Raw genomic sequence first — 144,179 nt, forward strand, 5'->3', positions numbered from 1 at the left:
GTTACAGATGTGTTTCTCTCGTCTCATGCCCAATGTGAACAACGAACACTTCACATACCAGGTTAATAAAGAGTGAGTGGGTGAGAGGCATCCTGCTGGAGACAGTCCTCTGAGTAGTTTTAAACACACATACCCCCCCACCTCCAGCCCCGCCTCCCGTGATCCATGGCCTAGGCAAACACAATTCCACTGAGAAAGTGAAGCCATGTGGGGCAGAAGTAGTCACATGGTACATCCCATGGAGTTCTCTCTCTCTCTTTCTCTCTCTCTCTCTCTCTCTCTCTCTCTCCCTTTTTCTCTCTCTTTCCCTCCCTTTCTCTCTCTCCCTCCTTCCCTCCCTTTCTCTCTCTCTTTCCCTACCTCCCTTTCTCTCTCTCTCTTTTCCTCCCTCCCTTTCTCTCTCTCTCTTTCCCTCCCTCCCTCCCTCCCTCCCTCCCTCCCTCCCTCCCTCCCTCCCTTTCTCTCTCTCTCTCTCTCTCTCTCTCTCTCTCTCTCTCTCTCTCTCCACACACACACACACACACACACACACACACACACACACACACACCTGCTCACCACTCTTGTGCACTTTGCCCCTGCTCAGTTATATTCAGTTGAAGCATCACTAGAAGGATAAAACTAATCAGGTGTAATTTGGCGCCACAGACTGCACTCCTTTAGATCCCAGTGCCTGCTTGTGACCACTGCCTTGGTGCCAGACGTTGACTGAATACCGCCTCTTCTGGTTCCCTAACTTGACCACACCCCCCATTTCAGAAGGCAGCTCTATTAGGAGTATTATGGTCTCTGCATCCTCTTTAGCCCGGGAGCCGAGGATTCCCGCAGGTAGTAGCTGGAAAGAGCAGCAGACCTTCGTGAAGCTCACTCCACTCCTCACCCGCCTCTCCAACAAATTAGTAAGTGAGGGCTGAGTTTCTGCTGGAAACTTTCTTTCCACTTTTCCTAGCCCCCCTTCAACATTTTATGAATTAAAGGGTAAATTGTGAAACTTTCAGGATACAGCTGTTTCTCTTCTCTTTTTTTTTTTTTTGTATCTTTGCCTATTCATGTATCCCATTGCTTAACAATATTTTTCAAAACTATTTTCTGCTCTCATTAGATAAGCTTAAAAATCAAGACTCTTGTCACCTCCCTCCCAACCCCCAAAGCACACATTGTAGATCCTAGCAAATGACATTTTACAATTCTGAATACCTCTTGCGAATCCTTTCAGAGAAATAAAACTGTAGTTTCCCTTAGAAATTTTCTTCCTTCTTCTTTTTTTTAATCCTTAGTGAAGTCTACTATCTGCTCTGCCCCACCTCTTACCAGCAACTTAATGAATTGCTTTCGTAGAGGGGAAATTGCTACCGGCCAAGACCTTCTGAAAAGCCAGCCTATTGGGTCGTTTCTTCTATGTTGCGACTAAGGTCCTGCAAGAGCCCACCGATTCTTTGTAAGGCTCTGTGGGTCGTTGGTTGTGGGGGTGTCTCCAGGTCAGAGGGGCTTTCTCCCCAAAAGCTGTACTGCTACCCTGGGGAGGCTGGAGTTGGGGGCAGCAATTCCCCTTTGCAAGGGGTAGGGGCTTGTTACTGCAAGGATTCAAAGTTGACTTTTCTGTGAGTGAACTGTGCAAAGATGCTGGATGGCGAGATCATGACATTCCGATGTAAGGTTCTCTTCTGTTTTGTTTTGTTTTCCATCCCAAAGCCGTTTTCCTTCCTACTTTGTATCGCTGTATGGAACTGGGTGGGAAACAACAGGAAATCCAGATCCTGAAACATACCTCTGGACACTTCGTTTGATTTGTAAAATTGCCGACACTTTAACTCTTTCATCAGCTGGGGTCTGGATTGTTTCACCGCCTTTTTTTATCTAGCAAAAAACCTTTTGGTTTGGCAGGCTTGGTCGTTGTGGGGCAGCTGGGTGGCCTCTATGGTTCTCATTTACCTGCTGTCCCGGAACCCAGGCCAGAGAACTGTAAGGGGTTAATTCGTGAGAAGTGCTTTGAAGATGAAAAGGTCTTTTCATGTGTTCGGGCATTGTAGTTATTAATATTAATATTTGAAGCACGCTGCTTTTAATTGTAAATCGACAACTTCTATACTTAGCAGTCAGTAGCGGAATAACAAACATCAGGCATCAGCCGGCAAGCCTCTTCCGTCCTGGATCCACTGCTGGGGACTTGAGGCACACAGTCTTATTACTGAGGGGCTGTTTGCCTCATAGGCACCTTACACCCAGGTGCTAGTTACCAGAGGTGCTGGGTGGTGCTACAGCGGAGTCTGGAGAAATGGGAGTAATCCTGGCACCTGGCAGTCTGTGACCTTGGATTCTCTACAGAGCCAATGCCTCTAATTGCCTATTCAAATTCCCAGGGATGGTGAAGTTCAAAAGCTAAGAGGGCTAGAGCTGAATTTTGGACAGAAGAATGTAGATGAACTTTGGATTCCCTGGGAGGTTGTCTTTGTAACTGAGGAGAGATTATTGAATGAACACTGTGCACTTTATTTCCTTTAAAATCCAGGTGATTCTCTGTGCCCCACCTAGTTTACAAAGAGGAACGTCTATAATTAAGTAGTATAGCGCTTTGTAAAAGAAAAGAGCCAACAGGGCCAGAGTAGTCTGAAGTAATAGTATAAGAAATTGGATATGTGGGTACAGGTTCCTACAGAAGAGCTGGGCTAAGGCGGACAGTGTAGTGAGGACAGAAACTGGGCATAGAGATTTCTGCCTATGGTCCCACACAGCCTCAGTGTGTTGGCAAACTTCTCACCCCTAACTTCAATTCTGCTGAACCTGACGATGTTTTTAATGGACAGTTTCATACATTTCTATGATGAAATGTACTCATTCTTACATCTTCTTTTTCCCCCCTTCTCTTGTTGAAGAGAATACACTTTCTCAAGACCATCACCCCTGTACTTCCATGTCTTCTTTTTATGTGTGGCCTTTGTGACTTTATTTATTGGTGGACAGAGACACAGCCCCCATGACAATGACCCTTTTCTCATTGTGTATTCTAATTCCTCAGCGACATCGCAGAGCAGAAGAGAGGAGTATATGCCAGAAGTTGGGGCTCCCTCCCTCCCTCCCTCTCTCCCTCCCTCCCTCCCTATCTTTCCTCCCTGGTTCTTCTTCACGGGAAACTTAAAGCATTTAGTATCTGAGTGACATTAATATGCGAGGCAGCAATTTAATGACATTTACAACAACTCTTGTTCCTTTAATCCTGGGAAAACTTAGACATGGAGAGCCTCCTTGGTCCCCTTAACTCTACAGAGGGTATAGCCTTACAGCCCCTTTTAACCCGGTTAACTCTTAGAAACTTGTCACCCCCCTAAGAGAGGAGAGCAACTTAACTTTCTGAGTAGTCACTCAGCATGTTCTGAGAGGTGTTCTGCAAGGGGCACTTTATTTAAATCAATAGGGTGAGCTCTTGGTGAGACCTAACCCAAACCAAGAGAGTGTGAGTACTGGGCTCCTGACTTAATACTAGGAAGCCCAAACTCTAAGATACACAGAAGCAGCCTGGATTTTGCTAGGTTTCTGGGAGGATAATGTGGAGAGGGCCTACTTTCTAAAGATGAATTTTTAAGTAATTCATTGCTAAGAAGATACTGACTCTGGAGAAAAACTGCATGTCTGGATCGTCTAAGTGAGTAAACCATCCTGATGTGGTTATGAAGTCCAGATTCTAACTTTGTCCCCAGCCTTGTTTAGTGAGGAGCAAACCAACATATGCATACACATTTTAAATTTTGCATAATTTATTTTAGAAAACAATATGCTGCAGGGAAGAAGGCTGGAAATAAAATGCAAAACAATTTTAATACAGTCTATGAATATTTTCTGAGTTCAAGTGACACAAAACAAAACTGTATCTTGAGCAGAGAGGGGGAGAGGAAAGGATGCTTGAGGTAATATTTTTTCTTCTTAGAGCAGAAGATGGTGAATTTGATGTATCCATAATGTAGATGTGGGTCCAGAAACTCCAGGGAAAACTGGGTCAGCACTTCTTGATCTGAGTAAAGCAGGGGATTTCAAGTACTAATGTCAGGAGTCTACCATTCATGGAAGAAATAAGGTTTGCTTTTTCTTTTTTGCTTCTTATTTAAAAATAATTTTAGGAGCACAAACATTTGCAGAAATATCTCGAAGGCTTTTGAGTATTTTAAAAATCGGGACAAGTCAATCTTTAAAGTCATCTTTTGGTGCTTCTGGGTGAGCCTTAGATGACTCCTATGGGTGTAGCAAGACCCACTATCAGTCTCTTCCTCCCTTGTCCGAAGGTCTCCCTACACTCCTTGCCCTGGAATTCCTGGCCTTGAAGGATCCTGAGAGCCTCAGTTCCTTAAATTTATAAAAGGACAAAGGACTAGCCATATTTCTTGGGGAAAACAGAAGTCTTGGCCATGCTTTGGCATGGGAGACTCAGAGCCTCTCTTGAGCTGTACATGTGTTTTTGGCCAGGTGTGCCAGGGACTTAAGATACACAGAGTTCTGTTCAGCCTTAGGCAGAAGTATTTGCTTCTATTTCCCAGGTGACTCTGCTTCTTAAGTTCCCATCTTAGTAAAAGTTTTCCTAAGTGTAATCTGGTGAGTCCAGTATATTCCTGGGTGAGGTCTTTAGACTTTTAGCCTTGTCCTGACATAGTTGTCTTAGTGGCCTGGTGTTGCTTTGTAACTAGAACTGGGGGATTCAGATTCATGTGCACTTCATTGGGTGGCACTGTCTCAAATCAAAGGCAACAACAGCTATAAAAATTGAAGTCCCAGACAAATATGAACTCTTGCAATGCTTTCCAGAGCAGCCTACTGACTTGACTGTATTATAGCCAGTTGCTATGTGTTAGTCTACAAAAGGCGAATATACATGTACATATATATATATACACATACACCTAATCTGACATATATATATATATATATATATATATATATGCACACATACATGTAAACATACACATACATGTATACATACACATTCTGGCACATATACATATATACATATTCTGATTATATATATACATATATAAACATATACATACATGTATATGTATATATACACACAAATATATATTCTGGCATATATACATATATATGTGCCTGGCATGTATACATACAAATACATGCACATGTGCATATATGCCAGTGTGTGTGTATATGTATATATATATATACACACATGTATATATACACATGTATATACACAGTATATACATATGTATGAATATGTATTCAATTCAGAAATGTACAGTAGTTCCTGGCTTATGTGACTGCAGCTGCAGTCTTTGCAGGAGCTCTGTGGGACCTGTAAGAATATGCTGCTTCTTGGGTGAATGCATATCAATGGTACAGGATGCATAGTATTCACTGAAAACCATGCTGCTGTCTTGTGAAAATTCTATAAGGACATTCAGCTTATGATTATGAAAGGGATTTTTTTTTTTGATGATTTTAATGTCAGTTTTAAGAAAAAGAGGTGAAGATTTAGACCACGGGGTAGATCTCAATGCAGCTCACTTCTCTCCTTTGTCTCTGTCCCTGCCTCTACCTCTGCCCCCCCCCCCCTTTCTCCCTCTTTAGACAAGATCTCACTATGTATTGCTGGGTTGCCTGGAACTCACAGAGATCTATCTGTCTGCCTCTGCATCCTGAGATTAAAGACAAGCACCACCACATCTCATTCTTAAATAGGTAACCTCGGCTACCTGGAGCTGTAAAAATAATACTAATGTAATAGTAACACTAACATCCATCTTTACTACTAACAGTACATGCCAGGTACTGTTGATAAAATAGCCAAATACTTATAATTTGTCCATGCCTCCCCAGCAATCCTCAAAAGGTTAGTATCCTTGTCTTCATTTTATGGCTGAAGAAAACTAAGACTGTGAAGCTAAGAAATTCTAGACAATGAATTGCACACTCAGGAAGGTGAGCCACGCCCACGTACAATCAGCAACTCCGAAGCTCTTCTTGGTACCTCAGCTCTTGGGCCTTGGCTTATTGAAATAAAAAATGAGCTGATTTGATTAATTTTTTTTTTTCCTGAGTCAAAAATTCATTGACTCTGCAAAACCCCTTTTAGTTGCAGAATGCCAGCAAGCTGTTTAGCATTACACTGGGAAACTGGAACCTTAGAATTTGGGCAATAAAACAAATGAAACCCCACCATGAAAATCACAATTAGACATAGTCCCAGAAGTTGCTTGCCAGATTTGAGAGATCCATGTCGGCTGGTGTCTTTTAATTCTGTTTTAGAGGCATACGTTTAAAACGACCCAGTTCCCGTACTTTCTAGGACCTTTCTGTTTTGTTGAGATCTTCTGAGACACAAGGACTCAATATAAATTCTAGATTATAAATGTAGGCCACACCATGGATCGAAAAGAAATTATTTAAGATTCCAGGCTCTTGGAGAATTCCTTTTAGCAGCAAGCATTGTGTGAAAGTTGACATTTTTGTCTTATAATTCTTCTTTGGGTTTGGCTAGGCCAAGGATATGTTTAACCCTGACCTTGAATACATCCGTGGCAGAGAAGAAAGGAATACTTAACATCGTTCTTCCAGATTCTTCTTTTTCATTTCCAGGTCTGAAATATAAAATAATCTTATTCGATTGCCATCGCCTACCTTGGCCACAGGGCTGGATCGCATCCAATGGTCAAGTGTGCTCATCTGTTGCTTTTCATGGTTACACACGGGATTGAAGAACAATACTGTCAGTGCAATGTTCTTATTATCAAGGGCCACCGTTCTTATGACATGCTCCTACATACAAGCTGAGTGACTACGGAGAGTGGATTGCTAGTTTCTGATGTGTTTCAGAGACTACAGTTGTCACTGGCCTAATGGAATGTGGAGGCTATCTGAGCTCAGCAGAACCTTTTTTGTCTGCCGTCGATAATTCATTACGACAGCGGGGCTTCTATCCAGGATGGGATCCAAAAATCATCTATGAAGCTCTCCTTATTTCCTAGCTCCATAGTGGACTAGAGTAAAACCACCATTACAAAATTATTTTTAAATTATATGCTGACTATGTGGCTGGGCGGTAGGGCAGGTGCCTGCAGAGTCCAATGAAGGATCAGATACCTCAGGGATGAGTTATAGGACATTGGGAGGTACCTAGTATGGGTGCTAAGAACTGACCTTAGCCACTCTGTGAGCGGTGTATTAACTCTTAACTACAGAGCCATCTTTCTAGCCCCCTTAACCACTTTTTAAGTCCTCTATAGAAGACATTAGTGAGCAATGTCTCTCTGAAGGGCAAAAGTATATACATTTATAAAGTCATAATGGCATGAGTCCATTTTAGTATTATAAGAAAGATTAGTTATATGCATTCATATAGGTCTCGACAATGCCCAGCTTAGTTAGAAAATTCAGAGGCAGAAGAATAGATGAGTGTGAGTCATTTTGTTTTAGAGAGGGTTAGTGATTGTTTCCAGTACCATGGGGGGGGGAGAGAGAGAGAGAGAGAGAGAGAGAGAGAGAGAGAGAGAGAGAGAGAAAGAGCCCGCTGTCTCTGAGCTTTGTGAAAGAGTAGTTGACTCTTGAAAATGGAGAAGGAGAGGGCGGCACACATAATTCAGAACATTGTCTTTATTGGTCAAAGCCACCATTTAAAGTAGGAAAGGGTAGTCACTATAGTGACTCTGCAATTCTTAATGAAGAAAACGAGGGTCACTCAATCTTGGGTTTGAGGCAAAAAGACTTCCCTCAGCTCTAACCACACACTTTCAGTCTGTCTCTCAATGGTGCTCAACCCTCCCAACCCTGCCACCCTTGAATACAGCTCCTCATGTTATGGTGGCTTCCAACCATAAATTATTTGAGTTGCTACTTTGTAACTGTAATTTTGCTCCTGTTATGATCTGTGTTTTTCAATGGTCTTAGGTCATCCCTGTCATGACATGTAGGTTGAGAACCTCTGCCTCCCCCTACCCCCAGGATGTTCTATTATTTAATATGAGTTCTCTTAAATTTGAGGTTTTAGAAAACTGGCCATGGTAGCTTTCATTGCGCTAACAGTTCAAGAAGATATCTACAAAAAAAAAAAAAAAAAAAAAAAAAAAAAAAAAAAAAAGTAGAGAAATGCCATGGACCCTGTGTGGGAATTAAGATATAATAGAGGAAGACAGATGAAATAGTGTGGTACATTAATTAGACTAGAGATAAGTACAATGTTATCTGTAGTCATATATGTATATCCCAACCTCTTCTCTGTTGTATTTAAGGACCTCACTGTTGCAAGTGGACACCCTCTCCATTAGGTGATGAGATAGTTTTATCCTAAAGAGATCTCCGTCCTTTTGAATATGCTCTGACATGTTCCTTTACCCAGTCAACAAATGCAGGTTGCATGATTGGAATGCACCATTTAAAAAGACATAGTCTCTCTCAGGCAACTTGTGACTCTAGGGGAGATGACAGCAGAGTATCATACTTTGTTGGACTTTAGTGTCGTTCACAAAATGAAAATCAGGTGGCCACGCAGCTCAGGACATATGTGGATGGTATAGTCACACAACCTGTTTCCATCCAAACAGCCAAACATTGAGAATATTCAGGATATCAACTTTGAACATGTACAGACTTATTTTCTTTGTCAATATTAGCTAGTCTGGGGTACATAGGGAAGTCCGGGCCAGCCTGGGCTGTATACAAAAAGACTCCATCTTTAAAAAAAAAAATGGCAATAGCAATATAATGTTGGCTGGGTTTATGTCATGAAACACAGAATATTTGTATGAATTTACAGTCTTAAGAGAGAATAATACTCAGGGACATAGAAAAAATACTTATTGCCTTATGTCAAATATCAATGAAAAAAGCAGAGTATAAAATAGCATATTAAGACTATATCGTGAAGACAAGATTATCTGTGAATAGTAGGATTGCAGGAAATTTTTTTATAACCATTTGAAGCTTTTCTGAATTATTTTCTCCCACATCTAGATATTTATTAGTTGATGAAGAAAATACCAGGACTAAAAAAAGTTGAAACGAACCATCTCATTAAGCAAACACAACGGCGGCAACAGTTGGTTTCTAAATATAAACTAAATATAAACAATGGACAACAAAAGACAAAGTTTAAAGCCCCATTTTCAAAAATCAAACTGTTTGCTGGCATTCAGAAAACTACTTTTAAGTGAAAAGAAGTCACCAATTTCAAGAGTTTGTTTTTTTTTTTTAAAGAGAAAAATAATTTCAGAGTATGAGGGTTTTAAAAACATTTGTAACAAATGCATGCTACTATGTTAAGCATCTGGAGAGAGTGTTCATTTATTTACTTTGAAATAGGAGTTCACTCTGTAGCCCAGGCTGGCCGTGAACTCACTATGTTTCTGCCTCAGTCTTTTTTTGGTGCTAGGATTGTAAGTGCTAGAGGAACTGGGGGAAAAATCAAGAGTGGTTTGCTGGGGTATTTGGCTAAGGGCATAGATTTCATCTAAGAGCTAATCATTTCAAATTTAAAGCCCTTGAAGGATGTCTCATTACCTACAGATGAGATCAAGCAGGACAGAGCTGTGTGGACTGGATTCTGCTCAGATCAAGGCTTATCTCACCAGGGTCCCTATTCTTCTGTTGCTTTGACCTCACACATCCCTGTTGGCTTGCTAATCTTTGCTTTGCTGAGAAGGGTGTGGGGCTGGCAGGTCCTGGCAGAGTTACAAGGCCCTGGACCAGGTGGAACTTGAAGTCGTCATATACTTTACAAAGACAAACACTTTCTAGAAGTGAATAGAAAACTAGTTTTCAAGAGTTATATTGGATATGGGACATATCCATAGGCCAGACTGTTGACTTTTTTTTTTTAAACTGATATCAATATCTTACTTGGTCCTCAAGGTCCAGGATGAAAAAGGTAGAGAGACTCGGGGAAAGAAAGGATGAAGCTGTAGTGTCGGATCTTCCTGGGCCCAGCTGACAGTGCATCGTAGACTTTCTCCTCCTCAACCAAAGGGCCTAACAGGAGCCAAAGACAGTGTGCAGGTTTTCTAACTTAGAAGCTAATCCTCAGCAGGTATTTGCATATCAGTCACGTGGTAAGACTCAGCCGGAACCCAGGGAGGTGAGGTGGAGGGATGCATTAAATCCTGCATGGGGAGCTTGATTTCTAGAGAGGTAGGGCTCGAAAGGGAAAAAAAATGACCCAAGTGCCTGGCGTGCCTGCTTGTATGGTGCAGTGGGAAAAGGTTTGATAGATAAGGCGACTTGAAACTTGAAACTGCCGCGAACTTGGCGAAACAATTTCTGCTTAGATAATGGACTTGGAGCACGCTCATTTCAAGTGATCGTTATCCAGACCTGCAATCTATGCAGAGCCTCCGATTTTGTAAAACAAACGCACTCCCAACTGATCCATCTCTTCCATACATAGTCTTAGGAGGATTGTTTATCCATTCACCCACCCACAGATTTAAAAACATCGAGTTTCTGTCATGCGAAGTGAGAAAGGCAGAGCACCTACCTTCCAGTTAGTTGAGGATGGAGTGGGAGAGATAAATAGGAACAGATGTTGGTAGGACGGTGTGATAACGTGCAAACAATAGGCAGATAAGACGTTGGAGATTTTTGGAGAGGGGTAGCTAGCCCCTGCTGGGGTGAAGAGAGTCAGAGGCGGGGGTGGAGTGGGGGGCGGGAACTGGGGTCTGACATCAGCCTAAAGCCTTCAGGAGACACAGGGCTCCCAGTTCTTGGGGTAAACTAAGGACAGAGGGCATTTCCAAGATCATTTTAACCAAAGTAGGGCAGGGGAGGGAGAAGCTGAGCGGAAGGTTGTGGATCCAGCAGGTCTCTGTGGCCTGTGGACACGCAGGGAGTATAGAAGGTGGGGGATCTGAGGTTAGCAGCCTCGTTTTGGAAGCACCCATTCTGCTTATTGGGCAGTGCTGGTTCCACTCAGGAGAAGGGAACTTAGCTAGGAGTGATTTAGTGTTCCCACATGTTCCCCTCCTTTCTACACGGAGACAGGTCTCAGGGCTGCTTCTCAACTAGAGAGGAAGGCTTAAAATCAGACAGTTGTTTTCTATTTAGGTAATACACATGTGCAAAGCCAAGACAAGATGTTCAGGTCCAGCTGATGTTCAAGTAGTCACGTGGGAGGGAGTTCTTGTTGGCCAAAGCGTCAAGGGGAGAAAGAACACACACACACACACACACACACACACACACACACACACACACCCTTTTGCATCTTCAGAAAGGGTTAGATCTCCAGCAGCTGTTCTATGTCACAATCTGCAAGTTGGAAAAGGGGCAGGTTCTTTTTTTCTTTCTCCAAAAAAATATATATTATAATAATAATAATAAAGCAGCAATCCGTTTCTGTCCCAGAGTTATTTCCTGTGATGAGAGCCCTTGAGATCCCTGGCAACTCCCTCTTTTCAGTTTCCTCCCTGGGCAAAGGGCTTTTCCCCTAGGGAAGTGTCATTCATACTGTGGATCGTTTGGTCCAGCACAGAATGCACCAGATGTTCGGCCAGAGGTTTCCTCCCTCCCTCCATCAACTGGAAGAGAAAACATGTTTCCACTGGACCTTTTTCCAAGTGTGTTGCTATGAAGGGGAGTGTTGTCTGGCTGGCAGACAGAAACTCTTGTTGTCTTTGAGCTGGGCTCCAGCACGACGCTGCCAATTCACAAAGTTCTCTCTCTTGCAGATGTATATGTGAACTGCACATGCAGAAGGGTGAAGGTCCTTTGCTGCTGGGGGAGTCCAAATGATTCATAGGACCATGTGGTTAAACCTCCCTCTTCAAACTTCCACGATTTCCTATTCCCTGTGCCCCACAGACCCAACTGCTGCTTAAGTTTTCTATATTTTTTGGCAAACTACTGATCACAATATGATACAGTTACATGTGAATGAATCTCTCTTCTCCACCGCTGAAGCCATAGACTGTCTTTCTCAGCTTTCTTTTTCTGAGTCTGTTCGAAGCCAAAGGCCAGAAGGTCAGGAATCTGTGTTTTGTTTACTAGTGTGTCTCAAGGGTCCAGCACATTGCTTCATACATAGAAGGAGCAGATTAATTGTTGAAGTAATAAATAGATTTTGAATAAAGCCTGCTGTGTGGTTGTAAGATAGAAGACAGGCCAGTAGGGACCATGGGATCTCTGCTGGGTTTTGGGGGGAAACCAGAAGGTCGAATGGGTCCCAGAAAGTAGCATTCCCATCTGCCTGGACATTTCCAGTATAAAGGTACAAACCATCCTGCAGGACCCTGGGGGCTGGCCAGCTTTTCCTCAGGTACTCTCGTCATGGGAAGCCATTTTCAGGGTAGAGTATTGAATGCAGCTTGGAAGTCTCATCCTTGTGTATATCAGTACATTTTGGGAGTGATTTGTTAAGACCTTTAAACTTAGTTTCCAGATGAAATCAAAACCAAAAATCGGTAACGGAGAGTGCTTCAGAGATGGAGGGGCCCTTGAGCAACTGGATACCATATCTACAACACCTGGTTGGGACGGGCCCCCATGTTGGTCCATGTTGTTTAGATCTAATTTCAAGTCTGTGCTCAGTGTCCAGCTCAAAGTCTGAGTGATGGAGCAGCACAGTAATTTTAGCAAAGTCATTGGACAGGCAATCGGTGGTGCCAATGTTCTTGGATGGCCATTCTTGACCTTTCTTAGGCATTCAACATTACCACTGTGGAGCTCTCACATTTGGTTTCTACACTCTTAGCTTCACTGATAGCAGCAGGAACAAGATGAAGTCTTAACTAGCATAGCCTAGCTACCTAGAAATCTTAGTTAACTGATTTTTAACCATTTTGTTGTTGTTGTTTGTAGTTAATGTTATTTAGACTACATTGTACTTTGAGGAGGAAAGACATGTTAATAAGGTAAAGTACTTCAAAACAAAACCCCACACAGCTGTAGGATACGTTCTGCTTTCAAAGCTCAGATTTCTCACCCAGATGATGCTGCAACTCAGCCGATGAGGCCCTTAGTGAATAGGACTGTGTATTGCCCAGCCTGTTTAACCTATCCTGTGAATACAGCCCTGTGAACCTGGCGATGGATGGCATTGACTGTCAGGCATTACCAACATAGGGAACTGGGACTGCAAATTGAACATAAAACCAATCTCTGTACTTGTTATGTTCTCTTGAAATAGGATGATTGATGCGAATTATACATGGGAATGAAGAGGGAAGGACGGGTGGCAACTGAAGAAGCAAGGGAGGGGGAGCGGGCAGGGGGTGGTGAAAAGTCACTTCCTAACAATAGAGGAATTTGGCCTCTGAACGATAGGCCTAGGAATGTAATCTTCTCAATCACTCAAGAGAGGCATATTTTTATGTGTAGTATTGAATTTATGAAAGTGTGTGAACTTTTGCACTCTGGAGAGCACTCAACGCAACAGAAATGTTTGCTATATCAACGATTTTCTCGGTGACCAGTAGCTTGCTGGAAAATCCCTCTAAGTCAGAACGTTCCAGGAACATTCTTCCCATTCAGACTTCCAACGGAGATAATAGCTTTCAACAAGGACCGTTTTTGAGCCTTTCTCTTGATGTGAGATGAATTTGTCAGTCTGTTTTAGAGACAGTCTGTCTATCTCTGGGCCTGGGGCTGGGGGTTCTTCATGGAAGACTTTTTCCTTTCTTCTTTCTCTAATACAGTCTTTATATATTATTTTACCAATAATTCATTTACTCCATATGGAATTCTTACTGGTGACAGGTCTGGGTGGGGTTGGGGAAATGTAAAGCATGGATAGAAATCTTATTTAAAATGACACACAAGATAGACAGGGTCTTTGCCCTGTAAAAGGTTTAGACCCTGTCACTGTCTGCAGTGTCTGCAGCACACAGACACGATCTGTGGCTAGGGTCTATCCCACCATGTCCCTGGTTTAGGCTATCCACCTTTTTGAATTCTGTTTACTTCTCTGCCTCATAAAGAAGTGAACAGGATGGTTGGTTGCTGGGAAGTCTCCTAGGTCTAAGATTGGATATGTTTGGGGGTTTATGTCCCCATATCCGTGTGCAGTCAGGGTCTCAGCCAATGTTTTCTCCTGTGCAGGTGTGGAGAACAGAATGAGCTACTGTGTGGATCCCACCGTGGGCAGCCCCTCCACATTCTCTGCACCTCATCCTGCAGTGGCGGTGAGTGATGATCTCTTCCCTGCTTCCTTTTCTTACCCACCCAGCCTCTATGCATTTCTTCTTGCCCCTGGAGACATGCAGAAGCCAGGGATTCAGCTTTGGACCTCGTGGAGGAGTTCTATTATGAGTTATCTATGTTTTATGTGAATATAAAATCCAAGAATCATAGACTTGTTGAAGGTTTTTAGTTTTAGAGAGAGTGACTCCTCTTAAGGAGATATCACATGACGTCTAGAGACATAATTGGCTGTCAAATTTTGGGAAGTGCTACAGTCACTTAGTTGGAAGAGGCCAGGTATATAGCTAAGTTTCTACACTGTCCCAACAGCTCCAGAGCAAGAATATACAGCTCTTAAAGTTGGCTATCCTTCAGTCAAGAATGCTGGTCCAGAACAGCCTCACATTTGATGGCAGATCATGCTACATGCCCAGACTGGTCTGAGCTGGCTTGACTTACTTGTAAAACATCACTTTAAAAAGTGAGACGGTGTTTCCATCCCCAAGGGTTCCATTTAGCATATTATCTTAATAGACATCTTTCAAAATCAAGTATTTTCTGGTCCTGAAAGATCACCAGGTAGCTGAGTTTCCACCTTTTGACCTAAAGGTCCTATCAGCACTCTGTGGTCATTTCTACTAGAGGCATCCATGAAACATCATCAGCCACAGTTATAGCTCTGCAGTTCTCAGGTAATGGCTCATTGATGAAGAACTCACGTTCTCTGCCCCAGGGCCAATCTATCATAAGCAGGGCACAGAGTATTCTGGCTTGTAAGGTCAGCTCCTCTAGAGACTGTAATGAAGGATGTGATGTCATAGCCAGGAGGTAAAGAAACAACACTTTTGGAAGCTGTCTGGCTTTTGTGTGGGAGGGGTTTAGCTTCCGGGTACTTACATGGGTGGTGTGTGGGACCCTTTCATATGACCAAGGAAGTGTTCTTTCCTGTTATGCTATTCTGGCTAGGCCGTGTGGGCTTTGGAAGTCCCTCCAGCACTGGCTTATTGGCCCTCTCCTGAGTAATCCTTCTTTGCTCACCACCCTGCTGGCCTACCTGGAGGAGGGCAGGCATGGGAGGGCTAGTCTACTTATAGTTTTAACTAAATATAACCTAGGCTTGGCTATGTTTAGGGTCAGGGTTATGTCAAGGTTCCTCCCGACAAGGAGGAAGTATGGAGGATGCCCAAAAGAATTACCTTATTTGGGGTCCATGTGGACAGGATACTAGGAAGCACCTTATACTGTGAAGAAGGTAGGGGTAATAATTGCCCACTAACCTGTTCTGAGAGCTGCAGGCTTTGGGACACATAGGAATATGCTCGGGGTCAAGGGTGGGTTTCCCAGAGTGCTATTCTACATGGACTGTACTGATACTCAAGAGGTTAAATGAAATCCACGTTCAAAACGTCTTTTATTTAGGGGACATCCCTGTCTGAGGGTAGGGTGATCACATTGAAGAGTCCTCATTCTTTCACCATAGTTCAAACATACCTCTTTTATAAATATGGTGATTGTATTTTCCAAATGAAAAATTCAGAAACTGTCCTACAAAGCTTTAGAAACAAACAAACAAACCAGTGAATGTATCTTATAAAAGAATTCTAGGCTGGCGACATTGTATCCATCTGTTTTTCTCCCAGCCCCAAGTTCCCCAGAATAACAATTCAGACTCAAAATATATTTACAAATACCCAGGCCATATAGCTAGTCTTGTTTTCTGACTTGCTAATAACTTAAAACAACCCATTTATATGAATCTACATTCTGCCACGTGGATGGTTACCTGTGCTCAGATGTCTATCTGATCGCATCATTGCATCTTCCCTGGTGAATCTCTCATGCTGTCACCATCCCAGAATCCTTTCTGCCACTCAGATGTCCCACCTTCTATCCTACCCTTTCCTATAGGCCATAGGTTTTTTTAACTGACAGTTGATGCATCCATTCAGTACACAAGATATTCTCTCTACAGGAGATGGCTCCGTGGGTAGAAACACTTGCTTCAAAAGCCTGATGACCGGAGTTAGGCTTTCAGATCCCATGTAAAGGTGGAAGAAAATCTGACTCCATAAAGTTGTTCTCTGACTTCCTTCAGGCTGCCACACATATCACACATACTTTAAAATATTTCTGAGATTTAAAAACAGTCTTGCCTTTGTCTGAAGGTTACTGTGTTACACAGAGTAAAGCAATATAAAATCAGGGCTACTTCATACAGGTGATCACTGAAGGGTCTGGGAGAAGGAAATGTGTCTGGGTACATACTGCATGTTAGCTTAAGAGGGACCCGAGAGAGGCTGTCAGCCAGTGGCTGGCTCAAGCATCAGTCACATAGTCCTAGACTGTGCTAATGGGACTTGTGTGCCTGCCCCATTGGCTGAATGTTAAATCGGTGGCGCCAAAGAGGAGTAGCATCCCAGCCATCAAGTTCAGCTACTTTGCAAAATAAGTCCCACATGGCAATCCTCACACATGCGCTTTCTCTCTCTCTCTCTCTCTCTCTCTCTCTCTCTCTCTCTCTCTCTCTCTGAGTTTTGTTTCTTTGTTTCAAAGATGGTGGGTGTGTGTGTCTGTGTCTGTGTGTGCGCACTCACACGCACGCACGCGCGTGCATTGGTGTGTGTTTGCATGTAGCTTTATTGAATCCTCTAGAGGTGAAGTCATAGGAAGATGTGAGTCATTTGACTGGGGGTGATGGGAACTGAAACCACGTCTTCTGCAGGAGCCGTGTGTGCTCTTAACTGCTAAACCATCCATCTCTCCAGTCTCTGTCTCAGAGGTATTGAGATGAATTTTGAATTCTGTCAGTCTCTCCAAGATCTAGCAAATCTTCTTTTGTATCTCCCCTCCTCTCCCCTTCCTTTTTCATTCTCTTATAGAGTGCTGATAATTGAGCCTCAAGCATGCTAGCCAGGCAAGAGTTCTACTTCTGAGCAATAAACCTCCAGCCATCTCTATACTTTCTAAAAAAACCCGAGACAGGGTCCCCTTAATCTCTCCATACTAGTTTTGACCTTGTGATCCTCAGCCTCACTCTATTAAATACCTAGAATTACATGTCTCTGCCACCCAGCCTGGCCTTTTTTGTCTATTATATTTTTCCCTTCTGTTATGATTGATTGACTAACAGACCATGTATATGTGTATATGTGTGTGTATGTGTATATGTATATGATGTGTATGTATTTGTATATATGTATATATAAAATTTGTTTCTGTCTTCATATACTCTAGGTAGCAGAAGGAGAAACTACCTTCCTCCAGTCCATTAAGCTGAGGCTTGTGCTCCCAGGCCAGATAGCTTTGGGATGCACCTGGATTATATTCTGGTTTTTTTTTTTTTTCTTTTGCTGCTAAAACAAAACTTTTGAGATTGTGTAATTTATAAACAAATAAGCAAATAAACAAAACAAAACAACAACAACAACACAACATTTTTTAAGGCTCCATTCTAGAGTCGGGTAAGCCTAAAACTCCAGGGCTATATCTAGTGAAGGCCTTCTTGCTGTGTTCTGAAGAGTGTGGAGTCATCTTATGTTAGTGGCAATTTATCAATGTTTGTTGTAGTTTTTCTTTTAGCCCAGCTAGCTCCCAAATAATTGAGACTGGACTATTATATTTATGTAACAAGCTTTAAGGGACAACAACTGAGTAGTATTTTAGTCTTCCAAGATTTCCAGGCTACTTATCAGTCAAAATTCCAGTGTTACTTGCATTTTAGCCCTGATCTGATTCTCTGGGGGTCCAAGTGCTTTCTTGTCTTGTCTTCCAGACTCCTTACCAGTGGCTAGTCCCCACTTCCCCTCTCTCTTTTCTCCCTCCCGTGGCTGGGAGGAAGTCCAGTCCTGTTCTTTACCCTGCTTAGTCATTGGCTGATCAGCCTCTTTATTGACCAGTCAGGAAATAATTGGGAAAGCAATGCACACAACAGTGAAACATCAGATCCTCAGAATAAGGATTGCAACTAGATACTGGGGCCCAGAAACCGGCATTTGAATAATTCACAGCTGATCTTTACATGGTGCACGATAACATTCCATCTACAAGCTTAGGATGTGTGGTTTGAGAAGGAGCTTAGTTCTTCTCATCAGGAACTTAACTTTTACAATCATCAGGAGAGCAGCAGAGTCTTTGTTCGCAGTCAACACCAATGGTTCCACTCTGTGGCTTATCATAACAGTGATTAAATTCTTACTTGGGTTTTAGGGAGTAATTCAAATGATAACCACAAGTTGTGGAACACCACTGTGAAAAGCACATAAGTGTTAGAGGCAGAAAAACCTGCTCTGTTATTCCTTAAGCGGCAAAACTTAGCAAACCATCAGTGCTCTGAACCATGGCATTTCTGCCTACAAAACAGGACAATATAACCTACCGTGAAGATCGTAGTGCTGTTTCTATGGGACACTCTTGTCCAATGCCTTCATGAAGATGAACCTGGTTAATTCCATTGTCCTGCCACTCACTACGTCTTTCCTCTCTATTTTGGGTTCTTAAATTGTGTTAAGAAGATACTTGTTATGGGGGTTGGAGAAGAGGAGATTTTCCACTTGCCTCTACAGGGGTGCTATTAAACAAGATGGGGTTCAGGTGATGACATTCTTGTTAGGAAATCTCCTTGCTTCATGCTCCCTTGAATGAGAAAGGGCCCTCTTGCTACCAGATCAAATTTCTCTTGTCACGGGCTGGTGGTTTGCAGCTCTATTGTGTAACCAGACCTGGTTCTCTTATCTAGAGTAGTTTGGTTTAATTGGGCCTCCTTGGACAGCAACTCTCTTCTAAGCCTTGGCTAATGATAGCCTCTTCATGTCTACCATTCATGCTTCAGGATTCCAGCTCCTGGGTGTGTTCATGGAGCCCATCATGTGCTATTCCTGTGCTGTGTGTTGGGCCACCATGCTTGCTACTGTGAAGTCATAATAGATACTACCCAGGCTCTGTGGGAATCATGTGGAGTTGTAGTTAATGCTTTGTTTAGAAAAGTGGGACCACTCAAAAGAAATTCAGAATCTCAGTAGAGATCAGAAATGATATTCTTTTTGTCTTGTTGCTTTGGTGTGATGGTCGCTCTATACTTACGAAATTATGGAAGTGTAATAGAGTAATTACATGTGTATATGTATGTTTATCTATGTATCTGTCTATCATCTATCTGCCTATGTGTCTGTCCACCTGTCCATCTGCCCATATGTCTGTCTTTCTAACATCTATCTTTCTACCATCTTAGGTAGCTTGATATTTCTGAGCTATTAGGGTCAGCTAGTACAAACTAGATAATTTCAGAGTCGGGCTACAAGTTGAATGTTACAACATCAGAGCACAAAGGCCCCAACTTCATAATACCAGCAAAGCATAGAATGTGACCCTAATCTCTTTTTAAATCTGTTTTTGTTGCTATCGCTAAGTTTATGAGAGTAGGAAACTTATAAATATAAAGTTATTGCCATAGTTCTGAAAGCTAAGACGATTCAAGATCAAGACCTTGATAGGTTCTGGGTCTCGTGAGGTCTCAGTCTTTCCATCCAGGATGGTGCCACATGGTCTTCTAGAATACTCTGATCTAACAGGGGTAAAGGGTGGGAAGGACTGAGCCTACTTTCTCAAGCTATCTTATAAGGGGTCTTAGATAATCTGTGAGGTGCCGCCCTCTGACTTTCTCACCTTCTACCTCTTATGTTATCATATTCGTGAATAAATTTCAAAAACAGGCTTGGGGAAATGGCGGCATATGCCTTTAATCCCAGCACTCAGGAGGCAGAGGAAGGTGAATCTCTGTGAATTCAAGGCCAGCCTGGTCTATAGAGAGAGTTCCAGGACCGCCATGGCTAGACTGTGAAACCCTGTCTTGGAAACAACAACACCACTGTTATCATCAACAACAACGACAAAAGATTGAGGGAACATATTCAATCATAGCAAGCTCTTACTACAGTATTCATTTTGTTTATAGATAGTTGTTTATTATTTTGAAGTAGGGTCTAATATTCACTTTGTAGACTAGACTGGCTTCAAACTCATAAAGATTGGCCTGCCTCTGCCTGCTGAGTGCTAAGATTTAAGATGTGTGCCCTATTCATTTTTTCAAAAAGCTGTTTGGTAGCATATGGAAACTTAAAACCAACTTTTATTCATGCATCTTATTTATGAAAACTTTGCTTCCCCTGACTTAGGAATGAGCCAGAGCTCTGTTGTGTAGACCATTGAGCAGATTGCAAAACTGACTGCCATTTGTCCTGGCTGGCAAGTCCTCCTGACTGGATTCTACACCAAGGCTCTAAGTCAGCATTACCATGTGCCTCACACCATAGGGTCCCTGAAACTGCCATCCCATGGGAGTACCCACACACGTTTATGGGCTTCTGGCTGAGTGAGTGGTAACACAGAGACCCTAGGAATTCAAAACTGACAAATGACATCCATCTCACCTAGGACTTCTCAACAAGACAGTAATGTCTTCAGACTTTCAGGGACTTTTTAATACTCCACCATGCCTACGCTGTTGGTCTGGGTCTCAGATATGAGTGGAGGCCCTATGTTCTTCCCAGTGGTCTGCAAGGAAACCAAAAGCAGCTCCCCATGAAGAACACCATCTCTCTCCCTCAGCCCTCTGTCTTGTTTCTTTTTGTTTCTCAGAAGCCCTTAGAGGGTCAAGCTTGCCCTTTCACCAAGGCCCAAGCCTATCACTTCTCATTGTTTTAAAAAGAATTTCCTGGCCTTGAGTCTAAAATTAAATTGCCCCCTGGGACTTTGCTATTTTGTATGTTCCTGCCTCTCCTGGTGGATATTACCACCCCCTTTCCCCCCTCCTTCCCAGGCACCCCAGGCACCCCCAGGAGAGCTCAGAGGACATTGGCTGTGCCTCCCTTCCCACCCTTCAACAGAACAGGACAAGTGTGCCCACGAATCAGCTCTATGCCCCTGTACCCTTCTGGGGCCAAACAGAGCCTGATAAGAATTCTTTTTTGCTCTACTCAAAGGATGCTATCTGATGTGTTTGGCAGTCAGTGAAAGGAAGAAGGAAGATGCCTTACACAGCATCTTGTAAGACCCAGAGACTTCCTGATCTATTAGAAGTCTGTGGCATGTCTTATGCATTGCAGTATTTTATAATCTTCACCACAGGAGAGCCCAGTTATTGCTCAACCTCAGGAACTGCCTAAGCCCCACTTTGTTCTTCTGAATAGTGGGTTATATGGAAGGAAAACGCCGTTTGAGTGTGGCTTTGGAAAGCACAAGGACACAGTGTGAAGGCTTAATACGTGACGGGGACACTGCCATGAACACACATTATGACTCTGACAACTTTTGGCCCAATAGACTTGCTTTTCTGTCCCAAGAGGCAGTTGATCTAAAGATTGCCAGTTACAAGGTCAGGAGAAGGAATGTGTTCAGGTCAGCAAAATGGAGAGTTTGAGTTGGCAAGGAACTTGCAGATCATCAAGCTATCCTCCTCCGGAAGCAAAAGCTTAGGGAGGTCAAGTGACAGGCCAGAGGTTATACAGCTCTATGGTGGTGGAACGGGACTTACACAGAAGCTTCCTGCTTCATAGGCCTCTGTGTTCCTGGTAGAGTCTATGAGTGTCTGACATTCCCAGAACATAATGCAGTTATCCTAGATGACAAATCACAATGTTCATCCTGCCCAGTGCTGACTCTACTGTAATTCTGGATTGAAAAACATCTTGAAGTATTTACTGCGCCTTCTATGTTTAGGGCTTGAGGCTAAACACTGGGCTTCAGTAGTCAACTGAGGGAAATGCAGTGTGTCTCTACGGACCCAGGGATAAGAGAGGGACGAGGGAGCTAATGGACTAACACCTGCAACCTGAAGGCTGTTTGGCTAGAGGTGGAGAGGTACTGGAAGAACAGCTCACACACTTTCACAGATACACTGGCCCCACATGTTTGTGATTTGGTATTATAAAAATATTGCCCTATTCTTTCTTTTCAATTTTGGAGGACCTCGGGACCTATGAACAAATAGAATGGCTGTGGGTTGTAGCAAGACTAGGAGGGGAGGGGAAATGGTGGCTCTGGAGACACAGCTGCCTGCAGGCGAGATGGAACAGTAGCTGAACCTAGCTCTGATGCATGGAGCAGAGACGGGCACAGACAGGGGGCCTTTCACTGTAAGAAGAGTGGATTGGTCCCCAGAGAAGATGGCCAGTACATTTAGTTCACCCTTCCCACCCTTAGAGCAGAGCAGTGATAAAGTTGTGTCTTTGGTCTACTGAATTCCAGAGTTGTGTAGGTAGAACTTTTAGGTAGCAGGCTCCCGGATGCTCTCCCATAATGCCTCTCTGCAGAGATGCTCACTGAGTTTTTCTTCACAGTAAGGATGATAGAATATGGCAGAGTCTTCAAGGGCTATTATTCTTTGGCTACATGGTCACCATTCTTTCTCAGTGGACACTTAGGAACCACTACTCGTTGTTTAAGCTCTTCTGTTGACCACCACAACCGTATAGGATTACTGCTTTTTTCTTCTATAACATTACCTATTACATCTTTGTTTTATACCCTTATTTCTCCTGTCATCACAGACCTGTGAATCTGAACTGTCTCCCACAGGCTTATATTTTAGAGGCTTGGTTCCCCAGCTTATGTTATGGTTTTGAAAGTCACAGAGCCTTCAGGAGGTGGGGCTTGGATGACACAAGAAGTGACAAAGAATAGCACTAGGACATCCCTATTCCAGCCTATGTTCTTGGTCAGCTTCGATAGTCACCGTGGTGTACTACTGTGCCTCGGACTAAGCTGCTTGACTTAGCCTTCCCTGTCATGGTGGACTTTGGCCTTGTAAAACTTCAAGGCCAAATAAAATTTTCTACCTTTGAGATGTTTCTGTTGGGCATTTTCTTATAGTGGCAAGAAAAACAAAAGATGAAAGAGCCCTATTTTATGGTTTTCCCCTTTGCCTTACCTGCCAGTTTCCTGGAATCTGTGCTCAAACTTGAGTCTTTATGCAAGCAGTTCTTTCTTCACACTTTCCTGTCTTAGAGTCTGTTCTACTGAGTTGCTCTGCCATTCCTCTATCTAAACACAGCCCAAAGCAACACTGTTTTTCCCCTTCCTTACTTATTCCCGAGCTCAGCATTTTCACTGCATAGGAGCCAGCGCTCTGGGTATCTGGGATTTCTTTTTCTCTTTCCTTCCTTCATTCAGGAAATCATATTGATTCTTCCTTTAGAACGCCACACCTCTGTTTCCACCCTCACCCCTGGAATGACTCAAATCTAAGTCTTTCTTCATAGCTGGATTAGGCAAGATTATTGAGGCTTCGTGTGAGGTAGGTACCTGAAGTCCACAATTAATGTGATGACTATCTTAATACAATTTAAAAAATAATAATCAGGTAAACATAATTATGGAAATAAATGTTTAATTTAAATAATTAAAAAATAAAAATGATATCTGGGTCAGTAGTATAGAATTATGGTCTTGCCTTGGCTCCATGTAGCTTGATAGAGTTCTTACTGACTGTCCCACCTCTTTACCTTCTTCTATGTCCAGTCTACCCTACTTAGCACCATCAAGTGGTTCTGTCTAGAATGTATTGGGTTAATAAGTCATATATACAACCTCCATGTTCTGGTGTTTATGTCTTACATCTTGCTTGTACCTCTATTCTGATGATTTGTTTTTATCACATTCATTACAGGGTACCCAAGATAGTGCTTTTCTCTACAGTTTGTCCCCACCAGAGAGAGTCTCCAGCTTTCTCTGACTTGTCTGAACCTCGTTTCATTCCTCCTTCCATAGTTACGTCTGTCTTCGTAACTTTGGGCTCATCTTCTTCTTTACTTTTTGATTTCTTGGCCATTCACCAATGCTCAGTATCAATCAGTCATTAACTCTCCTCTTCGTCTGCCTTTTCTAGAACATCTTCCATGCTACTTTCCGTAGCTGGCCTTTGCTGCTCTGTGAGTTTTTCTTTTTCTCAGCCTTTATCTATCTGATTTCAACCTCTATTACTAGATAGAAGAGAAGATAGAGGAGAGAGAGATTCCTGAATCTAATTTTTGTTTTCTTTGAACATGACTATTAACAAGCCCCAACCAACCCTGCTGAATGACCAACAACCACTGATCCCACCTCTCAGGGTCCTTGCATTTATAGACCCTCTGAAAAGTTCCCAGAATTTCAAACATCACACAATTGCAGAAACTATCAGTAGCTTGAAAAACCACGAGTTTGCTAGATTATGGGGCAAATCATGGTCAGCTGCTGATGTCTGAAGCAGCCCTGAATCCCTATACCTGGGATTTAAATGACTCAAAAACACTGCAACTTTCCTCTTCCCTGGTACTCAATACTGTCACACCCTCCCAATGTAACTTCCGTTTACTTTTCCCCTGGGGAAACAAAGCACACATCTAATCACCCTAGATAGTCATCCCATGATAGACAAAAATACGGATATCACCAAAGTCTAACTTGGTTCAAACAATGAACCTTATTGAATTTACTAACAGAAATATGATATGGGTGAGGGGCTACTTACAGGACCAGAAATGACCCAAAGACATCTGTATCACCAAAGCCTACCTCAGCATGGGTGACAGTTCACAAAAGCTGGGAACCTGGAGCATACTACAAAACCTGTAGGCAGCTCAAAAGGTTGGAGAGTATTCCTTCCAGGTGACACAGTTGGCCCAGTTCCTCTAAACCTCTTCCAGACTGTTTGCCTGGTTTCTGCTTCTTCTAGGCAGTTGTTCTGATCTCAGAGTCTTTGCTGCTCAGTTATGGTCCTATGAGAGGACTCTCAGTTCATATTGCTTACTCTGGCAAGGAGGGGCTTAGTGAATCTGGTCAGTTTCAGGGACTTCCTGAAGCTGTTTTGAGTAGTTTACCTTTCTGCTTTAGGAGGTTCCTGGCAGGATAGAATGTTTCAATCTAGGAAGAAACTGTTATGCAGCTCCTAAGGGCTCATATCTTCCTCCTTCTACATTCTTAGGATCCCACATAATACTTGGCCTAAGTGTACTGTCCATTTGTTCTGTGACTTCACATTGGCATCTTTGTCAAACACATATATGTTATAGACTTAGTTTTTACTGAGTCTTACTCTGAAATACAGGCCAGACTCAAACTAGTCATTCTGCCTCAGCCTCACAAGTGTTAGGAGTACAAATAAGTGCTATCACGCCTCACTTCTAACAGTTTTAAGCAAGCTGGTTTTGAGTCGTGTAGACTCTTGTTGTACAAGTAGAAGAAGCAGTAGCTGGAAATCAAACGGAACTGGGTTAGATTTCTGTCTCCTTTATTCTATGAGCAGAGTGGCCTGTGGCAATTTGCTTTCCTTCTACAAACGTCAGTTTGTTCTTCTGTAAAATGGAGATTAGGGTGCTAGCTTGCTTTAGAGGATGGTGGTGGGGATTCAAAGTGGGCATACTTACAAGGTACCTAGCCTAGCATCCCAGGTGGGACTGGCAGATGTGTGGTGCGTGTCAGTTTCTTTCAGCAATCACTTGGGGATAAGCAAGTGAGAAACCGCCAGATGCTCTTCTTCAGACTGTGACAGGGACAGGAGTACTGCTCAAACTGATGCATCTCTGTTGCAGCCAAGAAAGGAAGGTGCAGGTGATGAGCCTTACTGTGGGGCAGCTTGTTTTAGGTGGTTCCCTTTAAACAATGAGGTGGAAGCTGCACCACCTAGATTTTTGACCTGCTACTACCCTGCTTTTTTTTTTCTCCTCAACTGGGACAGTTTCATAATGAGTGGAAGCTGTTGATGTGGTTCTGTTGAGTAATAAGGTCATTCTTCTGCTCTATGAAATGGCTATTGAGTAGGTTCGTGAAATGTCTAATAAACAGGCAGGTGTTTAGATGACAGAACTGTGAAGGGCTTCTCAGAAGCATCTGCCAGAGAAGATGTTTGTGGTTGATGGTAGACCTACCATATCTCACTCTTAAAAACAGCCCTCTAGCTTGATTGAGGGCAGCCACAGAGAGAGCATATATGAAAAAACAGTTTCCTTTTTTCTTTTTTGGTTGTATGTGTGTGTATGTAGGGGATGTGTGCATGCACGTATGTTGTCTCTTGTGTTGATACATGCATGCGCGTGGAAGCCAGAGACTGGTGCTGGGCAGCTTCCTCCATAACTCTCCACTCTCTGAACCAGAACTTGCCAATCTGCCTGGTTTGGCTGGCCTACTTGAAGGAGGATCTCCTGTCTCTGTCTCCAGGGCTCTGGGACCACAAATGGCCTGTCCAGCTTTTTATGTGGGTTCTAGGGGATCCAAACTCCTGCTGTCTCATGTGTCAGCAAGTGGTTTATCACAGAACCATCTTCTAAGCCCCAAAGTTGCCTCCTCCTCCTCCTCCTCCTCCTCCATCTCCTCCTTCCCTTTACTTTCTTCTAACATTTATTTATTTATTTATTTTATGTGTGTGGTGTAGTGGGTGCCCACATACTCATGCCGAAGCAGGTATGTGGAAGTCAGAGGCCAGTATTCTGCTACTCCCTAGGTCCTCAGGCTTGGTGGCAAGTGCCTTCATTCAGTGAACTATTTCTCTCTCTCTCTCTCTCTCTCTCTCTCTCTCTCTCTCTCTCTCTCATTACTTTCTAAGTTTTTTGAGATTATAATATCATTACAACATTTCTCCCTTCAATTTTCTCCCTCCAAACCCTCTCATATGCCCACATAATCTTTGTTGCTGTCCTTCAGATTCATGGCCCTTTTGCTCATTAATTATATATTCATATTGCATGCATATATATACAATATATCATATATATCATGTATATACGATATATATATATATATTTTTTTTTCTATAACCTATTCAGCACATATGATGTTAGTTGCATACATGTTTTCAGACACTGGGTAACTAATTTGTGTGCTCTTCCCTGGGGAATACCACCTCTCTCACTCCCAGCTTTCCTTAGCTGCTTATAGTTCTTTGTATAGAGCTGTAGTCTTGTGGACTTTCCCACATACAGTTTGGCATGTCTGTTGGTGCCATCCTTATGAAGCTCACCGTTTCTTCTTAAGAAGAGAAACAGATTACCCCCTTTGACAGAAAACCTCTATTTGACTTAAAATTTTTATTTTGGGACAGGATCTCTTTAAGTTACTTGAACTTGCTATAAGCCAGGCAGCCTTAGAGTTTGCCATGCTTTTGCCTCAGCCTACTGGAGCTCAGACAGATCTTGAACTTGCTCTTCTCCTCCTCCAGCTTCCTGAATAGCTGGTGCTACAGGCTTGTGCACCATGCCCAGCTGTCTCTTGCATTAAAATAGTATCTACTTTGTACTAATTATAAAGTTTTGCATAGAGTACTTGTTACATACATTTTATAAATACATAACTTTGTTCAACATGTTTTACGTTTAATTTTGCTTTATATGTAATTTTCTTATACATCTTTAAATTTTCACTTTTATTTCATGTGTATGGGTGTTTAGTTGAATGCATGTCTGTGCACCATGTGCATGCCTAGTACCCAAGGAGGTCAGAAGGAAGGGGCATTGGATTCCCTGACACTGGAACTACAGATGGTTATGTGGGGCTACAAGGGCATTGGGAATTGAACTCAGGTCCTTTGGAAGAGCAAGAAGTGCTCTTAACCATGGAGCTATCTCTCTAGCCCCTCAGTTCTTCTACTTTAGGAGTTTCGTTTATTTTTCCCATTTCCTGTAAGAATAAACAAATGTTTAGATTTGGGAGAAGACCTGAACTCCCGTATGAAAAATTGGCAGAGCCCGGGTTTCAATTTGAATCCATCTGTCTTCAAGGAATAAGGCTTTTTAAAGCTGTGAAATGTGGTTTTCTACATAGCAGTTTTTGGTTTTCTCACACCGTCTATTTTGTGAATCTAATAAAGCTAATAAGGAGGTGGCACAAATCTTCAAATAGCACAGGAAACAGTTCTTCCTCAGCAACTTATGTCATGAAGATCCCACCCCTACCAATTAACGACAAATGAAGTGGATTTTACGCTGTAGATGCCCTTTTCCCCTTCACCTGTGGCATTTATCACCTATTCTACGACACTGGGCTGTCCTATAAGAATATTCTTTTATGATGTTTTCATAGAGGGAGATAATACTGTCAAAAAAAAAAAAAACCAAAAAAAAAAAAAAAAAAAACCAAAAAAAAAAAAAAAAAAAAAAACCCAGATTCTGTTAAGTCTGAGATGGTCAATATTCTGCCCTGCTGTTCACTGTAAATGTTTTTGAAGGTTATAAAAGCTGTCCCCAGATATGTAAAGGTGTAGATAGAGACAAATGATGTCATAGTCTAAATAAATTCCTCTCCTTCCCTGCGAGGTTGGAGGGCAAAGTATGCGGAAATGAACAGTGGGTTCTGACTGGCAGTCTGTCCCTGTATAGCTGGGATTAGATGATGTGAAGTCATATTTATAATAGGGTTGAAACATAAAGGGTTTTCTTCTAATATATGCCCCTTTCTCTTCACTGGTCACAGAGGCAGGGACCTATCAACACTTTTGAAGATCCTCGAATGACCTGCGGTTTCCAGTCCAATTATCAGCAAAGACCTCTTTACCCACTCTGGGATGAGACAGCCACTCAGGAAGTCCCTACTGGGCTTGAACACTGCGGCTCAGGTAGGAATACAAACAAAAGCTGCGGATGAGGAGAGAGTTGAAGGCCAAGAGAAATCTGCTGAGGGCTATGTTCTCTGAAATAGCACCCCCATAGGGTAACATGGATACATATGCTATTGTTCTCTCGAGGAAAGCCCCGTGTCTGCGTCTTAGTAACTTTGCTCTATTTTACCATCCAACAGGAAGGTGATGCTCTACCAATGAGCCCAAGAAGGGTTGCTTTCCGTCTTGATTTTGTAAACAGTTTGTACTTTCTGTGCACTTTTCACCCTTTCAGATGGTTGTTGAGAACCATATTTTACCATCATAGCTGATGAACTGGGAAAACAGGCGTGTAGATTAGCCATCTCCCAGGATGGAACTTCTTTCCTTTATCAAGGGTCTCCTTTTGTTCTCCACTGGCATCTATGTTCTTTCCTACACCCCTTCCCCATCCCCATCTACCTGTGCCAGCAGCATCTGGTCCCACTCCTCCTCCTTCCTGACTTGCTGGCTATAAGACCACCCTCTCCTGACCTAGGGTGAGACGCCCCAGAGGTCCTGTTTGTAGCAAGTCTGCCCACTTGCCCCAGGACCAACCAGAACCCCAAGTTACCTGAGTTCTGTTGTTCTGTTTTCAGGCTCGTTTCTGTGCTTCTGTTTCATTTGAATTCCATTAGGCTTTGTTTCCTTAGTAGTGTCTGGAGAAAATACTAAGTGTAAGACTTGAATTGGGGACTGTGAAATTCAATTGTCCTTGAGACCATATTATAATAACATATATAAAATATATGTGATGTGTCTATAAATATATGATATACACACACACAGAGACACACACAGGAATTATTCAGGTGAACGGAAGAGACTGGGAGTGATTTCTGGGAACTAAGTGGAATGCTTTGTTGTGGTTGTTCAGTGTCCTTCTGACTTATGGTAAGTGGCTTGTAAAATAGTGGGGAAATAAAGTAAATATCTGCTTTGTAGTCCATACCTTATCCCGCAGCAGAAGTGAACAGAGACATGGAGCACACTGCTTCTTCCAGGCAGGAGTGTGCTGTGGTGGGTCAGACAGTGTAGGAAGCTCTTCTCGGGTCCTGGGACAAGTTGGCCTCAATATTCTGCTGACAAAGGAATATCTATGCTATTGTTTATAATGGTACCTTCATCCCTTCAAGGGTTAAAGAGAGTCAAAAGTGTAAACACATTTTTCAGCTGTGTATCCATTACACAAAGAGGTTGGGAAGATGATGTGCTTATACAGTGATTAGACTTCAAGACTGGAGATGTAAGGAGATGAAAAAAATTAATCCATTAAATTGTGAACAAATTAGATTTCATCTATATAAGCAGAAGACCCAAATAGCCGTGCCTAGGTTTGTATCATTCTTGAATACTCTTAATGTCACAGCCTTAGGGTTTTTATTCCCTAAATGCAACACTGATGACACTTCCACGTGTTAGAAGTTGAATCTCATTTGTATTGGAGTGTCTCTGCACACTTGCCCATAAACCCAAGGTGAGGATGCCTTTTCTTCCTAATAGACATAGCCTTTCTCTTTGTTTTTTTTTTCTTAAATTTATTTTAAGTTTTTACATTAATTTATTTATTCATATCACTTTATATCCTGATCAAAGCCCTCCCTCCTCCCAGTTCCCCCTCATACATTCCCTCCCTCCATTCCCACCTCCCCTTCACCTCTGAGGTCAGGGGTGTGGGGAGCAGGCCTCTGGGATGTACCACAGACCTGGGATGGGGTAGGCTCCAGGGAGTCTATGAGGGTGACTCTAGCTGAGGCTCCTAGCCAGCTGTGGGGCATATGGAGCCTGAAGTGTCCACCTCCTGTAGCCAGGCAGGACTCCTAATGGAGGGATAAGGACACTAACTCACCCACAAACCTTCAACCCAAAATTTGTCCTGCTTACAAGAAGTGTAGGGACAAAGATGGAGCAGAGACTGAGGGAATGGCCAACCATGGAGTGGCCCAACTTGAGATCTGTCCCGTGGGTAAGAGCCTTTCTCTGTCTTAACTGAGGAGTACATCATACAAGTAGGGGTGATGGTCTTATTTGTTCTTCTTGCCCAGATTCTCAGAAGTTAAAATGTTTCGACTTCAGAGCCAGGAAGACAAGTTTCTGTGAAATCTATGGATAACACACAACTCTCGATGTTCTTAGCCTTAAAATGTAAAGAAATGTTAACAATACAGTAGAGTATTTTTTCCCATAGCTTATGGTTCCAAGACAGAAGCTCGGGTTGCCTAGACTTGTGGCTTTGGGGTAGGAATAATAACCATCCTTAGAATGGCCTGACGTGCCAGCCATTGCATTTTGGAATGACAGGCTGCTTCCATGGGGTCTGGCTTTCTACCAGTTGGTGGTAATCTGTTTGCAAATAGAGGTAATAGCTCCCACTTCCTCAGGCTCCCTCTGATGGAAAGATCTGGCGAGAACCTTGAGCCTTTCCCTGTCGGTCCTTTGCCTTGTGAGCTCTCCAGATGAAGGAGCTGCAGGAACTCTTTCTGGGCTGTGGTCCAGTTCTCCTCAGTGACGGGTTGTCTTTTGGAAAGCTATTGTGGGATTTTTTAAAGAAGGAAGATGAAGATGTGCATGAACAAATGATTTCTCCAGCTGTGGCACTTTTTTTTTTTTTTTTTTTGAAGATATGCTGAATAAAAAGAAAGGGAGGAAAAAAAATACTCCAGTTTTTTTTTTTTCCTCCCATCTTCTTTCATCCTATTTATAACTTCAGTTTCCTTCCCCTCCTCCGGCTCATGGCTGCTTCCCACCCCTGCTCTGCCTCACGTCTGTGCTCTCAGAAGGGATGAATGGACTTCTTTTCCAAGGATTACACATCTGTCAGTGACTGGAATACTGACAGGAGGGGCCAACCATGAACACCCAGGCTCCCTCATAGTAGCCTTCATCAAAGTATTGTTCCCATTCATTCACAGAGGGGCAGAGGCTGAGGAAGAGGAGAGGAATGGGAAGAAGGGAGTCCAAGAGAATAAAGTTAAGGCTGAAATAGAAAAAGCCTCGCCAGGAAGAGAAGGGAGATTCTGGAACCAGGAAAGCAAAGAAGAGGTAAAAGGGAACAGAGGGGAAAACTGAGATGTGTAGAACTGACAAACAGAGATGAGTGTCGGGAGAGATGGTATTGGGAAAAGACGATGGAAGATGAATTGGGAAGGGACAAAGAATCAGCGAGCCCCCCCCCCCAAAAAATGACAAGGAACGGAAGAGAGGAGAAATGGTGTGAAAAAGAAAAACACACGATTCTGAGGACATTCACTACAGCTAAAAAGGGAAGTCACATTTGCATGCAATTGCCTGTGCAGCTGTACGTTGCCTCACAACAATCTTGCAGTCATCATTTTCTTTCTTTTTTTTTTTTTACCTCCTCCTCCCTCGCCACAGCCCCCTCCTTGCTATCAGCCTGGGGCCATTATGGAGAGCCAATGGGGGCTGAGGACTGGTGTTCTGCATGAATGAATGGGCCCTTTCTGTTTCAGCTTCTCGTCATCCTTCTGTCAGGGAATCTTGTGAATCAATGGAGCTCCTTACACAAGCCAGGACTGTACTGTCTGTTACTGTTTATAGTCTGCCTGGAGTGTAGCCCACTGACCCTGCCTCTTTTCTGTCCCCTTCCTCTATTCTGTCCCTCAGCCTCAGCACCTCTCCATCACCATAACAAGAATGATCCTGTGTGTCAGGCTCCTGCTCCCTGTCTCTAAGACCTCACTAAAATGTTGCTGTCCTGAGGCGTCAGAGCTAGTTCCTGCCCACAGCCCTGTTGAAAAGCGACAGGGCAGGGTCGATACAAGCCATTCTCAGATGGAAACAGTAAGCCTGGAAATGGAACCCAGTCCTGCCTAGAGTCGGGTATAGCTTGTCTGCTATTGGGAATTAGAAATCAGAAGCCAGAGACCCCACTCCACATGGAAACAACATGACTATAGTTGAGCCGTGGCTGCCAGCTGTCCACACGTGACTTCAGCCTCGCACTTAAGGTCACCATGACTGATCATAGCACCGATCAGAGAACACAATACTCTAGTCTCCATTTCAGGTAGTAATTTTTCAAAGGCAGGGATGGATTTGGTCTTGAATCATCCCAATTTTTAACAGTGGCATTTTGTTCAATATACACTCATGTCAAATACTTGCTAAAGCTGGGAGGCAGGGCTTCCTGAGCATAGAAGAGAAAGAATTTCTTCACAGAGCATAGAAGAGAAAGAATTTCACTCTCATTACTGTGGTCCTTGAAATGAACTACCAGACATTGCTTTTTTTTTTTTTTTCCCCTTGTATGATGAAGTTTGGTATATTTTTGTTGCTGAATGCAGTAGAACCTTTATTTACTCCATACACAGAATCCTACCACTTCTCAGTGTCTCGAAAGAGAATTCAGAGATGGTCCAAGAGTAAGGAACCCCAGGCTCTTAAAGGAGATTGCAGAGGTTTATAGTAGATCGTCCTCATTGTGTGACCTTGAGCGACTTGATCATTGCTCTTCAGTTTCTTCATATGCCAGGGAGATTTTCAAAGCTTGGTCTATAGGCAGTAGCAGTAGTGATGGTAGCAGCAATAGCTCAGGAGGAGGGAGGGTGGGTGGAGGAGGAGGGGGAGGAGGGGGAAGAAGAGGAGGAAGAGGAAGAGAAGATCTTAGAGATGTAATATTTAACTCTTGTTCTGGACTCATTAAACTAGAAACTCTAGAATCTGTTAAAGCACATGCTTTAAGGCTCTACCCAGGGTTAGGGTTGAGGAATATGTTCTCGTTTTTTTTTTTTTTTTCTTTTTTTTTTTTTTAAATATGTTTCCAGGAGCTACCTCTGTTATTGCTGCTGGAAGTCCAGAAGTCACACTCTGAGAACCACTCAGTTCCTGTCTGTGAAGCTTGAAGCATGTCAGCATGCGGGAAACATGGTGTGGCATGTTTGCTATCGTAAATCATTGCCTCCAAGTGCCTTTTAACTCACTGTTCTGTGAAGTGCATTTTGGACATCCAAAAATGTCTAAGGGTTGAGTCAGAAAGTGACCCACTGATTGGTTGAACTCATTTGACCTCCAGTGGTACACGGTGGGTCCTAAAGACAGATGAGGAAAGAGAAGACACAGTCCTGGCCTGCATGCAACTTTCTAAAAACTTGTGTGTGGGGAGGTGTACATTTTTTTGTGATAGAGCAAATGATTCTCATATGAAATACTGCACTTACGTATGACACCGGCTTGGCAATATCAGGGAGAGACTTCGGATTTCGCTATTGAAAATTTCTAAAACAAAATTTACTAATAAAATGGTGGAATTGAAGAATGTCTTTCTCAAATAAACTTTAGAAGTTCATGCGGGAGACATGTTGAGGGGCCAGGTTCATGATCTCTCCTGGGGCTTTGTCATCTGGCCCAGCGGCTGGGAGGGATCAAACCTGGGCAGTGTTTGGAAAGAACCATTGACAGCCAGGTGGGATGTTTCAGCAGGAAAGCAAGAGCCTCCAGTTTGGCTTTCAAGTGTTGAGAGTGTTGAAGACAGGCCAGCAGGACTTCAATGGAGACTCACCTTGCCTGGAAATATTTACGCTCACAGCAGGTTAGTTCTTTCAGCTGACTGTGTCTTTTAAGCCACAGGGCTTAAAAGCCAGCATTTCAAACTCCATCTGCTGCACATATCTGTTCTGTCTTTCTTCGGGACACATTTTTCTTTTTCTAGAACACTTTTTTTTTTTTTTTAAGGTTCTTTGTTCTTCAAAACAATTCTACGCCTGTGAGGCTGTGAGCATCTTGGATGTTATAACATTGGATATTACAATATTGGACTAATCTGTCCCAGACAGAATGCTTGGCTCTCTCTGTCAGAGAAGACTTATGGTAGCCCTATAGTGGGGTAAATGAGGTGCCTCTCAGGGGCCCCCTTTTTCAACATCTTATTGAATGTTCTTGATTTTCCAACTCAATGTGGAACAGTCTAAACTTTGAAAAGGCAGTTCCTCACAACTAATCTGTTGTTATTATTATTTATTATTATTAAAGTATTTACTTATTTTTGAGACAGTCTATGTGTAGTTGTGTAGTGCTGGCTGGCCTGGAACAGGCTATGTAGCCTGATACTAGAGAATCATCTTTTTTGTAAATAGGGTCTCACTGCTAAGGGAGATGGGCAGTTTGGGTTCCTCTGATTCTGGTTTGGCAGCTGTGCCATCTCTGAAAAGTGCTATCTATAGTCCTGTCTCAATACTCATCTTTCACAGAAGACCAGGCCTAACTGCCCTTCTTAGGTCCCTAGAGGAAGGTATCCAGGGACACTTGAGGCTGAACGGCCTTTTCACATACCTACCTGAAGGGCTTTAAGTACATGTTGGAATAAGAAGACATAGGTAAGCCTAGCCCCTAATCTACTTACCACAGTCTCCTCCCTGTTTGCATTTACTCTGTGCTTTTTTGATATCAAGGTATCTGTGTGCCTGAGCCTTTCTCTGCAAGGGAAGGTGGCCCCCTGGCTAGCTGTGGGTGGCTGCTGACAATTGACCCGGGTTCTAGTGACTCCTCCCTTAGCCTATCCCCCTCCTACACACACACCTCTTGCCTCCTTGAAACTTTTGAGCGTGTGCTATTTAACATTCAGATTCCTTAAACACTTTGTGCAAGGGTTTCAATCTAAATAGAACTGTGTCTAGTCAGAGGGTTTAACTTGGTTTGGAAGAGAGAGCAAGAATACAGAATCATGTCCTCGAGTTTTTAATAAGTTTCTTGGGTTTCCAAATCTCCAACAGTCAAGTCCCTACCCTTATTTTTGAGTTCTTATGCTGGTTCCGTGAACCAAGGATGGATTTAAAGGAGCCAGAGAAAGAAGGTACCTGACTCTTGACCTAATGAGTCTTGACTACTTTCTCATTGCCCAGGGCACATCCTATCCATAGGCTTTCTCTTTCCTCCTCTTTCTCCACCTCTCACCCCGTGCCCTCTCTTCTTTCTCCATCATATATAACACATACATTACACCTGCCAACATTGCCCCCCCCACCCCCACTATAACTCAATTCACCAGTAAAAAGAGAGGGCACCTGGGAAGAAGAAAGGGCTCAAGGCAGTTTGGGATTGGGGCTCACTGGAGCTATGGAAGGGAAGGGTGGAGGACTTTGGTTGGCTGTATGTGAGAGAATGAATCCCTTCCTTGGAGTTGGGAAAGGAAGGAGACCCAGGTGCAGAAAGAGTGTCTCATCTTAGCAGGGTGAGCAGAGTGACAATTAGGTGGTCAGGCCAGCCTTCTGTTGGCCTGACCACCTGACAGATAAATTCCTTGTTTCTCAAAAAAGTCAAGGAAGTAACAGCATTGCACTGGAACTCCCAGGGGGCTCTGGAGAGTGGGGGGGGGGGGCGGGGAGGGGGAGAAGTTAAGTTCTCTTAACTTCTTCAAACCGCAAATATTTAGTTCGAGTTGGGAAAAGGTCCCCGGGGCACCAAGTTCTTATTGGATTCTAGCAGTTTGACCCCTCTTTTGGAACAGGGGCGGGGGCGGGGTGGCCACTGCTGGCTGGTGTCGCCTGCTCGTCTCCTCTCAGCTCCCGCGGGCCGGCTGCTAGCGGGCGCTGCGGATCTCTGTGAATGGAAATGGTCGGGTGGGTGGCTGATGTGAGAGGGCTGGAGCTGAGCTGAGTAGAGAGGGGGTGTGAGAGCCGAGGGGGTGGGGACGGCCGGGCAGGGACAGCCTGTGGTGCTCACGTCTGGCCGGGAGAGACTCTTGGCCTCCAGATGTTCAGTGTGTTTATAGCTGCCAGAGCCAGAGACCAGCTCCCTCGTTAAGAAGTTGCTTTCTTGAGCTGCAGCTTCTGCAGCTGGAGGCTGCGTCCTCCCTTCCCCCAGGCTGGTTCCTCACCCCGACCCCGCCTTCCTCCTCTGCAATCCTCCCAAAATACACGAGCACACAAAAAGAAAAACACCAGCAGATTTTTTATTTCAGAGAGTAAACACTTGGGCCGTGGGGGTCTGGAGGTTATGGGAAAAGAGGAAACCATCCAGCTAATCAGGCAGCACACACTTCCCCCGCTGAAATAAAACAGAAATCTTTGCTCCGCAGGGCTGCCGGGTTAACCCCGGCACTGCCAGCCAGGCAGCGCCCCAGCCGCCCGCCCCGAAGTGGGGCGTTCAGCCCCCAGCTTGGGCAGCTGCAACTGCTGACTCTGAGAGGGGAGAGGCCTGACCTGCCTGACCTGCCTGCTGTCCCCTTGGTTTGTGGTGGCACATCTGCTTAAGAAATAGACGGTTGAAACAGATGAGATTCCGAACTTAGATTTAGATTGCAAGAGGCTAGTGAGAGTTCTAGATATGTAGGAGGGTAAGCGAGGGCGAGGGCACCACTCCCTGCCAGGAGAGTCCTTGCTGGCAGGAAAGCCAGCTTATTTGCCTGCCTGCCTCCATCCCTCCTTGTCTCTTCTCTCCTACCTTCGCTTCCCCCCCCCCCCCCCCCCCCCCAGTTCTCTCCTTCTAGTTCTTTCCCTACTAAGGGCCTTCGGAGTCTATCTTCCTTCATTTGTGCCCGAGCTGCCTGCCCAGAGACCATAAATATCCCATGGGGCAGAAGTCAGGGGTCAAACAGGAGGCCTAATTGCACTATGGGAGAGATCACCTCTCCCCTGATGTGTGGGCAGCCTTTGGCCCTCGGAACTTGCCCCTGTGCATGGCCTCTGCCTTTCAGTTCAGATCCTGCCCTATCTCACTGGCTGGAGGGCTGGCTCTCTGTTCTCTGCATTGCTGTCTATTTTTATAGGGCTTGCCTTCCTATTCCTGAACATCCTATTAAGACGTACGTGTGGCCTTTGAAGACTCTTGCTTCTTAATAAAACAGTTTTCCACAACCTCTATTCATTCTTTCAAGTGGGATTTAAACCTCGGCCTCCAAAGCAAGTCGGGACTTCTTCCTTGACCACCTTGCCAAGTGGTGCCGGGGAAGCAGAAACACCAGTGATTTAAACAGCTATAGAACCAGGTTCTAACTGCCTGGGCATTTTATTAGATCTCCTGCTTGTACCTCCGACCCTGAAGACCTACCAAGTCTTAGATCTGCTAATTGTCATGGATTTTGTTGTTGTTGTTAAAAATGAGTTTTAGGAAAACACAATCTCACTAAAAACATTACATGTAAGAATTTTGCGTTCCCCTGCTTCTCAACATGGTCCAGGACTCCAGAGAAGGTAGGATCTTCTGTAGTAAGGGGAAAGGTTCCACTGTGCCCAGCTGAAGCAGATAGGGAGAGCACACCAGTATATCTTGTTTAACAGCACTGAATTCACTGCTGTCATCTTCCTTCCTCCAGATCCCTTTCCACTGCTCTGGCCGATCCCCAGAGATTGTATTTAAATCTGGAGGTTGTTTCCATCCCATTGTCTTGGAGATAAGAATCACGGCCTTGCCCAGTGTCCAGACACATCTTTCTGCTTTATTTTGTGCTGCTCAGGATATATCTTGAGTCAGCTTCTCTACTCTCTAGTGGGCCATAGATTGAGCTCACCACCCTCACCTTATACATTGGGAGAAAGTATGGTGGTAATAATGTCTGGGTCACTCTGGCAGAATATGTAGTGTAACAGTGTGGGGAGATCTGTTGGGTGTGACACAATCCCAGCCAACTGCCTCTGCGTAGACACCATCCTCAGGGGTCATAGCCCTCAAGTCTGATCTTTTCTTTAAGCGGCTGAGCAGTATCTCATGCTACAAGTTCACTTAGACAAACTGGTAGTTTGCAGACCTCTCCATTCTAGAGAGCCATTACCCTACATGCACTCTGGATTACCTCACACGGACCCTACTACTTGGGCCTCTTAATTATTGTCTTAGTGTTTGTAACTTTCATTGGTATGTTAGACATTCCTAGTGAAGCAAGACTTAGGGCTGGTTGATGATCCTAGGCCAAATATTGGATTTTTATAATGAAAATGGACAGCTGCATCTGGAATCAGATATGCCTGTAGGCTGTCGTGGAGAGCCCAAGGGAGGTTAGGGAGAGCAAAAAAGATGCTTTGTCACCTCCAATGGATCTGGTACATGTAGCCCTTTCATCTTTCCATTTTAAACTGAAAATTCTGACTTTAAATTTCCTGAACAATAAACCACTGGAGTCTGTTTGTCTTTTGATACTGTTTTAGAGTGTCCAGGCAGATTCCTGGGCATATTCGATTCTTGATCAGATAGTACCAGATATGCCAATACCTTGTTCTTCTCTGGTAAAATGAGGGTCTGAATAATCTTATTCCAGAGAATGTGTTTCCCAGAGGGGGTTACTGTTATTTACACCTCCCTGGTGTTGAGGCTCCTGCATGTATGTTTGGCTTTCGCTTTGCCATGTTCCGGGGAGGAGGATGGTATTATTCCCATTGAACATGAATGAGAATTTGCCTTGTAGTTCTGAGACTACAAGGAAGAAGACAAAACTATAGGAAGGAAAGATCGAGAAATCAAGCTGGATTTGCTTGCCTTATGGTCCATTCTCAATCACTGTATACCTTTTATCTGCCCTGATAGTTTCTGTTTTCACTCTTCATTGTCACCTCCTTCTCAGTGACTCCTGCCACTATCCTGCCAGGATAAAACAATGTAAGCTTGCTTTCCGACAAACCAGAGACCCACAAAAACCTCAGAGATGGAGCAGGGAAATGAGCCACTGTCCCCTGATTATTTTTGGATACCCACTTGGGTTTTCTTTTTCTCCAGCATTGGTTATTTGAGGGCATGAGTAAACCCGGCAATTTGCAAGGCTTGTGTGGAGAGTTGGTTTCCCCTTTGCTGCGACTCAGTTGAGGTCAAGAGGATTTTCTTCTTCTTTACCTAAGTATCCCCGTTCTCTTTGCTTCTCTCCCTGGGCTCTCCCCCACCCCCACTGCCCCTCAGCTAAGCTTTGTGAGCAGAGTCCTGGAATAAGACTAAAGTATACAAAGTTTCTGAAAGGTTATACCCTTGAAGCCGTCCACAGTGTCTGCAGCACGTGCTGAAGTTTACACAGAATGTTCAGACCTGAATAAAGAGACTATTTGTGGGGAAGCTGCTTTTCAGCACACAGGATGGGCCATTCCCTGTGGGTTTTACTATCAAAAGGCTTTTAAAAGTGCAGTGTAGCCATTGTTGAATATTTCACAATGAATTAAATACCATTTCTCTCCTTGCAGCTGTTCCGTGTGAGTGAGCGTAGTGCTTTTTTCCCCCCTCTCCTCCTGGCAGAAGATGTCTGCTGTATAAATGCAAACACTGGGGTAATGAGATTATTTGTGTGTGAATTCTTTAGGAGAAGCATTTCTTTATTTTAAACTCAATGTGATGGAGGGCTGCAACTCTGGAGCTGGGAGCTTGGAGTGAGCTTCTGGCAAAGAATAGAATTGACAGTCTGAGAGCAGAGCTGGGGGAAGGCAGGGAGAAGGGCTGGGCTACGGACTCAGCACACTCCCCATTCCCCAGGGCTGCCTACAGCTTTCAGCCAGTACTGAGTGGGTGATGGAGGAGGGGAATTCCACATTTTTTTTTTTTTTTTATCTCAGTAAACAATTGCTTTCCCATCTGCTCTTTCAGAACTCCTTTCTGACTTACAGGTTTTAAGATGGAACATTTTCGTTTTGCTCTCTCTCTTACCACAAGGAGTTTTCTTTCTTTCTCTTTCTTTCTTTCTTTCTTTCTTTCTTTCTTTCTTTCTTTCTTTCAATAAAATACACAGGTAAAAAGAGAGGCCATTTTTTAATTCTTGGGATCGAGTATGCATTCTGCAATGTTCAGCCTCAGTGTCTTGTGCCATCTATGCTGTACCTGGGATGTGATTTGTGAATGTTCCTGAAGTTTCACAGGCTAGAACCTGAGCCCCTCCCTTCTGGGACACTAAGACTTATAGAGGCTTATAGAGGACTCTATGGTGAAGTCATCTGATACTTAGCAGGAATTGCGCTTGTCTCGGGGGAGTGCTGGAACTCATGAAAAGTTCCTCTGATTTGAGAACAGCTCCCTGGATCGTCTTTTTTGTGTCTTGTCACATGATACTCCTCCCCGCCGCTGTTTACATCACTTGCTAGGAGGACCTCACCAGAGCAGAGTAGATGTTGGTGGTTGCCCTTTCTGCCTTTGAATTGTGCACTAAATAAGCCTCTTTTCTTTACTACTTAGCTTTCTTGGGTATTTTGTTACAATACAATATTGAATAAGATGCCAAATATTTACAGATTTTCCCTTGTGTAAGTTTTCCTTTTTTAATTTTTTCCTTCATTTTCTTTTCTTTCTTTTTTCTTTTCTTTCTTTCTTTTTTCTTTTTCTCTTTCTTTTTTTTTTTTTTTTTTACAAAAATTGAGCTCAAGTATTCAGTGAACTGGAACTAAATAGTATCACTTAAAATTAAAGATAAGCATAAATGTAACTCTTCTTAAAATAGCATCAGGAAAAGACGGTATTGAATGAGGGGAAAGATTTAAATTAGCTAGGAAGAAAGCAGACTTTGAAATTAATCATTAAAGGCGTTTGTGAGCTCCTTCCTCTCAAGTATCTTTTAAGATTATTGTTTTTCAAAAGGATATTTCAGAAGGAGTTGGAATAAGTTTTTACTATTTATCTATCTAGTTCTATTTTGTAAGATGTGAATTTCAGAATTTTTAAAAGGGAATTTGGTGGGGTGCTTTAGGAATGCAAAGACCAGATCAAGTGCAAAGGAAAGCCACCGAGTACTTACTGCTGTTTTCCAGTTGCTTCCAAGGTAAAAAGGAAACACAGGCTGGTTGTGTTGGTTATAGGAACCCACTTGGTAAGTGTGCAGGGCTAGAGAAAAAGGGTTGGCAATGAAATTCTGCATCTTTCCTGTTATTGGTCACTCATTCCTTTATGTCTTCCAGGTGGGGAATCCAGTGTCCGTGGAATAGTGGGCAGATAGAAAACAAAAAACAAAAAACAAACAAACAAACAAAAAACCCGATGTCTTCACTGCCCCTATAACTCAAGTACAAGTTTTGCAAGAGAGAGTAGGGAGAGACTGTGCTGGTTGGTTGTTTCTAACCCAATCCTTGTCCTCTGCCTGGCTGTGATCTATTATATTTTCACATCCACCTGTAGCCTGCGTGCTTTACTTTTTAAAGTAGCCACTGTGAAAACAGTGCACCTCTTTGAAGATGATTTACAAGTTAAAGATGAGTAGGAAAGGTGATCCAGGTAAATCTGAGCTTTAACACATGGACTTGTTTCCCTGAGTGGTTTTCTCTGAGAACCTGGGTTACCCATAGGGCCCCTGGGTGACAGCCAATCTTACAGTCTGTTCCCTGTCTCAACGGCCTCATCTTTACTATTTTTGTTTGGTGAGTGCATCATTACCAGGTTAGAAAATGGGCAGTTGATGACTCTCCCTCCCATCCAAATCTGCCCATCCATTGTGGCTATTTTTTTGTTTCTTCACTGTAGAAAACTGATTTAAAGAAGCTTCAGAAGGAATTTATTGACTTCTTCACTGGTTCCAGTAGAAAGAGCTGGGAGAACGTCTTCTTCTCCCATGTATTTACATGGATTCGTCCTGAGGGGTCTTGACATGACCTGACAGAGAACGAAAGCATGCTGGTCAATGTCACATGAGCACTAGGGAGGAGGGGATGAGGAAAGGAATGTTTATGCTGCATAAGGGAGACCAACCCAGTATGACTCTCCAGGTGGCCTCCAAGTGAAGTGCAACTGGGGGTCCAGCCAGACTGACTGTGGAACAGTCACTTCTCCAAACTTGGGCCGTCTGACTCACAAAGGGCTTGTTTTACTGGTGTTTAGAATAGTGGTCACCCTGGCTCTGCTTTCTGTATCCTTGATCATTGTTATTCTTTTCTTCCTACCCCGTGTTGATTTTCACCTCCCTGGCCCAGTCTGCCCCCCACCCACTTTGGCCCTCTTGCCTGCCTTCAGGGATGTGTTCAGCCTTCCCAACCCCCACACCCTGCCGCCCAACCTGAATGAGATAGTCCATTCCTGGGTCTGCTGCCCCTCACTTCATTAGTGTTCCTGGTGTTTATAAAGCCAGAAGATAATATTTTTAGGTTCCGTTTGGAGTTCCCCAGGCAGCCTCTCTCTAAGCCACTTAGGAAGTTTAGAAAAGAAGGTCATGGAAATGTTAGACTTTTTTTCCACTGAACTTTGGTTAAGTAAATGGTCTTAAGATGATGTTCGTAGACCCCACTGGGAAGATTTTTCTAGATGATGAGAAATCCATTCTCTTTTTATTTCTCTTGTCTTCCCCCTGGAAAACTGAAGTCAATTTAGTTTTCTCTAAATAATCAATTAAGACAAGCTTACACATTCACACACACACACACACACACACACACACACACACACACACACACACAGAGTAAGCTTATTTGCATATATGTGTGTGTGTTCTATAACAATTGCCTCCCAATATAGCAATCCCCAAAAATGCATTTTGGGGGGTGAGGACAAATTGAAAGCAAGCTTTATTAAATAGTAAATACTAACCAAGAGATGGACGTTGATTTGGACCATTCCCTGGAATTTCCCAGCTGGAATGGCCCCAAGCCACATGTTGCCTAGAGGCCACTGTACTTTCCCATGAGGCTTTGTAATATGCAAAATGCGTGTTTTAAGGATATTTTTAGTATAGCTATCGTATATGCAACTGACATCACAATTCAAATTCAGAACACTTCGTGCTTTTGAAAGGACAACCAAGGGTGTTAGCCTGCATCTCTCATCTTTTCCTCTCTTGGCTAGTAATCGTTCTTTTCATATCTGTCTTTATGACTCTATATTCTATAACTATAAATGGAGGACTGTACTATGTGGCCCTATGTGACTGGCTCCTTTCCCTTAACATAATGCATTCAAGGCTTTTCCATGTTATAGTTATAGGGTGAATCTACATTTCATTCCTTTCTACTCATTAACATTTCTACTGGATGGCTGTACCACTTTTTTTTTTTTTTTTTTCTTTTTTGCCCAACCTTTGATGGACATTTGGGTAGTTTCCACTTTGTGGCTACTATAAATAATGCTACTGTAAACGTCCGTATGCACATTTTTGCATGAACATGTTTTCATTTCTCTTGGGTATAGACCTGGTGTAGAATTTCTCAGTTATCTCTCTTTAACTATTTATGGGATGGCCAAATGATTACTTACATTGGCCGCCTACTTTGCATCCCCATCAGGTATACGCGAGGATTCCACCTCCCCTGTATCCTCAACAATACTCATTTTCGACTTTTGGATTAGAGCCCTCACCGTGAATAGGAAGCAGTATTTCCTTGTGGGTTTGGTTGGCATTTCCTTAAGTTTGATAACACGGAGTCTATTTAAACGTGCTTATTAGACACTTGTGTAATTGTGTGTAGAGTTGTCTATTCAAATTCTGGACCCACTTCTCTACTGGGTTGTCTTTTGGACTCCTGAATTTTAGGAGTTCTGTATGGAGTGGCTTAGATGCAAATATCTCACTAGCAATATCATTTACAAGTGTCTCTTCCCATAATGTCAGCCAGTCTCTGTCTTTCCCGGTGGCACAACCCGTGGCACACAACAACAACAAAAAGGATTTTGTTTAGATATAGCTCGATTTGTGGGTGTTGTGAAAGTTACAAAGATTTACTTATTTCAGTTTTTCCCTGCAGAGTTGTGCTAATTTAGTTCCTTCATATATGTCTCTGATTATTTTGAATTAACTTCTGCATGCCGTGTGAAAATGAGAGCATTTCTTTTTTAAGCACACACTTAACCTGTTTACCTCACACTGTCATTTCCCGTTGTCTGGCTATTCTTGTGCACGGAGATTATTTATTTATTTATTTATTTATTTATTGAGACAGGGTTTCTCTGTGTAGTCCTGGCGCATGGAGATTTTAAATGTGTAGCCCACCTACTTCTATAAACTGTTCTTTTGATTTAGGACGCAAATTATTATTTGTATTGAATGACCCTCAGACTGTTCTTTCTGATAAATGAATATTTTTAGGATTTGAAGTTGCTTGAGTTCAAAACTGTGTATATAGGTGTGTTTGTGTATGTAGCATGAAAAAAAAAAAAAACCACCTGCCATTTATATTATTTACATTGAGACAAAAATAGTTAACATTAACATTTTTCATATATCACCCTATTTGAATTTTACCTTGAATCCTGGGAGTTATTATTAGTTCCATTTTACAGCTGAGTAAGTTGATCTTTACATAGCTGAAGTAATTTGTCAGGCTCCCAAGCAGGTCTCGGGCCAGCCTGAATCCATAACATAGTAGTGAATGATGGAGAATCCTAGTAAACAAGACAAAGCAGCAGGAAGATGATGGTGGGAGGGACTTGTGAAGAAGGCACAGTCTGCAACTGTAGCTATGTATATGATCATCCGTTTCCACATCTCTAAACAGGATCATTGGTCCCCTCTGCTCACCTCTTGTGTTACACTGAAACCCAAACATTATTTCATTTGAAAATCCCTTCAGTGTATTTGAAGTCCATGAAGCCAGAAGGCTTTTTGAAGAATAATATCTTTGGTGCTTTTTTTTTTTATATTTTTTTATCAATCAGCCAATAAATCTTATTGGAGGCAATTTCATGTGTCTTACACCAACATATTGGCATTCCTTTAATTTTCATGTTTTGTCTTTGATAAATTTTAAAGAAAGTCACTAGCAGTTATCTAATAAACATCCTGGACCTACAAAGGTTATCACAGACAAGAGGTTTAATACAATTAAATATATTTAATTTGGGCATTTAGAAGGGATAAACACCCAGTCTAAGGAAAGTAGAAGTGTCTCTTAGATTGAAGTTGTCCGTAAGCAGTGGACTTGAAATTGCCCCCCAAGTCCCTTCCCTGTGTTGTTCCATTTTTTAAATTTAAATTTTGTTTCTTGCAGATGGCTTTGGTGATGAATTAGGATATATAGCTGTAGAGCCGTGGAACAGCCCCCAGAATGTAATATTGGTGCATTTGTAGTTCGTTTCTGTTATTATCAGATTTCTTTTGGAGCACGCTAACTACTGAATCCCTAAATGCCTGTAAAATGAAAACAAAACAACTAGAAATGGGGCTTCTTCCCTCCCCCTTTGGCTGCTCCTCTTCCCAAGGCTCTTAAGTGTTTTCTTGCCACAATATCAGGAGATGCACAACAGAACCCAAAGCTCTGGATACAGACACTTTCATGTCAGTTTCCCTTCACCCCTAGTTCCCATGGGAAGGCATCTGAGTCCACCCTCTGCTTCTCTTAAAATGCAGCTGGGAGTTCTTTCCTCCCTGGGTTCATTCTTAAGCTCAGGCAGATATAGCCCTTGGAACCTCACTGTATCCACCTCCCAAGGACGACTCCATTTATTTCTAAGGGAGGATGGGTAGGAATCGTGGGTTAATAATCTCATCATCTGCCACCCCCAAGCCTTCTTTCCTCCCCTATTTGCTTTTTTATTGGTGGGAAAATGATGACTCTGTTGGCTTGTGGTGTGAAAGTGATAAGATGCCTCATAGAAATCTATGGATAGAAGCAAACCACAGTTAAAGGTCTTGGAGTGGTAGATGAGACTTAGAAGGGCACTTGGAGACAGCTGAGCTAATACGTGTCTTCGGTACTTTGTACAGCTTTCTTGGATCAGAGTTAAATAGAACATAGGAAAGACTGTCCCTGCCCCCAAATAGTACATATGGAGAGACTGGGATGCTTCTCTTGGCTATCATAGAACTGTTGTTCAGTGAAGTGGCTGGAAATGTTCGTGGGGCTCCCATGCTGGAGCAGGCAGTCACTGTGACTTCAATCAAAGGAAAGGAGAGATGCCTGTTTCTATTCAGTACTAAGGTTTGATCCATTAAGTCTTTAGAGTGATCCAAACTGAAGATAACATGAAATGACTATCTTCCAGTTAGGGATCCTGTTTGTAGAATTATATGGCCAGCTTAATCTGAAACATTGCTTAAATAACCGGCTAACTAAAATATATCGACAAGAACTGTCAGCACGCCGCCCCTTCTAGCAAATTCTGAGCACTTCTTCCTCCTAATGAGAGGCTTCTTGCAGGTGTTGGTTTGTCTAATATGCCTTTAAACATTGCTCAAAAATTCAGCTATTTTCAGAAAACAGGTATTTATAATGCACATAATAAATGGTAGTCTCTAACACCTTATATGATACCATGCTTATCTGATATACTTGGTTCCTGAATCCAATGAGTCTGACAGTGCAGACTTGATATATATATATATATATCTTCTAAACTTCTAAACCCTTTGATTAGATCTGCTTTATTATATGTACATGTTATTTTGTTTTGATTATTACAATGTCATTTTTATAGTCGTTTATAATAATTCTTCACTTTCAGCCACGCTTTCTGTTTATCTTTGTCATCAATAGCTTATTTGTATAGTGCAGGCTATTTGATACATCTCTGACACATTAGCAGGTATGATTTTTCCAGGCTCAATACTTAGTGACTGTTTTCATGCCTATCTTCAGGAGACAAATCTATAGGCAAATGCTGACCTCGTTGTCTTATTTATTGTCTTATTTTTCAACGTGTTCAAGAGGTGTTGGATTAGTTTTCCTTAAGGCACCCTTTGAGAAGGGAAGGTAGAGAACAGTAATAAAAGAGCCCATTGCCAGCCAGACTCTGTTCTCAAGCTTTCAATCCATTGTGATCATCACAAAGTAGGCATTCCGAGTTACTCCACAGGAAAGCTTGCCAGGATGAAGGATTGCAGAGCAAATGATGGTACTTCCTCCCTTAGTCTAGGGTCAGAGGTCATAAACCGTTTACTATTACTACTTACTATTTGAGTGCTTATGGTTTTCTATATAGAACATATAGAACTATATGGAACATATCAGAAAGCATATAGTTTTAGGAGCTCTGATGATCGGGAGTAAGTAAGGAAAATAACCTCGTATGCCATTATGCATGATCACAAAGGCATAGAAGGATCCTGAGAAAGTGACTTCTGCTGCAAAACTTATGTGTGGTGGGTGAGACTACTTTAATTACTTAGGCTGCTTTTGAATTTTGGGGACTTGACAGTTCAAAAATCTATAGACATACAGCATATGGGGTTGCTTTATAAAGTAGTCACCTGCTTACTTGTGTGGAACATCTAAGAATATTGACAAGTATTCCTCATCCCCTCCCCTCCTCCCTTCTCCTCTCCCCCTCCTTCTCCTCCTTCTGTTTTGAGACAATGTCTCACTCCATAGGTCTGACTGGCCTTGCTCTTTCTGTCTCTGACTCTCTCATTATTTAGTGTGCATGTGTGGGGAAGGTACACATGTGCCACAGTGAGAAGGTAGAGGACAACTTATGGGAGTTGGTTATGTCCTTTTACTGTGTAGGACCTGGGAATCAAAGAGGGACTGGGATCATCTGGCTTGGCAGCAAGTGCCTTTAGTGAGTAAGCCATCTCACTGACCCTGTCATTAACCTCTTGATGGTCCTTGCCTCAGCCTCCTTAGTGTTATGATACACTCGATGTGAGTCTTCTCAAAAACTGTTGGAAGGAAAGGTTTGTTCTCTTCTGAGTCTAAGAAAGCAAGAAGGAAGGTTTAAGTCCAGAAGCTAGCATGAAACAACTCAGTTCTAGAGCCAAATGGCTAGCCTAGTCTCCTTCCAAGAGAGGAGAGACAGAGAAGGGATATAGACACAGACACAGACACAGACACAGACACACAGACACACAGAGAGAGAGAGAGAGAGAGAGAGAGAGAGAGAGAGAGAGAGAGAGAGAGAGAGGAGAAGAGAAGAGAAGAGAAGAGAAGAGAAGAGAAGAGAAGAGAAGAGAAGAGAAGAGAAAAGAGGATGAGTGTTCTGGCAATTTCAATAGGGAGACCATGTAAAATAGCGGTCCCCTTTCTAAGCATATAGACCAACTGTTGTTGTGATATTGAATTAGTAGTGAAGTGAACTAACTACCTCAGATCATATTCAACAAGAATAGTTCCATCATCCATTCATCCACCCGTTTATCCATCCATCTATCCATCCATTCATCATCCATCCATACAACCACCCACCTACCCCATCCACTCACCCATCCATCCATCCATCCATCCATCCATCCATCCATCCATCCAAGCACTCACCCATCCATTAATCAAAACAGCCATCCATCCACCCACCCACACATCCATCTGTCCATCTATTGAATTATCTTCAGTAATCTAACAATTACTCCATCAGAAGCCTGCATGTACACATTTGAAGGATGCTTGTCTTGAGAACCCAGTGGAGAAAGCAACTGACTTTAGCAAGGAAGACCTTAGAAATCGGATCTGGAAGGAAATGTTTGCTGCTCAATCTTGTCAGCACAGTGGGGGACGCTAGACTAGGTCTTGTAAAAGTGCATAAAAGCATACAAGTCTAGATTCCAAAAAGTCCAGGGTTGCTAGCTAGAGAGCAAGGGCTTTCTGTGAATAAAGGGAGAAATGAGATTGAAGGGAAAACGGGACCACATTTGAGGCTTCACTTGTATCTTAGCTGCCTGGCAGTAGAGAATCTTATAGTGCTACATTTGTTTCTATATGATGCTTAACAAGAACTGGTGGGAATATTTCTTTGTATCCCAGCTCTTCTGTGTAAGCACTGCCTTTCCCAGAAGGCCGTGCTTGTCTTTCACATAGGTCCAAGGCCTCCCTGTACAAAGGAACATCTCTACCTAAGGTTCATTACATCTGCCTTTGGGCTTGTCTGAATCTTTCACCACATGCTGCATTCCACTGGCTGAGATGTGGGTTGATGTTCCTCAAAGATCATACTATACTAGAAACTTCTGCCTTCCTGAATAAGTTATTTTCAAAAGAATGTCAGTTTGGTCTGTGCTGTCAAGCTGGGAGTGACTAGAGTGAGCTGTGAGGGAGATGGACACATGAATGGACTCCTTGGTATTGATAAGGGTGGCTTTTCAAGGGCTGTGGCAAATTGGTGATGGCGAGGGGGTGGGGTCCTGAGAATTAGAAGATTGGATTGTCTATCTCTAGGCTCTTTGCAGAAGTTTCTGGCTGAGAGAAGCTAATCAGGAGACCTGCATGGGGAGAGAGGCGTGTTATTTAATTAGCTTTACAATGGGCTGACTTGAAGGCACGTGGTGGGTTTAATGGAGGGAGATAGATGTCCTTTTTTGCTCAGCTAATTGTTGGGAAAGAGCAGGGTCTTTGTTGAAGCCCAGCATGAGAGCTCTGATCTCTTGCAGCCCGGGGCTGCCCCTACTTATAATTTTAGACAGAGCTATTCACGGCTGCTCTGCAGTGAAAAGCAGAACAAGAAGTGTATTGTGTGTGCAGGATCAGTGCCCAAACCTCCCCAAAGTCACTGGAAAGAAAAAGAGGGGAAAGAAAAGGCAAGCCAGAGGACCCAGCCTTGTGCCTTGTGGACTATTTCCCCATCGTTCATTTGCTGTGGCTTTTGAAAAGGGCAGAGCTACACTTTTTTTTTTTTTTTTTTTCCAACTTGGAGCTAAGGTGGGGTGAGTTAACCAAACACTCCTAGAAATACCAATTAACTCTGCCTTCCCAACAATAAGACGATGGTCTTGCCAAAATGGAGTGGGCAAAATGGGGTAATAGTGTGAGTCCCATAGTGCCAGCCTTGCTGGCAAGGCACCAGGCAATGGTAGAGCCAGAATGGAAGTCATGTAGCTGAAGCCCCCCGGAATAGAAAAATCTGTGTTGCTTCCAGGGGAGGTGGGGGTGACTTGGAGCAGTGATGGTTCACAATAGCAGCCCAAAGAGTAGAGTGTAATAGCCTTTTCTAGGATCCTTTGGGACAACCAGCCCAAACAGGTGGCCATCCCCAGCAAGTAAAATGTCATCTCACATCTAGATGGCAAATCCAGGCTTTTAGGGATACTACCTGTTAGTATTCTGTCTAAACTCCACCTCCACAGTTACCTGGCAATAGCCAGGTATGCTCCTCCCCACAGTTACCTGGCAACAGCCAGGTAGCCCTGGTCCAATATAAAAGGGGCTGCTTGCTCCTTCCTCTCTCTCTTACCCTCTTACCCTCTAGCCTCTCTGTCCCCTCCCCCCATCTCTTTCTCTCTCTCTACACGCGGTCATGGCCGGCCTCTACTTCTCTTCTACCTCTTCTTCTCTTTTCTTCTTCCATCTTCTTCCCCCCACCTTTGCCCTATCTCCTGAATAAACCTCCCCCCACCCCCCTTGGAACCGTGTGGTCTGGAGTGATCTGTTCTAAACTACGGTTGGACATCTGAAATAACAACTAACACTACCTATATCAGTAATTCTGTCACTGTCCTGGGTTTTTGATGAGTTTTGATGCATTCCCACACTGACAGGAAGCTGAACAAATGCTGAGGCCGGCTGCTTTAAGAAGATACGATTTTCTTCAAGTTGTACAAAATGACTGCATGACTATCACATCTTCCACTTAAGAGGACCCGGTTTGGGAAGGAGCCCCGAGGGTATGAACACATCTTTGCTGTTAATTGGTAGTACAGCAATGAGCATATGACCTAGTTCCTTAACCGTGTGTGTCTCACATTTCCACAAAGGAAATTATTTTCATTTCATCTACAAGGGTACAGTATCAAGGATTTGTGAGATTTATTTGCTTAATATTATCTTTACTCCCTGTGTCACACACCAAGAGGGATGCCAGGGTCTAATCTGTTTGTGACAAAAACAGTGTTCAGTGGTTTGGATTAACATTCTTGAAAAGTTTGTGCTCACTAAATCAAAAGTCACAGTTCTGGTGTGGATGGAGCTGGGTGGGGTGAGACCAGGTCTCATGCAGCCCAGGCAGTCCTCAAACTTGCCATGTAACCAAGTGTCTTAGTTTCTTTTCCTGTTTGTGTGTTAAAGGCGACTTAAGACTGAAAGGGTTTGCTTTTGCTCAGAGTTGAAGGTACAGTCTGTCATGGTGGGCAAGTTGAGACAACCGGAAATTGAATCCGCTGTTCACAGGACATCCACTGTCAGGGAGCAGGGAGTGAAGACTGCTCATGGCTGCTCTCTCCCTTTGCTCAGCTCCTTCTCTCCACCCATGAAGTCCACGATTCCAGTCAGGGAACAACGGCACTACGGACAATGGGTGGATCTTCCCACCCTAATGAATGAACTCCAGATAATTTCTCAGAGGCATACTCAGAGGTCTATTTCCCAGGTGATTCTAGATTCTGTCAAATTGACAGTCAACATTAACCTTTACACCAAAGATGACTTTGATCCCCCTGACCCCGGCCCCAGTCCTCCAGGCTCCATCTCTCACATGCCAGGACTGCAGGTTTATACTACTACTCTAGGACCAATTCCAAGTTTTAAAGGTGATAACAGCAGCTAAGAGTTATTGGATACTTACTCTGTCAGACACAATACGAATAACGCCCCGGACACAACTTGTATCATACTCAACTCTGAATTGGGCGCTTTTCTCATCTTCCATTGACAGATGAAGAAATCGAACCTTTTTGAGGCCAGAAGACAAGTGACCAGAAGTGGCAAAGGTCACAGCCCAGCTCTAGCCTATGTACACTGCTCATGCTTGTCACTTGCCACTCCACCTCATTGTCTCCTGGGAGGTTTGCAGTTTTATAGTGTGTTCCAAGCGGTGAGGACACCAGAGCCTAAGAGCTGTGCTTGGCAAAAAGCTATGAGTGTCCTGAGTGTTTGAGACCTGGAACATCTTTTGGGATTGTGTTCTTATCTCTACAACTCAGTTCAATTCAATTTAAAAGAGTTCTCCAAGGGAGAATGCATTATTATTATTATTATTTTTAAAGGATATAGTTATTTATTTTATGTATGTGAGTACACTGTCGCTGTCTTCAGACACACCAGAAGAGGGCATCGGATCCCATTACAGATGGTTGTGAGCCACCATGTGGTTGCTGGGAATTGAACTCAGGACCTCTGGAAGAGCAATCAGTGCTCTTAACCACTGAGCTATCTCTCCAGCCCGGGAGAATGCATTATTAACTCTAAGATATAAGCATCTATGTGAGTGCTGGGTCCTTTCTGAATGCCAAATAGCAGTTGCCAGCCATCTGGTCTCTTTCAGTACCGTGGACTTCCCTGAAAAAAATGTTTACAGTCTACAGTCTCTCTCTCTCTCTATATATATATATATATATGTATATGTATATGTATATGTATATATATATTATATGTGTGTGTGTATGTATATACACATATATACATACACACACACACACACACACATTATTTAGAATTCCTGGAAAGGATTCACTCCTGGGAACCTGCCACATGAGAGCTGGCTGCCTTTTGTTCTTTCCTACCAGTCAGCTGCCAGCTCCCCACCCAGCTGTGCTCCTCCCTCTTCCAATGGGTCCCTTGGGTGCTTCCCACCCAAGGCCCCTTTGTGAAGAACTCTTTCAGGCTGGTTTCCCAATCTGGGAGAACATGTTTCAGATCCTCGATTAAAAGCATTTCCACTCAGAAGGAACTTCTAGATGGTTTCTTCTTTCTTCTCCACCTCTCGTCTCCAGAATTACCATTCTAAGCCCAGAGCTCTTGAACAAGTATGGCTTCACAGGCTTGACTTACTATAACGCAAGACATCCTTGTATGATATACACGTGGGCTTTGTTTCTCTCCTCTTCACTGTCTCCTAGGAAAAAGGAGTTTCAGTGTTTGGGAGCCAATCCTGAGGGCTGAGCTGAACTGTACATCAATGACTGTGCTTTCCACCTCGTTCTGGTTTCTTCTCGAGGCTGAGGCTTGGTGTGGAGGAACCACAGCTGGTTCCCTACAGATTAAGCTGGACTTCCCATCTCTCTTTCTTTGAGCCTTCATGACATAGCATCCAGCGTGAACTGTGATCCTAGCAAAGCAGACATATCCCCTCTTGAGGCTAGTTTTCATCTGTCAGTTTTACAGGGGTGATATACTTGGAGGTACTTGAAAAATTAAAAAAAAAAAAAACCAGTATGAGTAATTATTCTGATACCCTGATACACTGGACATACCCTAAAGTTGTTTTTCCAGATTTATGTAACTGCATAATCATGGAATTCAGATTACACACACACACACACACACACACACACACACACACACACATCTATATTTGAAGTGGCGCGTGTGTTCTAGTTCCTCTGTTATTAGTGTTAATTATGATAATGCTGGAATTCTTATTAATTCATTAAGAAACTGTCATGACAGTCAAGGAAAGGCGCTTAATGCAAGCAAGATATCTAGATGATTGTAGGAATGTGCTCATAACGTGTTTACTGGTTAATACCAAGTTCCCAGTATGACTCATTTGAGTTTTTCTTGTTTTTCAGCACTGGAAAAAAGAAATAAAAACTAATGTGTGTTTGTCCACAATTCCTGTCAGGATCCATGGCTCAGGATTATCCAAATTTTCTGTTCCTACACCTTGATCATCTATTCACACACACAAATAGATACAGTGAGTGTGATTCTATCTTGCCATGTCCCTGGGTGCTTTGAGGCATCCGTAGCTGGTAGCTCAGTGGCTTTCCCTGCCCTTCTCCTTCCCACTCTGCTCCACAGCCCCATCATCTTCCCATCCACCCCTTCATTGCTCCATTCAGTGTCGGGAATACCTTTGTAGCAGACTGAGACATTTGAAAATGCAGACCTCCCTGTGAGCTGTGCCTTCCTCTTTTTCCTAAGGACACCCAAACTTGAAGCCATTGTATGTATTTTCTTCATCTTGCAAGTCATATATATATATATATATATATATATATATATATATATCTATGTGTGTGTGTGTGTGTGTGTGTGTGTGTATGTATATGTATATACACTTATATACATATATATACATATATATAATATATAACTATATATATATAGTTCTTCTATATAGAAATATAGATATATTTCTTCTGTCTTCAGTACTGGTACTGGTGGTCTTTACAGTGGTCCATGAAATGAAGATTCAGACTGAGAGAGCCCCAAAATGGCTTCTGAGCGGAGTCTGAGACCTAAGCAGCCTACTGTGTGAAATCTCCAGACTGACAAGAAAACACTTAGCTTGCTGGGGGGCGGGGTGTGTGAACTAAAGGCCATTCTCCACAAAGAACCACATGTGTGACAACAGGGATGAAAAGAAATCAGAAGAATATAATGACCTTGGCAGCATTTTCAGTATTCTGTGGACGGGAGGATAACCAGAGTAAGCAGAATTAACTAGAATAAAACGTCGTAAGGATCTTTTTGGTTAAAAAGAGTTGTTTACTTCTTTAATGTAAATTTTGGGCAGACTTGTTTGACTTTTAGGCAAAAGAAAACCAGTAAATGAGTTTCAGTATTATTTTTTTCTGTAAGTACCCATATTTGAGATGTCAGGAAGTTACCTTTTTATTAATGAAATATAATTATTTATTGAGCTCCGGCTGTATTCAGCTCTGTGACAAAGGGATAATGAAAATGAAGGAGACAGACATGCATATTTCAGCACATACCTCATAGGCACCCAGGCTGCAGAACAGAAAAGAGTTGTCTTGTAGGCGGGAGATAAAGTTTCTAAGGAGGAAATTCTTCCTTATAGCAAGTGTCCATATGAGGAAAGAAACCCTGAGAAATACCCTGACCTGCCTTGCCATCTTCTGTGACCTCCTAAGGGCTACCCTGACCCCTAAGATTCTACCCTGGGTCTTTTGTGGCTCTTTCAGCATGAGGCTCTCTCTCTCTCTCTCTCTCTTTCTCTCTCTCTCTCTCTCTCTCTCTCTCTCTCTCTCTCTCTCTCTCAAATCTCCCTCTCCTAGTTCCATGGTTTCCCTTCCTGGAAGTCCTGGATTCATTAGCAGGTGCTAATTTCATCCTGGATTCTTGGGAACTCAAGAAAGATCCAGAAAAGCTAGGACATAATCCCACAATGATGCTGCTGCCCCTTTAACTCCTCTCAGCCTCTCCATTGTTTCCAGAGACAACCCCTTCTGTTCCTTTAGTGTCTCGTCTTCCCTCTTCTGTCAGGGCTGTTTCTTCTATGACTATCTGCTTTTTTGCTTGACTTCCAACTCCCCAAACAGAATGGATAAATACATTCATCACTTCATCTTTGCTCCTTCATCTCCGGGGGGTGGGGGGGAACATGTAAGTCTTTTGGGTGGACTGACTTGGCATTTGAAAATGAAAGTGAGTGGGCATGGGGCGGGGGAACGCACCATTACTTCACAGCGAAATTATTTGAGTGTAAAATTCAAGCCATACCTACAGGAAAATCTATTTTGAAGTTTGGGCATTGTCTTTTTAACCTGAAAGAATATCTGGGTAAGATCAGGGGTAAGATCTGCCAGGATGAAACCACCTGGAGCCCTAGGGCTAGAATGGAATCCTGTTGCCATGGGGTAAAAGCCTGTTGTTAGGGGCTTTTGCATTGTTCGAGAACACAGTTCTCCTGTCATCTGTGCCAATACACTCACTCCTCCATCCATGAATCCAGCGTAGAACTTAAATTGAAATCCAAACGATAAGATCCCCCACAGGCTTAGGGGGCAGTCTATGTTCTACAGTCTCTTGGCCCAGAAAACAATGGCAGCCCCCAAAAGATGTTCAGTGAGATTAAGGAAAGGAGCTGACCCTGGGTGTGAAGAAGGCTCCCGAGCTCTGCGGTTTTTGACTGGCAGCTTCTCTTCTTTTTCTGTCTGTGCCAAGTCTGATTTGCTGTGAGAAGAATACGTGATGTCTAAACTGATGGGTTTGAAAATGTCGCTTGGTCTGTGGATTAGGCCAATCCATCCCACATTGTTGGGGCTGCAGATGCAGTTGAATGGCTCGTAATTATAGCCTAAGAAACTGCAGACAGCAATGGAGCCAAGCCAGACCCCCTTTCTCCTTATAGCCCATGCCAAGCTGTCTCCCACAGGGAATGAGGGTGGTTAGTCTACACTGTACTTGTCCAGGACAGCACAGAATGCTGCTGGGTTTCTGGAAGCTGCCTGGTCACCTACCTGGTCAGATGCAGGTGGGACTGGGCTTTGTGTGGCAAGGATAAACTCAGTTTTCTCTTCTGGTGACTAGAAAGGCTGTACATGAAGTCACTAACAGACTTCCATCTCACTGAACCATGTAGAGATGAGGGTCTGAGGTTTTACTTCCAGTATGAGCTAGAACTTAATACTCTTTCTCTCACTTTCAGGACAAATACAAATACACAGGTTTTCTTCGTCAGTCAGTGCCGGAGTTTCTCATTCAAGGCTACCGCTGGGTAGTTCTCTATTCAAGATCCATGGAGGGGTGTTGGGTTTTAAAATTCAACATTATAGTTGTTTGAACTCTCCCAGGTGACAATTCAGTTAACTGAGGAGCTAATTTACTCCACAGAAATATCCAGAGAGAAAGCCTTAAAGTGATCTCTCGAATATTCTCTCAGATTCTGGATACTAAAGACAATAACAATCCTTTGTCATTAACTGAACAAGTTCCTACCCTAGACATTCTGCTAACACTTTGCATACATTGCCTCATTTAATCGTGCTGATAATCTTAAAACATGGCTGCTTTTATCCCCCCCCCCCCCCCAGCTTCAAACACGGGGAACCTGAGTTTCAGAATTAAGTGATTTACCAGTCATAATTTAGCAGATTACGTTGGTTAAGTTAAAAAGAACAATTCTTACTTCTGAACCCATACTCCTCACTATCTCTCTTATTACAGAGTTTTCTGGGCCTAATAGGCCCTCAAGTCCTCCCCACCCTCTTCTCTTTCCCCCCAACTACAGCTCTCTTAGGCCCATTGTGCATTGTTCGCCTGGAACAATAGCTAATGAGTCTGTATTACAAGCTAGGAAGATCCAGGGGGTGGTTTATTCCCCGAAGCCAGAGATGAGGTTGTGACACCCAAAAGGTTAAATGGCTTTGGTAAGGTCACAGAGCCAGCCTTCAGTCATCAACACCACCTTCTGAGTCTCCGGCTCAGCTCCTAAACTGACCCTAAAGCCTTTTGGAATTATAGTTTAATTAATAGTTATTTTAATTCCCCCCTCCAATCTCAACTTTTCCATTTTATTGCTGCTTGGTGATGGTAGGTATTGAGGTCCTGGGTATTTTTTTTTTATCTCTGTGCTTTTCACCAAACTTAACAGATAGAAACTTCTTGATAGAGAGTTCAGTTTTTGAAGTGTTTTTCAGAGTATCATAGGGACTGTAGGTTTTTTTTTTTTTTCTCAGACTGAAAGGGGACCACAAGTGCAGCTTAAACAGGTTGTTAACTGAGAGCTTGTGAGGGTTTTTTTTTTTTTTTTTTTTTTGTCTTTTTTAATCTTACATTTATACCTGTAAGTCACCATCTGTGAGCCATAAGCTTGCTCAGCATCAGTCGTTAGTGGTCTGAATGTTTTTTTGTGCCTACCATCAATGAGGCATAATTCTTAAAGGTTCAAAATGCGAAGAATTCTAGCACATTTCTGTCTTCCACGATTCTTTGAAATTAAGCGTATTTTTATATACTTAATGAGTTTGTAGCAGGATTGAGGGACGAACAAAGGGAGATTATTATTTTTTTGTAATGTGTTCCTGGTGGTGAGGAAATCCCTGTATAAAGGTGACTCTTGTCTTGATGCTGTTCATGCCTTTTGGGACTCAAGATCCATACTCTGCAAGGTCTCCCAACCCTTGATCGGATGGAATTAGCTAGAGCCTAAGGGACTTTTAAAGATACAAATCTGTTTTTTCTCCCAGTAGAAAGCAAACTCTCCCTTCCCGACCCCACCACCAAGTGCCTTAAAAACCATCAGTCTTGAAATAGTGTGCTCAGGTATATGGAAGGCAAAACTTTTTTGGCTGGTAGGTAGGGTGAGCCACATATGAAAGTAAGTTGTGAGGATAGGAGTTCTGGTTTACTATAAGGAACAAAGGGCGGCTCTCACTGCAGAGTTTCAACACCTCTTAAGCCATGTTCATTACAGGCAGTGTACTAGTAGAAGCAGTAAGAGCAACTAGTAAGCTCATAACGCCTCACTCAAGAAATATTTATTGAATGTCTGTAATGTTCTAGGCTTGGGAAAAAGCATATGATTTTCTTTCTTTCTTTCTTTCTTTCTTTCTTCCTTCCTTCCTTTCTTTCTTTCTTTCTTTTTTTGATAGGTAAAATGTAGTAACGGTTTTTAAACTCTGCAAGAATGTTTGGGGAAATCTACTTGTGTTATAAAGAGAATGCAGATTCCATTTCTCAAACATTAAGTGATTGACAGACCTGATTGGATAATTGGTGTCCTCAAAATGTATAAATATCTTAACTGGATCGCTCTCAGTGCTTCTCACCCTACAGGAAGTTTCAACCAGATCCTGCTGCTGTACACATGCCACTTCAGATGTTCTCAAACATTAGCCATCAGAATCATCCCAATCATACCTTTTCATTTGGACATTAGGGCATTTTGAACCTTTGGACATCAGGACATGGTTAGGAACAGAAAGGCCAACAAACTGATGGTTATTGTGGAAGCATTACAAGCCTTTAATCCCAGCACTTGGGAGGCAGAGGCAGGCGGATTTCTGAGTTCGAGGCCAGCCTGGTCTACAGAGTGAGTTCCAGGACAGCCAGGACTACACAGAGAAGCCCTGTCTCAAGAAACAAAAAAACAAATAAAACAAGAAACATGTTCACTCATTGTTGCCAGAGTAGAAAATGAACCCAGCTGGATTGTGGGAGGCCTCCTTTCATGTAGTCGCACATGCTTGCATGTCAATATTAGTGTTAACTAAACACTAGTTTACTGGAGGAAAGAGGCCCTGGGGAGGGCGTGAGGAAGAAGGGATTCTGAGGAAACTGCTTTTGCAAATAAAGTGAAAGCTCTCCAGCATTTTCATAAGACTGCAGCATCAAATTGAAAATTCCCCAAAGAAACCCTTAGTCTGTCCAGTTCTACAGACATCATAATAAGGCAGGACTAGTCCAAGATTCTCTGCCTTGCTGCTGATTTGGGCGTGTGAACGTACAATTCATTCATCAGCTGGTTCCCTGAGCTTTTCCCAGACTCTGAAGTGTCTGTTCTTGTCATTTGGAGGCCAGCATTGTTTTCTCATACCTTGTAGAAACACAGCTGGACTGCAACAGTCTTTGTTCTTTCAAAAGAAAAAAAAAAAGAGGATTATCACATACACATATTTTCCTCTGATCACTCAAGAAGGGTGGAGACTGGATATTTGACCAAGACCCAGAGGTTGACACTCTATTGCTACCCCCACCCCACCAGTCCAATTTGCTTTGGGAATCCTGTACACTGCTAAAGCTCAAAGGGGGAAACATTGCTTAGATAAAAGTTAGCAGGTGTGAATAAGTTTACTGGAGCAGAAGTTACAGTTGCAGGCAAGTGGTAGCAGTTCAACACATGCTTAGAAATCAGGAAACAGTACTAAGAATAGCTTTTCCTGAGGTTGCTCGGGAAGATTTATTATGTTGTCTTTTACTCAAAGGTAGATGTCGGTGCCTTGCTCCAGCTACACATATACTACCGTGTTCTGGATGATTTGTTACTATGTACCAACTATCTCGATGTATAATAGCTATGAGTGGCAAATTATGCATTATCTTCACTCATTTTGTTATCTGACGTGTTGGAAGTTCTCAAATACGACAAGGACATGCACATGAACCCCAGAGATTCATACCAGAATGCTGTTGGATGTGGTGATGTAGGAAAGATGCTTTATTTATTTATTAATTGATTTAATTTTCTAATAGAGCAGTGTCTGACAAAGCGTCAGCTAATAATGACACAATTAGAGGAATAGAGTAATTAGAAACTCAGTTACAGGTTCTGGACTCCCTGGCTAATTAATCCGGGAGCTTTGGGACTTGAGTTTTAGGGATCTTCAGTAGGTTTGGTTCTGAGCTAGCGAAGCTGACTGAGGTTTCGGTTCACCAATGCTGCCCTTGCCTTGCCCACGGGTGGGACTCTGAGTCATGTCTAGGCTGGAACCCTCGCAGGACCCCTGCTGTGGAATCCCCCGCACGCGCCCCTCGTTGCGCACCCACGCCTCACGTCCTGTGTGTCAAGCTTTGTGAATGAATGATGTACACGCACTTGGAAAACTATGCTGCTACTGGAGCAGGGCCGCAGCGGGTGACCAAGCCTTCAAGAATGCGTGCAGAATCAGACGGACTTTCCCGAGACTGTGGCAGCAGCCCCTGCACGCCAGCGGCCGGCTCGCCGGCCATTCTCACCAGCGGTGGGCTGAGGCCCTCGCCCCGCGCGCGCGCGCGCGCGGAGTAGCCGGAGCTGCGCCGCCGGGCAAGGCTCGCCCGCCTTTCCTTTCGCTTTTGGGAGGCGGGCGAAGATTGGCTGCAGGCACTAAGCCCCGCCCCTCCGCCCCGCCCCCGCCGCCCCGCCGAGTGGGCAGGGCAGGCTCTGAGACCCTGGGCCTGGGCTCGGTGAGGAACGCCCTAAAGCGGAGGCGAGCTGCACTGCGCCAGCGCCGGCCAGCGGAGCGAGCGAGCGAGCGAGCGAACCGAGCGCCTGGGACGGAGGAGCGAGCGGGCGAGGCGCGGGCGAGGCTGGGACCCAAGCGCGCTCTCTGCTCCGTCCGCCAAGTGGCAACTTCACGCGGACTGGCTGGGCGCGCACCTTCCCGCGGGGCGGTCAGAGGGAATTTGAGATTTTAGGGCTGCGCTCTGTCCTCTTCCCCCCCACCTCCCCCCGGGTTCAAAATCCCCATTAAAAAAAAAAAAAAAAAAAAAAGCAAAACAACAGTTAACAGCAAACTTGGCTCTCATCCCGCCGGCCCCCTCAACTCCGGGCACCATGAAGGCGGCCGTCGATCTCAAGCCAACTCTCACCATCATCAAGACAGAAAAAGTGGATCTGGAGCTTTTCCCTTCCCCGGGTGAGTGGCAACAGTGAGGCCCCCACCCTAGCTCCGGGTCCCCTCTGGGCTGTCCTGCTCCTTCAGGAGCCTGGGATACCGAGGCCAGGAGGACTGTTGGTGGCCCGAGACACTTGGGATATTTTTTGGGGGTGGGGGTGTATGTATATATTTTCATAGCTGCATTTTTTTTTTTTTTTTTGTGGTGACTAATGGGGAAAAGCTTATAGAATTAACAGCGCCCTAATTCCGGTGTTTCAATTTTCCCACATAAGCGGGAACCTTCTGGTAGTGTTCCTTAATGTTAGCAAGGGGGCCTGACACTGCCTCTCAGGTCACCCCCACCTCCTCCCAACTGTGTCTCCCCAGTACTGGAGCTTGATGGGAGGGTCTTGTGGAGCGCTGGAAGGGTGTCTGGCTAGCTGCCTGGCCTTCAAGCACTTGCATCCTGATCGCCCCTGTCATAAGTCCCTTAGAGCCTCACTCCTCTTTTCTAGGTTGAGGAGGAGGTAGTGGGAGGAGAAACGAAATGAATCTGTTTAACTTTGGGAAAGTCTGATTCCTTCCCGTTCAGTGCAGTAACTAACTTTACTGCCTTTCTGTTCTGCTGTGTTTTGGCCTCCCGTACCAAAGGTCCTCGAAGAAGGAAGGCATCCCACCACCAGATGTGACTTAGTGTCTTTGGTTCATGGTTTCATTTAGCAGGCTTAAAGGATTTGAAGAAGAGAGGAACAGTAAAGACACCGAATTTTGTCTTAGAAGGGAATTTTAGTGGTCAACAGATGGAGTCAACTCCTCAGGATTCCTGAAGCTATCAGAGTGTGAGGGAATGCGCCTTCTTTTAGGATAGAAAGCTGGCCTCAGAGAAAAGTGACTCTGGAGGTGAAAGGATCTAGAAAGATACAGGGAGAAGGTGATACATTTTGGAAAACTATCAGCTGTCAAAACACACACCTCTATTGGGCATGATTATCCATAAGTTTAACTACTGCCCCCGATCTTTGCCTCGGAGGTACAGAACTGCATGTTTAACCTGTTCTTTATACTTTCAATGAGGTTTTGACCTTCTGGTGTGCTTCAAAATATTAAGACATTTGGGTCCCATCCCTTCCTGAGACTCTCTTGACATTCAGTGCCCGATTGCTCTGTACAAAAACTGGGCTTGTCACAGTGTGATGACAGTCAAGGCCAAGCTGAGCTGGGGGTCTCTCCTGGAGCTGTGGAGACTTCTCAGGCACTCAGAGCTTCAGATAGAAATGATGCTACGAAGGTTGTTTTGGGGTGTTCAGGGGAGCCAGGAGTTCTCTGTGTTACAGTTGATTGAAACCATACACAGCAGAAGTGAAGGAATAGTTCACAGAGAAGATATAAACTCAACTAATAGGCCCTCTCCCTAAGGATGGCTTGTTTATATGTGCTATGTGTGTTTATTGGGAAGAGACAGATTTGGGCGTCTGGGAGACATCATGTGTATTATGTCAGTTCACATACCTACAGTGGACCTTTCCTGCTGCCAGTGAATGAGAGGCCCTGACTGCATGTGTTTTAGATCATAGCAAACAGCTGAAGCATGTGTTTTGGTAATTTAATATTAAATCTATGAGATTTCAAAGCATTTGGTTCTATTGCTTCAGTTATTGATGAAAAATAAACTGTGGGTGAGTGACTCCATTGAGCCACCAGTACACACGAGCTAGACAGCCCTGATGCCACTGTCCCTTTTCATTATATGAAGTACATTTACAGTGGCTTTTTAAAATATATATATATATCAAAAAAGGTGTTCAAGGAATGCAAGTTGGAAGTGAACCTGGGGGCTACATAGTGTATTCCAGATCAATCTGAGCAATATAGTGAAATAATTTCTCAAAATTAAAAAGAAAATTTCCAAGCCACTGTCCTTCAGCGAAACAAAGCAACCAGATTTCATTTGCTCCAAGAAATTAAGAGTCTTCTGCCATTCTTTATGATGATATCTTAGACAAAATAAAGAGCAATGATTTGTTGATTATTATAACTTTTTAAAGCATTTTTTTTTTCTGGACTGTAGTTGCATTTATGTAAATATTATGCCCATACCTCAGATGAGATGCTAGAGGCACAGAAACAGTTAAGGCACTTAGGCAAAATGCTGCATGGAGCCAGAGGCAGAAGGAAGATGAATCCATTTCTAACTTGTCAGTTACATACAGTAAACAATACTGCAAGTTACCTTTGGAGGTTCAGCAAAGAAACTTCAGTGGAGATTTAAATTTTTAGGTGCAAAGATGGAAGAAGCCCTAGCCAGGACTGTTGCCTTTCGCTAACAGAAAGAATGATATTAAGTAGATGTTAAGTAGAACTTTACCTGGCCCATCAGATTATAGCCCATCAGATTATACAGGGCACTTGTGTCAAAGTTTGACTATTCACAGCATGGGTTCTTATCCGTGACTGGGAGCTTAGTATTTATCATAATGGTTTTTCTTCATATTGCTTCATTTTTCACGAGTGGAGACAACTAGTGTCCGGTATGATGTTGCCTCAGAGATTAAACCAGAACTTCCTTTCTGTCCCCTCCCCAGATTCCTAGAATCAAAGAAGTGAAGTGAGAAGTCTGAGGGTCCAAATTGGAGACAGGACGCCGGGAATATGTGTTAGCCTCTCTGTGGTTATGACTTGACCAAGATCCTTTATTCGCTTTGGTTTTATTTTGAGGTCTACATTTTGACAACATCAATCATCAAATTAATACATACTCTAAAATGACAGGGGCATTCATCAGTTTCCCTCGCAAGTGTAAGGCAGGGCACACTATCTCACTGTACACTTCTCTTCTGTAGATTTAAACCCAAATGCAGCCTCGATTTGTTCCTGGTTCCTTCCTGATGTAGAGGCTTCTGAGTAGGGGAAGGCAGGGCGTGTGGGCAAATGTCACTTCTTTATTCCTCTCCTTCCCATTCCACTTCACCTTTAAGGTGAAGTGAAGATCCTGGTCATAGAAGAACAGCAGTTTTCATCTTGGCTCTTTGTCCATTTATACGACTATAAGGACTAGCCCCAACTCCCATCTTACTTTGATAGAGGATATCCATTCCCTGGGGACCATTATTGTCCTTAGAGATGGGAAGAAGCTTTGTCCTTTCTTAGTTTAGACGGCCTTTGTGTCTCTACAGGCAAGAAGGAAGAGGGGAGGGCTGCCGGCCCCCAGCTTTGCTTATGACTGGGTTTCTAGATCCCTGTTACCACACTCTGTTAGTGACTAAATAGTCCAGTGGTTTAGACAGAGTCTGTGGAGCCAGCTTGTCTGAGTGTGAATTTCTAGTTAGTGGCTGTGTGACTTTGGGCAGACTGCTTAATCTCCCTGTGCTCCAGCTCCTGCATGTGAACCGAGTATAATAATCCTTGGATAAAGATGAAACCGGAATATGTGGAAGCTCTTAATTCTGTGCCGGACTGGGTAATGGAGTCTGTTGAGCAGTTAACGAAGAAGCAAGTCAGTAGAAGCCCTGAGCAGTGTAGAATGTTCAGAGGACCTTGGAAGTTTTGGTAGGGAATCTAATGGCTGGTTTATATATGTCCCCCAAATCTACCGCTTGGGAAGGAAAGAACAAGAGAGAGAAAGACCTGGCCTGAAATTTCATACCAGTACGGCTTTATTCTGAGCTCTAGATAAAAAATCTGGTTTGCAGTTCCCTTGCAGAGTGCTTGGGAGCCTGACAGTCACTCTGCAAGATCTAGAGGCTGGTGTATTCCTTTGGGTGGTAGAACCTGTCATTAATACCTCAGAGTAGGAAATCTACCAAGTTCAAGGGCAATGGGAAGATTTGCAGAGTTGGGGGATTAGTATAGTTTTTTTCCCGTCTTGCTGGATTGAGAAATGTATCTTGTCCAGTTATTATAAAGTATTTTACATTTTATTTATTTACTTGGTTGGCAGAGCTTACATTCCTGGCATTTTTGGTTGGTTTGTGTTGCTGGTTTTTTTTTTTTTTTTTTCCCTTCCCTCTTAAAGAGGCCAGACCACCCTGTAAGAACATCTTCTCTCTCTAGGCAACAAAGCAGCCGTGGTCAACCTCCTCAAGCCCAGCTTGCTCGGGGCCCTACCACAGTTTCTGCAAAAGCAAGAGGTGGTTAGTGGCGGCCAGAATTTTCCAGGAAAGAATATCTCTGTTTCAGAGTGCAGTGGCTGATTCCATTGGCAGAGGTGACAATGTAATTATAGACAGAATGAGATGTGTAGCTGTGACAGCGTCCTAAGGACTTGTCGATGCTCCTATTACCTCACTGTTGTAGGGGGTTTCTGAAATGTCTACTGTGTATGCCTCGTATGTCTACAATGGTCCCGTACTGGACCACACTTGATTCGCACTCACTCTGTGGGAATTATTATTCATCCCATTTTCTTTTTCTGGACGGAGAACATGATATTCATAGAAGTACACGCCTTTTCCACATTGACGCTCTAGAGACGTAGACACCAGTGAGATGCGGCAGGCATTTTGTACCTGAAGTAAAAGCACTGTGTTATTTTCAAGCCACCCTGGAAATTGAACCATAGTCTGTATAAGAAGGCTGTGCTGGCTGGCTGGTGCTTTGGAGGTTGAGGGAGGACAGGGGTTCTCTCTGCCATCCTCTGAGCTGAACTGTCACCCGAGCACCCTAAATAGCTTGGTGAAAGGGTGTCCCCAGGCGTGGCCATCCAGATATGTATTCTTTAGGAGAAGCTTAAAGGTTCTGGTCACTCCAGCCTCAGGTGGTGAAGGAAGAACCAGGATTCTTTGCTAGCTTTCAGGTGTTCTAGGCTTGGTCTCTGGTGGGACCGTCAAGTCCCTGAGCTTCCTCTACCTTCTACCATTTTATCTCCTTCGGCCATGGTGCCACCGTGAATCCACAGTTTCAAGTCTGGATGATGATGAAAGGCATCAACTGGCAAGCCAGAGGCAGTTGAAGTTTAATTTTCTGCTTTATAAGAAGGCTTTGAATAACTTCCTTTGTGTTCCACACCAAAAAAATAACTTCTTTCTTCCTAAAATTTATTTATTTTCAGTCCAGTTACTGCGTGAGGACATATAGAGCGGTTATAGGGGAAGGCAGGATGGTTGCATCAGCACATGGCTCCTTGAGAAACAGACTCTGCTTCCTTATCCATGGTCAATATTGATTCCTTTACCATTGCATCATGGGGGGTGTTTCTCTAAGTACTTAGCATCCTTGGGCTATGCAGCCATCATAAAGAGGAACTTGTGAATAGAAGGTGCGTGCTGTATTTACTTGATCCTTAATGATGCAGTGCTTCCACTTCTCTGCTCAGAGAGAAGCTTGGGGAACATTAGCCTCCGAGATGCAGAGTTTTAGATCTGCCTTCTGCTGGTAGCTGTTGAACTGTGCTTAACTCAGGGTTAGAAAGGTCAGAGCTATCCCCAAATCTCCCCTCCTTACTCCTTATGTTCTGTAGCTGCCTTTTTTTTTTTCCTTTTTAGTTAAGGGTTGAGGATACCTTTTTATACAATTTCAGTACACGTTTCCCAAATTGCACCAATAAACTTTTTTTAAGTTGACCACATTTATGAAGCCTGGTGTCTGTTTGGGTCACCTCTTTTTGCAACTGACTAGCCTGTGATCCTTATGTAGGAACGAGTTGGTATCTAGTAGAGGGTTGTAGTAGACCAGATTTCAAGTGCTGAGACCTATGACACAGTCAACATACTGCAGTATAAGCCTGAAATACTCGTTTTGACCGTCTTGATCATCGTGATACCAGGTCATTCCCTGTTGCTCTTAACTGTGTTCAGGCCTGTCACTTGATAGCCCAGGTGTGGTTGGGTGGTTGTTTGTTTGTTTATCCACCCTTTTAACTATTCATATACTATTCCACAGTGCCTCTTTCTGGAGCTTTCCGTTTTGTTTCATGGAGGTGTCAAATATTGGCCCACACAGTGTTATCAGACCTAGTTAGCACAGGGGATCTTTAGGCAGTTGGATTTGAGATCCTCGAACAATATAGACAAACCAGACAGGACATCCAAAATATACCATCCAAACAGGACACTCTTGGAGGTGTGTGTATTAGTAATAATGATTCCAGAACAATGAAACATAAAGTGAGGCCCTCCTAGCAGAAGAAGGTCTCTGAAATTCGGCACTAAGTGTAGACCAGAATATTCTCCAGAATATTTTCTGCTAAATGCTCATTTAAAGGCGTAGACTATTCGGTAGGCAAACAGGACCAGATTTAGAATTTAATGTTTTCCCTCCACTGTGAGGAGAAATTCTTTTAATTCTGTCTTCAGTGCAATGCATAAGGTTTCTTAGCACTCAAGGCACTACCTCATACACACTGACTGCTTGAAACTTCTTAATAGCCATGGGTAGCTGTGAGAAGCCATTAAGTGTGTTTTGCAGCACTATCCAGGGCAACTATATACATTTCACATGTAGAGAGAGAAAAGAGGAGGGGGAGTATGTGTGTGGGTGAGAAAAATGAACTTTTGAGTTGGGGACAGGCAGTATCATTAAAGAGAATTAGAACTTTGTTTTGTTTTAGGGTTTAATCCAAGATGAGTTTTTATAATGTTGAGATAAAAAAATGCAAAAAAAAAAAAAAGTGTATGTGTGTGTGTGTGTGATTAAAGTGGATGAGAAGAGAACAATACTGTAACAGCCCTCGTCTGTGCAGGAGGGGAGGAACAGTAGGTTCAATTGCAACATCCCTTTTGGCTAAAAGATTAAAAAGAAGGAAGGAGGGCAGGAAGAGTACAAAAGAACTAATAAAAGGGTGAAAGAATAAAAGGAATTTAAGCGGTATTTCGAAGACTTTTAAAAACATCCTCCTCTGGACTAAGCATTGTACTGGACCAGGACTTTTTGTCTCAGGTGGCCTGGTGGACAGTTTCAGGCCTCTTCTTACTCTTTGTGATGCCATTTCAAACGTGGTGAAGTCCTCATGCATCTGTCATTGGTCAGGATAACCCAGATGTTGTTTTCCCATGCCAGATATGAGGCGATGCATGGGTCCAGGGTCTCAGCGTTTTCTATGCCTAATGAGTGGCTTTTTTCAATAGTTCTTAGGTAGAATGCTTTCATGGGCCAGCCTTCTGAAGATCACAGGCCACTTGGAGGCATTTGGAGGAGCCATAGGGGAAGGGGGGGGGATTACTTTTAATATAGAACAACATGAGAACTCTGCAAGTTTGGAATAAAGAAAGACTTGAAGAAAAATAGAAGTATCGTTCATAGAGGGAGAAGAGAATTGTTAGATGCCAGGATTTAAGAGACACAGGGAGTCTCAGGAAGACCTTTGCCTTTCAGAATAGGGAAACAGGGCTGGAGAGATGGCCAGTGCTCAGGGCACCCACTGCTCTTGTAGGGACCTGAGTTCCAGGTATCCAGAACCCATTTCTTGTGGCTCACAGCTGACTGTACCTCTGTCTCTAGGAGGACCCAATACCTCTGGCCTCAGTGGACAACTGCAGTCCCATGGATACTCTCTCACAAACACATAATTTAAAATAATAAAACTTCAACACTTAAAAAAAAAAAAAAAACCAAAAGAGTATGGTGGTTTCCAGGGCAGAACAATGTTACTGAGCAGGCTTCTGAGAGGGCTGAGCTTTTTTTTTTCTTTCTTGCATTACTTTCCCTCCCACTCATAACTGTTAGTTGCTAAAACCTCTGTATCAGTTTATCAGAATAGGCGTTAAACCTCAAAGAACATGACAGAATCAATCAGGTACATATTTTTTAAGGTAAGAAATGGAAAATAACTTAGTCAGGCACTTGTGTTTGTAGATGACTTTTTTTCTCAATAATTTATTTATTTTTATTCACTTTACATTCTGATCACAGCCCCCCCCCCACTCCTAGTCACACCTACAAATCTCTCCTCCCTTACCCTTCTTTTTCTCCTCAGAGAAGACACCACCCCTTAGGTACCACCCCATCTTGGGACATCTAGTCCTAGCAAGACTGTGTACATCCTTTCCCACTGAGGCCCAACCTGGCAGTCCAAGTAGGAGAAGGAGATCTCACAGCAGGGAACAGAGACAGGGACAGCCAATGCTTTACTTGTTAGGGGGCCCACAGGAAGACCAAGCTGCACCTTTGCTACAAATGTATAGGAGGTCTAGGTCTAGCCCTTATATGCCCCTTGGTTGATGGCTCAGTCTTTGTGAACCCCCGGATGATTCTTTTTAAGGCTTTAGGAGCTCCCGCTATATGCCAGGCCTTGTACCTGTTCCTGAAGTGATGATTTATGTGTGTGTTTATGTGAGTAAAACTCACACTTTCCTAAGGTAATTCATTGCCATTCATATTCGAAATAAAAGTATGTGATAGGTCTGATGCTAAATTATACTTTTCAAAATTTATTACAGAGAGTTTATGGTGAGTAAACTTTGTGTGACTGATTTTTATACTGATTCTTATTTTCTTGACATTTTTGCCAAACCTTTAGATTAACTCTTTATATTGCTTGTAGGTTATCTTACACATCCAGATACTACTAATGGGCAGGATTCAATGATCAGGTCTGACTAGAGGGACCTATCATCAGAGGAGAATTAAGAATTATGTATGAAATAGAAAGTTTACTTTGTAGGCTCAGCGCCAGAGAGGGGCAGACACACACACACACACACACACACACATAGAGACACACACACAGACACACACACACATACACACATAGACACACACACACACACACACACACACACATAGAGACACACACACAGACACACACAGACACACACACACACACATAGAGACACACACACAGACACACAGACACACACACAGACATACACACACAGATAGACACACTCTCACACACACAGACACACAGACACACAGACACACACACACACACAGAGAGAGAGAGAGAGAGAGAGAGAGAGAGAGAGAGAGAGAGAGAGAGAGAGACAGAGAGAGCACTCCTGACTGTTAGGAGGATTCTAGCCATATGCATGTACCTGCTTGTATGACTTTGGGAGAAATAATGCTATTTGTTTGGAATCTCGCTTTCTTAATTGGTCAAATAAGTTACCTAGAAATGATAACCTAAGGTTTCTCTTATCACTGATGCCTTGTGACTTTGGGCAACAGTAAAGGCTGGTAAAACAAACAAACAAACACATACTGCTGTTTAAGAGGTGGACAGATCACTAATTTGACTCAGTCACTGAGAAATTTTAGGTACCTTTGTAAAGGGCAGCTTACAGAAAGGTATTAGGAATTGTGCAAAGCTATCGCAAGGATCGCATGTAACAGGCTCCACTGTTAATGCCTGGCTCGAACTTGTCTGTGATCATTTCTGAATATGTTGTCTCAGGGGCCAGGAGTCATGTCTTTCAGTATACAGTAGCTTCCTTTTCTGCATAAGGGCCAGCTGAAGTCTCCAGGGAGGGTTCTGAATTGGAGGAAGAGAGATGTAGGTTAGGCAGAGCAACTAACCCAGCTGTATCCTCACAGCTGCCCATGCGGTCTGAGTAATGACTTATTTCATGGAAGCTGCCCCTTCTTGTTGCTCTATTCTGTTGAGAAACAGTCCCCTCCTGCATCAGGAATGTAGTCCGCTGTGAGGTACCTCAGCACCTCTTCCTGACAAGCCTGGTGAGTCAAGGTCCTCACTGCCTGTTTGCCCAGAGGGAAGGGCCCATACCTGCTTGTGGGACTGTTCACAGATGCTTCCTGGGCAGCGACCGGCTGACCTCTCCGTGGGCATGGCCTGCCTGGTGGAGTTGGGGGCAGACAAGATGCCACCTGCTTCGGCTTCCCAGACATCCAGGAAGCTCTAACTGTGTGCTGGGGTGTCAACAGCGACCCTCTCGATTCTCAAAGGCTGCCTTTGTGGCTGGCTGTGGCGTCACCTACGAATGTTTGTTATCTGTGATCTCATTTTATTGATGTTATTTCTACATTTTGAGAAAGATCTGTCATAGTTACCACTTCTTTGGGAAACAAGGGCCTAGGTGCAGCATGTTGGTTTGGAAGGAAAACAAGGAAGACTGCCATTAAGTTCTTATCAGAGGGCAGATCTAATTCCTACCCATCTTTATTTTGTTAGTGTTGTGGTGTGTGTGTGTGTGTGTGTGTGTGTGTGTGTGTGTATGTTGTGTGTGTGTGTGTGTGTGTGTGTGTGTGTGTGTGTATGTATGTACGTACATACAAATGTACATATGTATATTAGATTTTGAATACTAGGTTTGAGCCAAAGACTCTGATTGTCTCATTCTACACTGTAATAGTGAAACAAACGTTTATTGCCATTTCACAGATGAAGAAGTCAGATGTTAAAACCTTATCACAAAGGTGGTAAGCACTACTTACATTCAAACGCAGCTGTGGCCAACTCTAAAATCACATGGATGCTATCATCACGGTTTTTGAAGTACTTAGATGTTGAGTTTGGAGGGGATGCTGAGGTCTACTGTACGTATTTAGCAGTTTGCCTAAATACTTTCTCGTAATCTGGTGATGTGTTACAGTTTGACACACAGCTTTACCCACCAGAGATACCACTAATCCTATGAGTTGCTGATATTTTGTAAACAAGGGGAGTATACAGAAGGGATGCCAAGTTGTTCTCTTAGTGCCACACACAAAGATATGATAGAACCACAGCTGGAGTTTGTCAGATATACTGATGGCTCCATTTAGCCATCCAGCTTAAATATTTCTCTTTTTTTGATGAACACCTCCACAATAGCCATAATAACCACTAGCATGAGACTGAAATGTCAACAAGGCAGTCATCCTATTTTTGTTGCTGCATGTACCCTTCCTGTACAGGTCTTCTACATCTTAAGTTGCTACATGGTTGCTACATGGTTGCTAAGTAGAGAGCTTTGAACAGGTTGCCCAGACCCTTCTGATGTCAGATCTAGGAAAGTGGCAGAGATAGCCAAAATACTGGGAGCAGAAAGAAAAGTGGCTTGCAGACAAACAAAACAAAACAAAACAAAAAACAAACAAAAAAACCCCAAAACAAACAAACAAACAAAAAAAACATGTGCACTTTTCCTTTGAAAGAGGTTGACTTTGGACCTTCAGAAGGTTGGGTTTCGTTTTTTGTTTTGTTTTTGTTTTTTATTCCTAAGAGATTTGAAGAGAATCCCTCAACCCTGTTTTCCTATATTAAACTGAAATGTGCTTTGCTTGGGTCTTCTATGCCTCAATTTGTGTCACACGAGGTCCGTTTTGATGAGCAGTGGTTAAGTCAGACAGCTAGAGGTTGCTTCTAAACACAACACAAAACAACAGAGTAGAAAAATCTGAATGCTATAGCACGAATCATATAAAAGAACTGTGCCCAAGAGGCATACAAGAATTAATGACATCCTAGATGAGTGATGTATTCTTTCTATTTAAAACAGATGTACTATTTAAACTGTGGTACCAGGTATAGGTGTGTGTGTGTGTGTGTGTGTGTGTGTGTGTACACTCAGAACTAGTTATATTGGACCAGATCCCTAATTATTCTTTTTAAGAAAGGTCAGCACCCTTGCCTCCCCTCCTTGTTTTGGTCTTGCTTGAAGCAACATAAATGACAAACTGTTGGCTTGAGAATTATTCCATTGGGTTGCTCCTATTTTCCTTGCAAATGCATATAAATCCTAAGTGGTTACCAATAACCTGGGTTTCCCTGGATGACTAAGCAGAGAGAGGTGAGGATGGGAAGGAGGTGGTGGTACAACAGCTTATAGCAAAAACAGAAAGAAGAGTTTTAAGTTTGGCACTATTTAGTCTGGGCAGTCAATTCTTGTCCGGAAAATTTTAGAACACATATAAAGTAAATCTTAATGCATTCAGAAGGTGACTCTCCTCTTCAAACCAGGGTCGGTGTCTGATTTAGAACCTCCCTCTTACAAGTAGCTCAGGCAGGCCTAAAGGGTCAGTCCTTGATCTTACCTGACTTGAACAGTTCTTTTGCTGTGCACTGAGCTAGCTGGAAGAGGTTGTCATCTTGTGTCCTTCTTGAGGCCCAATGTGAAATTCAGGATACTGAGTCTGTTTTGACTCCAGGCCTCCAGGTAACTGTTACCTGTTTATAGTTTCTGTCTTCTTCTTGAAAGATGCTGCTCTGAGTCAGGTGTCACTCTGGGAGAGAGAAGAGGAGAGTTAATGAGTTCATGTTTAGAAAGTGCTCCAGTCGAGTCACTGCTGATGCAGGGAGAGTTGTTTAATTAGTGGGAGATCTGATACAGAGTGGTGACGCTCAATGTGATGGACTCTCCAAGGTGAGTCACATGTATGTGTCCAGGAAGCATATCCTTGATTACATATAGATCAGGAGTTCCACCACCCACGCCCCTTGTCTCCCGATAGAAATAAACGTTTTCTAGACAGAGCTGTTCCTTCAGCATAAGGGACAAGAGAAAGTCATGTTTGTAGAGTACCAGGTAGGTACCAGGTTCTTCACAAAAACCTTTATAGAAAGAAGCACTCACATCTTAGTTAGCTCTTTCTGTGAAGTAAATGTTTCAGCCCCTCTGTGAAGTTAATGTTTCAGCCCCATTTTTTTTTTTTTCCTATAAGAAACAGAATCTCAGAAAATTTCAAATAATTTGCTCAGGGCCATAGAGGCTCAAAGTCCCAGGTTTTTATTTGGAACATTACCACAAAGCCCAGTCTACAAAGAATACCCATTTGGAGAGAAATCTTGCCAAGACTCAGGAAAAACCTTGATCCCTGGGCTGCGAGTTTCTATTACCTTCTCATTTAAGATCCTCATTGATATCAATATTAGGGGGGAAAAACCATTCAGTTGTCTATAAATCTATATCATAGGGATGGGTTTGGGTAATTCCTAGCACCTTTTTTTTTTCCAAGTTCAAGATGGATAAATGAAAGCACACTTGCTAAACTTGCACACAGAATTAGTGCTTTGCCCTCCCCACACCCCTCCCCCTTGTTGCCAACCGGGAAACCGAGGAATGAAGTGAGAGCCCAGCCGTGCCTGAGAATTTTCCAGGGAGGGGACAGAAGTTTAGGCCTTGAGGCCACTTGATGCAGCAGGAATGTTTGTAGAAAAATAAACACACACGGAATGAATCAACATCTACATGCTGGTCCGGCAGTTAACCTCCTTCAGCAGGAGGGGGAGTGGGAGGAGTCAGAGCTGGAATCCTCTCCCTGTTTTTAAAAATGATAGTTTGTTAAGGCCTCTCTTAAGGGATCCTGGTGACTATTCTTTTGCCCTTAACCAGAATCTTCTGCATTGAAAGACCTGATAAGAATGAGTTAGAGGATTCAGAGCCTCCAGCATAGTTTGGGTGCTTACTGAACAAAACAGCAGCAGAATATCAGTGAGATTGGGCCTTGGTGAGTTGTGGCCTCATGGACGCTCTGCTCAGCAGTCAGTGCTTGCAGGCATGCCTCACTCTGTGAGGGAGCAGTGAGCAAAGATGAATCAAGGCTCTGGTTGCTCCAAGCTGCCTTGCTTCATGCTTCATAGGAAAATAATATTTCCAGTCTGTTTCCGTCTCAGCAGTTCTGGGGAAGTGGTATGTGGATTAGCAAAGGCTGGTGCAGGGTACACACTCGGCTCCTCCTGAGGAGCCTACTCACAGGTATTTGTGGAGCTGCCCCCTTCCCTCCCCCTCCCCCGTTCCTGTTCCAACAGAGTCTAAATGTGATTCATCTCATGTAGTCATTAGTGCCGGGTTCTTAAGTTTGTCGGGTGGATTTAGTTGTGCCGTCATTGGTTGCTTATCATGATCTTACGTTACATAGCAGCAGAATTCTCCTTTCCATTTGGCAGATGAGAACTGATCAAAAAGAAAGGTTCATGTTTAGGTTTTTCAGTACCAAGTGATCTCTGCCCTTGGGTGAAACTTACTCCTCAATGAAGGCTGGTGAAATAGCCATGGCTGAGTGCTGCTTTGTTACTCACTAATTCATCCTAAGGCAAATGATTTAGCTTCCCCAAGACCTTTCTGATCCTTACATGAAGATAATAAGAAAGCATGCCTAGGGCTGTGGCAAGGATTTGAGATAATTCCTCTAAAATAAGTTTTGTTTTTTTTTTTCTCTTTAGACCGAACCGCACCACAGGGTCTCAGGAAATGGTGTCACCACTGTCTCAGCCCACCGAATTCTGTACCAGTCTTACTGGGCTGCTGACAGTGTTCCTACTTTAGCGGTTGTTAAAACTGTGGTTGCTGTTAACCTGGTTACAGAAAATTTTCCACTTGACACCCCTTTAACCAAGTGTGCTAGAACGGTCCTGTGGCTGGCTACCTTATTTTCCAGTCCCTCTCCTCAGACACTTACCTTATCTGAGTTCAGGCTTTGGCACAGTTTCCAACTCCAGAGCCGTATTTTGAGACACTGTCCTGCGAACTGCAACAAGGAGGCTTAGAATGCTTGCCGTCCAAGCTCAAATGATTTCCACCGTTCCACTCATTTCACTCTGGAATGGGGGAGGTGACCTACGCCATGTGGCTTAAGGAGACAACTACTACCAGAAACCCCAGTGAGGCAAGTAAATGTCCTGGTCACTTGCTGAGCCAAGCAATACCCCTCACCATAGGCGTGACAGTGAAGGTGTAGGCAGTGAACCCACCTGACACAGAAGCAGCCTGCTACCCTTCCCCAGGGTTCTTCCTCCTGTTCCCAAACAGGTGCTGCTGGACTGTCATCCCAGCTCATCTAGATTTTCCCTAAAACCCATGCACCTCTGGGCTTCACCAGTTGATTGCAGCAGATGATTTACAGCCAGAATCTAGCACCTAGAAAAGGGGGATCGTGTGTCTTTAAACAGCTGTGTGCCAGCGTGTGTAAATGTGCTTGCTAATCCAGTGACTAATTCAGTATATTATAAAGCAGTTATGAGCCTGCTGCCAAGGCAGGGCTCTATCCCAACTAGAGGGTGTGTAGGGCTCAGAGAATTATTTCTGAAGCACGTTGTCTCTGTCCTTTCTCGATCCTCTGAATTTTATCTTGTATGTTCCCTGAACCCTCTTGATTCCTGTCCATCAGATCTCCATTCCTCTTTTCTCTCCCACCTCTATGCTGGGGCTTTAATCACTCATCAAGGCTGGGGGCCCTGTGCCATCTGAGTAAGGGCTAGGGAATCCATCAGTGTTGGGTTGGGACATTCCAGGGGACAGAACTCATTATCCCTCTTGAACATTTCCCCAAGTGATTGCCAGTGTTGTCCGTGTGTTGTGATGGGGCCTGCCTCAGTTTCCAGTCTGTGATGCTATGTTCTGTTGATGTCTGTTTGCCTGAGATCTTGTTATTCCTGAGATCTTATTCCTCTTCCATCACCTTTTAGGGGTTGAGAGAGAAACATTTAGCCAGTGTGCAGGGGCCAAGGTGTAAGGTACACTTCCTTGTGAAGGTCTTTAAGTGAGGGCCTGGGAAGCCTCTTCTGGGTGTGGCTAGGGGCTAAGAAATTAGAGGGATCTGGGGCCTCTGCATAAGTGTTCCCAGAAGTCCCTGACACCAGGTGTCTGATTTGGACATGGACCTTGCCCAGCTTCTCCCACAGTGTCTCAGGGAGGCACACACAGTCCAGCTGCCATCTGAAGCATTTCCGTGTGTCAGAGGTGGGTGTTGGAGGCTGAGGCCCCAGCCTCTCTCTGTCTTCTCTTCTCAGTAATTGGTTTCATATTTGTCACCTTGGTTCCCTCCCATCCCAGGACATCTGCAGTCTCCTTCCTACTCCTCTTCCCGAAGCTTCTGGAATCCAGCCACATTGGTCTCACTGCAAAGCCTTGGCCACTCTGGAATTGGGGGCATATATTGTTTTTGTGTATTTAACATCATAGGTTTGTCCCACTAGAAGGGGCATGCCCAAATGGAGGGTCTGTAGCTGTCAGTCACCAAGGTATTGCCATCACTCTGCGAGTCAGTAGCTGGCTTCTGTCTTAAGTTAGAGTTCATATAGTAGAAGTTCAGTGGCTTTTAATACATTCATGGCGTTGTGTAATCATCACAAGTATCTCATTTCAAAATGTTTTCAGTGTCCCCCAAAGAAGGTTTGTGCACACCCACAGCCTATAGTTGACGTCCATCAAACAAAGGCGTGTCGTCCAGTAAGGACAAGATCCTAAGAAGTGCTCAGAGCACACATCTGACTTGAGTTCTCCATCTTTCGATCCCTAGAGACCTACACTCTACTTGCCTCTCCTCTGTACTCGGGCTTTCTGCTCTACTCTGCGGGCTGGCTTGCTTAAGCTTCTCAGTGGAGTAGCCCTGGGACTGCTGGGTGGAGGTAATGAGTGCTCTCCCCAGCTGCATGCAGAGGATTCGGCCCAGGGAGCTTGGGCTGTGGTGGCTGGCTGCAATTTCCTAATGGCTTCCTGATGAGGCAGAGCCAGTTATTAACATCGGATGAGGGCTGTGCATCCGGGCCTCTCTTTCCCACCTGACCCAGGCAGATGGAGAGAGTGGCTTCAGCTCCTGCCCCCTTAGCATTGATCTGTTACTCTCTGCTCTACAACGGTCTTTCTAGCCCGTTCATCTGAAGATTGGGTCTGCCTGGCGACTGGGTCAGCCTCTTGGGTTTGTTGTTAGCGGTGCCCACAGCTGTGTGCTCTGGGCTTGTGTGGACAAGACTTTGAGGCAGCAGTGTGATTGTCAGTACACTGATGTCTGGGTGCATGGGGCTCTTCTAAGAGACTCAGAAGGAAGAAACCTGTGTGGCTAAAAGGTGTCACCTAAGAGAGAGATAGGAGTCCTTAAAACTGTAGATTCAACACTCCAGATGTGTTTGCTTTGAGGATGAGAGGTACTTGAATTGCTCCAAGACTTCAGGCCCTTTGGGCTGAAACAGACAGCTTCATTCATCAGATGGAGGCTTGCTTCACAAGCTTGCACTTAGATTCCATGTCCTGGGTAGTGTCGTGTCTCTGTGATGTTCATTGTATCTTGGTGTTTGGGCACCACAGACCTGAAATGGTATTGTTGGAGCGGCTTCAGATGCCATAGTGATTCTTGCTTTTCCTTTTAGTGGTTTTTAGATACGGATTTGTAGGTCAGATATTAACTGATGTTCTCCCTGCCCCCTGTTTGGTAAGAATGGCGCCCTCTGTTTCCAGAGTTGGTGTACATTCCAGTATCAGGCCATCAAACAGTGCTTGTTTAATGATCACCGACACACACCAGGAACCTCTGTCGTGTGTGTGAGGACGATGTCTACAGTTTGGTGGCTGTCACTCAGCCCTTGTAAACCACAGTGGGAACAGGTAGTAGAGGGAGCTGTAATATATTGTACCATTTGGATATGGGTTTGCTTTTTGGATGGTTGTCCCCTGGGGTTTCTGAAGAACTTGGGGAGGAATATTGATCCAGATGGATGCTCCAGGGCTTGGTGGTAGGAAAGACATGGAGGGGACCCTCTTCTTCTTCCCAGTTCATGGCAGTGAGCAAACGGTGGAGGTACAGACGGGGAAAATCCTGGGCAGGGAGTCAAAGGAGTCCTGAATTAGTAAGGCAACGATGGGTCACCTTCTGGGCTTCCTTTCCCCATTAGGAAAAGAAAAGTTGGATGTAGATGGCATGTAAAGACACTTCTAACTCTTGCAGGAATAGTGTGGGACCCTTGGCCGGTGACAGAGCTCCATGACTCCTCCTCCACTGGCAGCCTCCCTTTCATTCATCTTATAATTACGTCTGGTTGCCAGGCGGGAGAGCCTCCCTCCAAGGGGTTGTTAAGGTTTTATAGCAAATTCTTTCTGTAAATTCTTTTCTGCTTCGTGGCTGCAGATGAGGCTTTCCATAGCCAGAGTGAGGGTACATAGAGGAAGAAGGCAAAGGAGGGGTAAATAAAGACTCGGGCAGACTGCACGGAGTGATGGCGTACTGTTCTTCAGCCAAAGCTGGGGAGATACCGGGGCCCAAATTATAGATTAGGTAGATCTGCACCAACTACAGAGAAGGGCAGATGACAGGGAACCTAATGGTACAGGGAAAGTAACCGCCCACTCCTCCAAGTTTATCTCCCTGGGTCATAAGTAACTCCTTAGCAACCCAGGAGACTTTAGCTGGGACCCACTCTTAATTATTACTTAAATGCCTCAGGTCCTAGGGGTCTAGCTCCTTAGAGACACACATTGGGATTTATAGGACTGAGTAGGGACTTTATTCTGTGAATTGTTGAACCTATTAAAATCTGAGGCTATAAACTCCAGATGTTCCAGTTAGGGGCAAGGCCACTGCTTGCTGGTGTGCAGGGAGTTTTGAAGGCTGATAGGCAGAGAGGAGGGTTGTGTTCTTTACTTGGTCAAACAAGCCACAGGTGGGAATTTTCACATCTTCTCTGATGTCAGCCTTGCCGAGGGTATGAATGCTACGAGTGTGTGTAGTCTCTCTGCCTTCTCTCCACTCCTACCATGTGGCTCCCATGTGGCTCTCTTGAATTACACTGGGATGAGTCAGCAGGGCCTTTGGAAAGACGGGACATTTTGCCCGTAGGGGAAATGGGTGGAGACAAATGAACATCGAAGCAGGGTTTGAATGAAATACTGCATCAGATCAGCGTTCCATGCCCCCACTCCAACATCCATTGTCTGATGTAGTTTAAGGTGGTCTTCCTCTAGGTTTGTGTCTTCACCATCAGTACTGAGTGACTGCACGCATCACTTGCTAGTGTGGCCTGGCACATAATGTCTCATTTATCTTGGTAGTTCAGGCTCATTAGTGTGCCTTCCGGTACTCTGAACTGGGAGAAAGCACCTTAGTAAGGCTGGGAACGCAGTATAACCTGTAACTAACTATTCACTGGGTCTGCTGGCCCTAGCAATGCCCTGGCTAAGCTCTTCACCTGGGAGGGGTGTGTCTCTCTTCCATATTCTAGGGTATTTAAATGAAAAAAACAGGAGAGTTAACCTTACTGTTGCTCCCTTTTTGCTTATTTAAGTGTTGGTTTTCCAGGAACATGGATGGAAGTCACTAGTGGAGATTCGGAGGCAGGAGTGGAGGGCTGACACTTCCCCACAGGGATCTGTGTACTGGGTCTCAAATTTTTTGGGGTCGGGGGAAGAATCTGGGTTTGTGCTTAGGATTAGTAGGGCTGGGTCCAGTGGATGACATTGCTGGCTATTGGCTACCCGTCAGTCCTCTAAGACGCAGGTGACATGTATGAAGTGGTCAGGCAGCAGAGTGACAGTTTGCAGGGACTCACTGCTGAGTCTCTTCCGATGGCTTCCTTCTGGCACCAGGTCCTATCGGGTTGTGGTCTATTACAGACTAATCTGACCACTGGCTTCCATCTTAGTAAGCCTGTGGGAAGGGTAAGAATATAAGTAACTAGGGAAGGAAAAAAAATAATTGATTATCACAGAATGAAGTCGTGTTAGGAGAAAAGATGAAATTCCAAAGGGAAGACAAAGCAAAAGAAGGACAGGACGAATCTTTCTTTGTGCCCACGCATTTCAGCTCTTGGCCTCTCTTTTCTCCTTGGTGCTGGATTGAACCCAGATAGAATGCATGCTGGACACATGTTTTTGCCTTGAGATACATCCCAGGCCCTGTGTGTTAGTCCCTTTATTCAGCTCCAAGGGAGTGAAGGTAACCATAGAAGAACTCTGTGGTAGTGTCCCCAGCCACGTGTAATGAACAGACCTGATAAGACTGTTGTCTTAGGAACCATAGCATTCATCTCTATTGTTTGGTTGATTTATCCTTGGCATCCCTGAAAGAGGCCTTAATTACCTCTCAGGTCTACCTATCGACAGAGGGGACTAGAGAGGACAAGCCAGTTCTACACTTGCCTAAAGAGACCTGTTAGATTGAGAAGGAACAGAATGAGCAAAAGAATAGCTCATTCCTCAGCAGGCAGCCTTTGTGGTGACCTCATCTTCCTCCCAGCGCTGGTCCAGTTGGAGCTATGCATACAGGGCAGACTTCCAGTTCCTCCTGTCTGGGACTCATAGGGGCAGATATAAATAGACCAAGACTTTGTCTGTAACCATTGTTCTCTGGCTGCCCATTGTTTCTGGTGCTGAAACTTATCCCCCTCCACCCCCCACCCCCGCACCCCCATTGCTCCTGCCCCCGACTCTCTCTTACTGTGCAGAAGTCTGAATTTCAGCCTGGCTATTTTCATTTGCACTTGTCTGGTGCTTGGGGAGACCAGAGGAGAGAATCACCCTACAGTGTAGATCAGCTGAATTATAAGCCTTCTATTTTGATGCCAGCAATGCTTTTGTCTGAGACTTTCCTTGATATATTTGTGGTCCAGACAAAGATATGTGGATGTGTTGATAGTAGAATCAGGAGGATTTGTAAGGAGTTGAACAGTTGTCCCCACAGGGGCATGATTAATGTGCCTGTGTCAGAGTAATGCATGGTCTGCGGTGTTACAGTATAGGGCTCAGTACTTGGCCATTGCTGGTTCACTGTTTTTTATCATACGGGGCTTAGAATAGAGAAAGATGCAGAAAGCATTTTAGCAAGTTTCAGATGGTGCGAAGGTTGAGATAGCTAGCTAGCAGGATGGATTTTAAGCAAAGGATTTTTACATGGGGAATTATGGTTCCAAACAGTGACATTTGCTATAGATAAATCAACAAAGGCCAGGCTGTAGGTGTGGGACTGGCCCCAGAGGAGTTTGTCTAAAGAAGGGCTGACAGTATATTTTGTCTTTTGCTGAGTAGTTGCCGTCTCCTTGCTTTTAGGCTACCTTCTCATCGGCCTCAGTTTACCCTGTTCGTTGGACGTTTTCCACAAAGGTTTATGATGCTCCTTAGGGGGTACAGACATGCAAGGCTGCTTTTAGGTGGAACAAGTGGCCACTGTGAATGATGCATTAAACGGGGAGTTTTAAGAACTGGACAGAGGGGTTGTCAAGCAGGGAGGATAAAAGCTGACAAAACGGCTAGCTGAAGGATTTGTACTGGGAGGCTTTGACCGACAGAGCTAGGTCTGAAGGACACAACTCCTAAGCAGCCATCTTTTGACAGAATGTGCACTACGATAGTTCTTCTCATAGCCATCACGGCTTATGGATGAAATGAAAGGCTCACAAAGTAGGGCACAGCTGGGTGTCTTGAGCCGGGTGACGTTTAGAGAAGAAGGACGATTTTCACCCGGGTTCTGCCTCTCCTTTGCTCATCACTCCTTTGTCAGTCCGAGAAGCTCAGGTCCCAGACATGTGGATCGTCTGTCGCACATGGCACCATGTTGTCTGCCTTTGTGTCCTCGACTGGGAGAGTGGGGTTACTCATTTTGTGTCACGGGTTTTTCTGGTTTGGATACAGACAGTTGTGCTGTGTAGATGTGTGTGAATATGCATCTTCCTTTTCTGCCTGGATTTATTTATTAAAAGGAAAACACATCTGCATAAAAAAGCCTCAGAACACAGGAAGAATGTCTACTTTGTTTTTCTTTCTGTAGCATCAAGACGGGGTGGGGGTGGTGGGGGTGTTTCAGCTTCCTCTGAGGAATCTTGAAGACTGGCTTTTCTCTCAAACAAACCCCTCCCCCACTAGAAAATTGTCCTTTTTCATGGGAGGGGGGTTAAATGTATTTATATACTTTTTAAATAAATAAGAAAATGGGGGGAGAATTTCCTTTCAAACTTCATGGAAAAATATCCCTTTCTGAATTGGGAACGAGTCTCTGCATCTCCTTAGCCCCTTCCACTTGGCCTCCTGCCGCTGTTCTGGCCTTGTCCTCTTTGCTGTCTCCTCTGCCTCCTCTCCTGCTGTCTTTTCCCAGACAGGTCCCAGCTCTCTCAGACCATCTTCCTCAGCTAGCTTTGAGCCACAGAATGCTCACTGGAAGAGGCCTGGCTCTGTGTTTGTTTCCTGCGTGGGAGGGAGAGGCAGGCCTTGAGAAAACAGTTCAAAAGTGCAGAAAAACTTTACCTCTTCCAGCCTAAATAAACCGGCTTTGCTCCATTTGTTTGCCCAGATTTTTCCTTTGCCCATGGAGAAAACGTTTCATCTTTTACCTCTCCTGGCTTTATTTTCCTGGGGGTGGGGATCCTCAGCCCCCCCTTCTTCATGCTTGTTGTAGGCTCTGAGCCAATAGTAGGAACAGGTCGCTTTTGGGAGGGCCATGCGGTGGTGTGGTGACACAGAGGCCCCTGGAACCACATGTTGCAGCTGCTGTGTGCTATCTCTGGGACTGAGGTCTACTTTTCTCCAGAAAGACCTTCCTATACAATTACAATTAAAAAGAAACATCCTACATCCTTGTGGCTAGCCTGCCTTTTCTGCCTCTCATGCTTGCAATTTTACAAACACAGAGAAGAAATACCTACCTTTTTGTGTCTGAAGATCTGGACTTGAGTGTTTGGTTACATCACTTTCCTGTTGGCACAGTGGTGAAATAACCGAGGTAGCCTTTGTGAGCCTCAAGTTCCTCACCTGAAGAGTGGAGGGGAAAAAAAAAAATCTAAAACACTGGAGAAAATCTTTTCTAAAATGTAAAACTCTGCCTAACAAGCAGTGATAATAATTATAGGTGGGGAGCCTATGAAATTAAAATAAGTTGATTATTTTAATAACCCTCTCTCAGGATGGTAGCTGATGAGACTGTAAAGACTCATCAAGAAGCCATAACAGTATAAAGTAGTGTCCCTTGCTGGGATAATAACAAGATGTAGAGGGTCAGACAGTTCCTATCATTGTGATAGGGATTATTCTGGCACGCTTTTACTAAGAGTCTTATAACCCCATCATGAGTATCTATTTTAGTTGAAGGTTAGATCATATCAGAGGAATAAGGGTGGGTCTGGGGCTTGGTAGTAGAACAACTGACTGGCTTGTGCAATGCCTGAGTTCCAGTCCTAGACCTTCGAAGCCAGAAGGCATAAGGCAGAGAAAGAGTCAACAGTGTACAGTATGGCTATGAACAGATCTGGGCTTATCTATTTATGGCTTTCATGGAGACCAGTGCCTGGTACTACTATGTTTATCCGGACAAAGGGATCACACTGTCCTGGGACATTTTTGGACACACGCAGGTAGTATAGTTATGTTGGTTGGAAGTGCTCTGAAGTATGAAATACCTTGTAAGTAGCTGAAAGTCATCATTTAAGGACTTCCATGTTCTGTCCAGGTGGTCTTTGTGCAGAACTCTGTCACAGGGTGGTAGGGCTAAAACTCAGAATATGTATGTCTTCTGCCATTAAACCATATCCTTTGCCTTCCAAGCATTTCCTTTAAACTGTGGGAGAATCATGGCATTAAAGGCCCATAAATGGCTAGTATAGTTTATTTTGGATTTAAGAAAGTCTTACTATATAGGAAAGAATTTTGAATACAAAACTGCACTTTTTCTTTGTGCTGTAGTATTGATTCTAAGGTGGTGCTCATGGGAAGCTTTTAAAAACTAAAAGATCTTCAGGATATGGTTAGCTGTGAAGTGTTGTCACGGCAAACATATTTTAGATGACAGCTACCAAAAAGATTTTCCCCTAGCAGGTTGGATTACAAGATGCAGAGTAAGTAAGAAATTGTTCTGTTCCTTTAGTCGGGTGTCGAGAGATTCAGGTGAAAGCAATTTTCTGAGCTTGCTTTTCCTGGGGTGTGATGCCTGCTGAAGGTTTGAATAGAGGAGAAGGACACACACTCAGTTGCCTGTTTTTTCTACTTAGTCAGAATCCATTCCATGTCTCATGCTGTTCGATTGTTTCAAACAATGTTGCACTGCGTGATGGGAATGGGTGGACCCCGTGTGGCCCTCAGGTGGATGCTGGTTTATTGCTTTGTCCCGTCACTTCATTAATGAAACTGGAGCCAAGCCTGCAGAAGAAGTATTATCTCCCATCTGTCTCTGAGTTAACATGCCTCTGGGTAACCTGCCTCTGGGCTGAAAGTCTGCAATGAAGGTTATGGAGTAGGCATTCGAAAACACCAGTGTCTAATGGGACATAGTAGATGTTCAATAGAGTGTGGTGTCTTAATCGGACTGTAGCCACAACAGACAGTACATGGGGTTTCTTTTACAATGCTTACATGGACATCAAGGGTCAGGAAACTGACAAGCTCCCAAATACACACAGTTGCAAAAATGGGAAAAATGAAGCGTCGGGTCTCTGTCTCAAGATCATTTCTTGGGCTTTCACTTGCTGGATCTGCTAAAGAAGATACACGTTTCTAAGGCCTTCTAGCAGGGCATCTTCATCCACACATTTCCTCCTTGGGTGTTTTGGGTGGGAGACTTGAGCTGTCCGAGGGAACAGAGTAAGAGCACTGAGCTGCAGGGCCCAGGGGCCAATTCTGCTTTCTGGCTTCTAGCCTGGAACGGAAGAGTCTTTCTGGGTTTCCCTGAACACCTGGAATTGATTTGGGTCCTGGTGTCTTCCTATACATAGGCTGAGGTGGAGGATGGTGGAGGGGCTTGGAAAGAAATAAATCCAGTGATTAAAAATAGCTTTTGCATGTCAGGTGCCTGAACACATTTGGGAACATGCCTGCAATCCCTTTTGTCTGGCAGGTCTGAACCCTGGCGCTGCCGAATTACAACGGCTTTCATTTGTTTTTCCTGCTTCCCTACCATGTAATGGTCAAGGGCTCATTGAAACCATGTGTGAGCCTGGTGACTCACCAGATCCTCAGGACCTCTGTGGTAATAATAATGTGTTAAAACTTTTGGGGGGATGGAGCAGGGGATGGGCGAAAAGGAAGGAGGGGGAAGTCTGAGGTCACTTCCTACAGATGTTCAATGTGCCTGTCAGACCCTGCACACTGCTTTCTCAGGCTCAGAGGGGCTTGGAGCACTTTCTTTCCTTTAGGAGACCCCTTCTTTTGTCCTAGGGCAGCTTCCCTCTGAGAAGAGGCATCTACCTTGGAGCTGGCACGTTGTGTGTTTTCCCTGGTGGCTGTGTGCATTGGCACGGAGAGATGTTGTAATCTGAGCCTGCCTTACATTTTTGGGCAGCCAGGTCACTGGAGGGTGAATTGGGGATTTTCAGTGCTGCTTCTTTCTACCTTCTTTGGATTGGTTTTTACTGGCTGATGCCTGCTGGAGGTTTGAATAGAGGAGAAGGACACATACTCAGTTGCCTTTTTTTCCCTACTTAGTCAGAATCCATTCCATGTCTCATGCTGTTCGATTGTTTCAAACAATGTTGCACTGCGTGATGGGAATGGGTGGACCCAGTGTGGCCCTCAGGTGGATGCTGGTTTATTGCTTTGTCACATCACTTCATTAATGAAACTGGAGTCAGGCCTGCAGAAGAACTATTGTCTCTCCTCTGTCTCTGAGTTAACATGCCTCTGGGTAACTTGCCTCTGGGCTGGAAGTCATATCTGTCAGGGTTCTAGAGCATGTTAGTGGGCTTAAGAGCCAAATAGAAGGTATTATTCCCCTTAACTCTGCTTCGGTCTGCTGTCCATGAGTGAGACAGGGCAGTACTCACTGTTTTTGAGACATTTTCTTTTGTCATGGTTGGCCACTTTTTGGGGGGATTTGCTTTTAGAAGCCAGCAGCAAGTTCTAACAGCCAGGGTTTTCAGCCACCAACAGTTTTCTTCTTGTCTTGTTCTCCCACGCTGGGGCTTGTTTTAGGCAACTTGACCATGGCCCCTCCTTTGAAACTGCCCTTTTGGTGTTTGTCACCAAAATGGCAGCCTTTGTGTGTGTGTGTGTGGTCTTAGATACAGGTGGAAGTTCACAAGGCCACGAGCCATTAGGAAGCAGAGTCTTCTGCATGTAGGGCACTGAAGTCTCAGGTTGGCTTTCTATCCTCCTAATCTGAAGCCTTTTCTCTCTGCTCTCCCTGGGCCAATGTCTAGATCATAGTGCTGTTCCCTTGACAGAGTTTTGTTCAAGTGGGCCAATAAATGAAATATAGACCTTGATGTAAATGCCAGGCAAGATCATTTTAAGCCCCATTTTCTTTGGCATCAGGTATATCTGTCTCTTAAGCTTTCATACGATAATATACATTTATCTAAAATCCTCAAGACAATAAAGCATTAGTAGGTGAAATAACATGTTGCTAGGTTTATTCTTTCTTAACATGTTTAGCTTTATTCTTTCTGTTTCACTCTCTCTCTGTCTCTGTGTATGTGTGGGAGAGAGATACAAAGGAGGGAGAGAGAGACATAGGAAAGAAGAGTTAATTATACTATTATGTGTGGAAATTATCAGATGAAAATTGTAAAACCCAGTTAGACTGCCTCTAACAGAATTTGTTTTTAGAGATGAGTTGGTAGCTGGCTTCTCTAGCTTGAGTTGTCTAACGGAGAATGTGATAGCAGAGTCCTCAGATTTGGATAAAGAAGGCAGCCTAGCCACACTCATGTCTTACCAGTGGGTCCCAGATGCTGTGGTGTTTGCTACATCATTTGTTGAGAACAACAGGAGAAAGAACTTGAAAGGCCCTCAGCCTTGAACATCCTCTTGAGCAAAAGCTACTGCAGTCACGTTCTTTGTAACACTGTTGATTTGAGCAATTCTGTTTCAGAGAACTGCAAAGAATGGTAGAAAAGACACATAAGACACCTTTGAAGGGTTCTTGGAAACCTAACGGCCCTTAACTTTGACTAGAAACACTTGTTTTACATTTCACTTGAAAAGGTTTGGGGTTGTTAGGGGTGGGTCACACTGAAACACAGGCAGGTGTTTCTCTGCATTCAGAATGCCACTGGCTCAGTAAGCCTGTAGCTTCCAGGAGAGGTGACCTGCCTGCTTCTACAAGGTGTATCTTGAAATGGTTCTTTTTGTTTTTATTTTTTGGTTTTTTTCTCCCAGTGGCTTCTGTACCACTGTCTTTTCAGAAATCTAGGTTAAGTCCTATATATGTTATTGTAGAGGTAGGGTCCTGAGGAAAAATCAGTAGACAGAAGTCTAATATATGCCTCCAATTTCCATGCACGATGTTGAGGGTCTCCAGGGTATTGGCATACTGTATCTTAAGTTAGTTTCTCTGCATTTTGAGACACCTTGTCGTTTGAATTTAAGATATTGTAATTATTACCACAGAGGTAATCTCAGGTTTCTAAGAAACGCAAGTTAGTTAATGCTCACAGAGGTACTGATTAACGTCTAGATACTGCTCAGATTAGAAGCTGTCTGTAATAACGCAAAGTATTATAGTGAGTTACAAGGTAAAGTTAGGAATATCAGTGATGTCTGCTTGTCTAAACCATGTCAGGTTCTCTACCTGATTAATGATTTCATCACCATCAACACCGTCACCATCATCATCATTGATGATGAATTACCAGAACTTACACAATCACAGATAATATTGAGGGGCCTTTTGCATTGGACTTTTAAGTAACAAGCTTAATATATCCACTTTTGAGCATAACTATTGATCATTTTTAAATGAAGTGTCCATTCCACTGAACAGACAACCCCAGCCAACTGTTCTCATATGTAAAGAAAGGGCATGACATTTTTAAAAGTTTAAATCTTGAGCTTTACCAATTCAGAAAAGTCCTGACTTTCCTTTTTGCAGCCTTTTCTTCCAAGGACAATGTTGGTGTCATCTGCTAGAGCTCACAGCCCAACCCAAGTGTCTCAAGTGTGGGAATAGTTTCCTCTAGCTGACTTGGGAAATCTTCCCAGAAGACCCAGCACTCAGGACTCTCTACAACAGGGCCATAGCCAAGTGGCTGCGTGTAGACTTTTAGAGGTGGCATAGAGGTGGACAAGTCAAAGTAGTTCCAGATGCTTCCATAAGAGAAAGCATGTGAGAATATGGAAATGGCTTGCTGCCCTGACCGGAAGCAGATACCACCATAGAAAAGAATTCACTTAGCACTGCTGGCCAGACAAGACACCAGAGAGCTAGAGTTAAAAGAATCAGCCTCAGGGAATCCTCCTTCCCAGGCTCTCTGCTGCTGTCCTTGCTTGGCTATCATCTCGTGAGGGCTTCACATTGCCCCAGTTTGTGTGTGTAGAGGAAGGTGATGTGGGACCACCCTGCCAATTCCATCCCAGGCTCGGTTTATAGTAGCCCTAACCGACACTCCATTAGGCTTGGCCAACATTTTCCACATGTGGCCTCAGCCAATTTCCACTATCAGGAAAGTTCATTTCATGGAGTTTTTAATCTAACTGAGGGAACAAAGACGCAAAGGAAAACCCCTACCTACAGTTCAAGTTCCTGAATTTATCTTGGATGGGAGAGAAGGGAACAGAGTTGATTCAGTGGAGAAATACTGAATACACAAAATATTTGTTGACTGACTGTGTGAGTGTAAGATCTGGGATTTTGGAGTTCTTCCTGCTTCTAAGGCATGCTGTGCTCCCTGCTTAGCCAAATGGCTTCTTTCTCCAGAGTAACACTGACAAGTGCTCCGAAGGAGAGACATTCTAGATCACCAGACTACTCTTAGTTTGGTGAAGTAAAGACAAGTGAAGAGCATCGATGTGTTTCTAAGTAACCCATTTGATGATTACACCATTGTTTGAAGGGCTGGATGTTATGTAATCAACAACCATCTCTTCCCCAAGCTCATTTTCTTTTTATTTTATTTTACTCCAAAATCTGGGATTTTCCAACGTTTTGTCAGCCTTCCTGGAGGGCATGTTGATGATTCTTCCATTAGAACTTGTTTGGAATGTCCCAGGGCAAGGCAGTGCAAACACTCTTGGGACTTGAGATTTCTTGTCACTGGCAGGGACTGGGAGGTTAGCCACAGTGAACCATCTTCTTAGGCTGGCCCAGACCCAGGGCAGCTCCCTGGCAGCATGGTTGGAAGTTGTTTTCTGTCATTCAGTGATGCTTCTGTTCATTTTGACATTCAGAGGCAATATATTGGCTCCTTTTTCTTAGAGGTTCCTAATTCTCATTATTCCCCTTATATATGTTCAGGGTTTTCCTTCCTTCCTTCCTTCCTTCCTTCCTTCCTTCCTTCCTTCCTTCCTTCCTTCCTTCTTTCCTTCCTTCCTTCCTTCCTTCCTTCCTTCGTTCCTTCCTCTTCTTTCCTTCCTTCTTCCTCCTTCTTCCTTCCTCCTTGCCTCCTTCCCTCCCTCCCTCCCTTCCTCCCTCCCTTCCTTCCTTCCTTCCTTCCTTCCTAACTTCCTAGTAGCTAAGGCTTGAAACAAGCTAGCTGAGGAATCTATGTAATATCTCTTCTGGAACTTAGTCATCTTACACCAATTTCTGGATGTGGTACATTGAGAGTTCAGACTTCTAAAATTCAGGGCAGTGAAGGTAGTCCCTTCACAAAGTCACAGAAAAGCTAGGTGGGATACCTTAGCACTGGGGAGAGATTGACCCAAGATGAGTTCAGAAGATGCCCAATGTTGGCCCAGTGTAAGTACCCATATTGGGAATAGGGCCTGCAAGTGTGGAAGGCTATAACTGTGTGGGGTCTGGCAAATGGTGATACTGGCAGGTCTTCAGGATCTGATACCTCACTGTCCTTTCCCACCCACATAAATCATAAATTGCAACTTCCTGTGCGTACTTCAGGCTTGCCTGCCTATCTTATCAGCATTGCCACTTATGTAGTCAAAGCCACTGTCGTCTCTCAGGGGAACAGATGCTTTCCTAAAAGTGCCCCTACATCAGCTCATAGTCACCTAGACCCCTCTTTGCAAAGCAGCGAAGGCAGTCTCCTGGAAAACAGTGCAGCAAGGCCATTCCTCTGGTTAAACTAGAACAGCTTTCTGTTTTCCTCAGGAGAAAGTGACCTATTTAATGTTGTTCCCACTTACCTCTTCAACCTCACGTCAAACAGCTAACCTCCCCCCACCCCATCGCCCTGATTCAGTAGCTGTTCATCTTTTATCTTTTTTTAGATACATGTTACAAGGGTTTATTTTTTCCCTTTTCTGTAATTTTAGAAATTAAGTTTGTACTATGAAAATTTCATAGATGTACACACATGTATGTGTACCTATGTGTCTCTGTGTGTGTGTGTGTGTGTGTGTGTGTGCCTGTGTGTGTTCTGGTTGTTCCTCCTCTTATTTTCTTACTGTTCCTGTCAATTCCCCCCTCAGTTTCTTTCCTATGACTTCTGTTTTTGACCTGGTGACTCAAATAGCTTAATCAGGGCCATCTGTGTGACTTTTGGTTTAGAACTCTCCATTGGAGCCTGTTGGGGTCACCACTGAGTACACAACTTAAACAAGGACACCCCACATCCCTGAATCTGTCAGTTAGCTAATAGTTCACAGTGAATGGCAGGGCTTCTTCCTAAGCCTCTCTCATCCACACTGGGCTGTCGGGGAGCTCATTCTTGTGAAGAGCCGGTATGGGCACCCACAGCTGCTGTGTGTTTGAGACTGCAATGGCTGCGCCTTTTGTAGCGCTTCTCTATGTCTCCTGTTCTAGCTCTTCCATTGTTTCTCCTTCCTCTCCTACTTTGTTCCCTGTACCTTAGAGGGGATGGTGTAAAGGTCTCCTTTGGGGCTGAGCGCTCGTCTGCCACGTATTCTCAGCACCTTCAGTTACTCCTGAGTTTTTGACAGGGCTTCATGTACAAGGCATGGATTCTGTCCTGTGGAGTGGGCCTCAAAAACAGAGAGCAGTTGGTTACCCTGTAACAGTAGTGCCAGTGTTACACAAGTAAGCACATCTTGTCTGCTAGTTGAACTCTTGTTTATAGGGCTCACAGCTGTGAGACCACTGCTGCCTTTTCTCCATAGTACTCTCTAGGCCAGTGAAGACTAGCTGGAGGGGAGCTTCTAACTCAGTTTCAGCTGGATTTCTTTATATCATCCAATGAAGGTATATGATAACACTGTCTCTACTATTATTTAGTATAAAGTCACATTAGTGCATCAAAAGGAAGTAAAAGGCATAAGAATAGGAAAGGAGTCAAAGTATCCCTGTTTACAGGCAACATGACAGTGCACATACGGAGAAAATTCCTAACCAGCTAATCTTCAGTAAAGTTACCGGTAGGATACAAAATTAACTCACACGAAAAGTCATCAGTCCTTTTATATACCAGTGACAAAGGCACTGAGGAGGAAATCAGGGAAATGATTCCGTTCACAATAGCCTAAAGAACAAAACAAAAACAAAACAACAAAAGCAAAACAAACAAACAAAAAACTCTTGGCAAAAACCATAGGTGGGAAACCTTTCCCTTCGTCTTTCCATACCTCTGACCTCATGACCTTCGTTTACACTGTGCTAAAAACTGTGTTGCTTAAGTTTAGTGCTCACCACTGGATTTTGTGTTGAAAGAAAAGCAGACACATGCGTTCTGATCCAATAGGCATCCAGTAAAGGTGAAAATCTGTTTCTGATCATTTCCAGGTGAGGCTGACATGTTTGTTGGGGGCACCTCACTCTGGGAACAGCTAGGATACAGTGTAGTTCCTTAATTTCTGAGTGTCCATCAGATCTCAGTATCCTTTTGCCTAGGCAAGGCTTTCCTGTCCTCTGGAGCAGTTCCTGTTCTTGGCTAGCATGCATCTTCTCCTTTGAAGCCCTATTGGCATTGTATTTGAACATTTGTGTCTGTAGATTTTAATGACTGAATCCACAGCAGGGCTCACAGTCCACCGTCTTGGCTGATGCTGTTCCTGTTCTGTTCCCATCCCTTGCACATTACAGGCACTAAGTGATTCTTGGTTGCATGAATAATATTGTTCCTTCCTTTTATAGGTAACTGAAAATATGTAGTAACACAAATGTTTCAATGAATAAGATGGATAAATGGGGGAAGGGTATGGGTAGTGGAAATCAGAAGGAAGAATAAGCATTTTTGTTCACCAGGATTGAGTGTTGTAAAGCAAGACACAGGGTTTTTTCCCCCCCGCAATAGGGGCCTAGTATAATGTGGAAACCCCCTTCAGTTTTACCTGCCGTGATGAAGATGTGAACACAGTTCTTTCTCAGTTTGCATTCTCTGGCCCAATCACACTTTTTCATTCTTTGTGAGTAGTTGATTACCTATGTGGGTTTTATTTTTCATATGCTGCTTTGTTCTTCCTTACAGACATGGAATGTGCAGATGTCCCTCTGTTAACTCCAAGCAGCAAAGAAATGATGTCCCAAGCATTGAAAGCTACATTCAGTGGTTTCACAAAAGAACAGCAGCGACTGGGAATCCCCAAAGGTATACTTCTGATAGTAGGAAAAAGGACCTCTAAGACTGGATCCTTAGGGAAGACTCATTTGCTTTCCTGTAGCTAGGCTGGCTTAGATCAGCCACAGTGGAATCCGCTGGCTGTGATGGGCACTTGCAGACATCCGTGAGACACAGGGACAGATGTTCCACCCGTTCTCAGCCAGTGGTCTCAGGACAGTGTTTCCTGATCTGTCTGTACATCAGCATCTCTGGATCTTTGAGAGCTTCTGGGATAAGCCCCAGACTAGACCATTTCAAGTTATCTTAACAGCTACTGACATCTTTATTTTGTAAACTCCTCAAACAATTCCAACTCTCAGACAAGTGTGGAAAACTTTATTTTATAGAGTCAATATGGGTGACCATGGATGGACCCAGGGAACTGTGTTGCTTTATATTTATACTCTGTTCTCTTCCACATGCTTTGGCAAAGTATGCTTGTGCTTTGGGTGTTCCTATCTAAAAGGGTTTACAGAGAATGGAAAGAGTCCGGAGTTATCATAAAGAAGTGAACTGTGAAATTGTCCAGCTTTCCCTAGGAACGTTTCCTGGACAGTCAGGAGTAGGCAAGCTATGTCTTGTTTTCGTTTCGCTTTGCTTTTGTGTTGATGATGTTGTTGTTAAAGTTGAAGGAAAGCTATCTATAAGTAACACCTCATCTAACTGTAAATAAAAGACTTCCAGTATGACCTGACTGAAGTGTTGGTTAGATTCTTAGAATACAGCTGTACATTTTTTTTTTCTTCTGTTTACAACTTTACTCCAAACCTGGGTGGACCACAACCCCAATCATCCTTTGTGGACCAGAAGGCAGAGCAAGGTGACTTCTGAGCCCTGGGTATTCCAGCATCTCATGCAGTTACTTTTGGTTCAGGCATCATTTATGTGGACATTTTTGGTGTCATTAGCAAATATAGCTCTGTCAAACCTTAGGTCATGTATGAAGCTTAGATGTCATTACTGCTACTCATTGCTGGGCCTGTGGTGACAAATAACAACACTTGAATGACTTACCATTACTAATTGCTGTGCTCATTGTAAAACCCGAGTGGCTAAGATAAAAATAATGGAGCATAAAAACCTCGAATGCATTGCATAGTTGAGAGCAGACGGGGCACTCGAAATTGTGGAAAATACTATGTTGTTATCATTGCCATTGCAGAAGGCATAGTCCCTTATCTGGGAGCTTTTAACATTTTTTTAATGGGAATAAGGGCGAGAGGGAAAATCAGTGGAAATCTTAGCCTGAAAAAAAAAAGCAAAAAAAAAAAAAAAAAAAAAAAAAAGCTGGGAATTACTGTTGGCTGACTTTAGCTCCTCCTATCTGATGAAAGAGGGAAAGTGGGGTACTAGATGTGGGGAGAAGAATCTGGGAGGTGCTGGACAAAATTCTGTTGCCTAGGTCTGAGAATAACAGCATCCTCAGCCCTGTTCCATCCCTTCCCTGCCTTCTCCCAGCCTGACCTCCTTCTCCCAGCCTGACCTACTAGATCCTCACTTGGCCTCTCTTCTCAGACCCCAGGCAGTGGACAGAAACCCATGTCCGGGATTGGGTGATGTGGGCTGTGAATGAGTTCAGCCTGAAAGGTGTGGACTTCCAGAAGTTCTGTATGAATGGAGCAGCGCTGTGTGCCCTGGGTAAAGAATGCTTCCTTGAGCTGGCTCCAGACTTTGTCGGGGATATCCTGTGGGAGCATCTAGAGATCCTGCAGAAAGGTAAATGTGCAAACAGGGAGGAAGGGTTGTGGGAGTTTCTCTAAGCTGGCCGGATGATGGGATGCTCTTGCTGTTGCTTGCGGGTGTTTAGCCATGGCATAGCCTGTGGGGATGTGTTTGGTACAGAACCTGGCGCAAAGCAAGAGTTCAATATATGCTGGCTTATTTTCTTCTATGCCTTAGGAGTTCATATTTTAGTTTTTAACAAGATTTTACTTCTTTAACATCTTGTATACAATTCGTGTTATTTTCTTAGACCCATGCATTATTTGAATAAATAGTGCCTGGACTTAAATAAATCTGGATTTTATAAAACAGGTGTTTCACCTACTCCAAAAACTTTAGTATATACTCCCTTGGTCTATGATGTATACTCTCTGGTAACAGGAGAGTATTACTTTTCCAAGCTCATTAGCAAGACAAGTTTCTCTGCCACTCATTGGCTTGGGATTATGACAGTGTAGAATAATACCTTTTACATTTGGAGCCAAAGCTAGGGTTATATCAGGACGTGGTGTTGCAACCTTGTAATGACACAGCCTCCTCTACTGGCCTCTTCTAACCTTTTTGGACCAAGTGACTCATGTCCCGTAGCTCCAGCTGAGTATAGCAACAGCAGCGGGCGGCAAACTTGGGTGTTTCTGTGCTTATTTGTCTAAATTTCTTCTTAAAATAAATTGCAGTTACCAGCAGTCAGCAGTGCCCTACAGCTGACTGTAAGCCTAGAAGCCTGCTGCCCTCTGTAACCAGGCCCACCCTTTCCCTGTGGTCACCAGCCTCAAGCACTAGGCACAGCCACTGGGGGCAGGGCATACAGCTCATTCCATATGAGACCTTCCTTTGTTTAAGAGTATGCCTCACACTCAGGGCTGAGGAGAGACCCAGGTCCCATTCCTCAGGGCACATGAATGTGATATGCATTCCTGTTTCTTCACCTCAGCTTCTTGTTGAAAATGATCCACCGATGAACACAGTTAAGGACCTGGTGGTTCTTCCTGTGGCTGCTGCTACTCAGGACTGGACAACAGCTGTAGTAACTGCTCTGGTGCTAACTAACCCCTAGGCACTGACCTGAGTGACCTGTTCTTAAGAGGAGAAGAACGGTGTAGTAGACTCTTCTCGGTGCTGGTTTAACTGCTGCCTTCTGAACACAACAGCAGGTTGCACCAGACCATGAAACCAAACATAGTCTGTCAATACAATGCTTCTCTGAACTCAGAATGGATTCCCACAGTGGATGTACCGGGAGCTGGGGGGTAGTCTCAATCTGTCACTGGTCATGGTCTGTTCGTATCCTTGATTCCAAAGCGCTGCCAGATATATTTTCTCTTGGCAATAGCCTTGATTAGTCATCAACACTTTAAAACATTACTTACTTCTTAGTCTGTTTTAATTTTATCTCCCACCCAGTGTTCTTACTGTGATAATGTGTGCTCAGAGGTAACTCTGTTACTAAGACAGGATTAAACTGCCCTGCGTTTATGCAGGGGAGTACTGTCAGGGAATTGAAGTGAACTAGGGTGTAATGGAGTCTGTGTGCAGAGGCAAGTCCCGTTATCCCAGCCGGTGGGTGTCCCACCGCTTGAGGCAGTAAAACTGTCTTACTATGGATTCACATTTCTGAAGGGATGATCAGGATGTTTGTGCGAGTCCCTTCTGTGATCAAACATGAGCAGCATGGCAGCCAGAGAGCATAGCTGCTTGGGGTGGAGCTGGAGGCCGAAGGTACAGGGGATGTTTTAATCTGATAAGCCGCTCAAGCAGGGTATAATCATTTTATCTCAACTGGGAACTTTTTTTCTTTCTTTTGAGTGCAGGCATAAACTTGTTTTCCCATCAGCCTTTGCTCTCAGCAGGCTAGCAGATACCTGAGGAAAACCTGTATCAGCAGTCTCTCTTTACAATTGATTTTTGCAAAGAAATGCTGTCAGGCTTGGCTCGGTAGAGTGTCAACAGCTACTGCATTTGATTCTGGGGTAGCCAGAGTACCCTGAGCCCACCATGACAGTTCTGTTCTCCACTACACTTTCTCTTTATATCTCTCTGAGTCCAAAGGTAGTTGGCATCTAGGCAGTTTGGAATTGTTGCTTTTCTTACTCTACATAAGTCCTCATGGTTCAATGAGCAGTGTCACCTTACCAGTGCCCTGCTTCTTGTCTGGGCCTGAACTTGAATTCCCAGAACAATGAGAAAAGCAGAATTAAAAAAAAAAATTCCAGATATCTTCGAAAAGTGGATGATACAAATACCTACTTGCCTAAAGGCTAGAGTGTGTCCTGAAATGGTTTTTAGTTGATCGCTTTGAGTGTTAAGTGCTGATCATGGTCTTTGAGACATCCCCAGACTTGAGCCTGAAGATTTAGTTCTCTGAAAGGAAACACCAGGACACCACCCATGAGGGCTGCTCATTTTCTCAACCCTCAGGGATTGCCCACTGGATCTCCTCCCAAGATAAATGGATCAATTCCATTTCACAGCTACTGAAATTTTAAGCTCAGCCATACTTTTGTGATGTTATCCTGAGATGAGGCTCCATTCAGGCAACTGAGACACCAGCTCCTGTGGTTGCTTGCAGACTTTCTAGGAAAAAAAAAAAGTTGAGATTATTGGGGTCCTTGTGTTTAAGATCTTGTAGGTCAAATGTCACTTGTATATTATCTTAATTTTATTCCCTGGTATGTTTCTTACAGAGGATGTGAAACCTTATCAGGTTAATGGAGTCAACCCTACCTACCCAGAATCCCGTTACACCTCGGATTACTTCATTAGTAAGTGCTGTTGTCCACTCTCCTTCCATCTCTTTATGATAGGGAACTTGGAAAGGCTCCCTGGCTTAATAATCCTATAAAAAGTAATATTTTATTAATTATGTTCTGCTTTTTGTTACTTATTTTATGACTTTTCACATAGTTCCAGCGTTAAGTTCTTATGTGTGCTTACCAGTCTACAAAGTTCCTGCAAGTGGGAAGGAATATACCCTGGGCACCTTTTGATCTTACTGATCTCGTGTGTGCTAGTGACTGGGAGACGGTTGGGTTAGAGGGTTGATTTTTGCCTACGTGCTTTTCTTACCTATTATTTAAGATGATAGGATTTGCTATGGAATCCTTCTGGATTCCTTGCATGGACCATGCAGCATCATACTCTATTATAAAAAGTAAAACTTTATTTTTAAAGCACATGATTGCTTAGCACACTATAGAGGTATCTATCCATAGAAAAAGAGGAGCATTGGCTTCGCTGATGGCCCTGACTTCTTCAAAGGTTGTGTTAAACAGGTGTGATGTACTTTTTTTTTTTTTTTTTTTTTTTTTTAATCTTCTGGCTTATTACAGTTTTATTCCAGTGGTGACACTTATCAAGAGTGCCAGAAATGTTGTAGACATTGTGCATACACACACAGTCTTATTTATTCTTCATCACAGTGCTCTGAGGAACACTTAACCAGCCTTATTTTATAGACAAGTAAATTAAGGCCAAAGGGGAAGGTATTGTATCAAGGGCTGCAAATAGTAAGTTGAACCCAAGTCTTCTCTTTTAAGGGAGTCAGCTCACGTCACATGGTGAGGCCTTGATAGGTAGTAAGGATTGCTTTTTTCAGGTACCAGTGTCTCCAATTGTAAACAACATTCTTTTTTCCTAGGCTATGGTATCGAGCATGCTCAGTGTGTTCCTCCCTCAGAGTTCTCAGAGCCCAGCTTCATCACAGAGTCCTATCAGACGCTGCATCCCATCAGCTCGGAAGAACTCCTGTCCCTCAAGTACGAGAACGAGTACCCTTCTGTCATTCTCCGGGACCCTCTCCAGACAGACACCTTACAGACAGACTACTTTGCCATTAAGCAAGAGGTGTTAACTCCAGACAACATGTGCATGGGGAGAGCCAGTCGTGGTAGGTCAAATTTACTTTCAGATTCCTTGGGTGTACAAGAATTACCTCAGTTCATTCATTGTTCAGGTCCCATTTTCTTTACTTATCACTCCTATACTCATCAGTCTTAGCCTTTCATTTTTTTTTTTTTTTATTTTTTTTTTTGAGTGTATAGACAAAAAGACCTTTCTGCCATGGGATTTTAGCTTTATCCAACATGATGACAAAGGTCTTGGGGTCCATGATGGAACTGAGTGTGGCGGAGTAACAGTCAAATGTGTTATTAGGATAAAATGGTTTGCCTACATATTACTTTTAGGTGGCTTTTGAAAGGTAGACTGCAGTTTCTTTAAGACAGTTTTGCTTGAAATCATACTCCTCTTGAAATTTGGCATGCGCTTTGGCGTTCCTTTCAGGGTTCACCTGGGTCAAACTGTAGACCCTGGCATCTTGGTACCTGGGATGACCCTTTCTGCTCATCCTGGGAACTTAGCCACTTGTGACTACTTTGGTTTGGGAAGATACAAGATGGTTAACCAATGGTTTATTTGGAACCGGTCATCAACACTGTGGTGAAAGTATGCATTTAGCTAGGAGGCCAGTGGAAAAGGTGGCCAGAGGCTTCCAAAAGAAGGTACTCTTGTTGACAAGGCTATTATAATAGTGATAAAACATTCACTGGCAGTGAAGTCAATGTTTCAAAATAGATCTCACTGACCTGATGCCCCAAAGGTGAAATGTACCTGAGGTTTAAGATGAGGCTATGAACATTCCACTATGAGGAGCAGCATGTTCTGATTGTCTTGTTGCTGAGAAAAGTGAAGTCTGTTAGATGGAGGGGCTTCTTCATCCAGGAAAAGCCCACTAGTTTCTGAAAAGCCTAGAAATGACTTTCCTAGTGGGAAAGTATTAAGACAGGAAGAGGAGGGTAATGATTCTTGCATACTGAATGACTATGCTACTTGCTCAGTGGCCTCCAAAAGGGCAAGAGCCAAAGGTAGAGTAACCCTGTTGCCATTGTGAGCCATCCCTGCTGTCATGCTTTTCAACTGTGGCTCATGCTTGCTCCCAGCAAGCCTTGGGAGAGTTATCTGGCCTTGTACAGGGAAAGCCCCTGCAAAATCAGAACCCAGATCGTCCTTCTTGTACTCCTAGGTTGTTTGTGTTTCAAACCAAAGGGAATGGGTGGGACTGGGTCTGTCTTCCCCTTTCTGCCTGTCTTTTATTTTTGGGTACGAGTCTATTTAAATACATACCCTCAAGTGTATGCATCCGTGCACTTCTTCTTAAGCAGGTTGAACCTTAGTCCCATCTTCTTCCTCCTGAGGCTGTCTCTCTGTATATTTAAGGAGACCGAGTTGTGGGTTTGGGGTTCGGCAATGTTGTAAATCTGTGTAGATCTGTAATCATATTGTTTTACAATTGTGGCTGTTTTTGCATTTGTGGGAATGCCCTTCTGTCCCTTTCCTCTTCTTGGTTCTTGGGTCCTCACTCCCCCTTTAAGCCCTAACTAATGATTATAAACCCAAACTGATCCTTACCGAAGGATGTGAGGTATTTCTTTGTGGCTCTAATGTCGTTCACCTTCTCCAAGCTCAGGCCGCAGACTTAAGGGGAAGACCAGCTTGTGCAAGCCTGATTGCTGCGTGGTAGATGTGCTGTAACTCCGCTGGCCAAAGGGCCATTGATTCTGACTGTTGTGATTGGTCTAGACTGAAGACATTACTGTTAGCTGACTATTAATAATCACAGTATTCAGATGCTGTGTTACAGTATACAAAGTACTTCTCTGTCCCACTTAATTGAGCTCTAAGGCCTGTCTTTGTGTAAGTCTTTTCTGTGGGTGGCTGTGGGGCTACCCTTCTACTGTTCAGAGTGCTGTTCGGTGGACTCAATTAGCTTTGGAAGGACCTTACAGAGACATTTCTTTAAAAAGATGGTCAGTGCTGGTCTTGGGATGCATGCCTCCCGGATTGAACAGAGAAGCAGAACCAAGTGTCTAAACCTTTTGGATTCAAGTCAGTGTTTTGGGGAAAATACCCGTTAATGAAGGCTTTCAACTCCAGGGTTGTGAAATAGAACTAAAACGAAAGCTGCACCCTGCTCTAAACCACAGTCTGAACGGAGAGGCATCTGGTGAGGCTGCAGAGGAGTAATGACGCCTACTTTAGCACTTACACTAAATGAAGCCCTTTCAGCTCCTGGCCCTCCACATACAAAAATGGCTGGAGAGATAAGAAAAATTGCAAGAGACCGAGGCACAGGGAATACTTACATATGGGTGACTCAGAGGGCAGGCCATCCTTTGTGGAAACATGGGTTTTCTTTCTTAGGCTTTTGGTCTATTTGTGGTAGAGTGAAATGGAATGCCAGTTAACATCCATAGCTAGTATGAGAACACACCTTTTATGAGATACTAGGGACATTTCTGCTCTGCTAAGCCTGTGGAATAGTCTGTGGCATTCCATGTGGGTGCTGGTTTCTTGAGACATTCAATGTAATGGAATGGGTCTAATGTGGTAGAGACTGGACCACTCGCTCTTCGGGCTCTGATTTGCTTTCTTAACATTGCCTTCTTTTGAACATAGGGTAGAGTGAGATACAACATTTCTGTCATCAGCAGTTCAGGAGGGAGCAGAGAGGCAGAATGTTCATAGCAGACATACTTTTTTTTTATCTGGGATTTGGGTTTTTTTTTTTTTTTTAATTTTTTAGAATAATCTCTTCCCCTTGTATTTGACTTTGATTTGGGCAGCTGTATATGTCTGAATATTATTTTCTTGACCGACCCACAGCTAGAAGCACACTGATGTGGTTGGATAAGACACCCTACTTCAGGGTTTAGCCAGCTTTGCACAGTTGAGAATTGATTTGAGGACATTTCTGCAGACGCTTTTCTCATGTCTTTTCATCTCTTGGCTCATGTTGGGTAGGAGTGACCACTCCATCTCCTGAGGTCTCCCTCGAGCTGCCCGAGAAGTAGCTGATCATTGGACACAAACACCAATCTTGGGATTTCTGTAGATCTTCAATGTTTTTATGTTTCCCCTTAAATTTTCCTTATTAGCCCCCTTTTCATGGCATTTTTGCCAATGGAGACGTCTTCAGGAATGCTCACACAACCACAGCAGCTGTGTATAACCTGGTTGGGAGATGAGTGAACTCACATGATCGTGTGCTCAGTTCTGAGTGCCTTGAGCAACTCACACAGTGAAGGGTTTCTGACCCTGCTCTAGGCCCTCACTCCTCAGCCATCCATTCTGCTTCTCCTGGAGCATGAATTCCAAATTCTAAACCCTACTGAAGAGAGTAACTCATATGGTTTACTGCCTACAAGAATGACTGAGCCTTGATGGGTTTTGTTTTATTGTCCCTGAAGGCACCCCATAACTTCTTGAGAGGTCAGGAAGGAATGGCTTAGTATTTGTGGAGAAAGTACCTAAAAGGTAATGCTTTAGTTCCAAGGTCAAGGGAGGCCAATCTGCTCTTAGTCTAATGGAATATTTTTCCTCATGATCAAAATATTTTTCCAAATTGGGCTTCTGAAATTACTTCATTAGCTGGAATTGAAAAAGAAATCAATCTGACAGTGTTCTGTTTTTCTTTTTTCATTAACTCATTAAATCTAATGTATTAACCAGAAATCTCATGACAAGTAGAACTCCAAGCGTCTATATTTCTGGTTTTAGAGTTCTTGAGGTTCTGTCCTCATGGCAGATCTGAGGAGTAGAACCTTACTTTTGGTCAGTATGCTAGGAACTGTAAGGCAGGTAGTGGCAGCAGCTCTGATGTTGTGGCCAGGCCAACATCCTTTCCCATAGTGTAGACTCAGGACTTCCGGGATTCCTGTATCCCTGGGCCCTCTCTCTCTTCATCCCTCTCCAGATCTAATTAGCAATTTATCCTCCATAAGAGGGATTTTACAGCTGTTTTTTCCCAACCCCTCTTCCCTGCCCTCTTCCTACCTCCTCCTTTACCTCCAGGTAAACTCGGGGGCCAGGACTCTTTTGAGAGCATAGAGAGCTACGATAGTTGTGACCGCCTCACTCAGTCCTGGAGCAGCCAATCATCCTTCAACAGCCTGCAGCGTGTCCCCTCCTATGACAGCTTCGACTCTGAGGACTATCCCGCTGCCCTGCCCAACCACAAGCCCAAGGGCACCTTCAAGGACTATGTGCGTGACCGTGCTGACCTCAACAAGGACAAGCCTGTCATTCCTGCTGCTGCCCTGGCTGGCTACACAGGTAGGCACCCAGCCCCTGTCTAGGTGGCTAATTGCATGTTTCCATGGGCCGGGTCAAGTGTAAGGCACAGAGACCCAAGGGCATCCCTTTTTCTTTTTGTGAAGAGTAGATGTTTCTGAAGGGTCTTTCATTTCAAGCCGTTCTGCTTGTGAAAAGCCACTGATTTTTGAAAGTATCATTCTATCTCAAGGGTTCATTTTTAAGAGTGGTAGGAAATTTAACTTCTGACCTTCTTTCATATCTGGGGAAGGGACCTGTGATGACTGGGAGTTTCTAGAAACTGCCTCATGGGTAGTATGGAGGGACTTTTGCTGGCCTGCTCTGGGGATACCTTTTTAAATACAAAACCAGAGCTGGCTTTCTCAAAGGCAGAGTTGAATGACCTTCATGCTGGAGAATTTTACAGTATGGTTATCATGGCAACCTGCTGTTTGAATTTAGGAATAGTGTTCTATGCCCTATCCAGATCCATTCTGTGTTTCCATAGCAAAACACTTAACAACAACAACAGCAATAACAACAACAACAAAAAAAAACCAACCACCACCGCCACTACTACAGTTTCCGAATTGATTTTCTTCCAGGTGTGAAAGCTATAATTAGATTAGTAGTGATATCAGAAGGAACCTAGAGAATGGATGAAGTTCACCGAGCTAGGGCTTTGAAAAGAGAAGCTGACAGTAGAGCCAAGCAGTTCACTGTTCCAGTGAGCAGCAGGTCATATGTACTTAACCCAGGAGCCTTGGAGTAGTTTGAGAACAATTGAAAAACACTGAATAATAAGTATGCTGGGCATCAGATCCTCTCTGTAAGATTGCAGCGTTTTCAAGGTTTATGAAGCACATTTGAGAAGAGCCTAGGTTAACTTCTGTTAGTCAGATGATGTTCAGTGCTGTCTTCTTAAGACGTCGTCAACTGGCAGGCGAGGGCTCTGTGTGGCTGAAGGTGGACAACAGAGATGGTGTTTCTGTTGACATAACTGATTTTTTTTTTCAAGTGGGCCAGAGTAGTCTTGGGATTTTTCTGAAAATTAACTGATCTTTAAGAGCAAAATTTATATACTTAGGCAAATGACTCCTCCTTTCAGGATCCAGAATACATTCTCTATATTGCGTTCCACAAAGACCCTAGGTAGGGTAGTCACTGTATCAGAGTACCCAGGAGCTACAGCTATGGTGTCTCCATTGGTCGTGGCGGCAAGGACCATATGTAGAATCACGAGAAAAAGACAAACTTGAAGACCTTCTTTTTGAAATATCTAAATGTCTTTTTTTTTTTTTTAAAGATATTGGTAGGGGCTGGACTTGGTATGTTTTAAGAGAATCTTTTCCTATTTCTGGAGAGGAGATTATTGGGAAATTTACTCATTTTCATTAAAGATATCTGAGATGAGAAAAAGTACAAGAAGTCTTTCAAAGTGTAGAAGGATAGAAGACTTTGGAATTGAGGCTGGATTCCTCTATCTGGATGCAGTGATAGAGCAGAGAGAGGAGAGAGCTGCTTAGAAGGGAGGAGAAAGGCCGGGTAAAAAGACCAGGGTAGTGTTCAGATGATTGATTGTTGTGTGAAAGTTGTTTGATAGGCTCTTTCCCTCCCTCCGCCTCCCCCTCCCCCTTCCTCTTTCCTTCCTTCCCTCCCTGTATCCTTCTTTCCCTCCCTCCCTCCCTCTCTCCCTCCTTCCCTCCCTCCCTTCCTCTCTCCCTTCTTCTCTCCCTTCTTCTCCCCATGGGATAAGGGATTAAAACAGTCAGTGAGGAGAGGAGAGGAGTTGGCAATGGGATCATCACTTCACTTTCTCAAAGACTAAGCTCTTCCAATTGAAAAAAAAAAAATGAAGGCATGTCCACGTGGAGATTCTGTTTCTTTACAATTATGGATTTAACGTTTTCAGACTCAAACACTGGTGAGAACAATAGACCAGAAAACAGAAGTTCTCTGAGCTCCCTCCCGACTCTAACACACTGTGTGATTTTAGGCAAATTTACCTTGTACCTTTTTCTACTTTAGTGAAGTAGAACCGTTCACCCTTATCCCGACATGGGGGACGTGTGAAAACACAGTTGAACCAAATCGATTAATTAACTGAGTGCTAGACACTGTGCTAGACATGCTGAGAAGAGACCCATAGTTGTAATAAATTGATTATTTCAGCAAATGAGTATCAACTGGGTGTAAGACACCACCCCTTCCCACCCAGAGGCTGCCTTATCCAGTGTATTCTAAATGTCCTTAGACTTGAACTAGAATTTGTTGTTGCTGCCGTCCAAATAAAGGTTGGGACTTGTTAGATGTGTGATAGCAGACCACAGTTTGGCTGTCCCTCCTCCCAGCCCCCCAATGAGCTCTGTCTCGGAATGCTTCCTGCCTCTATCACAGGTTATCTGAGCCTGTGACCTGGTGGCCTCTTCACAGAAACAGGGATGAACAAGGCATGGAATGCATCTGTCCTGTGTTGTCTCTTACCTGAGGTGACAGCAAGAGTGTCTGCAAATGGGGGTCTAGCTTCGTGCAGGCGTGTTAGGATAAGCTGACTTTCGAAAAGTCCTTTGAAAAGTGGAAATCACTACGGTTAACAGTAGTTGTTGGCAGTGCTTTTGACATGTAGATAATAAACAATGTACTCGTTTTCTTTCTCTGGTTCTGACCCCTTTCTGTCCTAAAATTCAGTTGCTGCAGCTTGTGTGTGACCTGCAGTGGGAGCACTCAGACTTCTGCACCATGGCTGCCTGGCCTGGACTACATACATGTGCTTACCATGGCTGCCTGGCCTGGACTAAATGCATGTGCTTAGATGTACCTAGCTGAGAAGAGGAAGCATCTTCTACATCCCCAGGCGAGGGGCTGAGGTTTCTGTCCTTACTGCCTCCACAGGAATACATTCTTCTCCTTCCTGTGATATCTTAGTTACCGCACTGTAAGTGTGGAAATCAGTTAGTTAGAAACGGAATTTTCACATTCTCTTGCACAGTTACAGTCTTCCTTCAAAGATAAGAGAATTGCATCAACCTTAGCAGGGCTCCCATGGTAACTTGTTAAATTAGGTCGAGATGTGGGGGCAGATAACATGGCTTGAAAGCCTGCCTGTTAGCTGAATGAAGAATACATCAACTGCAATGTTGGCTTCCGCTGAGATGTACCTCCTTACCTTACTGTTTACGGCTATCAGACTGAAATCACAAAGCTACATTTTCTCTTGTTCATAGATGCATTCTTAATCCCTTCTAATTACAACACAGAGAGCCCCCAGTCCACTGTTTTCTGTATTCCTTAGAGGCCTTAGGAAAAATGCTAAGCACTCAGTGTGTGCTTACATGCCGAGATGATCAAGTTGTTACGATTATGGGTCCTTTCCTCCTGTGTCCAGCACAATGTGTAACATTCATTTATTCAATTAATTCATTTGGGTGTAGGAATAGGATAATATACTGGATTATTAAATAGTAGTCTCCCTTTCTCCTTGTCCTTCTAGCCCCATTTTAGAGATGGTGAAACTGGGCACGAAGAACATGCTTTATCCATGTTCAGGTAGTTTCATTCTGCAAGAAGGTAGCTCCTTAATGAATTGTAAGTGCTGCGTGCCTTGCTTGAACGCACCATCTGTTCTTTATGTTAAGGAATGAGAAGACTCCTTGAGTGTCTCTGTGTCCTTCACAGAGAAATTAAGACCCAGGTGGCCTCTTGTCACTATTAACCCTTCATACATGTGACTGAGGGGAAGGGGGAAGGAGAAAGGGTTAAGAGCTGGTTTTAGGCTTCAGTACAGAGTTCTTGGCCTGTGAATCATCATTATTGAACTTTATTCCATCTTCCTAGTCACAGTTACTGATAAAGGCCCATTCATAATTCTACTGCAGGTGACCTACTGGTAATCCATGTCTGGGTATGTCATCACCCACTAAGCCGTAATTATGAAAGAAGAAAGTCTCTTTTTCACCCAGAGCCTGGAAAAAGACTCTATACCTAAAGTTATGCATTAATGATCATTTTAAAAAAATGTTTTATATTCTCCCCCTACACCCTGAGGTGTGTGTGTGTGTGTGTGTGTTTGACTAAAAGGAATCAATCAGACTTAGAGGAAAAGCAGCCTCAGATGTCCCACTGTGAGTTCTCTTAAATTGCCTTTGGTCAGAATGAATGCTATTCTGTCCATTTTGCAGATGAGAGGAGGGTCAGTCTAAAGTCACGCAAATCCCCGGATCAAACCCACAATCGATGAGGTTTTATAGTAGTTGAGTTTTGGGGTACAGTAACCTAAAGGTACTGAGAAGACACATTTGAGAAAATAAACAACTTAGCTGCAAAAGGAAGGTCTGCCAAGTCCCTCAGTTCAGGACATGGCCTGTGATTTTGACACAGCACCTATACTCACAGTCTTCTGAAGAAAACTGAGTTGTAGAGTAATCTGCACATACTAGGGCACAAAATGGTGACAGTGTTGGGAAGCTCTCGATGGGCCCAAGCTAGCAATAAGGAAAAGGGAGACAGGTTGCTAAGTTTGTAATGTAGCTTGCATGTGTGTAGATTCCCAGCATTCCAAACATAGGTTAGGAAAGGTGGAGCTTTCTACCATGTTACTCCGAACTAGGCTCTTGGTGTAATCTCTCCATGCAAACACTGCTGGTGCAAGACAATGAGATAGCATTGAGATAGGCCAACTTGTCAGAATGGGGAGGGACCCTGGTTGCAAACACTGAGCATCGGCCACATTTCCAGAAGCCAGAGATGCTAGGTAATGAGTTACCGACCTCCTTCTGTCTGGCAAGGCTGGAGCTAACTCATAGGCTTATCAAAGGTAGTACAGTGTGAGTGTGGAGTGTCCCTGGGCAGTGTCTCCATAGGGAAGAAGGAAGCTAGGAACAAGAAGGTCGGAGACCGTTTTCCTTCTTGAGCTTAGGTCGTTGTGATGGACGAATTGCAGGAAAGTGAATGGAATCTTCCTGCCCAACAGCAACCCTGAGGCCCAAGGGACTGATTGTCAGTCACTGTGCAGCCTGATGGCAGGTCCCAGGGGCTCATGAAGTTTCAGTGTCTTAGTAGAGTCCTGGTTTGGTTAGAGTCCTGGGTTGGTTAGCATGCTGTTCATGTTAGCATGTAGGTCAGTGGAGAATCACTTTGGAGTATCAGGGAGGAAAATTCCCAGAAATGGACATGGGTTGGGAGGAGAGTGGGTCTCTGCAGCCTGCAGAGCCATTTCACAGCTCCTGCCTCTCAACTGGTTAGTGTGGCAACAATAGTTAATCATTCTCCACCAGCAGAGGAATTCCTATGGTTGGAGGCTTTGGCCGTACGGTTGTTAGCTGTTTGTTTCTGAATGTCTTAACGTTTTATGGGAAGTGGGCTTCCCTATTTCTGCTCATACTTTTGAAGGCCAGGGTTGGCGGAGTGTCCTCAGAACCTTGAGCTCAAACTGCATACATACACTGCCTATGGAGTCACTTTCCAGTCTGTCTGAACCCTTGGGGGTATTTTCACCTCTCTGAGACCTCTCTGTATTTTGGATTACAGGTTGGCTCTCTGTTCCTGGAACAACTCCCCTGTCTTAGGGAGTCCTGATTAGTCCTGATTTAGGGAGGTCTCAGAGTCTCACAATTGGGGCGGGGGGTCACTGTTCCTTTAACAAACTCTCATTATGCATGATGGAATTGGGTGGTGTCTGTTTGAGAATTCCACTCTGACTCCAGTGTGTAACTCCACCTTTTTGTTTTTGAAGAGGGACGTTTCCATTGAGCAAAGTGTAGCCAGCGTGCTGTGAGCCATCAACATAAGCCCTTTAAGCAATGGACTTGGAAAGTCCCTATTGCCTCTGAGGCATCCCAGATTCTCCAGCTCTGCCCTATGAGGTCTCCTTTGCACTGAGCGCTCTTCTGTCCCTGCTGTGGAGAAACTGCCGCTCAGCACAGAGGCTCAATTCCAGAAAAGTACCCCTCTTCCCATGCACAGGCCCAAAGTTAAGATTTACTTGATGCCATGTCTTCAGTGACATCTGCCATTCAAACATGCCTGCACAGTGAAGTCCAGTTTAGACACTTTTGGGGGTGGCCACTCTGAGGTGCTCCACCATGAGACTATAGCCTGTAGGGACCATGAGCACAGACTTGGGCTCTGCCACTGCCGAGCTGTGTTATGTTGGGAAATTTCACAACCCTGTGACCTGTTTTCCTTGTCTGAAAATTGAGGCAATAAATGGATCCCATCTCATAAGTGTGTGTGAATTAGTGAATTCATAGAGCCATGCAGTAGTGCAGGGCACCTAGAACGTCTGCTCAGAGAGCACCCTTATTCCCACCACATATCAACTTTAACCCTTTCATCTCTGGAGGGTTAAATAAATAAATAAGGGTTAAATAAATATAATTCTAGTTCTTCCAGGTCAGGAGGCATATTTCACTTATAGAATTCCAGTAGGTGCTGACCGTATGGGGGCAAAGCAAGATCTTTAATGTTAGTTAGGCCCCATCTGACATGCAACCCAGTGTACTGAATGTTTGTTTACCAGTACCCACTGTGTCCTGGACTCTTTCAGATAGTAATATTTGGTAACTTTTCACCAAAACCATACATGGAAGCTTCTGTTTTTCTCATTTTTACAAGAGTGGGATTGATTTTGAGGGGGAGGGGAATGTCTAGACCGCAGAGCATATAAGATGCTTCCCAAGGTTTTACACGTTGTCTAGCTGACAGTTAGGAAAATATCCAAAATAGTGAGAAGCAGATGAAAAGAAACGGCTTGCTATGCAAACAATGTGTGGGGGAGCATCTCCAAAGACAAAGAAGTTACAGGGAAGGACTCAGGGAAGCCTCCAGAACATGCTGTGGGCCCGGACCCAAGGAGGTTTGGGTAGGAAGTGTCTCTGCTCCATCTGCATCTCAGTCTCTGAAATAGTTCAGCCAAGCTGGTAAGGAAGCTTTGGGTCACAGTTGCCTAGTGGAAATACCTCTCTGTGTCACAGGACTGGGTGTACATGTCCCTTGTTATGTTTTGTCCCTGGCTATAACAGTCCCCAGCTGTACTGGCCTTGACAGGGACATGGCAGAGGAGTTCTTTTATGTCCTCTGCAGCTGGACACCTAAGCAACAGTCAGTGTGACAGCCACATTGAACCCAACCCCCAAAAGTGGCATCTCAATAAGCTAGCATAGCTTGCCTGTCTGGCCATTGTGAGGCACTACTCAGGATCCTGTGTCTCCATGGTCATAGTGGCCCACGAGAGGCCTTCAGGGTTCTGTGCATAGTGTTGGCTGTGATGAACCCCGTGGTGTGACTCACATCTCCCTGATAGATAAAGAGAGTGAAAGTTGTCCTAGGATGACTGAATTCGAAAGTTTAGACTCTGAGAGGAGGGTTATACCCAAGGTATTTAAGAGGTGGCAGGACAGAGCTATGTGGAGGAGTTTGACATTCAGACAGGGGGGAGCAGTTTCTTGTGAAGGCCTCTCTAGGCTCCTTCTCTGGCTCCACTTCTTCAGAGGCGTAGGCAGGACACTTTCAACTTTTTGTATTATGGTGAACCAAGAAGGTTTTTTCCTATAGCCCCATGCTGCTGCTAATATTCTGTCTCATGTGTCACCTCAGTTATAATCCCCTACCTGAAAGATGCTTATAAATTAGTTGCTGGCTTTGTGCTTGTCAGAGCTAGCACACATAGACTGATGCTCACTTAACGCTATGTCTCCCCGAGAGTTACAGTAGACCTGACTGGCAATGTTCTTTATCCCTAAAATGCAGAGGAACCACTGTCCTCCAAAGTTAAGTTAGTCCCAGAGATGGACTCCCAGAGTTACTTGGGCTCATACTCTTACTAATCAGTCAGCTCATCCTGCTGTCTGCTTACCTGGGTAACAGAGCAAGGCACTTCCTTTAAGATGTTTACATAGATTAGGAAAGAAATAGTCCATTGGTTTATAACACAGTTCTTACTCCCTACCCCTGACCCCAGCTGATCTCTCTCTGGTGGCTTCTTAAAAAGTCTGTTCCCTAGAAAACATCAGGAGGAAAAGGCTGTAAAGAAAGCCACTTCCTGACTTGAGGCCCACCGATGGGGCTGTCAAGCTCATGTGCGAGCTAGGCTGAACTGCACACGGTATGACAACATCTATGGTGGGCTTAGAAGGAAGAGGCTGCATCTGAACTTTAGATTATAAACGGAGGCAGCCCCTTTAAGAGAATGGAGTGGTCTTCTTTTGCCTGCTACCACCCACCCCACTTGTGGACACTTGAATGCACACAGGTGTGCAAAGCCTCAGCAGAAACAAAGGTCTTTCCTCATACATTAAAAATGTGTAACTGCCTTCTCCAACCCCAGTCAGACTCGCCCAGTGAGTCTCAGTGAACACTGTGCCAGGTGGGGCAGCCGAGCTGGCCACTTGCTGCCCACTTGACCTAATGGCCAGCTTGCCTGGGTCTTGGTAGCTAGGCAGGGCACCCCACTTCTCAGTTAGTACTGGTAGACCATGTAGAACCATGTTTGTTCAAACACTGGGGAAGGTGGTGGGGCCTTGGCCAGAGCATGAGTGATTAGGGAAAATGCACCAAGTGGGAAAGAGGATCTAAGTCTAGCCATGACCCAGGTTTCCCCAAGCCAGGTTCCTAACTCTACTACCTCTTATGGTGTGTACCAACTCTTAATTAGAGGACGGGTTTCATTCTCATTCTGAACTTAAAAAAAAGTATTCAGTGGTTATTCTCTTAAGGTATTTTAGAAATTACATTGATGGATTTGGTTTTATTTTTTTATTTTTTTATTTTTTGGTTTTCAAGACAAGGTTTCTCTGTGTAGCCCTGGGTGTCCTGGAACTCACTCTGTAGACCAGGCTGGCCTCGAACTCAGAAATCTGCCTGCCTCCCAAGTGCTGGGATTAAAGGCATGTACTACCACTGCTCGGCAATTCTTTTTTTTTTTTTTTCTCTCCCAAGTTTATACTTTCTGAAAGCTGCCACATGAAAGGTTGATTTCATTCTTTTGAGGCATTATTAAATTTTATCTAGGGAATTTACAGTTATTTCTTTGAAAATTCTGTTTTGACACATGCCTCTTCCACTAGCTTACGCTTTTCTGCACGATTCTGGTGTTTTTCCCAGTCTGCTCAGCTCTGACGGTCATTCCTCAGTGTTCTTTCCTTATGCCTGCCATGTTTCTCTAAGAGAGCCTTGATGGACATATCTGTAAATTAAAGACAAGCAGAATTATTATTCCATTTTAGAAATAGGAAAACAAACCCCAGGGAGTTTGAGTTGTCTTGTATTTCATTTGAACCAGGAAGAATTAAAATCAAAGTTCTGTAGGGGTCACTGTTTGTGCAAGCTTTATGTGTATATATGTGCGTGAGTGTGTGTGTGTGTGTGTGTGTGTGTGTTTGGTTTTCTGGGTTTCTATATTACTTTTCATCACTGTGTTTAGCAAGCATAGCTTTAATGGTCTCATTAGTAGAGATTATATTACATTCACTACTCTTGATTTGTAGGCTTTGACACAGGACCATATTTATAGAGTATAGGATAGCAGAGACTTGCTAAACCAAGGCATTGTGAGAAGGCAGTAGAACACACACTATTTGGGCCATGTTAGAGACCAGATGGGACCTTACAGTGACACAAGAAAGCCATAACTCAGAAGAAACAGGAGGTGGCAACTCTAAGGCATAGAACTGAGGTGAATATCAGACAGTCTTTGCTCTTTCTTTTCAAAGTTCTTTCCAGACCTTAAGTGCCGAACTGCAAAGCAGTATCACCCTCAAACAGGCCCTGGTGCAGCTTTGGGCTGCGTCTGATACACAGCAAGAAACTGTTGGGTGATTTCTATTTAATTGGCTCCTCAACGCCATGACTTCATGGAAACAGTAAGAGTTCAGAATTGTTTGTAAATGACTTAGAAGGGCGAACTAAGACTCTGGAATCACCTGCCCCATCTCAGAGACAGGTGCTCCCCGGGGGATAAAAAGGGAGGCTATGCTGAGCAGACGGGTCATTTCCGGACTCCAGTGTTCTGTTTTTGCTGTCACCGTTGGCTGTGGGCAGAGACACCTGGCTGGAAGGGAGGGGCCAGCCAGGCTTATTCGCTGTTTTAGGGCCACCTGCCAGATGTGTCTCAGGGCAGAGTCAGCCCCTTTGCAAGGGTGATCAACCATGAGAGTTTCATAGGTTAAAATAAATATGCTATCCTATCCACACTGAGGTATTCAATTTGAATTTCAGAGTAGAACTAAAGACTTCAGCTTCTTAGAGCAGCTTGAACTCCCTAAGGACAAGAGGTGTGGCTGCTATATTTTGGGAGCATGTTGGTACAGCATAGCCTGGGTGTCCTCCATATTTTGGTCCATATTTAATAGAGAGAAGCCTTTAGGCACCTTTGAAACCTGTGTGCTTCCTCTCCCTCACCCCAACTCCCAACCCCCAAGGGTGATGGTTTTGGCAAAAGCATCCATTAAATGTTGAGGTATCATGCCTGGTACCACAAACTTAAGAGTACAAACCTAGAGGCATTTGATAAAACACATAGCGTTAGGGTTGTTAGCAGGGAGGTGTTCGCTGGTCAGGTGCTGTCTAGGCTTCAGGAATGAGAGCAGAGACTTCCTTCCCTGGGAGCATATACTCCATTGATGAGAGTGATGGGCCTCGAGCAAACCTTCAAGTCTTGGTGTTGGGAACTACAGTAACAGTAGCTGGGGAGATGGGCAGATGGCTCAGTTTGATCCTCAGATCTCTAGCACCAACCTAAAAAGCATGGCACGTGGGTGTGCTCTTCAAATCTCAGTGCTGGGAAGGAAAGGCCAGGAAGACTCCTGGAGCTCCAGACCAGTGCAGAGGTGGGTGGTTTCTCTCAGACCCCTCAGATTGTCTTCTTTCTTTCCTCTACATATGTGCACATACATGTGCACCCCCACACCTGTACAATATAAGGATAGTTTTAAAAGGAACCATAGTGAAAATATGAGCAGCCTGCCAGGACAACAGCTGTAACAGCTGTCTGGTGGTGACCCCATCGATATAAACTCACATGTCCTGTGTTAGCCTCTTACCAGGGCACAGGTGATAGATGTGAATTACATTTGAAGTGAAAATGTAGATGGGGTAGAAGAACCTCATGTCTAATCTTTCCTCCTCTGCTGCCAGCTTTGATACCATTGGCTTGGGCAGGTAGTCTGCAAGCCTAGAACACAAAATGAATGATGGCGACACTGTCAAGTGTGAAGGGTTGCCATCGTTGGTCTTGCTCATACAAGCCTCTAATCTCAATTACTCAGGGGAATGAGGCAGGAGGATTACAAGTTCAAGGCCAGCCTGGGCAACTGTAATGAGAGCCTGTCTCAGAATGCATGTCTGCTTATATGAATAGGTAATTACATTGTTAAGGGCATGGCTCAGTCTTAGAAAACTTGCCTACCATGTGCAAGCTCCTGGGCTTAGTCTCCAATTCTGTAAAAATTCTGTAAACACCAGCAACCAGAAACAAGCGGAACGCCACAACCAAACAAACCAGATATCCGTGCATGTGCGTATACACTCTTTAATAAGGTTTACTCCAAACTTATTTCAAGGTTTAGCCTCAGGGTCAGTGACCAAAACACAGGAGATGTCAATATTCAGTCCTCATCAACACAGGCGTCAGGCCTTGCAATTTCTAGATGAAGGCAAGGAATATAAAATATGACCCAGATTAGCAGAGATTTATGTGAAGGTGCCTCTGATTTGTGGCTTCTCTAGAGGGTCCCCTGGAAGGCAGTGGGCTTGGTGTTCTTTGTCTACTGGCCCAGGCTGTTCCATGTACTTCTTCCAAGTACTTTGCAAACCAACACTTCCAGTGTTGTATAAGAATTCTCTCATCTCGAGGCTGAGAAGGAAAAGCCTTCAGGAAATTCCCTAGCTTGGGTGGCTGGAGAAGAGCAGAGCAAGGATTACGAAGTCGACTCAGGAGATGGGAGCAAGATGGGAGCTGGGCCTGTGGGTATGTGTGTGTGTCCTGTGCTCCTTCATGCCCCGCCTTGGAAGACCTCCTTCTAACAGGGACCCCTCTGTTGTTGTGGCTCCGAACTCCACTGGAGCAACATAGTTTCCCAATGATGCGACTGGATTCCTGATGAGTGACACCGCAGGGCAGCATGGTGAAGGGCGCCGTTGACTGCCTTGGGGCCCCAGACAGGCCTACCATTGTGAGTCACATTTAACATGTGAGCTCCCCTTTCCCATGACTGGTGCTATTCTTAGTACCAGTTTCTGCTCTGGGCGACAGAGGTTCGCTGGAACCACAATCCATTTGGGTAGGTGGATGGGGCCTGGATCAAGGAAGGAGAAATGAAGAGGCTTTGAGATTTCTGAGCGTGTTGGAGCAAGGGCGAAGGAAGGAGTGTGGAGCCCTCAGGGTGTGAACAGGTCTATGCTAAGCAGTTGAGAAATGGCCTCTGGAGACCCAGTAACTGGGACTACAAGTCTCATTCATGAGTCTGGGGCGTGGACTTGGATGTGGCTGGTAGATATGCAAAGCTAGTAAGCACTGTAACCCCAGTGCTGCTTTCATGCTTGGGTCTCCACGGGGACTTGCTTTTCTGTCCAGAAGTGAAGTGAGGCTGATGTGTTGTTGTAGGAACAGAGTCCTTGTGACACCATCCAGGAAGGAGATAACCTGGAAGCCGCAGTTCCATACCTTTCCTCCTTCTGTTGCTCTTTCCAACAGAAGGGTGATGTGTAGAAGTCAATGAAAAGACTCCAGTTGGGAAGTTTTAGGGCCAGCCATGGGATTGTCTCATTGGGTACAACAGTGTGTAGGTTCTTATCTCCTCTTTGTCGTGGATAGGGGAGGAGTCTCCCTGTGTAGACCAGGGTGGCCTTGGAAATCTCACTTCTCATTCGGCCTCTCGAATGCTGGGCCCTCACATAGATGGATGCTAGCATCTAAATTCTCGTGGGCTGGCAGGAGCACACGGGTTAGCTAACCTGTGTTTTCTGCAAGAGTCCCGGGGAGGAGACGAGCAGATGTTACCATTCAGCAAACTAGAGACCCATCTTACCCTTCAGGCTCTTCTACCTGCCTTAGGTACCTGCTTTCCCCTTTTCTTCTTCTCTCTGGTGTCTCTAGAATAAAAGATGGCAAGGTTGATCTTAGGAGGTGGCTTACCAGTACCCTTATTAATATTTTTTTTGTTCCCTCTGAACACAGGAAAAGTAACATTAAGGAAAAAAATAAAGCTTTTCAGGTTAGGAGTCCCCTGTCCCTAGCCATATTCAGACATCCGTATGCTCATGCACATAGGCTGTGGTGAGTTCTTTGACACTGAAGTTTAGGTGGCACTGCAGGAAATTTGCTTCTGTCCCCCAAGCTAGTGCTGATAATATGATTTTTGAAGTCCTCTTTTTTTCCTGTCCCAGCCTGTGCTGTACTCCTGGGTCTTCTTCTCTAGGACCTGCAAATATGTTCTCTACCTGGCCTGCCAATGAAGTAGGTCTTCTGAGGCTGGCAGTATCACTTATTGGGATTGGTACCCAACACAGTAGGTCCTGTATCTCTCAAGAGTCTGTGACTACTGTGAGAAGCAAGGGAGATGGCTCCTGAAAGCCAGATCCATTTAGCACGTGACTCACTGCAACCAGGCAGGCAACATCCTTAGGTGCATGGCTTTTGGTTTGGGCAGTGTATTGAAAAATCTGCAGTCTTGACCCAGTTATTCTACTTCTCATCTGAATGGCTTTACACAAGTTAGATAGCAATGTTGTACATTGTGTTTTTGTTGTTGTTTTTCTGCTGAAGAGTGGCAGAAAACGGTAGACAGATAACAGCATCTATCCCATTAGGTCACTGAGAATTCACAAGCAGAGAGGAAAGCATTGATGTGTCTAGTGTAGCTAAGGCTACAGTGAATAGTGGCTCCCTTTAGTTTTCTCATATTTGAGGTCTGTAATGTTAATACAGAGTGAGCATAGAACTCTGATGTCATCTTTTCTCTCTCTGTCTGTCTGTCTGTCTGTCTGGGAAGTGTGAGATTACTGAGCACCATCAGGAAACTTAAAATTGACATCAGAGCTATTATAGTCCATTTCTCTTATATTTCTGGTTGTGAGCCGAGCCTTTAACAGCTGAGCCATCTCTCCAGCCCTATAGTCCATTTCTCAAGAGCGGTTGGTTCACTTTCTTAGCTCCTAGGTCACCAAGAATGGCTTCTCAGTGGGTTTCTCAGTTGCCATCTTTAGCTTCCTGAGCTCAGACAGGTAACAGCAGCTGTTAACCGGACTCCCAAGAAATCGGAACATGTGTTTGAGTTGTGTACTAAGTGGACTTTTGCAGATGAGTATATATGGATTGAGTAAAGGTCCTCTGGGTTGTTTCTTTAAATAATTCATTTGCATAGAAGGTATTTGCTGAGTGTTTTTATTTTCACAATGTATCTTGCAAGATGGCGTCACAGAACTGAAGGTATGTTCTCTGCGTGGCAAGGAAGTGCTGGCTCCTTTACTCCACAAAGCTTTTGTGTGCTAAGGACGGACTAAACTCCTTTGGCACCAGCGAGACATAGGCAGGTAGATCTCTGAGTTTTAGGTCAACCTGGTCTACAAGTTCTGGGCCAGTCAGGGCTACGTAGTGAATTCTTCTCTCAGAACAAGTAAACAAACAATAATAGTAGTTCCTTAGAACACCTGTGAAGATAGACTCTGTGTTTTCTTTCCAGAAAACTCTAGAGTTAAAAGAGCACAGCAGTTAAAGGAGACTGATCTGGGAATTAATAAAAAAAATAGACAAATGTTGTGTGATTTTCTTTTTTTGAGGTGGGGGGGAGGAAAATCTTTACTTTCTCTGAGCTCAAAGCACTGACTCCAGTGTTTGTGCCGAAGCTTGCCTGAGTTTTCTCCTGTCTAGACAGGCTGGGAGGGGCCGAGGCCTGCTGCTTAGTGGGACTAGCTGCTGTGAGCCTTCAGTGTGTTTTGTTAATGAGCCACTGTGCCTTGTGCTTCCAGGAAGTGGGCCGATCCAGCTGTGGCAGTTTCTTCTGGAATTACTCACTGATAAGTCTTGTCAGTCTTTTATCAGCTGGACAGGAGATGGCTGGGAATTCAAGCTTTCTGACCCAGATGAGGTAAGAAATGAGTGACTTGGGAGTCCTGGGCTGAGAAAGGGTGAGAGAAAAATCCTGGGATTGTGATCCTATGGGCCTGTATTGTTAGCAGCTCTGCTGCTTGTTGCTTGTGTGACCTATGATGCAGCCTTCCTGGGCTTCTGTTTCATCACTGGCAGAATGCAATATGTGTACACTTCCACACTTCCACTGGGACAAACTGATGTGTATATAAATTCACGGGACTCAGTCTAGTCCCTGGCTCTGTGCATCTGAGAGGCCTTGAAAGATGCATTTACTCTGACAGTTTTCCATCCTTTTATCCCAGAGTGTTTAATAAATGGTTGGTGTATGAGGGAGAAGATCACTCTTCTGGCAGATATGAGAACATGTTTCCACCCTGGTCCAGAAAGGATGCTTCCTACTGGTGGATGCAGAGGTGTCAGTGATCTCCTCCATCCTCACCTTCCTGTCCAGTTCTGTGCTTTCAAATTAAGGATGCCTGTTTATAATGTGGGCCACAGGGATGTCTCCCACATGGCCCTTCTTTTTCCTTCAAAACCAAGGGTTTTAACAGTACCCCAGAGGAGTTCAGAGTCACTGTGTTTTCATCAATGTATAGTTATTATAAACAATTAAAAATATTCTTTAAAAAGAAAATGGAAATCAGGGGGAATAAAAGTCAGTCAGAAATATGTACACACACACACACACACACACATTTCTGAGCATTGTGTTTGACCATCATGATAGATATGAAGAGATGTATTGGCATGTATTGTAGTATTATCCTCCAGGCGTTTATCCACTTGTATTTAATTTTATTTTTATTACAGGTGGCCAGGAGATGGGGAAAGAGGAAAAACAAACCTAAGATGAATTATGAGAAACTGAGCCGTGGCCTTCGTTACTATTATGACAAAAATATCATCCACAAGACGGCGGGTAAGCGCTACGTGTACCGCTTTGTCTGTGACCTGCAGAGCCTGCTGGGATACACTCCTGAGGAGCTGCATGCTATGCTGGATGTAAAGCCAGATGCTGACGAGTAACGGACACGGACACGGAAGGGGCTGGGGAAACCCTACTGAGACCTTTCAAAGAACAACTGTGTTGGTTGGACTCTTCGTTTTTAATTGTTATTCTATGTTTATTTTCCAGAACTCATTTTTCACATTCAGGGGTGGGAGCTAAGGGAGCTGCAGCTATAATCCCATTGGCCATTGGCAAGGCCTGGAAGAGGAAGTCAGGACCTGTGGGGTGGGTGGGGCAAAAAGTTCCTGAGCGGATTTTCAGGAGGGAGAAAAAGGTCTTCTCAGAGGCCTTGATGGACCTGGCTTGCAGAGGAAAAAACTTATGTGTCCAATCATTTCGTTTTTAATCAAAAGAAAAAATTCATCTTGAGTTGTGGATCTACTAGCGGGAGGAATTGTCACATTAAGAGTAGAGACTGATGCAAGTCAGTCAGTTTGAAGGGTGGGATGAAAACAGATTCTTCAGGGGATTATTAAACTCAAGAATTATTAACCTTTCTACTTTTTGAAACAAAGATGGACTTTAATGGAAGGGGTTCAGAACTGTTTTTATGTTGAAGTTTATTTTATTAAATTTTGTGCCAGTATTTTTTTTTCTTAAAAAAACAAAAAACAAAAAACAATCGTCTTAAGCTCTAAGGTGGTCTCAGTATTGCAGTATTGTGAGTTTGTTGTTATTTGCTGGCTGAGGATTCTGTCACAGTGAAAGGCAACTGTTTATATAGACCCCACTGGAAAATCCAAGCTCTATACTGAGATCAGAGACCCCAAACTCTTACAGCTAAAGGAAACGAATGCTGATTTGGGGACAGGGGAATAGTGCACGTGAATGAATTCCACCTGCGGTTTGTAAAAAAAAAAAAAAACAAAAAAAATTTCCTGTCCTTTTACTTACTGTCAGGCTTGGACTTAGTGTTAGGTAAGGGGCATTGAGTCTTTGCACTGAATGTATTTTGCAGCTCTGCTTGGGGATTGTTGTCAACATAGGAGCACTGTTAAAGTCTTGGGAAGGAAATCCAAGGAGAAGGATTAACCTGGTTTTTGGTTAAATTGCTACCTGAAACATAGACGACTCAGAATAAAAGCTGTTTGCATGGGCATTACCCCTTGGGTCTTAAGGCCTAAATGCATGCCATTCCAAACTAACATTCTACAATTTCTCCTCTATGTCTTAATTTCCCCCCGGCATCCCTCATTGCTGCCCCTCCCCCACCTCACTAATCCGTTAGAGCGGAATGTAATGCTTTCTGATAGGTGAATGAAAGTGTAATTTTAGCCATCAAAACAGAAATCAAAGCGTACAGACTTGTTAGGGTTCAGAGGCCACAGACATGAAGAGGGTATTTCAGTAGTATGTGGCTTGGCCTCCTTTGGGAAGAGGGTTTCCTTTGAAGAATTGGCGTTGGTCAGGTAGGATTTCAGGTGAGGCTGCTCGCAGAGGAAGTGGTAGAACGCATTGGGACTTAAGCTTGACCTGTTGCTGCCTCAGCAGAGGGCAAGCGAAGGTCAGCTGCAGGTGAGAGGAAGACTTGATGGAGAAAACACAAGGGAAGGAACTAGGTAAGGAAAACAAGGTGGCCCATGATGCTTAGGTATAGTTTTACTTTCCTCAAAGTTTAAATTCAAAGATTTAATTGAGGCAGCCAGCTGGGAGAGGAGACCTGAAAATAAGGCATTGTGGGTAAAAACAAAATAAGGAAACATGCCTGGTATCATTAGAATCCCTTCCACTGTATCCATGCCTAGTTAAGACAGTGACAGTGGACTTGCATGGGAGAAAAGAGGCAACTGGTCGAGGTGGGCCCACTCCAGGCTCATCCTACCTGGTATCATCTTCATGAGAGTTGATGGCTGACTCCCAGATTCTCTTGAAGACTCTGAATTATTAAGAACATAACTCTTGTTCATGGGTGTTCTGTACTGATTGATTGGAGCATTCCCACAAGGAAGCAAAGGCAAGACATTCCAGCTATATATACTTTGATCTTACAAATGCAGGTGCCTTAACGAAGCTCTCAAAATACTTAGGAGCTGCTCAGGGAGTGTTAGGTGGGATCATTGGAGTATGTTGTTTTCTCTTATATTATGTGATCTTTGTTGGGCACTGGCAGTGTGTGTGTGTGTGTGTGTGTGTGTGTGTGTGTGTGTGTGTGTGACTGTGTGTGTACCCTGTGTACATTTGTATAAAACTGCAGCTGAAACAGTCCTGATTTTCTACTTAAGTCTGTCCACATTTCCATAATGGTGAAAGAGTATGGCCGGGGCTGATATCATTCTTTGCTCTTTGCGACAGGGATTAAAAGAATCACTTTCCCAAGTCATAGTCCTCCCCCATATTCAGTTCATACTGAACATGCCCCTTCTGAGATCCTACCACCTGCAGTCTTCTAGCAGATAAGACGTAAGAAAGTGCCTCCCACACTCCTCAGCTTGCTAACTTGCCGAGATGCCCTTTCTCATTAGGTCCACCACTTTCAAGATTTGTAGATAGTATATTAGTCAGACAGCTTTGTTGTCCATCTGGCCAGATGCTTTTCCCCATTTTGTCCAAAGGCCAGAGACCATCCCAGGAAGAGTGGCGGGTGGTTTATACACTGGAAATGTAGCGGCTTTGCTGCATTGATGCTCTTTGAAAACACGTTCACTTCAGAGGAAGGATGAGCAAGTCTGATCTAGCTGGGTGACTCCATTATTTTCCCAGAGAAATGCTTTAACCTGTGTGGTTGGCTTTGGGCTCAGAGTCGGCGGGGGTAAGGATGCTCCCTGTGTAGAGCTCTGATGTTGTGGCCATGGAGACGGGTAGAAGCATTCTAGATCAGAGATGCTCTTCCTCACTTTGGAGACCAACACTCTGGGTTTTAAAGCATTAACCTTCATGGTGAAATCACACCTTCTCTCTTCTAGCCATGCTGTGCATGCTGCTTTCTCTGTTGGGGTCTATATAAATTTGTTGAACTCTTACGTACATTCCAAAGACGTTTCAAGGAACCACAAGTATATGTATACAAATACATATATGAAGTATATATGTTAAAATGAAATTATCTCTATCAGGAATACTGCCTCAGTTATTGAATTTTTTTTAAGGATATGTTTGTTTTTTTTTTTTAAGCTGAGAATTATTGGGGTGAAAAAGATGTTATATTATGTTTGACTATTTTCCAACTTGTATTTTCATATAATTTATATTTTTTAAATGCTGAAAATTTAAAAGCAAGATTTAAAAAGGAAAAGCAGGTGCTTTTTAAAAATCAGAACTGAGGTAGCTTAGAGATGTAGCGATGTAAGTGTCTTAAATGTTTTGTTTTTTTTTTAAAAACAAATGCAAAAAAAAATTCTTATGGGGGAGTTTTTTGTTTCTTTTAGTAGCTGATGCTGGCACATCATTTTGCTGGAAAGTTTTTTATATACTGTAGCCTGATTTCATATTGTATTTTAAACTGTGTGAAATTAAAGAAACAAAGAAATTCATTCATAAGAAGTGGCTCTGGCTTGATTCTTTCCTGTCTACATCATGGGAGAATTAGGACAAATTAATCAACTGGAGAAAAGCACAAAAGAAATACAGTTTAGTTCTTTAGATCCTGCAGCTTGGGATCATTTTAGACAAAGATTGCCTAATAAAGGGTTAAGGATATAGGGACACAGGATTAGTGTCCCATTGATGACCTGTATTGTTTGTCTCCACCTTTGCTGATGCCTTCTGCCATATCCAACCTCACTGTTTATGCCTGAAGGACCAAGAACCATGTGATGACTCAACGGGTAGCCATTGATTGGAGTCCAGCTAGATACAGTTCCTGATAGTATATAGACAGACTATGATGTTTGGTTTCTTCTGAAGAAAGCTGTGCTCTTTGGCAATTGGAACTCATCATATCTACCTCTTTGGCCCCAACTGTTCCACTGGGGCTAGAAATGGAAAAGGATAATATCTGTTAGAACCCTTCCAACCTATGTCATGAATAGAATTCATACTTCCAAGTCTTGTGGGAGAGGAATGCTTAGGGCTGCATTCTGCATGCGGCTCTTTCTTGTTGAAACTGTAGAAGGTGGATGTTTTTAATTAACACCAACGTTTGCAGCATGAATCCCAACTCACAGCTGGGAAGAGAATTTTTTGCTGAATTGTTCACAAAGAGAACTCTGTTTTTGGAAAATCTGTTTCTGCAGCCCTGGAACTTGAGGTTTGCTGAGCACACTTTAAACACGGACTGTGTGGTCTAGTGGTCAGAGAGCCCAGCTGGCCAGGAGAATGGCTTTGGTTTTGGGAATCTGGTGAAGCCACCACTACTCATGGACAGATTTTTTTTTTTTTTTTTTTTTTTTGAGAAGGTGAGGTCTTCAGATTTCGTCCTCCTCAGCTGCAAACCTGGACAAAGCCCCAACTCCCAAGCCACACTGAAGCCACATCTGAAATCTTTTGTCCCTGAATAAACCATGCAGAGAATAGATTCCAGTGTCAGTCAAAGCTTTGGACAAAAACTGCATGTTGACATTATCTCTCAGCATATCTGACTACATGCAGACAACAATAAACAGCATAAGGCACATGTGAACAAAGTTGGCCTAGTCACTTCTCTCTGCATCCAGAAGCTACAGATTCAATGGCGAATTTTCAGGCAATTGGGCTTTGGTGCTGTTAACGACACCAGTAAGCCTCTGTATGGAAGCCATTGTGGAGGGAAATGGCAGTCTGATAGTAACCATTGCAGGAGTTGGGAAGGATGCATGAGGTAAGATAGAGGAAATGGAGAAAAGAAAATCATTTAAAATAAGGTGGGGGATGCACGGACTTCACATGCTTTCAGAAGATAGCAACTAAGGGGATGTGCCAAGTGATTTGAATCCTTGTTGTCGTGAAATTACAGCCATTTCCCAAAACAAAGCCCTGACCATGCTTCCATCCTCTGTGTTGATAAGCTCATATGTGTGGATCAGTTTTCTGTAGCTATAAGAACATAACTGAGATGTGTAGCAGAGAAAAGCATTTTCTTTAGCTCAGAGTTTTGGACTTGATGGTGCTGGTATCGTGTTAGGTGGGTGTAGGCAGAGACTCTATCTGATGAGATAGGAGGCCACAGGGACTCAGGAACCAGGCTTCGTATTTTCATAATAACTCTCAAAAGAGCTAAGTCATTTTTCACAACCAGCATGAGTCCCCTTTCAGGCCATGTCCTCCTGACCTAACCACGTTCAACCAGACTCTGTCTCCATGAGGCTGCACCACTGCACTGGGGAATCAAATGTCTAGCCCAGAAATCTTTGGGTGATAGATTCAAATCATATCCAAACTATAAAAAAAAAAAAAAAAATCTCCAACATAGTTCATTGTAATTATTGTAACCTAAAAAGAAATTGTAATCTGTGTTTGGGGTACAGTAAGGTAGAGGACATGGAAGGTAGTGATAACAAAATAACATCTTATCTCTGAGATGGTTCATTTGTCCTTCAAAGTGTGGAACTCACTTACACAGCCCAAATGAGTAACCTCTTAACATATGCCATGGCACTGAATACATTCTCTTCCTCTTCCTTGGATGAATAAGAATCTCCTATTTCATCTCCAGTGGGGCCAGCCCCATTCATTTACATACTTGCCTATTTCCTGTAGAATGTGAGTCGATGGCTCTTACGTAGCTATCCATCCTCTCTGTTCATGTTTACTTAGCATGAAGCTTATTGAATTCCAGAAACTCTAGGGGGAGAGAGTACAAAAGGTCACGAGGCTCATCAGAGAGCCATCTGACTTCTAATCCCTTGTTTTTTCCCATTATGCCATGTGCTTGCCATAGAGCTTGAAAGACTTCCTTTGAGGACACAGGGTGGTGGCTCGCCATATGTAGGGTCCATAATCCTGGTACTAAGAGGTACACTTTATCTGCTAAACATGGAAGGGGACAAAGTCTCCTTTTTAGCAAGGATGCTTTTCAACCTTCAAAATTCTCTCTGACCTCTCTCTCTCTCTTTTTTTTTTTTTTTTGGTAGAGTCCACCCTGGAGGTGGTTGGTAATGTGGTCTGCTTGTACAGAGGCTCTTCTCAGTTTCAGAGTGGGAGGATCCCTGACTCATTTGGGAGCTGTCTCTAGGACCAACCCTAGCTGCTTGGTGCCTGTCCCATATTGACTGAGCTTGTTGTTGGCTGCAAACAACCCGAAGGGATCCCTCCATGCTATAAAAACCCACCTGGTCCTAAAGGCAATGAATAACAAGACAACAACACTTTCTTGGTGCCTGTTGTAATAAGGCAGTCATTCCGGGGGTCTAATTATAGCAGATTTTGATCAACTGGAGAAAAATCTCAAGGCAAAATTGGGGTCACACCCCAATTTAATTGAGAGCTCAGAACCCAGGTTAGGGGATAAAGTGGACCTGTCCTCTCTGCCTTTGGGTCAATGCCATTTCCTGTTTGACTTTATGTCCCAGTCCCCTCCTTTGTTTCCATTTTCCTGACAAACATGTCTGTCCTGGGAAAGCCACTCTTCAATGGCCTGGCATATCTCTACGCGCTGACGTCCAAAGTAACGGTAGCAATGACCATCTGCCCACAGCAACAAGAGGAAATCTACAATGGCCAGGTCTTGTGACATGCTCCTAGTTCCCAAAGCCTGCAGGGAGTTTACAGACCTGTCTAATCTCTCCTCTTTGTCATTCAGGCCCTGATATGCCTAGCCACAGGCTGCATGGGGAACTTTGATGTTGTGTTGGCTCTGGCCACTCCCTGTGATAAGATATAAAGAGTCCAGGAAAATTTCAGCAGCCACTTGTGGTAATTACTAAGGTCAAGAGATGGCCAGTGTCTCCTCTATGTCCTCTGCTTGACACACTATCAGTTTAAGCCAATGCTTCTGAGCCACTATATTGCAGGCAACTGTAACCTTTGTATTGGCAAATGTGAAACTATAGCTGATTCAAGATCTGTTTCCAGTGTGTACCTGGAAATAACAAGAGAGCACTGATACGTAAAGAAATGGCACCAGTCTTCAGACGCCCACATTACCAGTGGTAACAATAGTTTGGTCTGAGATTGTCTTGTTGATGCAAGACTCCTCCAAACTATGGAAGAGAGACGGCAATAGGGACTTTCTGTGTACTTTGGGAATTGTGCAGTGTTCATAATAAATGGTAGCTGGTCTCACAGATCTCTGAGATAGAAAGTTCAAGACCTAATACAGAGCTGGGGATGTTGCTCAGTGATGAGCAACTTATCTACCATACGCAAGGTCCCAACGAAGCGAAGAAAGGGAGGAAGGAAGGAAGGAAGGAAGGAAGGAAGGAAACAACACAGTCCAACCCCAAACCATTCTCCCTAACAATGAGTGAATTGAGAGCCTGTCTCTCTTCCAAGCTACATTTTAGGTCAGTCTTGTTCCAAAATTTCTGACTTCCCTGTTAATAGAAGGGTCACAAATAAAGTCGCAACACACAAATAAATATGGTCCTTTAATTGGGGACATACAGACACATCTGTATGTATTTTGTATACGAGTATATTTGCATCTTAAATAAGATGATAGACAATGACTGGTGTTTGGAGTATCAGATATGTATGCATGTGTCTGCTTTCTCCAAAGTCAAGTATATCTGTGCCCTGGTGCTCAAGGAATTTAAAGCCCCATTTTATGCTTCATCACAGAGCACTGAAGAACAGTTCGAGTGTGCCACCAGCATGATATTGGCAGCACATGTTTGTTGCTTTAGGAACCTGTGTGTGTAGCCTACTTGAAATTTCACATCAGAACTCTGACTACAAATTCCAAATAATCTTCCCTCTGCTGCTGTAAGTGATGATCCAAATCCTGGAGCCCAGACAACAAAGACAGAATTAAAACCGAGGGGGACCACATAACTGAGGGAATGTGGGAGCATCCCTTTGTCCTTAAATCATCCTGGCTGGATCTTTCTGGCAGCTCCTTTCTCCTCCATAGTGTGTTGAAAGGTCTCCTTGGGAAACACAACAGTGGCTAAGCCGCTCAGGGGTGGGTGTCCAATCTGCAGTTTCATTACAACTATGTTGTCTACAGGGACCATGGTCAATTATAAAAAAATCATATTACAAAATAGTTGCCCCCAATGTTAGAATGTTTTAAACTTATAATTTTTGGAACAGGGCACATTCATAGTTATTGTATGGTGCATTCGGACTGCGGACTGTCGATGAGACACTCCTAGAGGAATGATGGCTGAGGGCCAAAATGCTGGCAGTCTAAGATTCTACAGTTGTAGAATCCAAATCACCTTAAGTTGACATTATACAATCCCTTCCACTAGGCACTCATATTTGACAGTGCAGTGGGGGGGTATATGACTTGTGCCCTCCGACAATCATCCCATTGATGACAGAACTGGTACAAGAATGCAAATCCTATTTTCTCCATGTCCTCTCATGTCTCTCTTCTCTCCTTGGATTAATCTCATCCAATTTCCGGGTAATGCATCCCGGCTCAAGTTCATCCCTAGGGGATTTGGTATTAGTCATCATTATTGTTTGTATTAGCTGTGATGGATTCAATACTCTGCTAAATGCTGGGGTCATCTAAGGAATGAATGGGAATTCTCTCCATTGAGATTGACACACTGGCTTGATACCAAGAAGGAGAACCTGAAGAGGTGTCTGGCCTGAATGGATGAAGATGAAGCTAGACAGGCATGAATGGAAGAGGTTGCGGTACAGAGAGAACATACAACCTGTGAGAGAAACCAGAACTCAGAAGGACAGAGAAGAAGCTACAGAAATAGAGGCTGAGGTCACAAGAGAGGGGCAGGAGGTGATCCTGTATGGTGAGCCTTGTGAAGCACAAGGTAGAGTCTTGGGACTCTAGCTGCTAGCTTAGCCACAGATCCTGCCTTGTGCTTAGAAAAGTTTCTCTGACTAAATGGCAGATCAGAGGGGACAACCTGGAGGAAGTAGGTGGGATGGAAACCTAGTTGGGTCATCTGAAGACAGGTGAGCACAACCAGAAAGCCACTGAGGTTGTGCGATGCATGCTCTGGTGATGGGTTGGTGTGGAGGTGGTGGCCACGGTAGTAGGACTCTATCCATGCAAGGTGGACTCTAACCATTTAAAGATGGCGGTATCATCCTTCTCTTCAGATACCAGCATCATCAGGATAAGAAGTTTAGATCTGGAAAGATCATTAGAGGTAAGGTCCAGTCCTAGCATCACATCCTAAGAGTTAAGGAGACCAAAGTCACATTGCTTACTGGCCAAAGAGTTGGCTTAAAAACTTGACTCTAAGTGTGCCCAATAGAGAATCAACTCAGAATGGACTGTTTCTTCTCATCATAAGGGTACTATAGCCCCCTCTCCAGCCCTGGTGCCTCCTCTACCCAGGCTGTAATTGGAAGAACAGGAGAAGGTTGATATTCATGTCTTAGCTTCAGTTTCTGCTCTTCCAGCCACACAGAGAACTGCTCAGCCATGTTTGGCAAGTGAACCTGAGCACATTCCCAGAATCCTCCTGGGGGCATAAGGAAGAGCAGGAGTCTCTGAGCAGCACTTGTTGTATCTTCCCTCCTAAACAGAGGATCCCCCATCTCTGTACATACCCTCACAGAGCTCCTGAGCTAAGAGCCTACTGCTTTTAGAGACTGTCCTAGTCCTTTGTAGCAGGATGGTTTCCTGCTGCTGCTACTGATTGGGGAGGACCTAATGTGGGAGGAGGAAGAGGAGAAGGAAGAGGAGGAGCTAGGAGGAGAGAAGGAGGTAGCAGCCATGGAGAGCTATGAATACATCAGGAACAGTCCTGGGTAACAATTTTTATCTAAGGTTAGGTATTGGGTAACAATGTTAATTGTGTGGGCGTCTTATTAATTGAACCTTTGGATAATAATTAAGCTTTAGAGTCTCATTTCTACCAGGTACCATGTGGATGACAGGTATTGTCTGGGGTTCAGCCAAGCTTTGTGGAGACCGCGTGGTAGATCGGCAGAGCCATCTCCCACGCTGGTGTCTTGTGAGTGCCAGGGTCAGTGCTTCTGGGCCAGTCTGAGGCAAGCAGCGGTGAGAGCAAGCCACCGTTCTTGGCCTCAGGCCTTGTTTAGTTGGGAACATGGCGGCCCCATAAGAACAAGCCAGATTAACTGCAATAGTCCTTGGTGATTTCTCCTTTCTCTTCCATGTCTATTCTGTTTATTCTCCGTCTTGCTTTTTCTCTCCTAGTGTCTTACAGCTTGCATTTCTAGAGAGGAAAATGCAAGGAGGCACTGCGCTGAAGGATAGGCACTCTGAAGCCGTGCCACGTGGTTTTAAATCAGCTCATGTCTTTTGTGAGCTGGGTGACTGGATACACTGCTTACATTCTCCGTACCCCACTTTCTTCATCTATGACATAGGAATAATGATAATGACCTCATAGGGGTCATTGCCAACTGGTCCATATTGGCTCTGGATGTAGAATGAGAGCTACCTTCAAGGAAGTGGGTCAGGGTATAAGAAAGTATGCTTAAGAAGCCTTTTCTCCCTTTGGAGAGCCATGTTTCCCCTGGGTTTATGGGGTGTGGACTCTAGAAGGCCTCTCTGTAGAGAGAGGAGGGTCTGACTCCTCCTCACAGGCCTTGGGCATGGCCACAGGCACCCAGGCCTTCAGCGGGTCACCGCAGCTGCAGGTGGGCAGAGCAGCTCCCAGCAGTGTGCCTGCCAACTCTGGGACTCAGCACTTTCCAGTACTGCAGGCTCTGTTTGTTTTCTTCGCTAGGCTCTTCCCGCCCAGCCAGGCCTTCTGAATGATGTCCAACAGCAACGTTGGGCAACCCAAAGTCTTCTCCCACTATGGCACAGGGCTCCAAGGCCTCTGCTGGCCTCCTGCTGTTGGCAGGCAGAGGGAAGTGGGTAGCTGGCCCACTCCGAAGGCTTGTACACAAAGTGCCATTGTATGGCACTGGGCTGTGGGAGACAAATGAAAGGGATTTCAAAATCAACGGCGAGTTATTTTTATCTGCGGAAGGGCTGAAATGCCTTTCTTTTACATCTTGGAAAACAAACCGTAAGGGCTCATTGTGCTCCCAGGAGTGTTTTTATTTATCCTGGTACTCAAAAATTTAGGAGGACGGCTTCAGAAAGACCTGGGCTTAAAAGAATTGAAGCCCCAAGACCCAGGCTGGGAATTTGTAATCTCTGCATGAGGACCGTCCAGTCTCTGCATAGTATGTTCTGGATTCTCCGAGTGTTGCTTCTTGCCCAGGATCCAGATCATACCGTGGTCCTCTTGATGGGGTGCCTTTCTGTTCTCATCTCGTTCCCTCTGTCACTCTAAGTCTTCACTGGCTTGCTCTCCTTATCTTACCCATAGTGCCTGTGTCCAAGTAGGGTCTCCTTCAGGAATAACACAACTATCCTGTACATCAGGGGTCACCAAAGGAGGAGGTATGCAATCTAACCATCATGGAGGAAAGTAGTAGAACCTCTATTTAAATTAATTTTTAATGTAACACTATAAAAGACCTTTTCTTTACTCATACTGAAAATACATATCACTTCTCCCTTAGCGTGTCTGTCTGGGTCATTTGCATATATACAAAGTATCCTGAAGGAAAGTGGGAATCATGAGTGTGTGGGTCGGGGCCCTACACTGGTGCCCTTGTTTCTCTTTTTAGCCTATTACAATGTTCTTAGGTTTCTATAGATACAATGAGTAGATTTACAAACCAGATGAGGTAACTTTACCTAGATAATCTTCAGGAAATGGACACATCGCTTACATGTCTCCAGCAAAGAAAGCTTAGATTGTAGACACTATGTACAATTCAGACACACAAGATGAGGAAAAAAAGCTCTAGTGTCTTTTTTTTTCTGCCCCTGAAACAAATTGTCATTAATGTATTGAAAGTAAAATTGACAATGACTTAATTTCGTTGACAAGATTTAGCCCAAGCCCTTTCCAAATTTTCAAAACTTTCCTATATGTGAGTCATATCTGTTTGCGTCAGTGTTTCATTGCTGTGAAGAGGGTCCATGACCATGGCAACTCTTATAAAGGAAAGAATTTAATTGGGGCCGACTTAACAATTTCAGAGGTGTAGTCCACTGTCATCACAATGGGAAGCATGGTGGCTTACATGCACACTGGAGAAGTAGCTACCAGGTCTACACCTGGATCTGAAGTCACCAGGAAGAGCAAGACACTGGGACTGGCTTGGGCTTTTGGAACCTCAAAGCCCACCACCAGTGACACATTTCTTTCAATAAGACAACACCTCCTAATCCCTCTCAAGTAGTGTCACTTCCCGATAACCAAGAATTCAAATATATGAGCCCATGAGGGCCATTCTTATTCATACCACCACAATATCCATTGTCATTACTGATGATTGAGGCTCTAGAGTATGTGTTGAGAATGTTACCTGACAATGATTGGCATATAGTAAGCACAGCTCTTGGTATGTCTGTGGTGGGGGTTGAGAGGCGGTCAGATTGCTCTCAATATGGTTGGTACCATCTCATAAGCTGGAGACCTGGTAGAATAAGAGATCCTAGCTGCTATGATGTAAACTGTTCTGTTCAGCCATACTTCCTCACTCTGATGAACTGAAAACTCAGAAACCATGAGCTAAAATATATCTTACCTTCCATACACTATTTTGACAAAATTATTTTGTTACAGCAATGGAAAGCAATTACTACTGTTGTGAAAAATATTAGACTACTTAGAGACCGTGAAGATTTCTGGTTGTGTTGGGAACAGCTCAACAAGTGCAACCATTCAAAGATCAGAGCTCAATTCTGACTCTACTTCTCAAATAGAGTTTACATACTCAGTTTAAAATGTGGCTTTTGAGAGATGTTTAACTTCCATAGGCATCAGTTTCCCCAAAAGGACAATGGTACCTAAACTCACAGGTCTGTCAAAGAGGATCACAGGCTTCTGCTGGGGTTCCAGGAAAGGTCATGTGCTTGAGATGGGGTTGCATTTCATCCAAAATCTGGCTGTGGCTCTTAGGCTGAAAAATGTTAGCCCAGGTTGATTCATACCACTGATACACTGTGCTTGGCCCTGTGATGAAAGGAGGTGTGCTTGTGTGTGTGTGTGTGTGTGTGTGTGTGTGTGTGTGTGTGTGTGAGAGAGAGAGAGAGAGAGAGAGAGAGAGAGAGAGAGAGAGAGAGAGAGGTGGAGGGGGAGAGGGAGACTGGGTAGGTCTTCCAGGAGACTTCCTAACATGTTTGCAATAAGTGGTTACACTCTGGGTTTAGTCCAGAGTCCAGCTCAAGACAACCTTCTCTTCCCCATCTTCCCCTCTGCTCTCCTGCCCCTTCCCTTCCTCTGTCCTCTTACCTTTTCCTTCCTTCCTTTCTTCCTTCCTTCCTTTCTTCCTTCCTTCTTCCCTGACTTCTTTAAAAAAAGGCCACTATGTGTATGAGGTTGGGGTGAGATGAGAATAGATTTTATTACTCCTGATACCTTTCCATGTCTCTAATTCATACACAATTTTGCACGTTGAGGATGATGACACCATCTAAGGGCAAGAACCACAGCCTCCATCCCAACCACATTTTGTCCATATTGTTGCTCAAATAGGGATTTGTCTTCTCTGATAAAAGTCATACACTAACTGAGAGGACCAGCTAACACAGAGGGGTGGGGCAGGACAGGGTGGAAAGTTACTTACCAAATCTTTCATTTTAAACAGAGCCTTACAGGCAAGTTTTAACCTTAGTGACATCCTCCCCTTTCAGGTGGCCCTGGGGCTGCCCTTCAGGGGTTCAGAGAACCTTTCCAAGCTACAAGATAGTAAATGTTCCCCTTTCAGTTGTACTGTGGGTGAAGGGAGAGTAGGCAAGTGAGCCTTCTATTGCACTGGGAACGTCGCTAACAAGGATGGTGGAGAGGATTCAATGACATAGAAGCAGCCTCTAGCAAAGGTGACTTTGGACCACTGTAGCTGTAGGATATGATCTGAATGTCCTTCAGGGAAGCAGTTCTAGCTCATTGCTCTATGGGTGACCCTGTCTCTCAGAGACCCACAGTCTTTGCCAGACAGGTGACCAACTTGTGAGTCAGGCTTGCTCGAACTAGAGAAACTGATAGAGGCAAGGTGTTCACTCCATTCTGTAACCTGATATCCTTGACCCTGGACTCCTGCATTGTTTCCATATCTGAGGACAAAGTAATCCTTGTTTCTACAACCTCCCTCCAGGGTATTAGCAAGCAGCCACACATTTCTTCCTTCGATTACTACAATTGCTGTGCAGGAGCCTTGGTCTTTGTCTGAGCCTCTTTTCTTGCCTTCCTTGAGGCTCAGACGAGCTTTGTGTGGCCCGTGGCACAGACATTAGGACTCTCTGCCTATTTCAAGAATGAAGCCCTGAGTTTAGTGTAGTAATACCAGTGTTTCTGCCCTAAGAGCAAACTGGGCTAGTTTGATACATAGCACCTACCATTTTCCTCTTGCAGTCGAGGAGGTAGTACTTAAATTCACAGAGTAGATACGTTGCCCAAATAAGATAACGTAATAAAGCAACCTTTAAAATCTGATGGCAAATGTTCATTAAATATCAGTTCTCTCTTTTATACCCACTCTATAAGGTAGAACGCTCCAAAGTCATTTCATTAAATATATATGCAGTTAAGAAGACAGTTGGTACAATTTGGGTCATAAATATTTCCCAAAGGTCCACCTTTCAATGGCTTCCAATATATCATGGGGAGGTGGTATAACCTCCAGTAGGTAGTTCCTAATGAGGAGGCTTTAGGATATCAGGAATGGACCACCACAGGAGATTTGGGGTTCCTGTTTTAGCCAGAAGGTGAGTGAGTGGCTTTGCTTTTCTGTTGTGCCTTCCATGATGACATCTCTCTACCATCAAAAAGACCTAAAAGCAACAAGACCACCAGCTTGATGTGTCTTGATAAATACATCGGTATAAGGGACTCTCTGGAAAGTCCCCAGGTCCACTTCCTACAGTCTGACAGTGAGTGCCGTTCCCAAAGGTTAGTTTTGCCTGTACGTGGACTTCATAGGTCACACCTCACTGGAGAAAGTGTGGAAAGGTTCTGCATCAGCAGCGGAGTGAAAATTAGCTCTCAGCCAGTGCTGTTCCATTCTGGCATTATTAGCTTCAAAACAAGATCCAGAGAAGCCACCCTGTGCCCGAGTATGCTCAGGAATATTTTTAGGAGTGCAAAAATATCCAGAAAGTCCACATTTCATGACATCCAGTAAAGAATTACCAGGCATTTAGGGAAGCAGTGGAGAAAAAAAAAATCATTTACCTAAAAATTTCTGAGAAATGCCACAAATGAAGTGTTAGCAATAAAGGCATTGAAAGAATTCAGTAACTCTGTGTGTTTAAGAAACTGAGTGGGTGTGGTGCATGGCTTTAATCCCAGTGCTTGGGAGGCAGAGGCAGGCCAGTCTCTGAGTTCTAGGCTAGTCTGGTCTACAGCAAAAGTTCCAGGACAGCCAGGGTTATACAGAGAAACCTTATCTTTAAAACAAAACTAAACCAAAAGCAAATGAACAAAAACCCAGCCAACCAACCAACCAACCAACCAACCGACTAACCAAACAAGGAACCAAAAAGAATCTAGGGACAGACTGAATGAGAAAGGAGCATGAGAAATCTAAGTCAACTGTAGAGGGGAGAAACTGCTAACTGCTACAGTGTTTCCAAATTTGTTTAAAATTGTCAGCCCACAGATTTAGGAAATCGCAAGCATTAGAAGCATGAAATAATTATACCAGGAAGCACTGAAACCAAATTGCTCAGAACTAAAGATTAAATGCTACTCTTACAAGTAGCTGAGGAGGGAGGCTGGGGTAGGGGATGGAGTGGCAAGGCCAGGAGGATGGCTCAGTGGACAAAGTTGCTTGGTCTCAAGCCAAATAACCTGAGTTTGTTTTCCAGGAACTGCATGAAAGAAAGAAAGAAAGAAAGAAAGAAAGAAAGAAAGAAAGAAAGAAAGAAAGAGAGGAAGGAAAGAAGGAAGAGCAGCTCCAAGTTGTTCTTTGACATCTGCATGCGCTTTCAAGCACACATATCCTATCCCCCAATCTCTAGAATAAATAAATGTAAAATCAAAACTAAAACCCAAAACAAAAGTATCCACAGGGGCCAATGAGATGACTCAGAGGGTGAAGGCCCTTGCTGTGTAAGCCTAACAGTCTAAATTCGATCGTCGGAGACCCACATAGAAGTGAAGAGAACCAAAACTCTGAACTCCACCGGGCTACTACGGAACACATACACAAGTACACACATAGCCACAGAAGATGCATCAAGTACAGAGGCTAGGAGGATAATTTCTCAGCAGAGACAAGTCAGCAAGGGAAGAGTGTGCACCAATAATAACGAAAAGGATTCAATCTGGCATTCTGTATCTTGTGAAAGTGTCTCTCAAAAAACTTAAAGGAAGGCGCTTGTTGAAAGACCTCAGCATTTGCAGACAGGCACAGTAGTAAGGGCCTTCCTTCAGGCAAAGATTGATTGACAGCAGATGGAAATGAGGATGTACATGATGTAATTAAGAGCCTTGGAAACCGTGATTATGTGAGTAAACATTTTCTTCGTATTTAAATCCCTTTAAAAGACAACGGCGTGTTTAAAGCAAACGGGAGAGTGGCAGCATAGGCTTATTACACAGGCAGAAGTAAAGCGTATGGAAACAGGAGCACAGAGTTCAAGCATCAAGGACAGAGGTGGCTGTTGTAGGATTCGGCAGTATGTGTGAGTGGTCCGATGTTAGCGAAAACCGATTAAAATGGAAGCACAACCAGACAGTCAGGGAAAAGTAACCGATGGAGCAAATAGAAGACATTGAAAAGCCAGCTATCTACAGGACCACATCGAACACTAAAGGGTTCACCTTCTCAAACGAAGCGGGTGATACTGGGTTGCTGGAAAAATAAAACTCAACAGCAAGATGGAATAGTGGGTAAAATCACAAACCCAGCAATCTTGAACCTAGGTAAAGGCCGAAGGAGAGAAATGACCCCACAGAGCTGGCCTCCGTTCTCCTCACCAGCTATGCCATGGCAAGGTCCCTTCCACTTCCCCCATCTACAACACAATAATACTAAATAAAATGCAAAAAGGACCACGGAGGAGTTAAAGATGACAAAGGGCAAACTTTTGGAGTTGATTTAATGTTTGCGTTGAGAGCGGTGGCGAGTTAGCTTTCACATTCGCCAATGTTGGTTCAGGTGTACATTTCACACGCATGCGCATCTGAGCTTTACTACAGCTTTGTCTCAGTAAGTTCCTTTGTAATGTTTCCAGTGGCCCGTGAGCTCAGCTGTTTGATGTCCTGTGCTAACAAGGTCAGGACCGCAAGCCTGAGTCATCCCGAGGCCACAAACTTCTCTATTTCCAGTAGCAACAAAACACTATCTTATTTTCCTGAATTTTGAGGTCATGGGATTAGAACGCGAATGGCCAGGAAACTCATAACCACTACAAGGAAAAAGTAATTTCTCAATGTAAATTGTTTACAGACAGTGGATCTCAGCAGGTCCTCAGTTTACGATGGAAAGCACGGATTTCTCCCCCTTGTTTAAAAACGGTTCATGATCCTACTTAATTCTGAATTTCCCTGTGTCGTCTACTGCTCTAGACTTACTAGTGGCATAGGAAGGGTAAGGATTGAAGCTGCTGTCACGAAAGCAAGCAGAGGCACCTTTACGTCATTGCTTTGCATCTAAATAGGTCTTTTCTTTTTTGTCCCTTTTATAACAAAAACCAAGGCATTACATTGAAGTGTAATTAGCATGCAACAAAACGTACAAATTACAATTGCTCTTTGATAGGGTCTGGCTCAGTGTAAATTCTGCAACCTTCACTATACTAATACGAAAACTAAGGACATCCGCAACCCCGAGGTTTGCACAAGCCCTGTGCAATTAGCCACTTCCCACCCGCATGCTGATTCTCCTCATCACCTGTTTTCAGCAACTGGTCATCTTCTGACAGGGATCGCTGTGAATGATCAAGTAATTTGTATAAGTTGACCTTGCACAGTACAGTCTTCTGCTTGAGTTCTTGCCCTTGGTGTGATGACTGAGATGGATGTGTGTTAGAATAACTCACACTATCCTATCAACATTTTGTTCTTTTCATTATTTGGGTGGCTATACGGCAACTGCTTATATGTTTACTTATATTTATTTCTGGGTAAGTATGTGTGCAGTTTATGTATGTGTGCATGTGCATGTATGTGCAGGATTTACAGCTTTTGTTTTTACATTTTTTTTTCACTTTTTGGAATAATTTAAAATCTTATAGGAAAGCTGAATGATGGTACGAGTAGCCCACACATGTTTTTTTCTTTTCTAACCAGTTATTTACTCTCTTATGAACCAATGATTAATGAACCAGTACTGATACATTATTGGGACCTCAGATGTTCTTCTACCCACATTGCCTCAGTTTTCACTCAATTGCTTAGTATTCTTCAATTTAGATTCTTAACAATTTATTTAGATGTGCGGCAGAACACGTGTGTGCCATAGCAGGGAAGCAGGACAATGTGGGGCAGTTGGTTCTCTACTTCCATCTTGTGGATCTTAGGGATCGAACTTAAGACGCCAGGCTTGGCTGCAAGCACTCTTGCCTGCTAAGCCAGCTGCTTTTCTTGTTTCTGATGACAATGACTATTTTGAGGGGCTAACTTGTAGGATATTTCTCTGTTGGGATTTGTCTATTTTTGTCATAAACCCATTGTGCCGTACACTAGCGGGACTGCGCAGTTGTCTTTAAAGCTTTATGCTCTTTTCTATGGATGGTCTAAGTGTCATTGTGGCTAGCAGTGTTTGAGAGCTCCACTTGTACCTTCGGATTGTAAGCATTGAAAAGACCCGCTTTCATTAGGCACCCTAGAGAGAATGATGGGATAGCTTTGTGGTTTTAAGTTCCGTTTCCTAATGACTAATGCTACTTGACATTTCTTTGGAAACTGGTGGGAGATTTGCAAGTATTTCTTCTGTCTGCTATGGTGTGGATGAGTGTCCTTCACGTGAAAAGCTTGGTACCAGGCTGGTTCTTTGGAAAGGTGATAAAACTTTAGGGAGGTGAGGCCTGTGAGATGTCTCTGAAGGGTGCTATGGCTTCCCAGTTCCTGTTCATACTGTTTGTTAGGATGCACCGCCTCACCAGATGACCAAAGCAGCTGGATTGCCTAATCTTGGACTTGCAGATCTATGAGTTAAACAAATCATTTCTGTTCACAATGAAGTTCATTAGGAGTTTCGTTGTAGCAACACAAAGCTGACTAACACAGTTCCTAAGTCCTCTGCCATTTTAAAGCGTGTTTGTCCATCCTCTTAAGTTTTGAAGCCCTTGAGGTATTTTTGAATCAAAGAATTACATTGCTGTTTGAGCTTTTCTTTGCTCATTTTGGTCAAATTTATGAGCTTGAATATGTTCTGAACTGAATTTTCTGTCTTACACACACACACACACCCACACACCATCAATCTTATAATTATACCTCAGGGTGGCCTTAAAAATCATAATTCTCTTGTTTCGGCCTACAACAATTGAGGACTGCAGACACACAGCCCCATGTCAGGCTAGTCTGTGTCCCCCTACCTCTCATTTTCACAATGGTGTCTTTTGAGGAATAGATTTGGGGAGTAACTACTTTCCCCCCTTCTATGGCTTAGGTTTTTGATGTTGTTTCAGACATTTTCTCTAATCCAAAGTTCTTGCCCCATGGTTAGTAAAATAAATTTGGTAGTGTCCCATTTTCCATTTAGGTCTGTGATTCAATTGAGTTCTGTCCTGCTGGATGTTGGCCAAACTTAACTTTCTGCACAGTTATGTTTGATAGTTGACCTATTATTTGTTGAAAAGAATTCCCCACATTATTACTTTAGAATACTTATCAAAGGATAGTTGGGGGAAAAATATGGGTCTATTTCTGAGACCTGAATTTTATTCCAGTCAATTTACTTACATGATCCTCTCAAGGACTTGTCACTATCTCCAGGTCATATTGTTTACCACACTCTGTGAGTTGACAGGATAAACCTTACCTTTTTGTGCACTGTTTCTTTTGAAGGTAAAAATGTCTTCATTCCTTTTCATTCATAATAATTTTAGATTGTGTAGAAATCTCCATAGAAGAGCCTGGTGGGATTTAGTTGAACAGTGCATTAGATCTCCTGATCAGTCTGGGATTACTATCTTCACAGTATTTGGTCTTTCCGCCAGTACGCATGGTTTAGTTACCATGTGTGGGGAATGTCACAAACCCCTCACCTAAATTTCTAAATGCTCCCTACTAATTGTAGGCGACTCTGTCCTGACTGTGTGTGGTCTCTGGTAGGGACATTCCATCTATGAAGCTATGGGACAGCCAGCATTCCTGTTGAGTAAAGACTTTCTCATGGGGCTCTGTTCTTCTCTTTGAATTTTTCTTAGAGATAGTTTACTCTTTTTAGTGTGAATTCCTGGCCATTTTGCTATTATTTTAATTATATACTTTATATTTTGTAACAGCACTAGAGGTAGAATTTTGGAATATTTTGCTTTTTCTTCACAGATCGCATATAAGCATAAAGTTGATTTTAGATTATGACTCAGTTTCCTACAGCCATCTAATTCTTCCAGTCTAAAAAAAAGTTCTCTGAGTTTCTTGTCATAAAAATATGATATGCACATAATAACTGTCATTCATTCCTTGCATTTCCCTCTCTTTCCTTTTATTAAGTAGATAAAGCTATTGATAATTTTCAGATATGGCATGTACAATCAAAACTGAGGTAGACTCTGGGTAATCCTGCCTTATTCAATATACCATCAAAAACAGTGGTTCTAGGCTGGTACCTAGCAACGAAACGAAACACTTTCATTTAATGTGACAATGGAAAAATATTACTTTCATTTTTCTTAGACTAGTGGGATGTGCAGTGTGTAATGTGCTATCATTCTCATTTGCATGCTTTTTTTATGAACTCAAAGCACCTTCATATCAGCCACTCAAGCGCAAAAACAACAACAACAACAACAAAGAGTTTTGGGAACTCAATAACTATGATGGTTTACAAATCTAGCCTCAGCTGGCAGTGTGGCCTTTATAATAAATACTGGCAAATATATACTGAGCACCAATTTTAGGGTAATGAGGGAAATCTTATGCTCCAATGCAGTTAGACAATTCTAAGAAATGAACACTTGTAGCTCTGAGTTTCAGCATTCACAAAGTAAATACGCAATCACGCGCCGTGTTCTTGGTTCTGGGAGAACTGTAACCATGCTAGCCTTGGCTCAGATTTACACACTACCTTATGAGAACTGAAAGTCTGCCTTGCTTCTGGGTCCTTGCCTAAAACATTTTATAAGTAGTAAGGGCTTAGTCAAAGAAAGGAGCTTAATGTTGGGTGGTAATGATCACCAAGGGCAGGTAAGCAGCCCAGGGGCAGGGGAAGAGAGGGATCCGAGTTAGTCACCAAGCTTCCCCTTAACCAAGAAGGGAAACTTGGTAGCAACTACTGAAATCATCTATGTCTATGTGCTGTTGTTTATAAAGAGTTAAACTGCACGCTTGCGCCTGGAGACTATCCGCATCCAGTCTGCCCTATAACTTATGTAGAATTCGTCGAAAATCATTTTTCCTTCGGTTTTCAAGTCATGAATAACTTTAATTCCTAAACTTGACCTAGGTGTTTCCTACCCAGTGCTTTCTGTCAAGATCAGCAGTGAGAAAATGATCTGCGAGCACTTGGCTTACATATCCTAGACATTACGCGTCTCAAGCTGCAATTGTTGAGTGACACTCTTGAATGTTTCATCTATTAGGCTTGGCTCTGACAGTAAAAACCAAAATACTGATAGCTAGCTTTTTCTTTTTTATTTCCGCTATTTGAAAAGCACCACGCCCAACCACTTCACGATCATCTTAAAATAATATCACCCTTAGTGTGGGCTCCATGAGGGTTAAGTGAGGGACTGTGAGTCAAGCATGAGACCTTTCAGTACAAACTAAGTATTAGGTAAAAATTTGTGAGCAATAGTAATAGCATTTATCATTAGTGAATCCACACTGGGAGCTATCTGACTGTTGGCAGCCACATCCCAACTCCATGTTATATATTTTCTTTATATAGATACTTTAAATGTACATACATACATCTATGCAAATATACTTTATAGACATAACTTTGAATGTCTGTAAGTATCTTCCTGAGGCTAAATCATAAAAGTAGGATTGATATATAGATTTACTTAACTGTAAGTAGTAAGAAGTAGCTAGTGTTCTTCTAGGGTAAAGAAGTAGTTTGGGGGACTCAGGGCTGAGGAATTGGCCCCTGTATTGTTTAAGAAGACAGCTGGTCTGTGGAAGTTCCCAACCACGGGACTGGAAAGCCACGGGGTCTTCCTGTCTACTTTTTGTTTCTGCTTTTGAGATTCTGTCCCATCCTTTCTTCTCCCACAGGCTCACTTCCAGTGTTGTTCTTGTTACAATTGACAGGCCGTGTGTCCTCAGGGCAGTCACAGTTCATGCATCATGGGTACAGCTGCATAGCAAGGGCATGACTCTCCCTCTTTTGGTGACAGTTTAAAAGTCCCAAGGAAAAATCTCAGTGCCCACTCCTGACTGTACAGCTGTGTCTGAGAAAAGGTATCCACTCCCCAGACTAGCAGGCTTCTCCTCTCTAAGTGGGAAGGCAGTGTTCAGAGCAGAGGGAACTCCCTGAACTAACTGCTCTCCTGGGTCAAAGTTCATGCACATGACACTTTTAATGCTTATTGCAGTATTTTATCCCCACATGTTCTCCATTTCCACCCAGGACATATGTGAGCAGATGTTACTAAATGAACTTCTTTCTAACCTGTTTCACGGTCCAAGTTTTTCTACAAGTAATATTTAGGTAAATAAAATATTAGAGGTAGATTAATATTATGTCTTTTCCTTCCTAAAGTAGAACACTACATATTTAACTCTACCCATGTCCTGCCCCCCCCCCTTTTTTTTTACAGGAATGACTGCTTTGTCCTAAGTTTTGGTGGTCTTGGAGTGTAATAGCTGGCAGCACCTTTTCAAGGTGAGAACCCACGTTATTTAAGTATTTAGCATTTTTGTCTTAACTTTTATGTATATCAGCAACTGTGCTGGCTAGTTTTATGTCAACTTGATCTAAGCTAGAGTCATTCTGGAAAGGAGAACCCCAATTAGGAAAATTCCCCTACCAGGCTTGGCTGTGGGTAAGCCTTTGGGGGTAGTTTCTTGATTTATGGTTAGTATGGATGGGTCAAGCTCACTGGATAGTGAGTAGTGAGTGATCAGTATGGGTGGTCCCAATCCTAGATGGGTGATCCTCCGTTGTATAAGAAGACAGGATGGGCAAGCCATGAACAAGCCAGTGACAGCACTCCTCCATGGCTGCTGCTCCAGTTCTTGCTCCCCAGCTTCCTACCCTGAGTTCCCTCAGTGATATCCTCATAAGCCATGAGGTGAAATAACTACTTTACTCTCCAACTTGCTTTTGGCTCTGTTTTATCACAGCATTATAAAAAAATCCTTTACTAAGTCATTAATATAAGTCCCTTTTGTTAGAATATCATATATTTTGGGCTGAGCACTTGGGAATGGATAAACTAGCGAGGAGGTCATGCTTAGAGAACACTTCTTTTCTCAGTAGCCATACTAGTCTGTAGCTCTTTATCTAGCAGTGGTACCTTGTGAAATTTCTATGGCCACCTATGCTTGCATGTCAGCTTGTGTTGTTATTATGTAGGTCTTGTTTAGGCAACGAGATTGTTGAGACTCTATGGGTGTAACTTCTCTGTCATGTATACAAGTATACCTGGAAGCACTTATACTGGTCCTCTGGTTCTTATTATCCTTCTATCCACCCCAACTTCCATCAGAATCTCTGAATTTTGATGTAGGGATTGGATTGTAGGTGTGACATCTGGAGTTAGGCGCCCTATTGTCACTTTGTCATTTAGATCCATTATGGATTTCTAATAGTCTCCATCTATTGCAAAAGGAAACTTCTTTGAGATCTAAAGTTCTGTGGTTGCAAGTCTTCAGAATACAGTGAGAAATGGCAATGGTTTAGGAAAATGTAGCAGGAGTGAGTTTTCCTCAATGGTCTATGAATTCTCTAGTCTCAGAAGCGTAAGTCTTACAATAATTGTGGCCCAGATGTTGAGACACCAACTTGGACACTCCTTTCCCTCCCTTGCTCTGTCTAGCCTCTCCTGTAGGTTTTCATCATTGCACATAGGCATTCCTTTCCCTACTTTGCTCTTTGTCTATTTCCATTATTTCTTCCAGATGAAGAAAATAAATGGGGCCTCTTCACTCAAGTTTACATTTCATATTTACTCTACCAACATTCTATCTCCAGTTGCAAATGATTTTAGTGGGGCAGATTCCTTCTCTGGAACACTTGAGAATGACCAAAGCACACATATAATCTATCAATATCTATGGGCTCCTTTGGCTTTAGGAGAAAAATTCTGTACATGGCTATAACACAACCTACTGAACTGAACAATCATAGAAAGAAATGCAAATGTTATCAGGATTCAGTATTTGGTTATATTTAGTACTCTTTTGGTGAACTTTAGATTTAAAAGATCCCCCCCCAATAAATAAGATCTCATCTGGTGTTGTAAATTTCATTTTATTCTATTATGAAAACAAGTTGAAAATTAGTATAACAAATGAGAAAGAAAGAAAGTCACCTAATTGACTTGCCTCTGAGTAGAAATTTGTGCTGCCCTCTCAGACTCAGATTCTTCATTATTCAAGCAGGCAGCTTGGGATTCCTCATGAGTCCAGGCCTATGGCCTTCAGCTCCCTGTTGCCTTAGTGACAGAGGCTCCAAGTGTGTCTCCTGATATGACTCTGAATGCTCTTAGTGGGCACTATTCTGGGGCTATGACGAGTCAGTGCACGGGTTTCGAAAGGCTTCCTGGTAGCTTGAAATATCATTTCTACTGCGTTAACAAAGTAAACTCAAGGAAAAAAATTAAATTCAATGAAAGTCACTCTTTTGACTGGTCGG

The 144,179-nt window shown here is 43.7% G+C and overlaps 1 protein-coding gene and 1 long non-coding RNA gene across 4 annotated transcripts; one reads left to right on the forward strand and one right to left on the reverse strand.

Annotated features, from left to right (window-relative positions):
• The first annotated feature begins 764 nt into the window (after window positions 1–764).
• Ets1 (ETS proto-oncogene 1, transcription factor) lies at window positions 765–119,847 on the forward strand. 2 transcript variants are annotated; one of them, XM_076924601.1, is made up of 10 exons: window positions 765–899; window positions 14,026–14,108; window positions 28,543–28,684; window positions 93,190–93,309; window positions 94,837–95,037; window positions 97,728–97,805; window positions 98,681–98,929; window positions 102,892–103,152; window positions 118,093–118,211; window positions 119,027–119,847. In XM_076924601.1, the coding sequence occupies exons 2-10, from the start codon at window positions 14,040–14,042 to the stop codon at window positions 119,240–119,242; spliced, it is 1,455 nt and encodes a 484-aa protein (XP_076780716.1). In that variant the 5' UTR covers window positions 765–899; window positions 14,026–14,039; the 3' UTR covers window positions 119,243–119,847. The 2 variants fall into 2 exon arrangements, with proteins under 2 accessions (XP_076780716.1, XP_076780717.1); XM_076924602.1 differs by lacking the exons at window positions 765–899; window positions 14,026–14,108; window positions 28,543–28,684 and adding an exon at window positions 61,225–61,415 and having other exon boundaries at window positions 119,027–119,384.
• Window positions 69,231–75,749, reverse strand: LOC143438938 (uncharacterized). Of its 2 annotated transcripts, XR_013107461.1 has the most exons (4): window positions 75,648–75,749; window positions 73,284–73,472; window positions 71,035–71,242; window positions 69,231–70,782 (listed from the first exon to the last, which is right to left on the reverse strand). It is a non-coding gene; the product is annotated as an uncharacterized LOC143438938 (long non-coding RNA). The 2 variants fall into 2 exon arrangements; XR_013107462.1 differs by lacking the exon at window positions 71,035–71,242.
• Window positions 119,848–144,179: the final 24,332 nt, after the last annotated feature.

Source organism: Arvicanthis niloticus, chromosome 26 (genome assembly GCF_011762505.2).
Source record: "Arvicanthis niloticus isolate mArvNil1 chromosome 26, mArvNil1.pat.X, whole genome shotgun sequence".
In the NCBI taxonomy this organism is placed as follows: Eukaryota; Metazoa; Chordata; class Mammalia; order Rodentia; family Muridae; genus Arvicanthis; species Arvicanthis niloticus.

Excerpts from the sequence above, each read along its gene's own strand:
- Ets1 (XM_076924601.1), top strand. The coding sequence starts at position 14,040 with ATGAGCTACTGTGTGGATCCCACCGTGGGCAGCCCCTCCACATTCTCT. Across the intron at positions 97,806-98,680 it reads CACCTCGGATTACTTCATTA|GCTATGGTATCGAGCATGCT; the intron begins GTAAGTGCTGTT and ends CTTTTTTCCTAG. Across the intron at positions 103,153-118,092 it reads TGCCCTGGCTGGCTACACAG|GAAGTGGGCCGATCCAGCTG; the intron begins GTAGGCACCCAG and ends TTGTGCTTCCAG.